At 36.3% G+C, this 124,550-nt stretch overlaps 2 protein-coding genes across 3 annotated transcripts; one reads left to right on the top strand and one right to left on the bottom strand.

Moving 5' to 3' along the window:
* Window positions 1–19,833: 19,833 nt before the first annotated feature.
* LOC129280391 (uncharacterized) lies at window positions 19,834–69,432 on the top strand. Of its 2 annotated transcripts, XM_064111908.1 has the most exons (23): window positions 19,834–19,998; window positions 28,038–28,150; window positions 33,544–33,687; window positions 36,244–36,432; window positions 40,865–40,985; window positions 41,393–41,511; window positions 42,611–43,503; window positions 43,871–44,549; window positions 44,743–45,328; window positions 45,963–46,071; window positions 46,859–46,967; window positions 47,340–47,534; window positions 48,546–48,671; window positions 49,163–49,332; window positions 50,153–50,376; window positions 50,705–50,908; window positions 51,518–51,633; window positions 53,634–53,702; window positions 54,789–54,857; window positions 55,765–55,890; window positions 56,584–56,722; window positions 57,410–57,523; window positions 69,030–69,432. In XM_064111908.1, the coding sequence occupies exons 1-23, from the start codon at window positions 19,851–19,853 to the stop codon at window positions 69,122–69,124; spliced, it is 4,857 nt and encodes a 1,618-aa protein (XP_063967978.1). In that variant the 5' UTR covers window positions 19,834–19,850; the 3' UTR covers window positions 69,125–69,432. The 2 variants fall into 2 exon arrangements, with proteins under 2 accessions (XP_063967978.1, XP_063967977.1); XM_064111907.1 differs by lacking the exon at window positions 69,030–69,432 and having other exon boundaries at window positions 57,410–58,645.
* A 19,570-nt stretch (window positions 69,433–89,002) lies between these two features.
* On the bottom strand, window positions 89,003–98,079 carry LOC129280714 (ribonucleoside-diphosphate reductase subunit M2 B-like). Its single transcript, XM_054916722.2, has 9 exons — window positions 97,647–98,079; window positions 97,267–97,326; window positions 96,192–96,245; window positions 95,677–95,724; window positions 94,611–94,850; window positions 94,009–94,142; window positions 93,117–93,345; window positions 91,140–91,358; window positions 89,003–90,668 (listed from the first exon to the last, which is right to left on the bottom strand). The coding sequence occupies exons 1-9, from the start codon at window positions 97,737–97,739 to the stop codon at window positions 90,504–90,506; spliced, it is 1,242 nt and encodes a 413-aa protein (XP_054772697.2). The 5' UTR covers window positions 97,740–98,079; the 3' UTR covers window positions 89,003–90,503.
* Window positions 98,080–124,550: the final 26,471 nt, after the last annotated feature.

Here is a 124,550-nt window from a genome sequence, read left to right as displayed (position 1 = left end):
AATAAGTTATTATTTTGTTATCCAAAAAAAAAATCACAGTAATGGATGTATTCGGTAGAAAAACTTGTGCCGTCACGGTAGACCCCCCCCCCCTTTTTTTTTCTTTATTCTAAAAAAATTGCAAGTGCGTGGATCTGATTCTGGACACAACGAATGTTCAATTATTGACTGATGTGGCAAAACACAGTTCACACATTATTTTATTTAGTATCAAATCATCATTATAGCTTAGTCGTATTTTCCACATTTTTTCCCATTCGTTGTTAACTTAACACTGTATCATGATTTGTGTATAGTTCCATGCATGATTAAAATCCACTATCCGGAGTATTCATTTCGCTAATTGTCATTATTTTGTTACCCCAGCTACAACCGGTCACAATCTAGGAGCGAACAAGCGCTCAAAGGATTAATATTATATCAGCATTGCAAAATGCACACAGCTTTGGACCCAGTATAATACTTATTTGAAGTTTACTTTTCCCTTTCCCGTTTGGGCTCCATTTTTATCCATCCCATTTCAATACTTGTCAGTCACTGCATGCGTACAGATTTGACCCAAAATTTTCACGACCAAGAAAAAAAGGGAAAGAAAAGGAAAGAGAGAAGGATGAAATATGATTTTATTTTCTGAATATTATGTCAAAATCTATCACAAATTGGAGTTTTGTCAAAAATAATGTTGAAATTTTTGTTTGCTCGCTCGCAACTTTTTATTAATTTTACGCGAAACGCCATATCTTGCTTCCTAAAATTTTTGGCTTATTATACACCCCTGCTTGTAAAGCGGACGATTGGCCTAACCATCTGCGATGCCATAGACCTCGGCACTCAGCTCTGCAGTATCCCCTCATCATGCTCATAGGCCATGTAGGCCTTAATTATTTTTGCATTATGACTTTCGGAACATACAAGTTTCTTTATCTGACTGAAAATATAGCCTACGCATTTACGCGAATGTAAATAACTTACATTCTAGACTGAATTCACACCCCCCTCTCAGTGGCGGTGGTATGGGGGGTTTTGCCCCCCCCCCCCAGAAATGTTGATAACTGAAGAAAAATAATATATTGCATGACCAGTAGTAAATGCGCCTCTGCCCCCAAATTGTCCTTTCATTCCTCCAATTAAATTGGCCCCTATTTCAAAAATACTGGAGCCACCATGAGCTGCCCCCATTAATCTGATTGGCTCCATGACTTCGTTTGTCTTTTGGATGTAACACCCATGAACTGTAACCATGCACCAAGATCGTCAACAAGACCACAATGCATATCACCACAACTATGCTTAGACACAACCGTCATATTTTCATTTAACATAAAAACACCGTTACCACAACCATTTTGCCTATAATATGATCCACCCCCGGGGGGGGGGGGGCACTCAGTATATAATGCATAGTGGGTATGTGCCGCGGAGGGGACCCCCATTTTTACACTCAAATTTCCGTTCCAAGGCATAGCATTTTTGCCTTTTTGAGAAAAAGAACTAAGAAAGCCGCTCCAAGGCATAGCATTTCCTTCTTATCGAGAAAAAAGAAGAAAGAAATCCGTTCCAAAGCTTCGCATATTTTTCGTTACGCCGCCGTTCCGGTCGCATTGATTTGCTACAAGGCTGTGCAATTTGGTGAAAAGCGGCCGTAGAGCGCTTTTCGACCATCGCCTAAGCGAGAGCGCACCCGGCGGAGGCCGCGCTAGCTGCGTCATGCACGATTGCCCGTTCCATAGGGATGCATACGCACTCACAGAGATACGGAGATCCGTTCTGAGGACCCCCGTTTTCACAAACATTTGTAGTTCCGAAGCCCGTTCCGAGGACCCTCCTTTTTACAATAAGCCCGCTCCGAGGCCCCCGTTTTTTGCCTCGTCCGCGGCACACCCCTACCACTTTTTTGGTCGAGTGCCCCCCCCGGGGATCCACCACCTCCAAACAACCACCAAACAACCACAAGGCCTACCAGTAGGCCTACTAGTACCACGACCCACCTCCGGATATCACCAATATAGCCCCCATCACAAAAAGGCCTACCATACCAAAGCAGCTAGCACCACCACCATCACAACCCACACCACCACCACGGCACCACCAACACCATCACCACCACCAACCAGCACCACCACTACCCCGCACTAGATATCGCCAATAGCCTCCATCACAAGGCCTACCATACCACCACCAGCAGCACCATGCAGCACCATCACAACCCGCACACCATTACCACCACCACCATTACCACCACCCACTAGTAACTATCGGCATCCACTAAACAGAAAATCCGCCATCCCCCCATCATCTCCATCTCCTCGACCTCGGCCTCGCAACCAGTCTGTCAGTCTTATGGATACCCCACCCCCCCCCCCAATGCTGATGATATTGCGGAAAATAAACGAGATCGAGAGCTAGAGCTACTAGTACCGGTACGTTAGTGTTTATACAAAGTACGTACATACATAATACAAAGCTAGCTAGGGAGCGATGAAGATGGAAGTGCGAGAGAAAACATGATTCGTCCAAACTACTTTCATGAAACGTCTCTAGTACAAGCATGTTTGTAAAAGAAGTGTTGACAATTTTTGTCATTCTGACATGTTTGACTGATATTTCCAGCGTAGCCTTGCCCCATTCTATTAGAAAAAAGGATGTTGGAGCTGAAAATGTGAGAAGTTCCAAGAACGCGGCGCCTAGTGATAGAGGAAGACGGAGCGAGCGGAACAGCGGAAACTCATCACCCCGCATTTCCCCGCAAGAATCGCTTGGCCCCGCCGCTAGAGCTAGAGGCCTCGGCATCGGTCAGAAGGCCACTGGAAGACGGTCATTACGACGTGATATCTTTCTTGATTTCTACGAAGCAAAGCAAGCCTCGCCGAGATCATACCATCATGATGATAGCATGGATGATGGTGAAGAAGATCTGTGCTCACAGGTCAGTGACACTGTCTGTATAATCAGAGTCAGAGTCCAGAGATATATTAATATTATAATATTGGGAATTTTTGGGTCTGGGAGTAGATGCCCGGCGATGGCATATCTAAATGGCATAGGGCCTAGGGCGAGCAGGATCATGGGGGGGGGGGGGGGGAGGGGGGGCTGATGCCAGACCCTGAAAATAAAATAATCATAGCTGTATTGGAGATTCCTCAACATATAACGTTAGGTACATCACATAGAGATCTAGTAATTGAGAAATAATTGTGAAAGTTTGTCCTGTATTCTGTAATATTGTCCCGACCCACACGTCACTAAAAAAATAATAGTTTAAATGTTGATTGCAATTCCTGAAAATTGCTGCCTCGACCAGACAATCTAAACTAAATCTGGAAATCTCAAATAAAACAAATGAAAATAAGAAAGTATTCGACAAACGCATTTATTGCACTTTGTCCCAAACATTTTAGACTGTAGCTTGATGACTTTAACTCTCAGACATTTAAGTGTGGGATTTGTACATTTTTAGCTCGCAAATATTTGTCTGTTTCATAAAATTGCTTTCACTCATTTTGAGTTGACCCCTCCATATTAATACATGTAGCTAATACAATAGCTCGGGAGTCTCCAAACAAATTGATTATAAAAATATGACGTTGACAACTCTTCGAATAATTTTTTAAAGGGGAATCCAGCCTTGGTCATAAAATGCTATGTGGAAAGGAGAAAGAAAAATAAAACAGAATGGTGAAAGTTTGAAGGAAATCTGACAAGCAGTAAAACACTTATGGCTGCTTTCATATTGAGATCCCTAAGACTAGATGTACATGTAGATTTTAAATTGGTAACAGGGTAAGAAAATTATGACAAGGGGCAAGGACAATTTTCCCCATAGGCCATGTACTTAATTATCAAGGATTTGTGGGTTTCTTCTATTAAAGTACCCATTCCCCTGGGGCAGTAATCCAGGTAGTGTATTGTTTTATGTCATAAAAGAAAAATATAATTTGAAGTAAAAAATTGTTCAAAGAAAAAAAAATGGAAGAGTAGTTCCTTGCCTTACATAACTATGACATCACCTATGCTGCCAATTTGCAGTCTCCATGGGTATAATGATTACCAATATTTACAACTTTTAAAAATTCATAACTTGTTATTGTTCAATAATACTATTGTTTGTCAGATATTGTTCAAACTTTCACCTATCAAATTGTCTGATTTTTCTTTTCCCTCTAGAAAACAAGTTTTTATTTGGGTGGGATTCCCCTTTAAGTTTATGGTATTAAAGTGGAATCCAGCCTTGGTCATAAATATGTTGTGTTTTAAAGGAGAAAAATAAAACAGAATGGTGAAAGTTTGAAACAAATTGAACAAGCAATAAGAAAGATATGGCTGTTTTAAAATTGAGATCCCAAAGACGATTTAAAATTGGCAACTGGGTAAATGTAAATTATGACAAGGGGCAAGGAGAACTTTCTCATAGGCCTTGTACTTTATTATCAGTGATTTGTGGTTTTCTCTTTAATAAGTAACCAATACAGCCTAGACTGTATTGGTTTATGTCCTCATGAAAGAAAATATAATTTGAAGTACAACTTAAAAAAAAAAATAATAATAACAATTCAATATTTATATAGCGCCTATCAAAATTGCTCTATTAAAGCGCTTTACATCACAAAACCTAACTACTTAAATTAATAAATTAAACTCACTTATCAACTTATCTACCTTACATAACTAAACATCCAATGTAACTACCTTACATATCTGAAATACCAACTTAACTACGGACATATTAACTGAAACAATCATACTATTTACGGAAGAGATAGGTCAATAAGGCCTCACACCTTACGACTGTTCGCGATCCGATTTTGGAACAAATCGCATTTTGCTCATTTTCTGAAAATGTGAATGGAACATATCATTTTATTTGAGGTTAAAATTAATTGAAAGAATACTAATATAACCATTTTGAAAGATTGCAAGCCTTTATTTTGGAGTAAAGGCCAAATTAGTTTCAAATCGTAGCCAATCGTACAACTGCTATGACGTCATTACGACTAGATATTAAATTTGCTTTTATCCTAAGAAGGATGATAGCATAGTCACAGATTTGAACATAGGTATTCGTACGATGATTTCGAACATTACACAGTAAGATATTCCAAGTCTCAATATTAGCATCAAATTCTACTACGTTTTATTCCAAAATTGAGTCGCAGACCAATCGTAAGGTGTGCGGTCGCCTTTAGGTGCTACTTTAAAGGAACTTAGAGAAGCCATAAATAGCAATTTTATGCATTGGAGTACAATACATGGAAGAGTAGTCCTTGCCTGAACTATGACATCTCACGTGTGGTCAATTTGAAGTCTCCATGGCATAGGTATAGTGATTACCAATATTCACAACTTTTAAACAAAATTTATAACTTTCTTAAATATTGTTTGTCCAATATCGTTCAAACTTTCAGCCATCAACTAGTCTGATTTTCCTCTAAAAGCAAGTTTTTATTGGGGTTGGATTCCCCTTTTTAAAGTTTATGTTTCAGTCTCTACTTGAGTTAAAGGTAAAGCCCAAGAAAAAAGAGGAAGATGATAAAACAAAACTACAGTATATAGCTGAGAAATATATTTTTTAATCAGATGAAGACTTAATATCCTTTATTTTTCAAAATGGAAAATTGATTTGATTTTATAGAAACGAATTTTCCAGTTCATATTTGGTTTTATTCAAATGAGTCAAATCCATATCTCTTCAATCTCTTCTTTTTCATGATCTACATTTTTAACAGAGAATGATTTCCTGCTAATATTGCATACAATTTGCTCCATAGATTTAAGATCTCCTGCTACAAAAGTCTTTTGTGTAGCAGTTTTTTAAATTATTTTTTTACATACACCCTGTACATGTAGGCCTACATGTATACAGATTGTAGCTGAGAGCTTGTCTTTTATGACCAAAAATGCAATAAAATACAAGCAAAACCATTCCCTGTGTAATTGTACAGTATATACTGTATGTTCTTTTATAAATGTAATCCATTTGAAATCCTTTCCTGTCCTTCCATTGTGCATGTCCAGTACAGTAGGCCTACATTACATGTACCTTTTCTTTTTGATCTACAATGTACATGTATAGCCTCTTTAATCCTCTTATAGATTCAGCTTGTTTCTCTTTCATTGATTCCATTTTACTTTCTATATACCTACATCTTATGTTTTCTATACATTGATCCACTACCCCATATGTTTATGTACGGATCTGTATTGGGCCTATTTATTCCACTTTATCCCGGTTTTCTCTGGAACTAAATTTTAATCTGCTGCCATGTATTCCCCCATTTTCATAATAAAAGAAAGTATAAATCAGAACACATTTACTGCAAATGATGGTCTTGAGTATTCTATACCCCCAAGTGCAAGAATGGAACAACAGAAAGACAAAATCAGATATATTTTAGTTTCCTTTTATATTGGAAATGAAATAACAGCAGCAACTGGAAAAAATAATTAAAAAGGTTATAATTTTGACACCACCTGGATCCAATGAAAACATGTTACATGACAGAAATGGTATTTATTTGAAATTGCCATGTCAGGACCCTTTGCAAATGAGTCTCGCCTTTGTTCTGTGAGTCGTGTTCGCACCAGCATCATTGCATGATGTCACTATTATTTAAACCGCTAGCAATTGTTTTCTGAAGTCAAGAAAAAGATTTACCCACAAGCAATTGCTATTAAAGGCATGCTCTTTTGCTTGACTACATGTTGTATTTGCCTGTGCCTGAAGCAATTGCTACTTTTTCTCATCTAAACCAATTTCTATTTCTCTCTCTCTTTCCTTCTTTCTTGTCAGCTCCTCTTCTTCTTTCTCTGTTTTCTATCATTGTCTTTCTTTCTTCACCTTGCTTAGAATAGTCTTTAAATTGTGTTAGAAAATTCACTGGAGTGTTTCACTATCTCTTTGTGATGTGTCAAGAATAATTCATTGAGTTATATGTTTGATAAAATTATGATGAGGGGGGTGGGGGTCCAATACTCGTATATGAAAAGATAAATGTAATTTGTTCTGGGATTACTCAACATAGCACATACACTGTACTTGGAAAAGATTGTACTTTAGTTACAGTGTATTTTCTTACATTACTTTCAAACAACAATGCATGAAATATTGCTTGCAAAGTTCTTGAAATTGACATTATTTGGGGTCAAACAACCCATGTGACAGTAAACCCATATAATGTTAAAGAAATCTTGATTTATTCATGATATTCTTGTTCTTATTTTGTATGAATTGGGAGTTGTTTGTTACTATATTACAAGTACATGGAACTTTTAGATCCATGCTTCATTATTGATTTTAACTTTCAATTTTAACAGTCAAATATATTGCTGTACACACGCGTGACCAAGTAATTTCCAAACACCATAAACGATGTTTTCTCTGTGTGCAAAATAACCCCCTAAACAAGTTTTTCGCGGGCTTTACACATTTTGGCCCCTAAACAAGTTGTCGCCAAAATATGACCTCTGGGAAAAAGCTTGGGGAAAATACATACCCTAAACAGTAACACGTTTGGCTAGTCTTTGAAAAAAAAAAGCTTTGGGAGAAAAACATACCCTAAATACGTTTGACCCGCGATTGACCATTGACCAGTCTTTCAAAACCACCCTTTTTCTTGAAAATCTGTGTTTTGATACCCTTAACGAGTCCACGCGCGGACCGCATCCAAAACTGAAAAAACACCCCTTTAAACACATTTTTTTTTTTGACTGGCCCCCCCCCCCAGGTCATCACAGCACCGAGCCTGTCCTGCCCTGGAATGAATTTCATTAGATTCAAAGCACTCTTGTGTAAATTCACATTTGGTGTTACCCTCAGGAAGGTTTACTTTTGTTCGTGTTTCCACCACCAACTCCTCGTCTGCAGGCACAGACCTTAATTGAAACTTTTTGTCAACAACTTGGTCTTCACACAAGACTAGCACGAGTGATTGATGCGGTTGCTTCAGAAGTAATTGGTGGGGACTTTAAAGGTCTTGTCCACCCCAGTAAAATGCTGACTTGAATAACTAGAGAAAAATCAAACTAGCATAGTGCTGAAAATTTCATCAAAATCGAGTGTAAAATAAGAAAGTTATGGCATTTTAATGATTTGCTTAAGTTTCAGTCGATGATGTCCATCACTCACTATTTCTTTTGTTTTTTATTGTTTGAATTATACAATATTTCATTTTTTTATAAATTTAACAATAAGGACCAACTTGACTGAACAATATAGTATTAAACAATGCGAATTCTACATGTTCAGGGAGGAATTAATCGTTGTATCACTTGCCAATGAGGAGAAAATTAGAATATTTCATATAATAAAATATAAAAGAAATAGTGAGTGGATGATGTCATAGTCTCCTCATTTGCATTCCAGCCAGGATGTGCGTATAACTGTTTTGTGAAATTAAGCGAAACTTTAAAATGTCATAACTTATTTTATATCCGATTTTGATGAAAGTTTCAGTGTTATGCTTGTTGGATTTTTCTCTTTTTATTCAATTAAACTTTTTGTTGGGGTGGACTTGTCCTTTAAGGCTGCAAAATTCAGACCACTTTCTTTGAGTTTAGGGTTTGCACAGCAAAATAACCAACACCAGAACCAACATGAACTTGAAATCGATCAAAGCTTCTAACTTCCCTTACTTTGCCAAGTCTGTTATAAAATGAAAATTATAATATTTTTTTAATTATTATTTTGAACAGAATGCAGACTGGTCAGTGGATAATGACTTCATTAGTATTCTCCTGACAGGCAAATTGACTCAGAATCACAGTAAGTTAAACAAGCACTTTTATCAATTATTACCAAACTGCGAAAAAATGTAATGTATTTAAACTACACCACCAATAGAAAAAGGGAAACGTTCATTAATTTGTAGGACCAGGGTCCTGTAACACAAAGGTTAGCGATTAATCGAACGCTTGAATTTCACGATTGATTGTGTATTGTAGTCAATGGAATCAATCGTAGAAAAGTATTTCTACGATCATTGCTAAGCTTTGTGTTACGGGCCCCAGATCTGTAGATGTATTAAGATGTAATTTTAACACCCAGTAGGGTGAATAGGCCCTATTTTATTAACACGTTTAATAGCTTGTTATGGTAATACTCTTTTGTGTCATTTTAAAACCAGAATTGGTATCACTAATGAAACTTCAAGTTTTTGACAGTGTGCAAGTTGTTGAGTAGGCCCTACATATTCTACATCAAACATGCCATACAAGAATGAATGAATGAATAGCATTTACCACTGCCCATCTATAATATACTCAATTTTTACATGTTTGTATTCTGGTTGAATTCAGGGTAAAGAAAACAAGGAATAAAAAATAAAAAAAGGAATTAACTAATTATCATTTATGATGTTGAAATTCATGAAACTAAAGTACTCCATCGTATTAAAGGTAAAAGAAAGTAGTTGCAGCAAAAAATATTTCATGAGAAAATCTTTAAATCAAGGTTACTTGTCATATTATCTAGATCTGGTACATTAATGTAAACTTTTTCTTTGTGAATTGTGAAATCATGAGATCTCAGCTCAAAACCGCTAATTTTTATGATTAGGCCTACTTATGATTACTAACATAGAAAAGCATATGAGGGACAGTAGTAATATTGCTTGGAAAAATACCCAACATCTGATGGAATTCCGTGCTTATTTCTAATACTGATTTCTCATCAATATCATTATTTCTTCCAGAACCATTTGGCAGAAATGGCACATACATGCACACTGTCACTGTAGCTGTATATGAGGCGCCGATTGTACCAATATTATATAGAACAATTATTTATTATATAATCATTATTTATTAAATAATAACTATTATTCATATATAATTTACATTTTATTTGTAAATAATTACTATTATATAAAATAACATTTCTAATTATTTATATATAATTCCAAGTAATACTTCATTATTTGTAAATAATAATAGTTCGACATTCCATTATTTATAAATAATGATTTTTTTTTTCATTATTTATAATGTTGTGTTGGGATCGTTCATATCTTAGTTGGGAGCATCAATGACCACACAGGAACGTTCGATGTACAATTCAATCAAGAAACTTTATTAATAATCAATCTTCAGCGATATTACATGTAGAGTTGAAAAGCATATCACATCGTACGTCGATGTAGATCTTAACTCTGTGATGATCTTGACTTATCTAACCTCCACCCTTGGGTGTACACTCAATATATATCCAAGCTTCTACATAAATTATAATCCAAGTGTTTGGGTATAGGACAAAAGGGGGGTTTGATTATTGGGAAGGGGAAGGCAGTTCTTTGTTCTATGATTAGGGGTTGTTTGAACTATTAACAATAAGGGTTTTTATTGGCGTGGATTAAATAAATTAATAAGGGTTCTGAGAAGGGGGTATGGACATAAAAAGGGATGGTTCTGAGAAGGGGTATTTTACATTATGATGTCTAGGCTATATGTATGTAGTGATTTATACAATCACTACATTACATCCCCTTTCTTTGGAAAATTGAGGCTCCCCTCCATGTGGAAAAAATAAAGGAAGGCAAAATCAGAGGAATAGATACCCTGGGGTTAATGAACTATATACATTATAAAGTCAATATAGAGAAATAGAAAAGAAAATATATACATTATAAAGTCAATACAAAAAGTATAGAAAAGAAAACGATATGTGAAACATTTGATCATTGTTCCGTGTTCTCTTTCGCTCATTCTCTCTCCCAAACAAATACTTCAAACATATATACATATATACAATAAATTCATATTAATTGATTAGCATAAATAATTCCATAATTGTGGTAACGATAGAAATAGACATAATGCTAACCCTACTCAAAATTCAAAACATAAATTGCAATTTTTGTTCATAAACCAGTGCACATTATGCACTTAAACTAAACAAAATAATCATAAATTGTGCAGACTTATGCACTTAAAAGACAAAGTAAAAATGAAGAGAATTATAAAAACTAGAATAACAATTCAAGTATCAATAACAATAATGTAGTATATGTTTCAAATATTCTTATTACTAGCCAAGGCAATTCAGCAATGGATAACAACTCTTTTTACAATATAAGTTAAACAATTCTGGTATCAGTTAAGGTTAAAGGTATAAATACCACTGAACTGTATATGTAATAGTTTATTAACAATATATAAGCTAAGTTTGTTAGTGTGTCTGCATGTCTTTTTACTGCTATCGACCATTAATAGATAAATTCTCATCATACTCTGATGATAAACGAAACCAAAGATACAAATGTGATATTCCAACATGATTATATATAAGAAAAACAGGTGCGCTCTAGGTATTGAAAGTGTGTCTATGCTTAAATAGGCCTAATTATACTGCATATGAAGCATTTACATAGAAACTCGAATCACTAACAACCTAACCTGTCATGAATTTTCTTTTATAATCATATCAAATGAAAATAAAGTTTAACAAGTAAATTCAAACTTGTTCAGTACCACTTAAGAGTATATTCAAACCTTGTTATGTCATCATATTGATGAACTTTGATATATAACTTTATGTTCATGAACAAATGCATTTTAACATGTGTTCAATTCGACACAACAATAAAACATACCTTCATCAAGATTTTGACTACTAATTGCTTGCAGATATATAAGGGTCTTATTCAAACCATTATGAGTTATAACATTATCTAGGAAGTAAATAGGGTATACACTATTGTAAAGAGATTAAAGCTTACATATACAAAGACTTGTAAAATCTTGCTGGGGACCCTGTTATTGGTATTTGTCTATTAGTCAATATGTCATTAATTAAATCGTCCGTGCCTCTATACAAATCGACATTCCACCAAAATCTTACTTGTTTGGTGGTGTTATTAGAGCTTTGGTCAAATGAGGTCAGTAATTGTAAATGTCCATTCTTAAAACGTCCTCTATGAAGAGTCATGTTCTTATCAATGGGGGCATTCATAAGCATTTCAAACTGTCTTTCCAGGTCGGTCTTTGTCAAGGGTCTGGGGGCAGCTATCCCATTGTTGTCCGCTATTGCATGCAAGTAATCTGAATCATTGATTGGGCCTGATAGCTGGGTACACATAACTTGCTCAGCATTGAACTCTGGAAGTTTCTCATCATTCTCATTGATGAAGTGATGTCACCAAAGTAGTTTATGTACACTTCACAATAATATAATACAAATCAACCAATTTCTGAGCGGTGGGCGTCCTCATCATAGGGAAATGTGCTTCTATTTTCACTTCAAATTCCGAAGTATATTTTTGTAATAGGATTACGCACCATATCTTCTATATGAGTTTCACTCCTAATTTGCTCTGATAATATCTTAATGGTTATTTCAAGTGTATTCAAACTTGATAAATTTCATGTTATACACAAAGCGGCGAAATACTAAAAGAAAATAATAAAAACCAAAATAAAAACGTATTTCTTGACACACAAGGCCTATGTGTAGTCCAGTTTCATTCATCACTGGAAATTGCTTTGCTTTACATGTTAATGTTAACCAATTACATCGTCATGATTTCGATTGAAATATAAAACATTTTTGCTTCGTATTATCATCTACCTTGATTACATCACATCTGCAACGTTGTTTGAGAAATGATGGAACATCATGTTGCATTAATTTGGTAAATCCTTATTTAGCTCGATATTCCTTGGAATTATCAATATCAGTGGCTTCAACTTAAGTCATAAAGGATAATTAAGAATATGGTTAGAAAGGTCAGTGTTTGTCGAATTTGGAATGTTGTTCTTACAAAGGTGAACGCAGTATAGGATAAAGATGATGTTATCATCACAAATTAGACAAATTATGAACCATGAAAATACAATTATCATGTAACAAAAAAAAAAAAAAATTTAGTCGCTCTCTCACACTTTCATTCATTAGTGGAACAACAAAGAAAATGGTTTCACTTACCAATCAGAAATGAAGGAGATGTCTTCTAACAATAATTAAAATAGAGTATAAGAAATAGCACAGTATTTAAAGTAATGTCCAGTGTTTTTATATATATTAATTCAGGGAAAGTCAGTCGTTCATTCCATATAGTTCGGGATTTATATTGTCGTAGCATAGAGTTGGACATGATGATGGTCGGCGTCGTGGTGTTGACGATGGTCTTGTCATGCTTCCAGTTGTCATTTATGTTTCCATTGATGTCCTTGTCCTATTGTCCATCTGTCTGTTTTGTCCTTCTACTCTTCCGTCTGTATCATCCGTCTGTCCATCCATCTTGGGTAATGTCTCTGTCATCGTACATACACGTATGTTTGCGGTAAAGTTTTCGTTAGCCGATCGAGTTCATGTTAGTGCTAGTTAACTCTTTCTATATCCTATATCTGCAATTTCTCTGAGATTGTCATGAGAGAAATTCTAAGTCTTTTATGGAAGCACAGAGCCATGATCACGATCTAGTGTTTCTCAATAAAAAAAAATTGGGTTCTCGTCACTGACTCTGGTTCAAAGCTGTCTGTCTTTCCTCCTATTTCATTATTAATTCAAGGGAAATATGTGTCAGTCCTCTATCGCATGCACTAGAAAGTAAAAGCCGGGTTCTCCACCATGTTGTGTTGGGATCGTTCATATCTTAGTTGGGAGCATCAATGACCACACAGGAACGTTCGATGTACAATTCAATCAAGAAACTTTATTAATAATCAATCTTCAGCGATATTACATGTAGAGTTGAAAAGCATATCACATCGTACGTCGATGTAGATCTTAACTCTGTGATGATCTTGACTTATCTAACCTCCACCCTTGGGTGTACACTCAATATATATCCAAGCTTCTACATAAATTATAATCCAAGTGTTTGGGTATAGGACAAAAGGGGGGTTTGATTATTGGGAAGGGGAAGGCAGTTCTTTGTTCTATGATTAGGGGTTGTTTGAACTATTAACAATAAGGGTTTTTATTGGCGTGGATTAAATAAATTAATAAGGGTTCTGAGAAGGGGGTATGGACATAAAAAGGGATGGTTCTGAGAAGGGGTATTTTACATTATGATGTCTAGGCTATATGTATGTAGTGATTTATACAATCACTACATTACAATAAATAATGATTATTTGTTTTTCATTATTTATAAATAATGATTATTTATTTTTCATTATTTATCAATAATGATTATTTATTTTTCATTATTTATTAATAATGATTATTTATTTTTCATTATTTATAAATGATTATTTGTTTTTCATTATTTATAAATAATGATTATTTGTTTTTCATTATTTATAAATAATGATTATTTGTTTTTCATTATTTATAAATAATGATTATTTGTTTTTCATTATTTATAAATAATGATTATTTGTTTTTCATTATTTATAAATAATTATTTTTGTTTTTCATTATTTGTAAATAATGACACTACATACTTCATTATTTATAATTTTGCAATTCGTTTTTCCATTATTTATAAATAAGCTTGTCAAGTTTTCTATTATTTATAAATAATAATTATTTATTAACAATGCCAGTGCACATTTCTTTATTTATGAATAATTTGTTGAGTTTACCATTATTTATAAATAATGATTATTTGTTAAATAATGAAAACGTCTCGAGTGCGCCATTATTCTCATTATTTATAAATAATCATTATTTAATGTTCCAGTTTTCCATTATTTATAGAAAATAAAGATTATTTGTTAAATAATGAAATATCTACCTCATTATTTATAAATAATGAAAATTTATTGTGTTTCATTATTTATAAATAACAATTTTGTTTCAATATCCCATTATTTATAAATAATCATTATTTATAAACAATTTTACAGTTTACCATTATATACAAATAATCATTATTTATATACAAATAACCATTATTTATAAATAATGGAAAACTCGACTATAAAATGCAAATGTGGGACCGCCCATGATATGAATATTCATGATGCGATCTCCTTTTTCGTGATTTTTCTTCACAAATTTTTGTCCATTTCCTCTTCATAATGACATTTCTTGAAGCAATTTTCTAGGGATATGGTCTGATTGTAATATTCTTCATTTTCTATTTACTTCGTCTTCGTAGAAATATAAAAAAGTGTAATTTTATACGATTTTTCCTACAGTTCACAATCCCCAGAGGCGTGTGTTTCACCTTTTCTCTCTGATCGTAGGAACAGAAAAATCAAGCCATAGAAGTCGCGTGTTGTGGACAACAGAAGTGAGATCCCAGCACGCGCGACCCACTAGTTAGAAATCCACTGCAAAACGAAGTTTAGTGGGAACCGGTGAATCGACAGACTGCTCTTCATCAAAATACTACGTTGGTTGGTCCCCGGAACTGGCGGGCGGAATTAAGCCCGAATCCTCGATGGAAGTGGATCAAGTGCATATGAGCTGAGAGAGTGAAGTAACAGTGTACGAGCATCAGGCCCTTCTACTTTATAAATATTTTTTTCTGTTTTTGTTAAGTTAATTTTTCCTGGTGTAGAGTTAAGTTTCAGTTCTAATAATGCACTTCAAATACTTTTGGAGTGTCTGTTTTAGGCGCTTGGGGTGATTTCACCCCGCCCCTCCCGGCCCCAAAATGCTCTAAGCATGCCCCCTAAATTTTTGAAAACTTATTTTTTTAAATTGAAAATTATCACAAAATTCACCAAAGTGTGCACGAACGCCTTCATATTTCACTCCAAAAAGTGCCCAAATGACAAGCTTGCAGGTCGCTTTGCTGTGTCGTTTTCAACTTGAGAACGTTTACGCGCATGCCCCCCCCCGAAAGAAATTCTGTTTACGGTCATGCTCAAAAGAGCCTGGCACATTGATTTATATATACTTTTCATTTTCATTATTTTTATCTCATTATCATCATGGCATTACGCAGAATTTTTTTTCGGGGGAGAGCATGACGCGCGTAAACTTTCTCAAAAAAATCTTGAAAGCGAGACAGCGACACGACCAAGCTCAAATGACAAGCTTGGTCGCTTCGCTTTTTCAAGATTTTTTGAGAAAGTTTACTCGCGTCTGCGTAAGACCATGATGATAATGATATAAAAACAAAAAGTATATATAAATCATTGTGCCATGCTCTTTTGAGCATGGCCGTACGCAGAATTTCTTTCGGGTGGGGGGGGGGGGAACAGACGCGCGTAAACGTTCTCAAGTTGAAAGCGAAACAGCGAAGCGACCAAGCTTGTCATTTGGGCTTGGTTGCATGGCTTTCTCGGTTTTAAGATTTTTTTTTTTGAAAGTTTACGCGCGTCCTGACCCCCCCTGGAAAAATTATGCGTAAGGCCATGATGATAATTAGATAAAAATAATGAAAATGAGAGTATATAAATCAATGTGCCAGCTAGGCTCTTTTGAGCATGGCCGTACACAGAATTTATTTCGGAGGGGGGGAGCAGACGCGTAAACGTTCTCAAGTTGAAAGCGAGACAGCGAAGCGACCAAGCTTGTCATTTGGGCTTGGTTGCGTGGCTTTCTCGGGTTTTAAGATTTTTTTTTGAAAGTTTACGAGCGTCCTGACCCCCCCTGGAAAAATTATGCGTAAGGCCATGATGATAATTAGATAAAAATAATGAAAATGAGAGTATATATAAATCAATGTGCCAGCTAGGCTCTTTTGAGCATGGCCGTACACAGAATTTATTTCGGAGGGGGGGGGGGGAGCAGACGCGTAAACGTTCTCAAGTTGAAAACGACACAGCGAAGCGACCAAGCTTGTCATTTGGGCACTTTTTGGAGTTTTAAAAGTGAAATATGAACACTTTTGGTGAATTTTGTGATAATTTTCAATAAAAAAATAAGTTTTCAAAAATTTAGGGGTCATCATGCCCCCGTATTGTCGTTGCTTTGAGCATTTTGGGGCCGGGGTGAAATCGCCCCAAATGCCTTGAAGTGCATTATTAGAACTGAAACTTACCTCTACACCAGGAAAAATTAACTTAACAAAAAAAAGCAACAAAGAATATTTATAGAAAGTACATGTAGAAGGGCCTGATGCACGTACACTGATACTTCACTCTCTCAGCTCATATGCACTTGATCCACTTCCATCGAGGATTCGGGATAAATTCCGCCCGCCAGTTCCGGGGACCAACCAACGTAGTATTTCGATGAAGAGCACTCCGTCGATTCACCGGTTGTCCCTACGATGGAAAAGGTGAAATACACGCGCGCCTATGGGGATTGTGAACTGTAGGAAAAATCGTATAAAATTACACTTTTTTATATTTCTACAAAAGACGAAGTAAATAAAAAATGAAGAATATTACAATCAGACCATATCCCTAGAAAATTGCTTCAAGAAATGTCATTATGAAGAGGAAATGGACAAAAATTTGTGAAGAAAATCACGAAAAAGGAGATCGCATCATGAATATTCATATCATGGGCGGTCCCACATTTGCATGTTATAGTCGAGTTTTCCATTATTTATAAATAATGGTTATTTGTATACATGACGAAAACCTCTCGTTTAAACTTTGAGTCATTGCCTTTGGAAGAGGGGAGAGTTCCAACTCCAAGAAGCTTATCGAAGAAAATAAACACAAGTAGTCCCTTGTGGGCAACAGTTAACCGCATCAATGAAACCCATTTAATAGGTTGGATAGTCTTGTACTCAGACATTTTGTAGGCGTGATTTATCATCTAGCTCTCTCTCTTTGCTCCTACCTGTCATCTCTCCCCCGGGCTCTCCCCATCCCATAAACATACTCTCTCTTCCTCTCTCCTCTTTCTTCTATACTCTTAAGCTTGTCGTCCGTGATCCCTTTTTTCTTCTTTATCTACTTCTCCCTCTGCTTCCTCTTCTGCTTCTTAATTCTTCTTCCCTTCTGACTCAGATCCTCCTTCTTCCCCCTTCTTCCCCCTTCTCCTATCTGTTTCACTATCGACTCCACTTTCCATCTGTGCAATTAATGAGTGCTTACTCACTCATTTATATCTATTGCGATCTAATTTTTCATACTTTAAGAAATATTATTTATCAGTATTATCATCGCCACGCTAAACCTAAAAGTTGTGAAGTGATTTACACCACTCTCATTTACATAAGAAACAAAAAATACATTTATAGAACAGTATACTGGTCTATGAATTAGACTAGTCAATGATAACGAGTTTGCTGTCTTTCAGATTGAAACACTGACTTCCGAGTTCCCGAAGATTGCCTACATGGGAAACTCGGAAGTCAATGTTTCAATTTAAACGAGGCCAAACGCGTTCGTTTGATAAGGACACATGAAGAGCGTTGACAGCACGCTCAGCAGAGAGACATACATGTATACACTGAATATAACATATCTTGGCTTATACTCGGTCCTTTTCAGCCATTCAAAGTTATATCTGGGATAGCTATCAATTTAAGAAGTCCTATTCATAAAATGAAGATGAAATAACTAACAAGAAAACGAATCATGATGTCCAGAAATTCAAGCCAGTCAGATTTATCTGCACTTACGTTAAAACTAAAAACCACAGCCAAGAACCAGTGATGGGCTATGACTATTGTGTAAATAACATATTTTGGCTACTCCCTTCGAAATGCAAGTTGATCATGTCTGTGTTTAGAGGGTTCTTGAGTATATGTCATCTATTACCAGTTCAATTTTCATGCTTTAAAGCTTATTCTGGGATACCAATTCTTGTTAATAACTTTTCCATTATAAGAGACAACTTTTGGTACAGGAGAGTTTCATTCAACCATAGAGCTATTCAACCATGCAGCTCAGTCGGAATTCAGTAGTTGTATATTCTGTGGTTATCAAGCCCTTATCGCACCCGAGGGCATTCTGCGGTCTGGGGGAAGATAAGGTTTCTTGTGGGTGCTGCAGAGAAGTCAATGTTTCAATTCCGAGTTTGCCAGGGCTAACTCGGAGAGCTTTTAACGGGACATTTTCGTAATGATAAATAATGATTATTTGTATATAATGGTAAACTGTAAAAATTGTTTATGAATAATGATTATTTATAAATAATGGGATATTGAAACAAAATTGTTATTCATAAATAATGAAACACGATAAATTTTCATTATTTATAAATAATGAGGTAGATATTTCATTATTTAACAAATAATCTTTATTTATAAATAATGGGAAACTTGACAAACTTATTTATAAATAATGGAAAAACGAATTGCAATTATTTATAAATAATGAAGTATGTAGTGTCATTATTTATAAATAATGAAAAACAAAAATAATTATTTATGAATAATGAAAAACAAATAATCAGTATTTATAAATAATGAAAAACAAATAATCATTATTTATAAATAATGAAAAACAAATAATCATTATTTATAAATAATGAAAAACAAATAATCATTATTTATATATAATGAAAAATAAATAATCATTATTTATAAATAATAAAAAATAAATAATCATTATTTATAAATAATGAAAAACAAATAATCATTATTTATAAATAATGAAAAACAAATAATCATTATTTATAAATAATGAAAAACAAATAATCATTATTTATAAATAATGAAAAACAAATAATCATTATTTATAAATAATGGAATGTCGAACTATTATTATTTACAAATAATGAAGTATTACTTGGAATTATATATAAATAATTAGAAATGTTATTTTATATAATAGTAATTATTTACAAATAAAATGTAAATTATATATAAATAATAGTTATTATTTAGTAAATAATGATTATATAACAAATAATTGTTCTATATAATATTGGTACAATCGGCGCCTCATAGCCGTAGGCCCTATTTTTATACACTGTACACTTAGGTGGTTTCATTGGATTCTGTTTGAATTCATTTTGAGATTGTTACCACAACTGGTATTTATCTTACAGTAATAGATCAAGATCATGTAGTAACAATATCCATTCTCTTTCAGGAAGGAAAACCAAACCGAGAATGGTGGCTGGCCACAACTTCTTGGGTGCCCTTTATATACCATTGACACAGCATGGGACATTCCTGGAGGTAGGAACAGGGGTCACCGGTCTCTATCTATCTCAACAAGACAAGATGAAGAGTTTGGTTGCCACTGTTATCACACCAGGTAATAATCAATTAACAGCTATATTAAACAATTTAAGCCTTAAGGCCACCGCACACCTTACGACCGGACTTGTCTGCGACTGGCTTGCGACTGAGTGAGGGGAGATGAATCACAAGGTAGTCATAATCCTCGACACCGCACACCTTGCGATCCGACTACCATGTTGTCTGCGACTAACGCATGCGTTTTTTGCTTTTTGCCAGCAACTGAGAAAATGTGCTTACTACTGCGTATGCACATTGTTTATCATATAATCTAACTTTCAGCCAATCAGACAGCAGAGTTGCACGACACGTATATATACGTGTCGTGCAACTCTGCTGTCTGATTGGCTGAAAGTTAGATTGAGCTTGCGATCCAGTCATAAAGATTTGACATGTCAAATCCTTACGATTTTCCTTGCGACATGTCTCTGACCGGTCTGCGACTATCAAGCTGACAAGATCAGTGACGTCACATCTTCCCTCACTCAGTCGCAAGCCAGTCGCAGACCAGTCGGGTCGTAAGGTGTGCGGTGGCCTTTAGATTTCAGTATTTTTGGGGGACAAAAAGGGTACCAAAAATATTTTAAGTCAGTGAGAGGGGCATTTACAGAGATGCCAACCGTTACGGATTCGCCGTATTTGTTCCGATTTTATTCCTCCAATTACGGTGTTACGGCAACAATAAAAAGGTTACGGAAAAAACAACTACAATACATGTGTATTGTGTATTGCTTTGCTGTGCATGTGTATACATGTATATGCGTTTATTGTGCATGTATATGCGTGTATTGTGTATACATATATCGTGCATGCAGCGTGTGTGTGGCCTACGGTAAACCAACGGGAGTTTCTCTACTATAATTTATAAACGCGCGCACTGCCTACTACGTTCATTGAGTTATGCTTTTATCAAGGCTTTCTGATTAGAATTATCGATATCCTGGCCAGCAATCAATGCGAGCAACAAGTTCCGAACGCACGCACATAGACAAGCACAAATCAGCGGCACGAATCGCGGTATAATAGCGACTGGTAAATACGACTGTAAAGATGATGACGTCATCCAAGATGGCAACTTACGATGACCAACGAAGGAATCGAGGATGACTAAGTTTTGATCATCATTTGAAAGGAATTAGCGGTAACTGCGGTCTAAGGTACGATGTTTCTGAATTTTATATATTTTCTCGTAAGTTTGGATGTAATTATTTTTTCATAATGTGACATTTGATGTACCAAAAACGATCCGAAAATCGGGTTTCCGCCGAATGTTAGATCTAACGTTACTGCTGCATGCTGATACGGAGCTCCTTGGGTTACGTACGTATCAGCTAGCCCAGAGCTCCCTGGGTTAGCTGATACGTTGTCTTAATGTACGGGCCAACAACTCTTCAGTCTATGTATTGGTGAGTGGAGCCAACGCGGTTCAGCTGAACAACCAAAATACAGAGGCTGAAGCTTTTGGTCTAGCGTTCTATGAGAAACACACAACTAACTACCGTCAGTTTTTCAAACCTAATTGACTTCAAAGTCATCGATCACAACAAGGTAAGAAGCCACTTGGTCCTCCCCCCCCCCTCCCCTAAATTTGAGGTGGGGGCAGATCCCCCCTCCTAATTTTTTTTTTTTTTTTTTTTTTTTTTTTTTTTTTTTACCTGTGACATGTGTCCATCCCAAAATTAAAGGTGGACCCCCCTAAATTTTTTTTTTCTTGGACACTGTCCCGGCCCGCGATGAGTTTCAGTATTTTTGGAGGACACCTAGTGGCATCCCTGTATAAACGATGCTACTTCGCGGGATGTTCCTGAGAAACTCCCATTTGTTCCTGACAAATATGGTAAATATTCCTGACAACCATCCCTTTAGGTTGGCATCTCTGCATTTAGGCCAATGGAAAGGGCAGCCAAGGCTGTAGCATTGTGGGCAATCACATGGCATTTAAGCCCTGGGCCCCATCTTACAAAGAGTTGCGATTGATCCAATCAAACACAACTCTGGAAAGCCAGCAACGTTAACATCTATTATGTATGTTTGATCAAAATATTTTATTGATATGATGTACATATTCATGCATAAATTGTTTTCTTGAAAATTCTTTGTGCTTCTCTTTGTTTTTTACAAAGGACATTGTGCAAATTTCTGTTAGAAAAAATTATGACACTGATGGATTTCCATAGGGTTACGATTGAATGGATCAGTCATAACTCTTTGTAAGACAGGGCCATGATGTGCCAACTGATTTCCTTGATTTGATATGATGCTCTGATTTCCCTTTGTGCTGGGTAATATTTCAATATTATGATGAAATGATGCAATATTGAAAAATTATTGAATACTTGATATTTAAAGGTAAATTGCCAAGTCGTCTATTGCCAACTCGATCACTTGGTCTACCTTCATTTGGTCCAATCATCACTTCGTCTAATCACCAGTTTGTCTATAACCATTTCGTCACATAACCACTTGGTCTGATATCCATTTCATTTTCATTCATTTCGCCAAATTAACACTTGGTTCCATTTAATAGGCAAAATGGACTTAACCCTAACTAGGCCAGGCTTTTTTGGCTGTTCTGTGGCTGGGGGGGGGGGGGTTGATTCAACCCCCCCCCTGAGATCTCGGCCGCCGATCGCGCGAGCGCTGCAAAAATTTGCACGCTGGTAGTGTGCGATGTAATCTACAAGGCTGTATGGTAAAATTTTCCAAAATAATGAGATTTTATTTTATATGAATTAATTATACTAATTTATGCATAAATCATACTTTTTGCTCTAATTCACTAAATAAAGCTCCTAGAATGCTAATTTTTGGTAAAAATATTCTGTCGCATTCTTAACAATGGCAGTTGAAAAAAAATTCGGTTTGGAAATCAATTTCTTATGTATTTTATTGTTTTATGAATTTCTTATGTATTTCTTTGTTTTTCAACCTTTTGTTTTTCTTTGTTTTTTTCACCAGATTTATTGCACAACCTTTTTGAAGCATAATTATGCTAAAATCAATTGCTTTCAGCTGTTTAAAGTAAAAATAATCATATCTTTATGAATAAGATGAGAAAACTCAATTTGCATTGACTTTGTACACAAAATTACGTTTTGGAACAATTTTTGGTCTGACATGCACTTACAAAATGTTGCGTAATTGCAGAACCGCATACCCGGGCGTCGTAAATTTGGTCTCAAAAGATGCGCGAGATTTAAAAATATAAACTCTGCGAGTGGCGCGGTCCAAAAATTTCGCGCGGCGGAATGATCGCAGAAAATGTTGAGGGGGGGTTGATTCAACCCCCCCGGTCATTTTAGGGTTAAATGGCTATTGGACCAACAGGTAAGACGAAATGGTGAGTGTATGTCGAAATGGCAATTAGACCATGTGGATAGTGGACTGATAGTAGACCAAGTGATAGTAGACGAGTTGGTTGGACGAATTGGCATTAGACCACCTGAAAATGAATCCTTGATATAATGGCTAATTTATGAAATATGTTGATATACATGTATATCACAGTAACATGATATGACCAAAGTGTTGTCAATTATGAAAAGTTAATCACTATTAAAAATGCTGCTATCGCTTTTTAATAAACGAACTCAAAACTTAAGTTCGTACCCACATGCCCACTTTTCATGGACATGCAAGCACTGATGAAAGCCTGTACATGTACATTACATGAAAGACCCCGTTCTCATTACACTTTCTAAAACTAGTTTACTGGAAACCGGTTTAGGAAACCAGTTTGGACGATCGCTTTGCTAGCGTTCCCATTTGATCACCCGAAAGTGGTTTTCAAAATCACTTCACGTAAAGCGATCTTGTTGCTATGGGAACGCTTTTAGTGGGGTGATACGTTTTGCGCGAAATTCAAAACTGCGGCGTAGGCATTCTACACACAGCATGTGAAGGAGCGCGCTGAAAATGTGTGAAGAATGCTTCTTGAAGAACGGTTGTTTTCTCGCTTTTACACTAAAACCAGTTTAATGAGGCAAAGTAATCTTGAAAACTACATGTACATCGCGAGGTGGTTTTATGAACCGATTTGGAAGATCGCTTCCAAGATTGCTTTGACCGTTCTCATTACACGTTAAACTAGTTTCCACTAGTAAATACTAGTTTCCACTTAACTAGTTTTAGGAAGGTAGTGAGAACGGTGCCTAATTTTTCCCTTCCTTTCTTTCACAAATTGTAGTTCATAATGTGTTTAATGAATTTTTTGTCTTGGCTATATATCGTGTTATCAGCAATAGATGTATTTTGCTGGAGTAATCAACCATGAAATAGGTCCATGAAGCAATTGAAATCAAATATCAACCAGTACTAGACTCTACATGTAGATTTGACATTTAATACAATAATGTTTTTCTTAAAGGTCAAGTCCACCCCAGAAAATGTTGATTTGAATCAATAGAGAAAATTCAGAGAAGCATAATGCTGAAAATTTCATCAAAATCGGATGAAAACTAAGAAAGTTATGACATTTTAAAGTTTCGCTTATTTTTCACAAAATATATGCACAATTTAGTCACATGCAAATGAGAGAATCAATGATGTCCCTCACTCACTATTTCTTTTGTTTTTTATTGTTTGAATTATACAAAATTTAAATTTTTACAGATTTGACAATAAGGACCAACTTGACTGAACCATAAAATGTCAAACAATAGTAATTCCACATGTTCAGTGCAAAATAAAATTTTGTTTCACAGGACAACAATGAGGAGAAAATTAGAATATTCCATATTTCATATAATAAAATACAAAAGAAATAGTGAGTGAGTGATGCCATCAGTTCCCTCATTTGCATACTGACCAGGATGTGCATATAACTATTTTGTAAAATTAAGTGAAAATTGAAAATGTCATAACTTTCTTATTTTCCATCCGATTTTGATGAAATTTTCAATGTTGTGTTTGTTGGATTTTTCTCTTTTTATTCAAATCAACATTTTTTTTGGGATGGACTTGTCCTTTAAGTTTGCAAAGAACGGCCTACGTACAATAATATATTAAAAGAAGTAACAAAATTGAATTAATGAAAGAATATTGGAGAATAAGCATACACAAATCAAGTTTTAAGTATTGATCCTTTTTTTTTTAAATAGGAAAAAATATGTTAAAAGGGAAATTAAATTTTGCTGATTGGCAAAAGTTTTAACAACATGATACAAATATGAGAAAGTTAGGAATTTTCTAAACCAATCATGCTCATGTATTTTGCCTACAGTTTTTATATATATTTTGGAAGCTTCTGTTTGAAATGCAATATTTGTAATAATTTCAACATCCTTGTATTGGTCAACTGAAAAGAATAAATCAAAGCTGTCAGGGTCCTTTTTCTACTGGTACTTTCACTGGTACATGTATATTTTGAGTGCTCCATGTGGTACCGGCAAAAAAAAAATTGTCAAAATAAAAAATATATACATAGTATACATACAGTACATGTACATGTATCTGTCTGCAAAACTCATTCATCAAGTTTTGGCATGTCAAGAGGTTGTATCATAAAGCTGTTTGTAACTAGTTATGTAAGATTTAAAGTTCAGGGGCCCATCAATCGCAACTATGGAAAGCCAGCAAAGTCAACATATAAAATGCATGTTTGTTCAAAACAATTTCTAGATGTAAATGTATATTATATGTATTTCTTGACAATTTAGTGTGTTCTGCTTTGTGTACAAAGGACATTTTGCAAATTTGCTGTAGAAAAAATTATGAAACTGATGGATTTCCATAGAGTTACAATTGATTGGATCAATCGTAACTCTTTGTAAGATGGGGCCCAGATCAACTGCAAGTTGAAAATGATGGGGTAAAAGTAAAGCTTCTCATCAGACATGAATGAAGATTTTGAACTTGTTACTAAGCAGATTCACTCTTCTTTAACCGCACTGATTGGAGCAAAGTCAACAAGAATGACATCTCAAGAAAGTGTACAGAGTGAAATATGCACAGAAAAAGCATTATTTTGTTCATTGCAGGGATGTCACTTTTTAGATTTTCTCTAGAAAATAATAATTTCATAACAGGGAATAATTTTGCTTTACAAATTTGAATAGCATTTTTGGTTTCTAAGAGAAAAGCTCTCAACCAAGTAATGTACAGTCCTACGTAAAAATATGCTATACAAAATGCATAGCAGTCTTTCAAAAATGTGGAGCATATTGCGATGCGATACCAGGAAAATTATTCTGTGCATAATTTTAGAACTTTAGACTTTAGAGATTGGTTTATTAAGGGATAAGGGCAAGATCCTGTGGGCTTGAAACCAATGGGGCAAGAAAACGTCTTATCCCAAAGGGAGAGCTGCACTGATGTCTACAGTTTATCCTGAAAAGTGTGACAATTGACATTTATGATCATGAATTCAGATTATATTTCAATTTCCTGCTGCATGTGTGATTTATGACAGAGAATCACATTGGCAATTTCATCCAAGTTTTAAAAAGTCATCTGTATTTTTACTTCTAGCTTTATAAATTACCACTCCTCAGGTTACAATGTATCTAAAAGTCATGGCAATTTTAGGCATGATTTTATACAAGTTTGAATGATAATATGTATAAGTACCTGGTAGTTCTATTAGGCTAAATTTCATTGTGCGTGCCGATCAGTTATATTTTATGTGAAGCTGCCTTTGAAATTGCTTAAACTCCCACTTCTCTAATTATAAAATACACCAATGTGCATTCAGATTCACCACCAAACAGAAAAGAAATCCCCTTCCAAAAAAAATTATTATATCTATTATGAATAGATATACATGTAGCTATAGATCAAAATGTCATTTCATTTTGACATTCATATTTTTAAAGCGAAAATTATGTTATTCCTTTTTCTTACATTCAAATTTAGTCTCGTAATTATGTATGTGGCATTATGTGCATATCTTTTCTTGGTTCAGATATGATTTCTGACCTGTCATATACAGAACTGAACAGAGCAGTACTGGAACTGAGTATGTAGCTTGAAAAAGGAGCCATCTTTTCTAGAACATCCACTTTTAAGGATTTTTCAAAAATCAAAGATAGGCTTTTAGTAATGATATGCATTTATTTTGCACAAAAACTATTTCTATGTTTATGTTTATGATATTAGCATGTAACTGGTACAGTATAGTGTGCTTGTACCCACAATGCCTGCATTAGCTGTGTGATATGCATTTCCAAATATCCATTATCATTTAATTTGTTTTCATGGGTGTATTTTTGTATTATGCACCTTTTTATTTCCTGAAAGTGCTTTAGTGCTTTTTAATGGTCAATTATGGAACTTCAATTACGTGCTGCTGGTAGTGGAAAAATGATGCATCCTCTACCAGACATGATTCTGTTGGTTCATACATTTCTTTGTTTATTGTCTTTTTTTTTGGGGGGGGGGGTTACAGTATTATTGTGATTTGGTGTGTGACATGTACTTATGTAATTTTGTAAACACTTTACCCGGGCATTACATGTTTGGTCTCAGAAGTTGTGCAAGACTTCAGAGTAAAAAATCAGGGAACGACTTGCTCAAAAAAAAAATCACGCGGCGGATTTATTGCGAAAATGTCGAGGGGGATTATTCCCCCCCCCCCCCCCCCCCCCCCCCCCCCCGAGTAAGGTTCAGTGCATGTTAGGACATACATGATGAGAACAGGGTCAAAACTATGTTCTCATTTACTTTCTTGAACTGGTTTTCCTTAAACCAGTTTGGGAAACCGGTTTAAAAAATGGCTTCACCCGTGTTCTCATCATCGTCTTGAACTGGTTTCCAGAACCACTTCACATAAAAGTGGTCTTCTTGCTATTGAAACGTTGTGGGTCTAGCACACCACCTATATGTAAACCTATACCTAGTATAAACCTATTATTAACTGATGGTTTGTATTGCAAGTAACTTTAATAGTTTTGATCGGTTTGAAGTAGTTTCTGAGGTGTGACTTTTTTATGGAATTGGAAATATAAATTGAATTCATAATAGCTCAAGCAAGGTTGGGAATATAATTGTGAAATGTCTTTAACTTGTATTCCATGAAATCTATTCATAGAGTTTTCTTTCTTTGTTGATTCTTTTCAGAGCCTCTGCATGATGAATTGGTTCAATTATCGAACTCCTACGATGCTTTTATTGGAAGTGTCTCATCTAGAAACATCAAATCATTGGTGAAAAACCTAGTCCAAGATCCAGAGGTATTTCCTTGTTTTGTATTTGCCTGGCATTGATTATTCTAGAGCTTGTTTTTAGTTTGTGAACAGAAATTCAAATTTGAGTATACGTGTCTTATACTATGGATCCTACTAGAACTACATGTAGTAAGATTGGATGTAAACACAAGTACCGGTACAAACTATTTCTCTTGTATGTTTTTTTTTTAATACCGTCTTTCCAAATACAAGTACATGAACATAATGTATAAACTTTGAAAGAATTGTATTCATTTTGATTTAATAATAAGATTTTTGATGCCATACTTAAATTTAAATATCATTTTATTTTGAACCTGTTTTAAGCTTTGTTGAATTAAAAAAAATGATTGTTTTCAGAGCTTGAACTCTTTTGTCTTCAACATGATTGAGACTCATTTTGTGTGAAAAGAAGTGATCTAAAGTGTAATGTTTGCAGGTACATGTAAATTTATCTTACAATGAAAATATCAAATATAAGAAAAATCAGGTGACTCACCCCTGACCTTTTGAATTAATTTGTTTTAAGACCGCTTCTTAAGGATGGAATGGTATCAAAATTAAATGTGGATAAGATCTTTGCATACATTATAGCTTTCATTTCCTTAACCGAATTCATAGAGTAAGTGTTTTGAATAAAAAATGTGGAAATTTCCCTGTTAACAGAGCAAGTTCATTCTACGTAATTCCATGTAAAGAAATATCAGATGATATAATTACTTGGCACCCTTCTTCGACTTCCAAGGATAAATTTGTTTTAGGCAGCAAATATTTTCATTCCGCAAGGGTACATGACCTGTACAATATATTTTTTCCACACAATTACCTGTATTTGCAAAGCATTTAATCCTAGAAGAATACATAGAAGTTCAATTCCAATTGCAAACATGACTGTTTGCTAAGAACTGGACTTTTAACCTTTTCTTGCTCTCTTCTTTTTTTTTTTTTTGGGGGGGGGGGGGGGGGGTAATGAGTAGCACTACAAAAGAATGGGTATTGGAAGAAGTCACAGTTTACCATTCTCATAAATGATTTCCATTTCTACACTCCATTTCTTTCCCTCTCTATTTTTCAAATTGATGTGTACACTCTTTTAATATTTTTTTTGTAACTTAGTTGTTGTTTTTATTCAAATTCTTTACTAGTTTGTTGATTTTGTTGATTTTGAAATGTGTGTTTCTCACAATCTAATAAATTGATTGCAATATGTTTTTTTCAGTAATGAATGTTAATCAGGGAGTAGCCTAGATATGTCTATTTGGCTTTTTTTACTCCCTCACATCCCATTAATTACCCTATGTAATTTGTTAATTTTGTTATTTTGTCATTTTACAATACATTACTCCATTACTATGGAATCATTTTGATTGATTTGATTTGATCTCGATGTATAGTAGGTTATATGTTTTTTTTAGATGTGAAATAAATGAATTCTCGCTACCCCAAATAGCGATTTCGCCGAGATCCGGGAAAAAATCCCTGTAACGCGCATTGCATTATGGGATAGCTTTTCGGTATTACAACTTCCTGTTCGGAAGTCCAATGCACTGTTTTGCCATTGAGATCAACAGTGCCGTCATCCACAACACAACGTTGCTTTCGCTCGGAAAGTTCGTGATCACAACCCTCTCTTTCACGATACAGTTTAACGGCCTTTTCTGCTAAAGTCACTAATTCTGCCCGACGCTTTCCATTGCACGTATTCCTCTGTCAGTTAAGATTTTTTTAAGTTCCGAAACTGATTTTTTATCCATTTTGTAAACGGAATGAATGCTGTAGTGTATATATTTAGCGTCTAGTCGAATACGATCGTGATGTCAGGCCAGTCGCTAAATGCAAAATTGTAAGATATTCATTTTTTGTTTTATTTTTTATAACCAAATAAAAACATGAATAAAAATTATTTTCACGTGAAATATATATATATTTTTTATTTATAATTCAAATGGAATAAAAACTGACCAAATTAAACAAAATGTATTAAAATCTGTACATATTACGTTGATTGGCATCAATTTCAGCGTGGTGGAAAACTCAGTATCGCGAACCTCGCGCGAGCATGCATTACTCTGAACCGGAAGTGGTGATGACGACCCGACGGAGTGAAAATTATCTCGTCTCGCGCATTATGAGATTTTTGTTCCTATTTGGGGTAGCGAGAATTGAATCTGAATTTGAATTTACAAACATAGAGGTGTTGCAATTATGTACATTTTAAGCAGCAAATATGCATGAAGTTTGAAGCATACCTTTGATTGATCTTAATTTTTTAATGAATTTGTTAAATAAAATTTGTGGGTTGTTGAAGCCTCCCTTTTATATGCTGACTTATTCTCACCACCTCTTATTGCTTCTTTTCTCTCATTGCTTCTTTTCTCTCATTTAATGTTCTTCACCATTTTGTCTTTCCTTTTGTTTTGTTTTTGTTTTTATCTGTGTTTCTCTCACTCTGCCCAGTGCCTGCCTTTTGTATGTCTGACTGTTTCTTATGCAGTCTTTTTCTGAGTCTTTAAGGCAGTGTTTATGCTTCCACTTTTCAGGCCAGAATCAGCGTTTCCATACGTGATTAGCCCAAAACACGGTTGCGTCCATGCTTACTTTCATTTAAATGACTTTTCAGAACGCCGATTGTAAACTTACAAAAAGGTGTGTTTTTCTAAACGTCGTTTGACCAGAATCAGGCTTTCTGGGGAAGTATAAACAGGACCGCGATCGTAAACATGTTTAAATGACGACATTTGGTATGCATCCGGTGAGATGAAAATCCGCGGGGAAATACTGTCACATGGTTCTTGTGACAGGGACTTACCTCCATGGAATTACCTCTCATCTCTCTCTTATGCTTTTCACACTGCACTTTTTGTCATAAATTGGTGGGGCTAAGGGGGGGGGGGTCTTAGCCCCACCAATTTCCCGGGGTTAAGCTTAGCCCACTTCGTTTTCACACTACGTTTTAGCAAAGTGGGCTAGCACGGTAAATAGTACGGTACTATCTGGCCCTGCAAAAAAGCAGGGTTAGCCGGCATATTGCGGTGCTAGCACCACAATTGCGGTGCTAAGAGATGCAGTGTGAATCGAAACCGGGCTAAGGAAAAGTGGGGCTAAGCATTAGCCAATTACAGAAGTCGAAATTGCACGTTAATCGCGCTCTGTATGGTAAAATCATCATATTAATGAGCTGTGTGATTGCCCGGGGTTAAGGCATTAACCCCGGCTAAGCAAATAGTATGGGGTTAAGAAAGACAGTGTGAATCGAAAAAAAGATAGTATGGGGTTAAGGATAGTCCGGGGTTAAGGATAGTATGGGGTTAAGGAAATGCAGTGTGAAAAGCATATTAGATTCTATTATTGCATGTATGAGCTGTGTGATTGCCCGGGGTTAAGGCATTAACCCCGGCTAAGCAAATAGTATGGGGTTAAGAAAGACAGTGTGAATCGAAAAAAAGATAGTATGGGGTTAAGGATAGTCCGGGGTTAAGGATAGTATGGGGTTAAGGAAATGCAGTGTGAAAAGCATATTAGATTCTATTATTGCATGTATGATTATTAAAGGGGAATCCAGCCTTGGCCATAAATGTTGTGTTGAGAAGGAGAAAAATAAATTAAAATGAATGGTGAAAGTTTGAAAGAAATTGGACAAGCAATAAGAAAGTTATAGCTGCTTTAAAATTGAGATCACTAATAGTATGTAGATTTCAAATTGGCAACTGGGTAAGTAAATTATGACAAGGGGCAAGGACAACTTTCCCATAGGCCATGTACTTTATTATCAGGGATTTGTGGTTTTCTCCTAATTTCTCCTAAGTACCCATTCCCCTGGGGCAGTAATCTAAATATAACCCAGGTAGTATATTGTTTAATGTCCTCATGAAAGAAAAATATAATTTGAAATAAAACTTTAGGGAAAAATGACATTTTAGCCATAATATGTATTGGAGTACTAGGAAGAGTAGTCCTTGCCTTACATCACTATGACATCCCATATGCGGCCAATTTGAAGTCTTCATGAGTATAGTGATTACCAATATTTAAAACTTTTCAAAATTCATAACTTTCTTGTTCTGTGTCCAATATTGTTCAGACTATCACCTATCAACTTGTCTGATTTTTCTTTTTCTTATAAAAACAAGTTTTTATTTGGGTTGGATTCCCCTTATCACTATTACTATTCCTCTAAAATTTAGATTAAAAAAAACAAAAAACGGAACATGAGTTAATATGATGAGGAGGCATCACTGAGCCAAAAGCCCCAGTAGCATTTTTTTAAATAAACAAATAGATGTCTTATTATTTTCTTATGTATACTTTAATATTCTATATTTTATCTTACTATTATCCTCACCATGGTGAAAATTCTATAGCTATGTCAAGTACACTGTAGCTCCAATGCAATTACTTAAAGAATGAAAATTGTTCGAAGTTAAATAATAGTCGACCATAACAACACTCAGGGAAACAAACCTTTCGAAAAATGGCGCGCCCAATTTGACCTGACTTTCCTGCTCAACGAAAATTACGATGCAAAGCCAGCTGCAGATCGCGATTTTGCCTCTGAAAAATTAAGCATAAACAGCACCTCCAGAACCACGTTTGCGATCGGTGTTCTGAAACGACCTTTGAAAATGCTGATTCTGTCTACACAGTGGAAGCATAAACACACCCTAAGTCTCTCTGTCTCTATCTGTATCATCTATCAGTCTCTTTGTCCCCCTCTATCTTGCTATCTCTCTCCCTGTGTCTGTGTCCCTTGCTCTCTTTTAATCTTCCTCTCTCACTTCCTTCTTGGAATAAAATAGCTTTGAGTTTTTGTTTGTTTAATATTGCAATGAAAAACCTCTACAAGTCTTTGTTATACATCATAAAAGATCATCTTTATTATATGATATCAATACTTAATAACAAGACGTGGTTGGGATATTTCCCAACCTGAGTTATATTTCCAAGTCAACTGGGCAGGAAATACAAATCTCTCGCTTAAACTCTGTACACAAATGCTCATCTCGGACGCTGTTTGGACAAAATAGCTTTGAGTTTTTATTTGTTTAATATGGCAATGAAAAACCTCTACAAGTCTTTGTTATACATCATAAAAGATCATCTTTATCATAATGATATCAATACTCAACAAAACATGGTTGGGATATTTCCCAACCTGAGTTATATTTCCAAGTCAACTGGGCAGGAAATACAAATCTCTCGCTTAAACTCTGAACACAAATGCTCATCTCGGACGGTGTTTGGACAATATGACAAAAATGGGAATTATACCAACCCTAGAATGAATTCAAATGTATTAATCCATTGATTACTGAATTCTGAAATTCAAATAGACTTTGTACAGGGATCTCCCAGTTCCAGGTGACAACGGGTTAATAGTCTTCTCTGATTTTTATCTGAAGGTGTTCTTTGGTTCCATATTGCTGAGTAACCTGACGGCGTTAATAGGAGATAACTTGCCCCACGAGTTTGAGAAGCTCCTTGGGCAAGTCATTCTCTTAGCCAAGGAGACCTACATAGCTGCCCCTTCTACAGATTCATACACCGTAAGTATCATATAATTTCTGGTTAGGGGAAAAAATTACTCTAGGTTCAGGGGGAATTGACCCCCCCCCCCTCCCCCATGCTTTTCAGGGAAAGTTTGCCCTGATGAAAACTTTGTTGTAAAACTACCAGAAAAATGATGAAAAATACTCATGAGGAATTGGGAAAATCTGCCATAGATTAAGAAAGTTATTAGAAGTTGAAATTTTTTATTTTTGATGTCATATGCCAGCAGCTGCGCCATATGTTATGTCATATAGCATGCATAAATTTCAATTTTTTAATGGTTCATGACGACTCTTCCTTCAGGAACGGGTGTAAAATGATTTTTCTGTTGATAAACTGAAAGTACATTAAAAACCATTTTAATCTTTTGAGAAAAATAAAATTTCATTGATTTTTATGAGACTGTATTTGGGGAAGCTGTTCGCAAAATGATGTCACATATCAAAAAATTAGAATCCTAATGGCTTTTCATATCTGTATAGGATTTTCCTCAAACCTTCATCAATATCTTTTTTATTATTTTTCCTTCTATTATTAATTTTTTTTTTTCAGGGTGAACTTCCCCTGTAACTCTTTGCCAAACGCTTCACAGTCCACAAGTTGTGTGTATAAACTCATGCATAACCTTACACGCCCTTTAATGAAGCACCCACCGGTATCTAATATCAAAATGCTTTGCATTGCAGGTTTGATATGATATCTGTTGAAATATATACATGTATACATTATAGTCTTTGATAACATTATATGATATGGAGACAAGGAAGGAGCCAGGTTGGTATAAAAAGATAAGAAATTATATTGATGGGAACTTATTGGTAGGATAGACTCAATATATTAAAGATACAAAAAAAAATGGCAATAGAAAATAATTTAAGCATTCATCTCTGGTCTGTACATAACTTTTTCTTTTTTTTAATATAGATTTTACTATTGTACATACATGTATACTTTCAGTTTGGTCTGACGAAACTGTTTGAAATGAAATGTTTACTCGAAATCATGATTTAAATTCTTATAACCCCACTGAATTTGAAATATGAAATGAAGAAAGAAAATTAAGTAAAGTTATTCTTTTCTTGTTAAATTAAGCTGTCTAAAGCCTTCCAATTGTCATCTTCAATCAGGATAGTGTGACATTCAGAATGATTATAAAACATGGAAAATATATTGGGTATAGCAGGGTGCTACATAACTTTATAGAAGCACTTGCCCAGTCGGGCAAGTAAATTATTCAAATAGTTGGAATGCACTTGCCCCAAAATGTATTTCACTTGCCCGAAAAAATCCTTTAAAAAAGTTTTACCTCTTCAAAAGAAAGTTTTGCGGTTTTATAAACCATTGACCTTTTCTCTCTTTTGACATGAACTGATCTACAATGTACTTGCCATGACCAAAATAAGGGTCAATATCATATCATATCGACCCTTATTTTGGTCATTCTACTTTGAGAATTTTGCTGGCCCAATTCGGGCAAGTAGTTTTGGTCTTTACTTCAAAACACTTGCCCGACTCTAAATTTTACTTGCCCTGGCCAATCGGGCAAGTGATTATGTAGCACCCTGGGTATAGTGAAATTTACATGGATCATCACTTTATTTAACATTCAAATTGTTCATTGATCAAAACAAAGGAATAAATACAAACATATGAGGAAGAGCGTCCAGGGGGGTGTTTCACAAAGATTTAAGTATGACTTAAGAGTCGCACTTAAATGCCTAGTTGCATACGTTATAAAAGGCATGGCCGCATTGGTGAGATCATGCGAAGAGGATGCGCACTACTATGTATTGATCAATGAGATTGCACTTCTCATATCGTGTATGCGTCGGCATTGGAGTGCGACTCTTAGTCATACTTAAATCTTTTTTAAACACCCCCCTGGACACTCTTCCTCATATGTTTGTATTTATTCCTTTGTTTTGATCAATAAACAATTTTAATGTTAAATAAAGTGATGACCCATGTAATTTTCACATCCAGCCAACCTCATACCCCTTTCACAAACCCATCCTCCAATTATCCGCCTAAGATTAATGCGGATAATTCAATAAAAATTGCATTCACAAACTCCGAAAATAATCCGCATTATTTTTTTACGAGCGCCCGACCTGAAAAAGGCGGATAATTGTCATGGCAACTGCACACGCCCCCTCCGATGGGGTTGTGTTGGAAAAGGGTGACCTTTGTGACCGCACCATGGCAATTATCCGCAGTACTTTGGAAATGCGTTCATAAAGTCAAAATCTGGTCCCGATGCCGCTATTATGCGGATAATTGCAGCATCGAAATACTGCGGATAACTCTGGTCCCTCTCCGATTTCATGACCAAATTATGCGGATATTATCCGCATAATTGGGTTTATGAAAGGGGTATTAGACTGATCATTCATATATTACAGAATTAAAGAAATAAAAGTCAAATACTGGGAACCGAAGTATGACGTCGTCTCCAATCTTCCCTTCTACATAGTACATCTTGGCAATTTCAAAGCCACCAATTAATTGATGTGGAGAGTGAATGTTTTTTTTCTTTTCGTCTGCATTTATAGTTATCATACATGAATACTTGGAATGATGTTCAGAATCTAGCTGAGAGGGCGTGCTATTCTGTTGACGTGATTTGTGCGATCTCCGCCGTGCAAATGGATTCTTTGGATCTACCAGCTCTTACGAAGGTCACACTTATCGAAGGTCAACGACCTTTGACCCGGAAGTATTGCTGTGATGATTCTCAGGAGGTGAATAATCTCGATCTCTTTCAATTCTTATCTGTTTACAGCTAAATGTTCAAATACTTGTCAACATTTATTTGGATATTTTTTTTTTTTTTGGGGGGGGGGGGTAATACGCCTAATGATAACAATATATAATTAGGCACTATAAAGTCAATTTTAGTTTTTCTGAGAACATGGGGTATCAAAATAAATTGGCCTTAAACATCCTTCTAAGAAACTTCTTAGAAGGAAGTAATTAAGCTATTATGATGAAATTATTATTACTGAAAATAATGGTAATGTGTGCCTGCATTGACTGTAAATTACCTTCTTTTTAAATTAAATTGAAACTGCTAGGAAACTGCAATTACAATTTTGAGATTAATAATGCTCTCTCTTTCATAAAAAATCACTCTCATTTGTTTGATTAATCACGTCTCTTGGTTTTCATTAAAGTACATGTAAAAAGTAATATGTATTCACAGCCAGATGCAAAAAGTCATATTTAATGAGATTTTGCCACGGTGCATTTCATCATTTTGATATAAATCCCTTTTATTGCATACCAATCAGTCATAAAACGCTTGAGCGGATTCAAAATTTAATTATTTCAACTGGAATACCCCGGGCCCATTATTGCAAAATTGATGAGGGTTTATAATGATCTGCTTCTCAAACGTCCTTATTAAAATTAATGGATATTCTCATTTATAGAACGAATCAATTTCATTTTGGTTTCTATTGCCACTCATTAAACATGGATTTCATATTTATCTTGTGTTTTATTATGTCTTATGAAACTGCAACTCCCATTAAAGTAGTACCAGGGCAAGGGTAGGTAGGCCGTTGACCTGGCATCATTAGTGTTTTGATGTTAAAATAATGATTTAACGCCCTCGATATTCAACAACCGCCTGCAATTCACTAAAAAGCACTAGCGTACCTACGGGGGGCAGAGGGGGCAGACTGCCCCCCCCCCTGACGAGTCACAACCCATGCAAGGGACATATCCCTGCCCCCCTGACGAGTCCTGAAGACCTTTTTTTTTTTTTTGCTTGTCAAATTTTTTTCTGGTACGAAATCCTTTATTTGTGGTTGAAGACCTTTTTTTTTTTTTGCTTGTCAAATTTTTTGGCGGACGAATTTGCCCCCCCTGTGGAAAATCCTAGGTACGCCACTGCTAAAAAGGCAAGGATTTCATTAGTATTAAACAACTGTGCATGTACATATAATTTTGGTGAAACAAAGCACAGCTTGTACTGCGAGTGGGTCAACTGTTTGATATGTCAATCATCACCCGTAATGAAAAATAAGTATTTTCTACATTTATTAAACCTAATGGCATGGCGTATTCTGAAGTCAGGATTAACTTAAACTCAGGTTTAAAGTTGTGGTTTACTATGGACAGCCAATAGTTGCATAAATCTCTAACTATATAAAATGTACAAGTATCAGCTCATTTTCCGCTCAAATCATTCTTATTTATAATTTGTTTCGGAAAGGTAAATAAGATAACTTTCTTCACCATTCACGAGTTAGGAAAGAGCACAGTAAGCATGAGAAACATGCAATGTAAGGAGAATTTTGACATGTTTGGCTTTCCATAATTTTAGCACAGAGTTAGACCATGGTCTAAGTTAAACCCGACTTCAGAATATGCAAAATACGGGCCAATGAGTATACCCTGATGATTAAACCTAGGTTTAACCCTAGTCTAAACTAGAACTTTTACCACACCTTTTATAATATACCAAATAATTCTATAAAATTCCTTGTATTTTCATTATTACAATTCTTCTCATTTCATGGCTTAATTATTTTTTTGACAACTTTATTTTGCTGCAGGATAAAAATAATTTTTCTAGGTGAATGAATCGACAACTAGCACGCCATAGAAATGTGGTCTGAGTTACATGTAAATGGCTATCAGATTACCACCAGTAATGTTTAGATGTTCTGATAAGGACAAATGCTCAAAAGCACAGCTCTAGGAAGAAGGTTTATGAGATATCCACAGAATTTCATGGGATAGACATGATGTAATCATTCTGGGAATGGTTAATATCATTTTTTGTTATAGATCTAGGCTCTTTCCCCTGTTTTAAATAATTGAATTCCATTTGGCTTTTCATTTCTCTTTTTTGTTTTTATATTTCCTATTCCTTGATTATAACCATTTTTATTGACATGTACATGTAGCAAAGCAAATTTGATTTCTGATATCTTTTATAGATTTCTGTCTTATTACTTCCAGAAAGGGGGGGGGGGTGTTGGGAATGAAGTGGATTCAGATATCTGTATAATTTACAATTTTGGTTTTGAATATACATGTACTGATGTACATGTAGGTATTAGCAGAAATGGTGACCAAGTATTCAAGTATTTCATCAACATCTTTTCCCCCAGATCTGTTCCAAAGTTTTTATTGAATATTTTAGATCTCATTGTTTATTTCAAGGAGAGTAAACAGGTCGCAGTATATGTATTTTCATGACATGTATTTACAACAATATTACTAATCATTCATTGTCTAGCCAAGTTTTTTTTTGTTAATTATTGTTTCTCATGTTTTTGAAAATATATTTTATTCCAAGTTTATCACATATATTATCTAGCAATGTACATGAAGAGTTTATTATAATAGTTTCTATTTTATTGAGGGCATGTTTATTTCCTTTGATAAGGATACAGTAGATGCTCATTAAATTTTAATCTGCAGCTACATGTAAGTTTCATGTTTACAATCAGGGAGCAGTTTGCATTTTAATAAGTTATCAAAATATTGCTGATTTTATCACAATGATTTTCAAGTACATGTATTAAAGATGGAGTTATTACCACTGCAATATTTATTGAGGTGTTCCCAAGCTTATCGGGGTAATTATTGAGCAAGATTGGGTTTATTATCTACCAATTTCTGTTTTATTGAGGCAATATGTTTATATGTTTTGATAAGAGATTAAGACAGATGCTTTTATAAGAAGAATGAAACCTGTCGAACAAGTTACATGTAGCTTGTGCGAAAGCAGAAAAATGCAACAGCAAGGTCAATGAAAGTTTGACTGTTACAATCAGTCAGTAAGAAAGATATATGAGCACATGAATCAGGGGCGGATCCAGGATTTTTCAAAAGGGGGGCACAGTTTCCCTAGGATAATTTGATAAGCAAAAAAAGAATGTTTTTTAAAAAACATGATGAAGGCCGTTTGTCCCACGTCTAATTTGATAAGCAAAAAGAAAAAAAAAGGGTCCACACTTGTGTATTGTATGCCATACTTCCATTCAAAATATTTACTTTGACACTTAAAAGGGGGCACACGTGTGTATGAATGACATTTTTACATTAAAAATATTAACTATGACTTTCAAATGGGGGGGGGGGGGCACAAGCCAGATGTGACCCCCCCCCCCTCTGGATCTGCCACTGATTTGAATGTTAAGAACATTATATGCTCATCTTATCAGCAATGCAAAAAAGTGAAATTTGTGATGCATGTATCACGCACGTGACGCACGTAAATTCCTCCCCCCCCCCTCTTTGAGCATGTAAATATATATGCCAAAACATCTCTTTGCTTAGTCTAATGATAGGACATGCAATTAATTCATGATATGATATGGGGAAACCTGTATCGCATGTCATCTCATAAATAACAAACCTGATCTTGTAATAGACGAGATTAAAGAGAAAATTAAAGTGAAATACGTACTAAAGGGATGGGGAAGTTAAATTGCCCAGTATGTGTGGCATCACAGATCTTGGTTGCATTACCAATGGGAAGATATAAATCTCTAGAGCTATTAAACCTTCTTTATTATTCATTCAATATTATTAAAACTGTCATTGATCTACATACATGTACATGTCGGCTCAAACATAAATTGACCCCAAACCAACATTTGTCAAGTGAACAAGTGAGTCAAATGTAACCGTAGAAATAAAACAGATCTATTTAGTACAGCAGGTTAAAATTGTCTGCATTGAAATCTGTGATCACCTACAGTGTATAATTGCTACATGTATATTATACATATTTGTACCAACTTCACCCAAATCAGAGATTGAAAGAGGGTTAGGTTTACAAAATTTATCCAGATTACTCTAAAATTTTATTCCCTAACAGGTGATACTGAGCAACACTTTAGGTTCTGCAAAGTCACGCTGCTACGTCATATTACTGTCATCAAATTTGGTACCCACAGGCAAAATGTGGGCAGGGTCATTGTCGCCATGACAAATGTATTTATTTGTCAAATTTCTGTGTGAGCTCTATACATGTATATCGCAATGACAGATGACGCGGTGGGTTCGGGGGATACATGTGCTCGGCCGCGCGACCCGCCGAGCATCTCTAGTTTATATGATTGTTATTGATCTGTTTACCTGTCTATAGGCTTATCATTCCTTTATCAATGTATCTATGTATCTTTCATATTGATTTGTTTTCTCTCTTAGGATTGTAGCATGACATATAGAACGGTGAACGGGACTGAGGATGTGATAATTGGTGATTCTTACCTAGGGAAAGTCAGATTTCAGAAAGCAGGTCTTCTCCTCAGCACCTTGCTCAAACTTAGTGAGTTTTTCAAAATCATTTTTCATAGTTAATAGCAGGACTATGTGTTGATTTATCCAATTGATGTCAACTGCATGTACATATATTGTTATTGAATCAATCTCAAATCTTATTGAACAGAAATAAGTGCATTTTCTCTACAACTGTTCAGTATTTGTGGAATGTTATGCCATGATTATACCATGTTTTTTTGACAGACCCTGTAGGATCTAGTGGGAATATACTATTTGTTTCTTGACAGACCCTGTATTAGCTAGTCTAACCATAATATATTTTCTTGATAGACCCTGTAAGATATCGTCTGACTATTTTTTTTCTGACCATGTAGGGTCTAGTCTGACCTTTACTTTTTTTTTTTACATACCCTGTATGATCTAGTCTGACTATACTATATTTTTTCTTGACAGACCCCGTTGGAGCAAGTCTTGAGAAGCTGGTCGTTCCTCTGCTAGAGATGGATTTCAATCCAGAGAGACTGGCAAGGAATATTCTTATTGCAAATAGAAAAGTTGTAATACATTCAGAGGTAAGAATAATTAATATATATCAATTACCAAAAATGTAACATGCAGAGTTTTGAGAATGTGAATACATTGTGTGCGATTTATGATGTCGCTTTTCTGTACTCTGTGTGAGTAAAAAAAAAACTTGACACCCGAAAATCCCCAATTCAAGAAAAAATATGTCATGAACGCATAATCATTATATATGACTGGAAAGATTTTTTCTCCCAAATGATTTGATATCATATTTATGTGGTATTTCTTCACACTTGGATAATCAGTATGTATTCTTTGCAGTGGTGTAAATTTTGATACGCGCCAAAGTAAGGAATGTCTGCAATGAATGAATCCCAGATGCCAATGATGTGATAATCCAAAATGAGTTAGTAAACATATTTGCAAATTCCTTTTAAATGAAATTAACTTGAGAATTGATACCTAAAGTAATAATTAAATAATTACAATGTAAATTACGGAAAAAATGTTTTTAAATGGATTTGAAATGCAACCCTTGTAGGATTATAACATCATTGACATCTGGATTCATTCATTGCAGTCATGCCGTACTCTGGCGCAATTCAAACTTTACATCACTGCAAAGAATATCTCCTGATCATCCAAGCGTAAATACATACCACATAAATATGGTATCAAATTAATTTGGAGAACATACTCTTTCAGGCCATACATAATAATTATGTGCTCATTACATATTTCTTCCTTAAATCGGGGATTTGTGAGGTGTCAAGTTTTTTTTTACTCACATGGCATAATTTGAATGAAAACTTCATATAATTTACTTGTAAATAAGAAATTGTGACATCATTATCGGTCACAAAGCAGTTCATACTGCTGGGTTATGAAGGAATTGATAAAGCCACCATTTATTTTTTTATTTTATAATATAAACCAACTATATATTGAGAAACCTATTTATTCTAGCAAATTTTATGCAAAATGTCTGCTTTTGAAATTATAGTTTATATTGAGACTAATTTGAAATAAAGCTCCTGAATACTCTTTGTGATCTGTTACATGTGTGCAATGCACTCATTTTGTTTTGTAAATAGAGGCCCTAACATTTGGATTCATAAAATGTAATTTTTTTTCCATTTTTTTCAGTTGCCTAGTTGCCAGCGAGCAGTTTTTGAGAATGACAGAATGCAGCAAGAAAGAAACATTGCTGATATTGTTGGAGGATTGGAGGAGAAGAAGTCTACAGAAACAATGCTCGGAAACAAGGAGGTGCCTTTGAAGGGATATCAGCAAGAAAAAAAGAAATATAAGAATGATGGTCAAAAGACAAACTGGGTGAAAAATGAGAAGTCACCAGAGATACAATCGTATCAGAGCAACGATCAAAATTTGGTCATGAATATGCATACCAAGTATGCAAGTGTGGACAGTGCAAATCAGAATATGCATGCTGTGCATGCAAATGAGGGATTGAATATGCATAATGAATATGCAAATGGAGATGGAGGGGAGAGTGAAAAACTCTATGTTCAGGGAGATGAGAAGAGGCAATCAGTGGATGGTGTGGGGAAGAGTCAAAGTGCAATAATACACAACCAAAGAGCTTTCAAGAGTGTAGATGAATCATTAAAGGTTCATGAAGGAAAGGTACAATTCACAGACAATGATTACGGACTTCAGCAGGATTCAGTCCAACCACACATAGATATGAATAATGTGGGACTGCACAAGGAGATCGACAATGTAAACACAAATATGAATAATATGGGACTGCAGAATGGGCTGAACCTTGCAGACAGGAATTTGAACAACATGGGACTAAACAATGGAGTGCAGTTAATGAATCGTAGGAAGCGTGGTAGCGTTGGCTGGGATGGAGACGATGAAGCAGAACAGAGGCAGCTTGAGAGGCCATTAGAATGGGAGAGGGCCAGGGAGGAGTTGGACGGTTACCGAGGGGCGGGGCCGATGAGGAGTCAGATTGATATGGTGGCCGATTTATGGCAACGAGAAAATGATGATGGCGCTGAGGCTAAAAGGTGAGGTGAAAGTAGATTTATTTTTCCCTATTTAAAGCAATTGTTATTTCTTTTGGCCAAGGTTGAAGGTTGATGTGGACTTCATTGCTTTTAAAATGACCTTCATGACTGATAACTTGTCAAAATTGGAAACTGTGTGATATAGGCTGTTGTGTTGATCAAATATTTTTCACAGTATGCATGTGCATCTTGAAATAGGAAGATTATCATTTGGTTTTCTTCTTTGTGAAGTTCGTTATCAAAGGAGTATCTTAAAGTTGAAGGGTTAATGAGAGTTGTAGTCTGTTTGTGCCATGATCATCTCCAAATGTCAATCGTCCTTTTTTACTTACCCATAACATTTTTGTACCATTTTTTGTGATTTTAGAAACCCAGAAGTTCCTGGGAGCAATTGGGACAGAGTGATGGACGTTAGATCATTCAACGATCAGGCCTCATCCAAGCTTGTTGCCATGGGAAACCTCCTCCTGACCAGAGATGAAGGTGACCCTCCAGTCCAAGAAAGAGGATGGGATCAGGTCAAACAAGAGAGGCAAGATGAAGGTAGACTAGCACATCAAGAGAGTGGTGTGGAAAGAAAGTCATCGAACAGAAGAAACAAGAAGGCGGATGAAGTGGGAGGATCAAGAAACATGGCTGACCAAAGAAGTTTTGATGAGATTTCCAACACCAAAGGTGGACATCCTGGTGTGATACCTCCAGGAAATGCGCAGAACAGGAAAAGCTCCATGAGCGATAACTATGGAGCTGATTTGAAAGCAGCAGACGCAAGCATCCGCAAGAGCGATGTGCCTGTCAAGGGCATAGCGAAGACCGAAATAGGTGGCAGGTTTCCGAAGCAAAGGAGGAAAAAATTCAGGCAGCCTTATGAAAGGTTGCAAGGAATCGTCAAAGAGGGGGATCCGAAGAGTGTGGATAAAATGATCGATAGTAAACAAGCCCTGACGCCATCTGGTCCGACTGCTGCAAGAAAAGCCACAGAGGTAGCTGGAGAAGAAGTTAATCGTGAAAAGCACACGGTACTGCAGATGGATCATTACCAACAGGTAATTGCTTTGTTCTGCATAATTTTTCACTTTGATTCCTTGAAAATTTGACATTCTGAGCAATATTTGTTATCAGAATCATGATGCATATTTAACTAAACAATTGATGCAAGGTGTTCTGTTTGTGCTGTGCTATCAAAAATAACATTCCTGCTCTAAAATCCATATCTCTCTTGCATTTTCCTTTTACCAGAGACATATTTTGCAGTACTATGATGATGATGTTGCCTACAATGTCAAAGGGGAGATGGAGTCAAATGACAACACGCCGATTGAAATCCAACAGGAAATCGATGCTCAGCAGAAGATGCTGGATATGGTTGCTAGGCAACAGGAACAAGGTGGAGAACCAACCTGGGAGGAGTTGGAGAGTAACGCGGAGGAGCAGATTAAGGAGGAGATTGGGGAGGAGAATGGAGCCGGTGATTACTATTACGATGAGATGAAACAGGATGTGAAGGGAAAGAACATACCCCAAGAAGGGGAGGAAGGTTACTATGGTAACGAAGCAGAGAATACAATACAGGATGAGGGGAAGGACAACGAGGAGATGGTGGAGAAGGAGGATGGATGGAGAGAAGTTTCAAGAAGCAGACAGGTGGGGGAAAACGAGGGAGAAGATGGGGACAAGGATGAGGAGGAGGAAATTGGGAAGATTCTGGAAGAGATGGAGAGTATGAAAGAGACAGAAGGAGAAAAGATGTTTGACTCCATGTGGCAAGTTCTCGAAACTGTCTTCCAAGAGGAGCAGATGCAAGAATTCAGCTTGATGACTTATGGTTAGTGTACAGTACCTTGTTTAGTTTTGATTGCCCCTAGTTGTAATGCACCCCAGAGAGCTTAGAAAATACAAATTCCATATGCACGCAAATCATATTGACAATGTAATTTCTCTGAGATCAATAATAAGATGCATCTACCTGCAATGCTACATTTTCTACATCCTGCCAATCGGTAACCAATGTATCAAATGGTAAAGTTATATGGAAAAACTTTGTAGGAGTGGAAAATTATTGGTAATGATAATACTGAATATAATGTTGATGATAATGATAAATGATAATGATGCTGAATTTTTTTAAATTTTTTATTGCACCATGTGGTCTATGAAATGTACATCGGACGGATACGTGTGTCTTTTTGTTCCAATACTTGTGTGCAACAATTGACCAAGTTCTTGTAAAATTTTTGATTGGTATGATTGCTGAAATGCTCCCCAGGGAATGGAGAAAGTGCATTCATTACCTGCCAACAAGAATATTCCACTGGGATTGATGATATACAGATAACTATCATCAGTTCCAATGTAAGCACTAATATTAAAAGCTGAATATTATAATTATTGAAAAAAATGTATCGTTTTTACATCATATGATCAACTGATGTATTTCTTGAATGTGTATTTCTATGCAGGGGGTAAAGAGCTGAGTTTGCTGAGCGCCAAAGTTTCCCGTTCATTCCCAAATGCAAGCATCTTGACCATCATTCCATCTAAGGAGGATAGCCTCCTTAAAAACCACAGGTCCGTTGGTTTTTATTCTTTTCACTTTTTTAAAATGTTTCTTTATTGGTCTTGTATTCTGTTGTTTCTATTATGAAATGTAGATATATGTGTTGATTAAATTAATGGTCTACATGTATTTCGTCATTTAGTTACCAGTATTAAATGCAATATACACATGTAGCAGAGGATCTACTAGCATGGGGCATATCATTTGTACACTATAGTGGCCTTTCCAAACTATTGTGCCTAATCTGGCTAGATCAGTTCCTAGTTGGGAGTTGCAACTTAATGTTAAAAATCCCAACAAGTAATATACCCAATTTCAGCCTTCCACTTGATTTTTAATTTGTGCTGTTAAAAGAAGTCTGTCTGTCCTTTGCTGTTTTTATCATGCTAAAGAGAAATGAAAATTTCAATAATGATAGGATTGTAAGAAATACTTCAGCATAGAAACAACATAACCACACAGGACGATATTATATCTGTTAAGCTCTTAGAGATGTTGTTCTGAGCAAGATGTTATTGTAATAATTATTATTAGTAGTACATGTAGACTTCTTTATTGATAATTCCTTTTTGATAGCACAAAGTTAATCTGCTTTGAGTTTCAGTCTCTTCATTTAGATGATGTTTGATTGGTAATGCAGGGGGAGGGAGACAGAGAGAGAGAGAGAGATGGGGGGGGGGGGGCGGAGGTAGGGGAGAAGAGAAAGAATGAATGGGAGTAAATGAAAGGAAGACATTGAAAGCTGTGTAGTATTTTTTGTTTTATTTACCTCAATTTATTGAAAACCCATTTGAACAGAAAGCTGCAGGAATCCCTTCTTCTAACAAACAACATCATTGTCAATGCTGAGCTATCAAACAGGGTCGTGTTCAAGCTTTATAATCAGATGGAGTATTTCAAATTCCAAGTAAGTATCTTACTTATCATATTCATATTGGGAATATTGTATTTCAAGCCAACATATTGGGCTTGAAAGGAGTTGTTTGTTATTTCAAGTTATGCATAACTGCCAATGTGCATGCGACATGATCATATTATTTTGTGACTACTCAGTAGAGCATATCCTTGAGAATGATCGGGGCGGGGGTTTCACTATTAAGTCTGATGAATAGGCAATAGTATACTTCCTCTTTATCGTACCCATGCAGTGATGCACAATGTACTACACATGCAACAGGGATAGGAAGACTTAAGATATTTGTGAAACTTCCCGCTTGGCCTGCATCCAAGAATTTATAAGATTGGAACGCACACTTTTTTCTTGTGTCTGCTCTCATAGGTCCTTGGCTTGGCAACATTCCAGAAGCTCTTCTCGTACGGAGGTTCCTTCCCATCATTCCTTGGTCACGCTCTTTCTCTCGCTCAAACAACATTCATTGAAGTGCCTCATCCAGTCACCTTAGCCTCCCTTCAAGTCTTACTACATTCCACCAACAAGGATGCTGCAGAGGGCTCTTCATACAGTTTGTACAAGGTGATATTGGATTACTGTACTGGATCATGTTGCACAAAAATCCCTATGGGACTTTCTTTATTTGCATGATCACAAGGGGACTGCTTCTTTAAGTATGTCATAAGTGCCTGCTTTTTGTGCACTGCATGCAAAGTTGGGTGGAGTGAAGCAATGCAAGGCACTGAGCATGCCTAAACTCGACCAACTTTGCCTGACATAGCAACTTTTCAAAGCAATGAAGTTTATTTTCCCAAATATTGCCTATCGCCATAGCCCGGGGGGGGGGGGGGGGGCGCTTAACATTGACGAGTGGATACCATGCGCGACCAAGAAAACATGTAAAAAGGATGTCTTTTTCAAGATAGGGCACATTAATAAGGGTGTCAAAAACACTAAAACAATAAAAGAAAATCTGTTTCGCTAGGAAAGCTACGTGTTTCAGGTCAAATTTGCGAGGGTGTAAAAAAGACTAAAATGTTTTGTAAAGGATGTACTGTTTGCCCCAACAGTCTTTAGAGTCTGATTTGGGGGAGGTGTGGAAAGTGGGGCCGTACTACACCCAATGATGTAGGTAAAGGTAAAACCGACGACCGAAAAACAGACGTCTGTGACATAATAATTAAAATATTGCTGTACTTGTTTAGGGGTTCAATTCAGGGAATACTTGCCAAGGGTATCGTTGTGTTTCCAATACTTGTTAAGGGTAGGGTTTTACACGCCAATACTTGTTAAGGGGTACATTTTCAGAATATGGAAAATACTTGTTTAGGGTGCTTTTCGAGACCCAATGGTCGCGCATGGTATCCACTCGTCAATAGTACATGTAATGAAAAGTTAACTTACTGTCATGGTCTTATGTATAAAGAGCACCAAAGTAGATGGAGAAAATGATGGAATAAGTTATCACAGTCATCCCTTAAATATGTATCTTATTTTTCTGTACTGTTGCAGAGCTGTGTGATGTTTCTCGAAAACAAAGTCCTATGATCCTATTCTTCATTGATGTTGTTATTGTTTTAATGTGTTTTATAGGGATTCTTGAGTGCATCTTTAAAAGAGGCTGGTGTCTTAGACTACAGCATTACAGTACTTGACAATGTCTACCTCGAGAATCGTGCTAGGCTAGTCAGAGTGGACATCTATGCATTCAATAGACAGGTAACGATGATGATGATAGTGATGGTGGGGATGACAACGATGACGATGATGATGATGATAAAGATATGATGGTGATGATGACAATGACGATGATGATGACGATGATGATGACGATGATGATGGGGATGATGATGGTGATGATGTCGATGATGATGGTGATGGTGATGACGATGATGATGATGGTGATAATGATGATGGTGATGATGATGGTGATGACGATGATGATAGTGATAATGATGATGATAGTGATAATGATGATGATGATGATGGTAGGTGAGGTAACAGTGGCAATCGTATTTATAGTCTCTTCCACCTGACACCTTTCTTCCAACCCTGTGTCCAGTTCATATCCCTTCTTTTCCTTCTCCTTGTTCTCCTTCTCCCCCCACTTCTATCTTTCCTCTCCCTATATCCTACGTATAACCCTTCTCCTCTTCTCACTGAGCCATCATTACCACTCTCTATCATTCTTCTGTTTATCTCCTTAATAGGTTTCCTTTGATTGCCTTGGATCTACTGCGTGGCTCAAACAAGACCCATCTAAACCAATCACCTTGAATCCTCATGGATCAGCTGCTGCAGGGAATTTCCCCATTCAAAAAGTGGGCGGGGCAATCCGACTTCAGTCCCTCCTATCCCTAGGTCTCCAAACCCCTGAGAGGTATCCTTGGCAGTGTAACAGAACTTACCGATTTATCATAAAATTGATCATAAAACTGATTTTTATATTGATTGCACAAAGTTATCGATACTATCGGTCATGAATAATCACTTCTGCAATCAATCGCCAAGTTGTGTGTACATGTACATTGATAGTTTTTCTCTTTAAACTTGGCCTTGTCTCATATAACTTATCAATGGCTTGTTTGAACACAGTGTTAAAGCCTGGGTAAAGCTTTTAGTAAAGGGTAAATAATGTGAATTATAATCAAGTAGCATTGAGTAGCATCGAACATGCCTATCTTACAGAAGTGTATTAGGCATTCTCTGTGATTTATATGTTAGATATCTAGCACCCTCTCAATCATGTTTTTATTTTTCTTTAAAAAAGCTCTTCAAGCATTTACAAGTGCAGTTCCAGGATTTTTTTGTAGGGGCTATGTTTTGTAAAAATATTTCACAACCCCACCCCCCAAAAAAAGTCATCACTCTAAAATTAAAGTCTGCAGAAAATAAATGACAAGCCCCCCCAAAAAAAAAAAAAATTGAATAGATAAATAAAATATAAATAAATAATTGAAATAAAAAAAGAAATTGAATAAAAAAGAAAGCAAGAAAAATGACAGGTAAAAAAAATAGGTTATCACTTATTTTTACAGGGTGCACCTGCTCATTCCGCAGATAAATCTTGAACATATGAGAGCTGTGTACCTGTTTGAGTTAACAGTGGTTTGACTCCCCAGAACATGTGTCTCCTTTAAAACATTCCGGCACCACTGGAAATCAACATTGCATCCTTCGTTCTCCATTTCTTCCTCCAGAAAACTGTTATTTAGGGAGTACCTGAAGCTGGCTGTGCAAAACGACATGTGCCCCATGGCCATCCTATGGCAGAGGGGTAGACTCATTTACAGACCGATCATCGATTATACCAATCCAGAAGAGAATATACCTTGCGCCAATGATAAGGAGGCACTTGTGGGGGTGCTGATGAAACAACTGGAAATGAGGCCGTTCTCTTTCATGGAATATGGGAAAGGACAAGGTTTGTTCAGATTTTTAGAAGTAGAGAGTGAGAGGGGGAAAGGAGATGAGTTAATGAAGGCATATAAAGAATGTACCCTGACAAAAGGAAGCAAGTTACATGTTAACTGGAATTGATTTTCGTCTCACTTCTGGTATGCAGACGGTGGTGGCGGTGGTGGTACATGTAGCTTGAGGATTTCTTAAAGACAATCAGATAAATAACAAACATTAATGATATTCTACGTTAACATGCATATAACATTTTCATAAATGATTGTTTTTTTGTGTTTGCTTGCATAGTTGGTAAATGATTTGATAAAAAGATATAATTGTTTTTCAATTTTTAGATGGATTGAGCATGACATTATCAGCCAAGCACCCCAACAGTACGTTCATATTCGTAACTGGGTCTGGAAAAGAGGCTAAGAGAAGACAAGATGATCTCGTTCAGAGGAATATTACCAACGCTGTCGTTACCAGCATCCTTGCTGATATGTCCTTTACCAGTAACCTCTTATCGAGTCCAGATTTCATGCGATACCAGTATGTTGGTGAGTAATTATATTACTAATCATTACATGGGAATATGAAGGTTACGCTTATCCCTTGAAAGACTGGGGGCTACCATAACCCCCTCCCCCTGGTAAGTCAGGGTCAAGTTGCCCTAGAAAGAACCTCATTTGATTGATTACGTCAAATAAATATTTGAATTATCCAAAATTGAGAGGGATGAATGCTTGCTAAGAAAATTGCTCTTGTAATGACATCATATGTTAATCGACCATCATTATGTGAGACCTTTCTGAAGTGATTACATGTAGTTGCAGTTTATATGAAAAGTTTGAATTCTTTTAAATCCTCATGGTTTGAGCACATCAGTTCATGGATTGAAGTAAAAATTATAGAAAATCAGGAGTCTCATGACAAAAAAGGTTGACTACGGTATTTCATAGAAGTTCCCACAAGTATCACATATCAGAAAGAGTCAAAATAAATAACATCATTGATATCATACATGTAGGTGATGACCTTACAAATTATCTTGATCCCTCAAGTTTTCTACAATATTTTGCATGATGTGTTCATTAGTAAGAAACCAAGATATATGATTTGATGCAGTCATTAAATGTATTTTTATATTTCCTTTTTTCTTGACATAGGTGTTGATCACCTTTTGAATATGATGACCTTGAACCAGCGGGCTATGATGAAAGCTATGTTTGGTGATATTGTAGCATCTGGAGTTACGACCTTCTTCCAGATGCCTTCTTCTCAGGTGTGTTGTTATTGTTATAACTTATATAAATTATTAATAACTAATTTAATGCCCAGTCCCACTAATCCTCATACCAAGGAATCAGTAATCATGTTTCAATAGCTGAATATCGTTCTCTGGTCATTGTATTTTCTGGAGTTATGACCTTCTTCCAGATAGCTTCTGCTCTGGTGAATGGTTATATGGTCAAATACTGTATACATGTATCAGCCATTGCTCAAAGTCATGTTTATTATATTTTTGGAGTTACGGCCTTCAAGAAACAACCTGGATAAATGAGTGTCTGCCATTCGGCCATTAGGCACTGTAACATCAGTCACAGAAATGTATTTTCATCTCTGCATGTTATCCTCACTGTAAGTGTATGGTGGCGTTTATGCTAAAACAGTCAGAATGCAGGTCCCAAGAAAGTGGCTTCTTTCATCCAAGTGATATTCATGACTTGAGATGTTTTGCATATTTAATGAGCTTGATGCGGACCAAAACACCTCTTTTCATTCAGTCATTGCTGCTCTAATTATGCATCAAATTTCATGAATTTGGTACCATTGTAAAGAAGAAGAATCATTCTTTCAGGTCATTTGTTTGGATTTATTCAAAGATTTTGTAATATAGGTTAAAATTTTGATCTAAAATATGCTACAAAATAAATATTTTCACCTGACAAAAGCTGCTATTTTCACATTTTACTTTTGTTTGAGCCCAAATGATTTTTATATCATGATAAAGCTGAATATGTATGCTTTGAAATGATATAGGTTTCAAAATAAGAATTGGTTTAATCGGGTCAAGATCACACTTTTCATTTGCCAAGTACATAAAGCAGCTTGAAAACAAGTATACTGCACTCTGATTGGTCAAAAAGACCACACAATGGCAAATTCCAACGGTTCCAGTGCCTGGGTTCGTGGGAAGGTCACACTTCCCATGTGGTAATCTCCTCAAATACCCCGCGCCTGTTGTTCTGTGAACCTTATCCAGCCAATCAGAACTCTGGATTTCATGCAAGTACAAAATTTCAGAAATCTCGTCTTGTACCTTGGTGGGAAAAGTGTGATCTTGACCCGATTAAAAGGTGCCGCATATCAAGAGTGGCATTGTGAGAAAGTACAGAAGTTCAGCTTTATGGTGATATAGATATCATTGAGGCTCAAAATAAAAAGTTTTGCACAATTTGCAAAAGAAAACAGAGGAAGAAAATTCAGTTTTGAGGCACAATTTCAGGCCAGAAATTTACTTTTTTAACAAAATATTGTATACAAAATAAATGAACAATATGAAAGAGTAACATTTACTCTATCTGATGGTGCAATAAAATTTCATTTAACTTGAGGTTAAAACAGGTAAATTCTTAGAGAAAGAAAATCTCACGAATCACGAGATTTTGCAAGGAGGAGGATTCAGCCACGAGATGATTTGGATGAATATGGCCTTTTTGCTCATTAGCATAGGGACCTGCGGTCTGACTGAAAAGGCATGGTACTGACTCTGCAGGTTCTGTTAATTTGTGTTGAACACATTTAGTCATTCAATCAATGGGCTTCAGTTGTCACATTTTTTTAAATTTTCTGGAGTTATAACCCTTGTTCAGATGTCTTCCACATCTATAGTGCTTCATTTAAATAAAAATGCTTCATACATGTAGTTCATACATATTTGTTGAATATTGCCATAAAACCCTGTAGTCCTGTAAGTTTTCTTTGCTGGACGTAGCCCTTACTAGGTCCAGGCTTATAATGGTACAATACATGTACATGTAGCTTGCTTTTTCACCAATGTCACCATATAATTTCTGCTAAAGTTGGTCCATGATATGTATATTTTCACCTTTGTATGAATACTGTTTATAAATGCAAGTTATTATTTATAAATTGAACATCTTCAGTTCGTTAGCTGCTCGCTTGGTGTTTTTTGATAAACCAATGCTGTCTTTCTATCTATCTTTCTGTATTAGTGATGAATGAAACATTATTTGTTTTATTTATATTTTATTTCCATAGATGATTTCCTTGGCTGTATCTACTCTTTTCCCTGAAGCTTTCTGTGATTTCACTGAAAGAAAAGGAATGGTAAGAATATTTTTTTTTGCTTTCATATAGAAAATTTATGATTTGCAGCCGCTTTACTTGTGAATTAAGAATCCTGAATGCCAGACAATGTTTTTCCTACTATCAATTAAGATTTTTGAAATAAGATTTAAAAAGAAAAAGAAAGAAAAAATTGCAATCACAGGAATTGCAGTTATACATGTGAAGTGTAAATACTGAATGCCACCATGAATAAGGATTAAAATAGAATAATAATAATGAAATTACCCCTCCCTCCTCAAAGAAAAGTAAGGCAAGTATATAGGAATGGAGTATACATGTATCAGTAATACTCAGTCTGGTATTAATGTTTTATTTTCCACATCTACTAAACTCATGGAAATATTAGAAATAAAGAAACAAAAAGGGGGTGCTTGAATAAATTACTCCCTACATGTAAGTAGATTATAAAATATATATTATTTTATTGTTTGTATGCCCCCACTCAATGCGAGTGGATGCTGCAGGCATTACATTTATGTTTTTAGTCCATCCATCCGACCCATCTTTATTCTCACGATGATGAAGAACTGTTCTACTTCAAACTCGGTCATAGTTTGCATATAAAAGTGACAATGATCAGGGGGCCATTTCATAAAGCTGTTAAGAGTGACTTTAAAAACGACTGGTGATCCTTTTGCTTTTTGTGGTAAATGATATTCACCATTAATTGTTCATTGGTGATTATTTAGCACGTGAGAAAGGTTCACCAGTCGTTCTTAAAGTTACTCTTAACTAACAAACAGCTTTATGAAACACACACCAGATTACATGTAGTTTCTGGGGTATGAAGGTCAAAGGTCACAGATAACCAAAGTAAAAAAATGTCCCGTTCTTGCGATGAATAAAAAAAAATTAATAACGAATTTCATCTTGGCACTTGTATGTGTATTGGAGATGATCTGATCAGATTCTGAGTTTATAAGGTCGAAAGTCAAGCTAACAGCTGTCATTACATCCTTAAAATAATGTTTCCGTAACTGAAGAATTGTTTAATAGATCGAATTCATACTTGGCTTATGCATGCATCTGGAATGATTGATCTCTATCTATTTTTCATTCATACAGGATTTATTCCAAGCAAGGAACCACCCTCTTCCTGTATTTAGAAATTTTGAGCTCAGTTTTTTTAAAAAGGTAAGTAATATTGATACTCTAAAGGATTTTACATTTGTTTGTAGAAATTGTAGCCCCTTTTCTCCTATCAGATTAAATTCAATGATTTTGTGATGGTCATCCTTCCCAAAATTCAAATGTAAAAAAAGAGAATTTGAAAAATGATCTCTGAAGACTTCATGGTGGTAGAGGTAACATAGAAGAGGTTTACCTTTAAATACACGTAGGTAGTCCTAACAAGGAATGTTAGATGGCCGAGTGATAAAGATGGACATTGAGAGGCAAGAAAGAGAAAGACGAGAGTGAGAAGTAATCTTCTGTTAGATAGGGAGAAGGCCAAGAGAAGGACTATATACTAGATTGAGATGTGATGACTTTGAGCAGAAGAACAGAAGTTTTGGCAACGATGAGGAGATGATCAGTGGAGAGTAAATGTGATGAAGAGTGACAATGTTTCAGTAGAAGAATGACCTCTTGCGCCATCTCCAAGAATGAGTATGAGTTCCATGACAGCTAGGATATTAACAGACCATGGGCGTAGATTTATGGCATCATGCCGTTCAAGGGGGTGGGGGGAGGTGAAACAATAGTTCATTCCCCCCCTCCTTCCCCCTGAACAAAATGTTTGCTGCTTGAAATTACACCAGTGCAACAGACCGGGGGGGGGGGGTGTTTCATAAAGCTGTTCGTAAAGATACGCATGACTTTATGCATGACTGGAACATGTTCTTAGGTCAAAATCAATTATATAGAGATATCACATAGCAAAAGGAAGGATCACCAGTCGTGCGTAAAGTCATTCGTATCTTACGAACAGCTTTATGAAACACCCACCTGTTGCTTTAGGATTTCACATTTTGTTGGCATTCTTGTAATTCGATTGAATATTGAATAATGTCGAGTTGAATCTATGATGTTATTTGCTCAGAATATTGAACTACAAGCTGGACAGGTGAACTTATCCGCTAGTGTGTTACACCCTGAAACAAACCAAGATGGATCTAAGCTAGGATGGAGTATGGTTCGAGTGGATGTCAGACAGCTGTATATCAAGGTAAGAAACAGTCATGTTTGCAGGGGGGGGGGGGGCAAAGGAGGGTTCAACCTCCCCCTTTGGTTTTACATTCAAGAACAAATATTTTTATTATTATTTTTTTCAAATGTGACAATAAGTACCCTTTTCTCAATTAAACACATAATTAATGTGTCTACATGTATATGTGCGATATTTTTTTTTAAGTAGGCACCAGAAACACAATCCCACATTAAAAAACAAAAATGATCACCTGGGGGGCGTTTCATGAAAGGACTTGTCGGACGTTTTATCCGACAAGTCCCATTTTATCCGACAGTTACCATAGTAACAGTACCTCTCAGCCAATCAACATCAGAGAAAGATGTCAGATCTGACAACTTGTCGGATGAAAATGTTGATGAAACACTCCCCAGGTGGGAGGATCATACCCACCCCCTCAGTTGCTATACTCCCCTACCCCCCCCCCCCCTTCAAAAATCCTGCATACCACTTGGTAAGAAATGTTTCATTCATATCCCTTCCATTTCTCACCTCTCAAATGCTTCAATATGTCAGGGAATTTGAAAACCACCTTCATAGTTTATCTCGAATGACCTTTTACTGCTCATGCTCAGTTACAACTGCAAATAGGTATATTCTGTTCAAATTCATCTTGATATTGTTAACACAACTGGCATTTACTTTTAATGCTCTTTTTTTTTTTTTTCCAAGGTTGATCATCATTTCATGTATATCTTGGATGGGCACAAGCGCAAGTACTCCTTACATTGTACATCGAATGAGACCCACTATGAGGTCTATCTGGTCAGAGCTCATGATGGTTTCAAGATTCCCTATCAAGAGGTCAAAGGTCAGTCACTGGTCTAGTGATTTTTTTTTATTAAATGTTATGATACAAATACATTTTCACTATATGTGGGATCATTCTACACTTAAATATGTAAATTGCGTCATGGTGTAGCGGTTCTGACTCTCTCCTGGAAATCAGAGGGTCAGGTGTTTGAATTCCACCATGGCGTAGCTTCCTCTGGCATGGCATCAACCCACACTTTGCCGCTCTTCACCCAGGTGTTAAATGTGACCAGTGTTGGTTTCTAATGTCATTAGATTATTTTGGGACATACATGTACTGCGTCCTAAACTCCTCTCCCAATGGCCTGCTATTCTTCTGCTTGCATGACCCTCGTTAGCAGGGAAGTGTGTTGAAGGGTAATCCCCCTAGATCCACCACTGAAATGAGTACCCTGTTGGTTGCGAAAGCATATACAGGATACCTACATTGTAGCAATTGAGTCTTTGAACACTTTGAATGTTCCCCAGGGAGTGGTGAAAGTACACAGACATTGTGTGTGCACAAGCCATGATCTCATGACTATGGTAATAATATATCAGTAAATCACTTAAAAATATAATTCCAATGTATTAAGCGCTATTTAAAAGTGGAAAATTATTTCATTTTAATAATGATAATACATTGTACGTACATGTATCTAAAGTGCTAACAGATTTATCAACTCTGTGTGTGTTTGTATTCTAGGTATTTCCTTGATAGCCCTGTTGAGGATGGGGTTACTCCGAGATGTCAAAGAAAACTTCTACAATCAATTCTTGAAGCTACCGCTGTACGGTGACATGGCTCCATGGAATATATGTAAGTTTCTACCTCTCATAATTACCATGGGAACCAATAATTCCTGTTTCTGTTATTCTCGCAGTGTCTTTTTAAAAAATGATGTAGATTCTGATGATAGACATAGGCTAACACAACAAAGGTCTTATTTGATGTTGTATTTAATATTGTTAATTTGGATGAAAAAAAAACCCAGCTAGGAAGAAAAAAAAAGAATTGTCCTGACACTTTCAATATATATTTTGTGAGTGTGTAAGTCATATATTAACTGTTAGGGAAAGCATCCATATTGTATTGGCAGCGTGCACCCCGCGAGCGTACGCCTGCACACTCTAAGACGGGATAATAGCGTCGGCCAGCGGCAGCTAGCTGCGATAATTAAAGCACAATAGAACTCACATCCGCTCTCGCAGCTCCCCCTGTGCTTGCTGCCGCTCGCTGCCATACTTTATAATCCATTTGATTAGAGATTTAATCCCCAGCTCGCTGCATCTAGCGGCAGCTCGCTGCCGCTAGCTGCGCTGTAGATATCTCAAGCGCTGCCGCTGCTCCCCATTTCTATCAAAATTCACTAAGGCAATCTCACGTACCCCGCGCCGGCCACGGCTAGCCTTCAATTCGGCGGCTCGCTCTGGAATGTAGACCCAGAATGAAGAGTTAACATATACGTCGTGGTGCCTGTACTAGCTAGTTCCACTTGTCGTGATGTTTAACTTCAATTTATTATTTCTAAAAGCATGACAATGAAAGGCGTTCCTCTTTTATGTCCGTAGCAAAACATGCATGCAAGCACGCTCTATATTGGAAACGACTACAGCTAGCTAGTATATGCTCGGCCGCATCGTGTCGCATGATGGCGACCGAGTACAGATAAACATCCAAGTGCGCACGATGTGAATATGACAAAAATTCTCGATCTCGATAGTTTCCCTTGTCAACTAACTGAACTGAAAATTAACACCACCGATAGAAATACTGCCGATTTCGAAAATGTTGCAGCTTGCGAATTGAGATTGACACGGAAGATTCACACATGAAAAATAAGTTGAATTAATGACCTTTTTAACGTATGATTTGGGGCAGGATACAGTGGCGTACCTAGGATTTTCCACAGGGGGGCAAAACGATCCGCAAAAAAATTTGACAAGCAAAAAAAAAAAAAAAAAAAAAAGGTCTTCAATCACATATAAAGGATTTCGTACCAGAAAAAAAATTGACAAGCAAAAAAAAAAAAAAAAAAAGGTCTTCAAGCTCGTCAGGGGGGGGGGGGGGGGGGCAAAAAAGGTTTTTCAAGCTCGTCAAGGGGGGGGGGGGGGGCAGGTATACGTATTTTGCATAGGTTGTGACTCGTCAGGGGGGGGGGGGGGGCAGACTGCCAACTCGCCGGATAATGTCCACCAAGAGCGTATAACTAGAGTGGTATGCCTATTCCTCTTTGCCATGGGAAGATATTAATATTTTTTGGAGGCCAGATAAAATGAAACAATATGAATATGATGCCCGAATGGAACTAAATTAGTGCGAACATTGATAGCAACGGCAGACTAAATTTTGGAGAATGATAATGACGCCAAATCATTCAACACGCTAAATCGCAAATCAACAAAATGTCTACTTCTTTTTATATTGTTTGACATTATGCTGCCTTACTTTTTATGTTGATTTGATATACTTCCTTTTATGTTATTTTTGTTTTGATGTTTTTGACATTTTGATTTTGTTTCTGACATCATATAATTTGTTTGGGTATATTTTTTTTTTTGGTAACTTTTGCTGAATTTTTGATATTGTAGGCACTCTTGATTCTTGAAAATTATTGGGAATGCAATCTGCTTCTGTGGGACTTTATTGGAAAAATACGCGAATTGTATTTCTTTCAGGAGAATAAGAGTTTACATTGGAAGGTTTTAATTGATTTCATGATATATCATTTCCACTTCAAAACAATTTCGAAAATACGTCTCGAACGATCGTGCATTATAATCTAAGGTGTTGAGTACTTTTATTTCAACGTATTTCCCTTTCTGACTTTATTGGAAAGATAAGCAAATAATATTTATTTCAGGAGAAAGAGATTATGGTATCTGAAATAAATTCTATATAATTTCCACCTCAAATAATTTTAAAATACGTTCCGATCGTTCATGAGCTGATCTGAGACGTTGAGACCATTATCCAATGTATTTAGGATTTAGATTTCTGACTTAATTGAAAAGATACGTGAATTGTATACTATGGGGTTAGGAGGGTTTTTAGGAGAGAGTTTATTCTAGAAGGTAATTAAATTATTTCAATATAATTTCCAAATCAAAACAATTTTGAAATAACTTCTGTCCCGAACGATTTTCAATTAATCTGAGACGTTTAATTCTTTTTATTCAAACCCTTACCTTTTACCGGACCTAATAAACCGGCCAAAGTCAACGATCAGCACCATTAGCGTACCTAATAAGGGGGGGGGGGGCAGACTTCCCCCCTGACGAGTCACAACACATGCAAGTGACGTATCCCTGCCCCCCCCCCCCCCTGACGAGTCAAAAGTGATCCCTGACGGGCCATAAGTGACCCCTCTCCTAATGTGAAGACCTTTTTTTTTTGCTTGTCATTTTTTTTTCTGGCGCGAAATGTCATTTACTTGTGGTTCAAGACCTTTTTTTGCTTGTCAAATTTTTGGGCGGACGAATTCGCACCCCCCCCCTTTGAAAAATCTAGGTACGCCACTAATCACCACTACTATTTATACCTCGGTCATATTTGCTCTACGGCGGCTGTACGGCGAGTCGAAAACAGTCGTTTTTGAACCAGCTGCAAATAGGTGGTTTGTATTTTTAAAAATGAATAAACGGCTGTTTTTGAGTCGCTCTACGACTGCCGTAGATCAAATGTAACCGAGGTTTAAGTCTCGGCATACAAATCAGTGCTTTTCAGTATCAAGGATATTCAATACTGTCTTTCTAGGCACGGGATTAAATCCGATCAGCCTTTCATCCACCAGTTTCCTATAGTGCGCTAACAATTCCCTAGTGATCACGCTAAAGACCACACGCAGAGTGGGGTAGGGATTGCGGGGGCGTTAAGGTTCGAATGCAAATTATCGCCCATTATCATTAACTTTCAAAGCTAGACAAACGCCGTCTTTTGATCGCTCTGTATCATTTCGAGCAGGAACAATAATAAAAAAAAAACGGATATGCGGTTTAGTAGTCCATTTTTTTTCTTATTAAGAAACATTGAATGAATAAAAAGAATACGCTTGGGATCCACAGATGACATCCCCATACAAAACATCTTACTTATGAAAAAAAAGTGAAACTGTATGATACTCATTGTAACTTCCATACTGCAATATTTGATAAACCCAGAATCAATTTAGGTCTATTTTATTAAGTTTAGCAACATTTTGTGAATAAATAGGCTAGGGCTTTTATACAAATAATGGGAACTGATAGATGTGACGATCCTTTTTTTTAGTGCCGCATGTGGTTATTCAAATGAGGAAACTCTTCGCCCTCTATATTTTATTATAAACATGATGAATGGGTGCTACTACGTATTTTGTGAACCGATTTCATTAGATTGTTGGATGCATGAAATATCTCTGTCGTTCTTTGATTTTCGCCATCATTTCCAATCGATGTAAGAATGATTGTTTTGAGGTGCAAACAATTCAAGATAAATTTCATATATCTTTAGGACTGAATTCATGTTCTTTGAGAACACAAATGACACTTTCCCCGACAATATCGGAAAGGCAAATGAAATGGAGTTACAAACATCTCAAATTAATGCACGATCGATCGCGCATGATTTGAAATTTAATTTGAGTGAAAACGATTGAAATAACTGATATTTCCCTATAGGGACGAACCCATGTTCTGTCCGAAAAAAATTAAATGACTTATTTTCCCGACAAAGTCGAAAAGGCATTTTTTTTATGGAATAAAAGTCGCACAATTTCTTATTCTTGATCCAATCCAACATGAAATGAAAGTATTTCAGTATGGAATATCGAGTTAAAAGATATCCTCTGTCAATAAAAATATATTTTAAGACTTTCGATGTGGAAATAATTGATTTTTGTGGGATTATGAATATCTATATCTTCCAACAATATACGATTGTTGTTCTTGATCCGACCCGTTATAAAATGATGGTCGACTTCAAGAAAATCGTAGATATATCTATACAGAGTTTTGATCTAGATGATACTTCTAAAAGGTTTCCAGTCGGAAAGAGATCCGACCCGACATAAAATGGCGGTATAAAATTGACAAATATCGAGTTCATAAAGATCTTAAATTATCAAAAATATAATTCTGAAGAGTTTTGGAACGGAGAGAATCTAATTCTCCCTACGCTATAATATCTACATATTTTAACAAGATGCAACTATTCAACCAAAAAATTACTTTTTTTCTTTCCAGGGCTCTTTTTGGAGAAACTTAAAAATTTTCCAGGGCTACTTTTTCATTTTCCAGGGCTCTTTTTCCACTTTCCAGGGCTACAATTTCTGGAGCTATTTCGCGGCTTTTTTGCGTTTGTGTGTGTGTGTGTGTGTATGTGTGTGTGTGTATATATATACACGGTAGCTAGCATATACCAGGGAAGTATAACACTTCCCTGGTTTGACCTTCGCATTGTTTCTTCGAAGTGATGGTTTATGATTTTAGTGTTGTGATGATAGATTGATTTTGATGCTTGAACGATATCTGAGTTGATTCATGGACCTAATACAGACCTATTCAGATTAAATCATGGAGGTAGAACCTCCATGAATTAATCCAAGTTTGAATGTTTGATACTTGGTTGACGTGAGCTTTGCGTGTTTACTATTTAGTGTTATAGCCCATTTGCCAAATTAATCTAGAAAGATCTGTATTCGTGTCTAAAGACAATGTAAAAGAAAAAGAAAAAGAAAAAGAAAGTTCTGAATTTGTACAATTGTGAGGTAATTTATTTTATCATACAATATAGGTACCTGCAAATGTTATGAAGTTGAACAAATATCCTTCGTACATATTTGACTGAAAGTTATTTAAATGACACTTTTTAAAAAAGACTTAAAATTATTCATACAAAATAATGATATGAGTCATAAAGGTCATTGAATTGTTAAAGGAGAATGAAACTCTTGGAGCAAGTTAGCTTTTGTGAAAGCAGAAAAATCAAAGAATAAGATCAACAAAACTTTGAGTAAAATAGGACTAGCAATAAAAGAGTTATGAGCATTTGAATGTCGAGATCACTAATGCTATGGAGATCCTCCCATTGGCAATGCGACCAAGATCTGTGATGTCACACACGTACAACTCTCCCATTTGGACACTGAAAATATACCCCAAAACATCTCTTTTTGCTCATTCTAATCATATGACAAACGATTCATCAATGATATAATGTTGTGAAACCTCTGTACTTGTCATCTCATAAAGAGAACACCTCACCTTGTGGTAGACTCTATAAAAGTGAGAATATAAGTGAAATAAGTACTAAAGTAATGAGGGAGTTGTACGTGTGTGATATCACAGATCTTGGTCGCATTGCCGTTGGGAGGATCTACATGGCACTAGTGATCTCAATATTCGAATGCTCATAACTTTCTTATTATTCATTCAATCTTCCTCAAACTTTCAACAATATGTTTCTTTGATTTTTCTCTTTGATATGGATTCAGATGGTTTCAAGGGTTTCATTCTCCTTTAAGCGTTCGTATCAGTTACACAGATTCATGACAAAAAGGCCTACCAGAACCAAAACTGGCAATTTCCATCATCCATCATGAATGCCTAGCCTTGCACGGCCTCTAATTGAAATGAACTTATCCACGTCTTTGCAAATTTTACCTGACCTAATTTCTCCACACAGTGAGAGAGGCCATGTGGCAGCCAAACCAAAACAGAATGAAAAGGGCGGCAATCTCGTACCCCCCCCCCCACCACCACCACAAGAATATCAGATTTCCAAACATGTGCTTCTCAAGATTGTGCAATACATGACGGAGACAAAGAAAGTTATGTAAACAAATTGCCGAGGGTTGATGTCCCTGAATTAAGGGGCTAGTCTACGTTTTCAGTCACTTAAGAAAATGGCGAACTGGCCAAAGGTGAAATACATCATTGAAAAAAAATGAATGTTTGGATTAAAATAACGAAGATTAAATGAAATATGACTGAAAAATATCCATAGTTGAATCTCTACTTTTATTACTGACAGAACAATAACATCATTTTTTTATTAACTTCTTGCCAATATTCCAATAAGGCAAGACTCCCATTTAAGACTAGCAAGCAAACGTTATCAATGGGATTTTGGAATGAAAGAAAAAAAAATCAAAGCGTGATTTTTTTTTAAGGGATAGACGAGACTCTTGTTTTGAACAGAGATATAAAAATATTTAAAAACAAACAAGAGGTGATAAACACTTGACTAAAAGGAGAAATTAACAAGAATAATAGGGAAATAAAGTTTGGAAGAAAAGAAGGAATGAGGAGAGACAAGCTTTGGGGGGAAGGATCAAGATGGGTGGCTGCAGCTCGACATGGGGCTAGAGAGTGTACATAAATGGGAGGGCCGGGGGGGGAGCAATCATCTATCAAGTCGCCCAAAATCTTACACCTTCACCAAATTTCTTACACAATCCACACACAAATCCCAGTTCATGATACAATCACAAGTGTCGCTCAACACATGCGCACGTGGTCTCTACTGGCATTTTACAGTCACACACACAGAAATACACACTACACACAATGCACACGATGCATCCCCATACCACATGCAGTCACACTGAGCCTAAAGCACACAAGCAGCGCAGAGAAACGTTCTGCTCGAAGTATATGACTCCTCGGCTCCAAATTCTACATTTATTTTATCTCAGTGCCTGGAGTCGGCGCTGGGGCCGATTTTCGTCCATGAATGAGAGAGCATGGCAAAGACTCGAGTCCCTTTATCTCAGCTCAGAACCGCCGCCGCTTGGTACTCGAGTCTCCAGAGATCAGGGTCGACTCCCCGACTCTGGCATTGAGAATCGGGTAGACGCGATTACCCGGCGCTGGCTCCCAAGCCTAGTTGACGGGGGCGATTATGAGTTTTGCAGTCGCCCTCGTGTGAATGTTTTTAGCCCTTTTCCGGGGCTCTTTTTGGACTTTCCGGGGCGAATTCGCCCGCCGCCCCCGTGTAATTTTTTGGTTGCAACTATTGCTTGTTCTTGTTCCGATATGAAATAAAGTATTAAAAAAGTTACTCCTCCCCCTAATCAAAATTACCCTGCTGCCGCCCATCCTCCTACCCCGGATGCCGGGCAAGGGGATTTAAAAATATAGTAATGTACATAAATAATGATCCGCATATATTCATACAATTTGCGTTCAGAATTTTATATTGCTCTAGATGCACATCACATGGCGGTAAATGAACGTGGACTGAAAAAGGGACGATATGTTCTATTTCCACTCCATGCAGAATCATTGCCATGTTCGTGCCATTTCTAGTTAATTGATGCATATGCAATTGTTGATGATTATTTTACATCTCTAACAATTTTGTCCAAAAAGCGTCACTTTTCTCCTGTGTCTAATTTGTCAACAAAGTTAGAGCTGCAATGCTTTTATCCTCTCAACGATAAAATGCGAAGAAACAATATATTTAATTCCCTATAGAATTAGAGATATTGTGACAAGTTCGAGCAACTGGCACTTCGTCATTTCACAAAGGAGTGATTAGTGTCCATGATCGAATTCATTGAGCCCGAGCTTCATTGAAAACAGTTGGCATCTCGGTTTTTTTTTGTCTGGACGATCTTTGTGCATTTCTTGGCAAAAATAACTATTACAAGATTTCTTTGAACAGGAGTGAAAGCAGGAAGCCTGACCAGGTTGACATTATTCCAATAAACCCCAACATGAAACTATGAACAATGAGCACGCAATAAACAGACGAACATTATATTTCAAAAGTGTTTCGGGTAATTATAATTTTTCAATGTAATTTGAAAAATCGCGAAAGCAAAAGAAAGTGTAAAAACGGACAAAAGAAAGCAAATGCAATGAGTTAAAGGATGTTTAAAAAAACAAATGTGAAAAATAGAACATGAAGATTTAAAAACGGGATTTTAAAAATAGCGACCAAGCCGACATTATATGTTTTGGGTAGTTGGACATCAAACATGTGGTGGGGGGGGGGGGGGGACACGTCCTTCCAAAAGTCAGTTAAGCGTAGAGGACACAAAATTGCCATACATGTACTTCCTTGCTCACCCCCACCCTATCCCCCCCAACAAATGGAAGCTTTATTACATTTGATTATTTACGAACGTTCTCTACTTGTCAAAACTATCAAAATTTTTAAGGATCTGCCTTATAGAAAATTCAAGCGCACTTCGTGTCGTGTTCTCGTGCTTGCGCCATTTACAAAGGCCAAACGAAATTTGATCTTAGTTATATAGCAATATAATGAGGCATATCTCTTAAAGTTGCTGAAAAGGCGGCAAGGCATTGTGGTCCCGGGTAAATCTAGGAGTTACACCCATAAGTGCCCACATGAGTATGGACTTGGTTTTATACCCCCCCCCCCCCGATTTTTAAGTTTATCTATCCATTAATTATGTTAACAATTTACATAGATTTTGTATCCCCACGCCGATACAAAAGGTAAGTTAGAATCAAAGTTCTAATAATCCCGCCTTCTAACAAGGTATTCTGTTTGGATGCCTATTGACATTACCGCCCTAAAAATATATATATGTACATAATTATACCATAGAGCTATATATACTTTGTTGATTTCAACGTGCCCAGGATTTTATAGGTCTAATAAGTTTCGACCCCCCCCCCCCCCCCGTTTACATGAAATCGCCGACCAATTTTTCAAAAGATTCTAGTGTTGGATGACTTTTAAAAGCATTAAAATATTATAAGAGGGCAAAAAGTAGAGACTCCACAGGATGTTCCTTCTTATCCCTTTTTAAGATTAACTGATTAAGAAATACCTAACAAAGGTGCTGTTTAAGTCATTAAAGATCAAAGCGTCATTTTGCTTTCACCATATAATGCGCGGCGAGTTCTTTTCAAAGAAAGTATCCGACTTAGATTATATTGATTAATTATCATTGAAGGGTCATGGGCGTAGCGGACATAAGTATTCTGCGAAAGATCCTGCTCTTTCCATTGCGCTTGAGCGTTTTTCATTAAATTGATTAACTTTGTATACATGTACGAGTATGAAAACAGTCATAATGAATTGCGAAGAAGCACTATTATACTCACCTGCTGCGACCAAATAATCCAATGATTATGTAAACATGAAATGAAACTACTTGAATACTTTTGCATAAAATATTATGGCATAAAATCACAAATTTTGTAATTTGAACCATCAAATTAATGGCAAGGTGAATTAAATCATTCTAAAACAGGAACAAGCGATTATCGTACATTGGTGGAAGAAATAGTTAATTTTTAAGCAGGGTTAATTAGATATATATGAATCCTTCCGCCTTGAAACGTACTAGAAGTATTTTTTTAGATCATTTATAAGACAGTTTATGGCTCAATATTTCGCACATTTACACCTTCATTTCGTGTCGGAGCAGAAATAAACAAACAAGCTATAATCGTACATTGTTGGAAAATACCGTAGATTATTGCAAAAGGCAGTCAGATGCTTTGCGCCTCATAACTATTTAGAAATCTACTACCCGTTTTATCTATTAACATTCCAAATATTTTGCTTCATTTCATGTCGGGTCGGATTCAAGAACAAGCTATCATCGTACATTGTTCGAAGAATAAAATAATTATTTTATTTCCGCGTTAAATAATCTAGGAACCGTGTTATCTGTCAATATTCCAATATATTTTGTTTTATTAAATGTCTGGTCGAATTCAAGAGCAAGCGATTATCGTACATCGTTCGAAGAAATACGTAATTATTTCGCAAGTTTAATTATATGAATACGAATCCTACCAACTACAAACGTACCAGAAATATTTCTAAACCATTTAAGACACTTTTAGCTCAACATTTCATTCTTTTATACATGTACCTTCATTTCGTGCCCGAGCGGAAACAAACACACAGGCGATAATCGTACATTGTTGGAAAATACCATAAATTATTACAAAAGGTAATTAGATTCTTCCCGCCTTAATACTATTTAAAAGTATATTCAGAATAATCTAGGACCCGTGTTGTCTATCAATGTTCCATATTTTTTTATATTAAATGTCTGGTCGATTTCAAGAATAAGCGATCATTGGACATCGTTCAAAGACATGCACAATTATTTCGCAAGTTTAACTTTATGAATACGGATCTTTCCACCTCGAAACCTACCAGAAATATTTTCAAAACCATTTAAGACGCCTTTTAGCTCAATATTTCATTCTTTTATACCTTCATTTCGTGCCAGAGCGGAAACAAACACACAAACAATAATCGTACATTGTTGGAAAATACCATAGATTATTACGAAAGGTCATTAGAGTCTTTCCGCCTTAAAACTATTTAAAAGTATATTTAGAATAATCTACGACCCGTGTAATCTATTAACATTCCATGTATTTTGTTTTGTTAAATGTCTGGTCGAATTCAAGAACAAGCGATTATCGTACACTGTTCGAAGAAATACATAATTATTTCGCAAGTTTAATTACATGAATACGAATCTTTCCACATTGAAACGTACCAGAAATATTTTAAAAGTTTTTAAGACACTTGTTAGCTCAATATTTCATTCTTTTATACTTTCATTTCGTGCCAAAACGGACCCAAACAAACACGCAAGCGATAATTTTACATTGCTAGAAGATACTATGCCCTATTTCATGTCGGGTCGGATTAAGAACAAGTGATGATCGTACTTTTTTGGAAGAAATAGATAATTATTACGCAAGGGAAATAATATAAAACTCATATCAATATGAATCTTTCCACCTCGAAACGTACAAGAAGTATTTTGCTAAAAATCGAAGACTCTCTTTAGCTCAATATTTCATAGTTTAATACCTCCATTTCGTGTCGGGCGGACAAGAAAAATCGCCGCATCGGTCGCGCACATTTCACCAACGGAAATAGAAAGAAGCACATCATTTGAGTACGAGTATTCGCTTGCAAGTTGGCCGCGTGCAAGCTGCGAGAAGCTGCAAGGATAAAATCTAGGATTAATGATTCCAGTTAATCTGCTTTAATCTGAGCAGCGCGCCGCCGCTAGCTGCGTCTAGCGGGGAGATACATCCTGTTCACTAATTACCGCAGCGGGGGTGTGCTCGCGGGGTGCACGCTGCCAATACAATATGGATGCTTTCCCTTATACAGTGCTTTATTGGACATATGAAATACCAAAAAAAAATGTAAGAGAAATATAATTGAATAAAAGTTTTGACGTACTTATTTTCTTGCTCTCTCTTTCTTTATTTTATCATTCTCTATCTTATCTCTCTTTCTTTATATCTCTCTTATTATCTCTGTCTGTCTCCCTCCCCCCTTTCTCTTTCTCCATGCTTCCACCTCTCTTGGATATATGGTACAGTATTTTCTGGAGGGAAGCTAGAGTACATTGATTATGACACAAAGCAGATGATGTTTGACAAAGTAGCTCCTGCAGCATATCAGGTAATGTGTTAATCATTTTGTATACCTCTATTTCAATGAATTGACCGAACAGATTGCTGCTTACAAACGCATGTCTTAGCTTGTAAAAGTAAAAAGAAATGTCTGGTGCCTATTCTACAGATACGAAAGCTCAGATTTTCGTTCAGGTTCCAGACTTATATCAATGAGTTAGTAGATACCCAGAACTTTCAGATGAAAAGAAAATCCTGCTGATTGGGGTTTGTGACTTTTGGCAACAAATTATTACTTATGAAAGGGGGTCTGCACACCTTAAACTTTAAATTAAGATTGAACATGAATTTCCTTACACCCTCCCACCTAAAAAAAAAGACAAAAAAACAAATAAAAAATCAGTTGATAATGTTCCTTATATTCCCAAACGTAAGTTTGCCAAAAATCTCTTAAAATATGTCCAAAATATGATTTTCTTTGCAAAATAACAGAGGCCGGTCATTTCTAAATAAAAAAAAAAGTAGGTGCTCCATATCCAAGTGCCCATTTGCTTTACACATGAATCAAGGATTTTAATGAGTAAAGCTGCATTTTGATGCTGTAAAATGAATTTCCTTAAATTTAATATTATTTCATCGTAAGAGTGACATCAAGGCCAATTATTAGGGCATCCATGATTCCATAACCACGAGCTGCAATTGCTCCGCTATAAATTCCACACACTAATCAAATGACTAAATTCAGCCCAAGGCTTAACATTAACGGTATGCCCTATCTTTAACTTAAACCTAACATAAAACCCTTCTTCTTCTTCTTCTTCAGGTTAAATCTGCCTCCTTCAGGATTGAAGATTCTTGCAGATGGTTTATTTGGCATGTGTGTATGGCCAGGTTTAGGTGTGCAGTGCAAAATATATACAGGTGCAAGTAAAAAGTCCCATCTGATTTAGCTCTGGCCTTCCGCCAGTCTCAGGCAAAAAGGCTTTTGGAGAAGAGGCATTGATTTTGTTGGGAGGAAGAGTACTCCATGCCTTGATCGTCCTCGGAAAGAAGGATTGACGATGGTGCTCTGTCCTGCAGTGTGGTAGCTGGTAGCCGTTCCCTTGTTGCTGCGATCGAGTTCTTGTTGATCCAGTGAGTGGGGTGATGTATTCTTCCACTGGGAAGCTGACAAGATTGTGGTGCAGCTTGTACATAAGGACCAGTCTAGAATCCTCCCTTCGTTTCTGCAGTGTGGGCCATTCCAGTTCTTCAAGCATAGATGTAACGCTAGAGGTGTTGTGATATCTGTTAAGCACAAATCTAGCTGCCCGCCTTTGGATCATCTCAATCTGGTGGATAAGACGATTGGTTGATGGATCCCATATCGAAGAACAGTATTCAACGAGAGGCCGTACTAGTACTTTGTAGGCAGTGGCTTTAAGTTCAGGCAGGTTGATGCGGAGGTTTCTGCGTAGGAAGGCAAGGGTGGAATTTACTTTGCGGCAGATATTACTAACATGCTGGTTCCATTTCAGGTCCGATGTTATTGTGACACCTAGATATTTGGAGGCAGCAGTTACTCTCGGTACCGAGTTGTTCAAGGTGTTGATTTGATTGGCCGCATTCCTCTTCCTCGTGACTCTGATGACCTCACATTTCTGGGTGTTTAGTTCCATCATCCAATTCGATGCCCATTCACTGATTTTGTCAAGGTCTTCTTGGAGCTGTTGTGTGTCTTGCTGGTTCTTGATAGCAAGATAAGTGATTGCGTCATCAGTGAAGAGTCTTACTGGGGATGAGAGTCTATCAGGCAGATCATTGATATAGTGGATGAACAGGCAGGGTCCGAGGACTGATGCATCCCTGACCCTAACCTTTTATCTTAGACTAAATAAAGCCTGGAGCAAGTGTCACCTCACCGACCAATCTTTATTGATGAAGTGAGGTTTAATCTCTGACTGCTTTATCAATTGATGACAATAGAAGTCAATTAAGCATGGGCTCTGAAATTCCCTTATACTTGTACTATTAAATCTTACCTCTTTAGTAGCCTTAATCCTTAGTGGCTACTTGCATCCTGCCATGAGGTTGAAAAATAGAAGATATGTAACAAAGAAAGTTACATAACACCAACCAGCTTAGTGTTTAATTATGGTGAGCCACATTATTGATTGAAGGAATGGAAGACTCATGTTTCTTAATGATAAGTCTCTTTTACTAACATTTTAAATGTTGTGCATACTTTTGAAGCTATATTGTATTTGACATTTTAAAAGCCAATCATAGCAACAATCATGTGGATTGTGGATTCTGTGTAGTGCACTTTATCCATTGAAATCAGCTTTAAAGAATGCTTGTTCTTGTGTGAAATGTATCATCAGTAAAAATTGAAATTTGACGTGTCGAAAAGACACAGATTCCCCCGCTTAACGCGATCAGAAATTCATTCAATATGATTGAACTTACACGGTAATATCGTGCAGAAACCAATATTGAACAAATTTAGATATTTGAACCAATTTAGATATTTGAACCAATTCGCATATACAATGAGCTGTGACCTTTTACCTGCGGACCCCGAATTTGGACTTAGCCAGTATTTTGGTGTCATCTACCTACACACCCCAATATTTTTAAATCTGTTGAATATTTCATAAGTTATCATGCGGAAACCAACTTGCATATTTAATGAGCTGTGACCTTTGACCTGCAGATTCCGAATTCGAACTTAGCCTGTATTTTGAAAAGGTATTGTACATGTATCTGGCTGGATCCATGCCTGGACCTATATTCTCACTCTGAAAATAAAATACCTTGCCCAAAACATGAAACAAATAATACTTGAACTCATTGCTTTATCATGGTATTGTGAGGAAAATAGCCTGTTCAAGAACAGCTTTGACTAATGTACTTTAACTTAAATGAGATAGAATCAAAGGATTAATAACTGTAGGCCTATTTATATTGAAGTAATACAGCAAAGATGATTAAAGATTAATGATGTGTAATTTGTTTTGTTTCTTGTAGATCATGGCCATGCTAATGAACTATCGAAGAACTGTACAGGACTTTGGACATTGTCAATTTGATGGAAGGTTAGAAAATAAGTTTTGACATTGTATCCCATCTGGGTTCCGTTTCATAATGACTTGCTATAATAACAAATACAAAATTTCTTTAACAAATTTACCATCAGCCAATCAAATGGAAGGATTTCAGTAGCTTTAAATGTTATTGCAGATTTGTTATTGTAACAAGTTTTATGAAATGGGCCCAGATGTATGTTTGTCCAACAAGCAAATAGGGATATACATGTTCGTTCTGTTCAAGGCACTACATGAAAGTTTAATTTGTTGGTTGTTTTTGTTTGTTATTTCGATATGTAGACCTATTAATAGATAAATAGATATTCCTGTCATGCTACAGGATATTTGTGTCCCAGCTGAAGTCCAATGCCCTTCCTTCTTGACCACCAGTGTTTAAGCTACTGGGGACGGCAGTGGTCGTGCGCAATCGACACAGAAGATTTCTGATCACCACTCAAAATGAAAAACACTGCTTCCGTCGATCCACCACTAATTTCAAATTAAAATTATTTCAAAACTAACTCCTTGCAAAGAGGAATTGCACTTGCATTCCATTTCATCTTGAATCTTGCTTCATTTGCATAATATGCATTAGACATTCTTATATTTGATACACATTAGTTTATTTTCGAAGATTTGCCTATGTCAGATTGTTATTACGTTGATGTTCCTTCACTTTTGGGTTTCAGACAACTAACTCGGCCTGAAAAATCTTTGTAATGCTGTGAAATAGCGACCACCACTAAATGGGTCTAACTAGAACATTGTTGACCACACCACCTCCTCAGTCGCGCATTGATCAAGATCAGTGTTATCATGAAAGTAATCAGTGCCAGTTACAACCCACCACCTCACAAAATTTCTCATGCAATGCAATATCTATCCCACCCATCTTAAATAATTTCCTCTCTGACAAAGGAATTGATGTTTAAATGATAGTTCAATGTTTATTTGAAAACCAACTAGTTTACACCCCCCTTGAACCCCATAGAAAGGTATTGCGTGATAAAATATCCACAGGTACAAGTCCCTGGGTGAACACTCTGATCGTGATCCTACTCTCTTTCTTTCCATCTCACCAGGAACCCCTATGGTTTTGATCTTGTCTCCCATTGCGTTGGGAACGACTTCAAAGGACCATGCCAAGATGAGCGATTTCCAGTTGCCTGTGCCGACCAGACTTGCCGTCCTAATTATATTGAGTGTCTGAGGGTGCTAGGTGAGATTGAGGAAAAACACAGTGGTATCAAGGCAATGGGTGAGTTTTTATCTAGTCAGTTAATAGTAATGTTAATACTAATGTCATATTTTACCCAGGGTAGCCACTTCAGTTTTGAAAAACTGCTTTCCTATTGGGCCCTTTTCAATATGGTAATGATATTTCTGTGGCTTTAGCACGGCTACCTTCATGGAGTACTCGAGCATTCAAGGAAATTTTTCCCTCCGGGCACCCATTCACTTCATATATATTGGATTTTATTGCAATAAAAACTATCAAAATACAAACACAAGCAGTCACGACTGAAATGAGTGAATGTTTACATGTACAAATAGAAATATAACAAAATATAAAGTAAACATTATGAATAAATATTAAATACAATACAAATTCATACAGATGAAAAAGAAATGTATCATAAGTGAATACCAAAGGCCAAAACATAATTACTACAAAGTGTCACCAATGAAGAATAGGGGGAATGAAAGATTAGGAAGAAAGAGGAGAGAAGAGAGGAAAAAAACAAAAAAAGGGAAAGAAACAGGGATAAGACAAAAGAGAAGGGAAAGCAAGAGAAGGAAATTGGAAAGAGAATAAGAGGCAACCTTAAGAATAAAAAAAACTCATACAATACAAGACATTTAACAATGGTCACTAACAACAACAATGGTCACTTCACATGGGATGAGTGCAGCACAATGGGTAGATTTCTTGCTAAAGGAAAACACACCATGGCTTGAAATCCCACGTCTCTCAGATTGAAAGACAAGAGTTGTAACCAATAGACCACTATTTCCCTAAACAGTTCTTGTATAGTCCATATATATCACATTTCTTTGCACTTTAACCCTATCTTAACTGGGTTATTTCAGACCAGTATATACACTGTACTGGGGGGTGGTCAATTTGACCCCCCCTCAGATCTCGGCCGCTGATCGCGCGATCGCCACGGAAATTTGCACGCGCGTAGAGCCGGATGTAAACTACAAGACTGTATGGTAAAATTTTTTAAAAATTAACTTTTTATATTTTTAATTAATTAATTATGCAAATAAACATATGAAATTTGCCCTAAATTTTGTTTTTTGTGTATGTTTTTGCCTTTAACTCAATTTATATAGCTAGTAGAATGCTAATTTTTGGTTGGAGTATCAATTATTACATTTCTAACAAATATCTACAAAAAATTGCAAAAATATAATTAATTTCTTATGTATTTTATTGTTTTTTAAATTCTTATGTATTTCTTTGTTTTTTTCAAACCTTTGTTTTTTCCCAATGAACTTTGTCGGAGACCCTTCTGCGATCATAAATAGCATAAAATAAATCAATCTAAACCAACAAAAGTAAAAATAATCATACATCTATGATTTTTGGACAGTTTGCATTGACTTTGTACACGGAATCACGTTTTTGAGCAATTTCGGGTCTGACATGCACTTACAAAAGATGCGCAAGACTTGAAAGTAAAAAGTCAGTGAGCGGCGCGATCAAAAAACTTTGCGTGACAGCGTAGTGATGAAATTTGTTGAGGGGGTCAAATTGACCCCCCCAGTTTAATAAGGGTTAAAAGGACTTGGATACTATTACCCGGCTTTAACCTGGCAGCCTTTAGAGCTCGCAATCATTTTTTAAGAATGAATCCTGCCAGGTCATTGTTAACCTCATCTGGTTTGAAAGTAGCATTATGCAGATAAATCCTTTGCTGATTATTCAACGTCATAGCTGGTATTGGAGCCCACAGTTATTCTTGATTGGTAATTAGTGGTGTAATGAGTCCAAACTTTGAAGGCGAAAGTAGTAAAGTTTGCCAAGTGGTGGTCAAATTCAACAATGCTGGTTTCGCAAGTTTTATTTAAATCTGCAAACACTTAGGAGGTGTTTTATTGGGTTCTAGTCATAACAATTTTGTGATCATTATCAAAGCTGAAATCTATTTCTTATGTTGACAGCACTTCAGCACTTGAGATGATTCTAATAGGACATTTTAAGACATTTTCAATCAATAGCAAGTCAATTTTGAGTCCAAAAATAAATCCTAAGTCTGGCAATTGAATACAAATTCACACTTGATTGCTGGTATCCTTCTTGCAAACAAGCAGTAAAATTCAATTTACTCAAGCTTTAAATTTAGAATTGAATTACCTTGTATTGGCCTGGTTCTAAATATTATGAACCAGGCCAATAATACACTGACTTCAATGGGGCTAATTATGTATTCATGATGTCATACTCTGGGGCCCCTATGTACCAACTCCCCCCCCCCCCCAATTTTGGTGGTGGATGTTTTTTATCATGCCCCGCAGAAAAATGGTTTCTGTAACATCACTCCGGTACTCAATTGATTGCAAATATTTTGTTGTCCCACACTTTCTCAGATAATTCTTTTTGCTCATTTATATACTGTATGTATGTATATTTTTTGTATTGTATCTCTTATTATGACGGCATGTATATTTCTCTGCAAATTTCTTTTTATCGGAATTGAAATAAGTGAATTGATGCATGGATATTTTTTTTCTGTAGGCATTGATGCACCGAGTTCAAGCAGAGCCATGCTGGATGAGAACATATCACCATATGGAGATAAACCAGATACAGAGGAAAGACTGGAACTATCTTTCAAAGGATCAGGTCGAACACGAAGGTAGTGTTGATATGAAAAGAAGGGATCACCAGTCTGTGATGAAGGAGAGAGTGGTACCATTGAATAGAGTACACACAGGGACAGGTATTAATAGATGGCGATTGTCAAGATCAGTCTGTTATGTGACACCACTCTCATTTTAATGTAAGTCCAGCATACATAGGATGAGACTGGTACCATCTTTTAACCTACACTTTGGGACATGAGAGTGGATTTTGATTGCATTAAAGTGATCACCAGTCTGAGAAAGAGGAGAATGAAGTCTTCATTTTGCAAACATAGTGCTTTAATATGGTGCTTCAGGTAATTCAAGTCCCACTTTGTATGACATGTTGCAATATGTCTTTGGAAGTAAATTGCAATAGAGTACCGAAGTGTGACGTCATCAATTTTCAAATTTTGCATTTCAGCATTTTTGATACCATAATTTGGAAGGGCATGATGGTATACCTCCACGACCAAAATTTGGTGCAAAGTGAGTGTATTATTGGCCTGGTTCCTAGCTTTTAGAACCAGGCCAATACATTGACTTCAATGGGGCTAATTATGTATTCAGGTCATATCTCGGGCCCCCATGGACCGATTTGCACCAAATTTTGGTAGTGGAGGTATTTCATCATGCCCTACCAAAATATGGTACTGCCATAAAAAAATGCTGAAATGCAAAAAAAAAAGTTTTTTGTGATGTCATCACCTCGGTACTATATAGCTCTACCACTTTTCTATACAGAGAAAACTGTTAAATGCACTGTATTTAATTGTTATGAATAGTTTGGTCTAAATAGAGTTCATGAAGAACATGTGTAACTCTTCTTTCATGAGCCTCCTCATTTGAGCAAATGCTTACATGTAGTTGTTCTGAATTGTTGTGACGTCGGAGCAGTTCTAGCTTTAATCTGTGGATTGAAACGGCTCCTTTGATAAAGATATATGAGGATTTGGAGGCGATTCTCCTATGATAATAATGTACTCATTGATCATAGGTTTCTGATGTATTATAGAATGAAAATTGCATCATTGATTTTCAAGGATGCTGTTTTTCCTGATGTTATTTTCCATTCCTGTACATATTGTACATCATTTTTTATGCAGAGCAAATAAATAATATAAAAAGTTCATTTTATGAGAAATCCCATTGTTGCCTTTATCCATTTGATAATGGAAATAGCTGAAATTTATAAATATTCTAGTTCAATACATCCATCGGAAACAACATTACCGGAGTACCATGTTTTAAGCATTTTTATTCATTTCGAAAGTTAATTTTAAAGGCTTACATAGAGTCAACCATTTTTGAGGTGACATGCCAGATGAAATACTTTTTACTAGAAATATCAAAGTTGTGTTGTGTATAGAATGGTACATTTGTATTATTCTGCAAGATTTGATATCGCTGTTTTTCATGTAATTTATTTATACAATCTCTATTTTGTGTGTTCAATGGACATTGTATTTGTACTTTTTAACTTGATAAACATGACCCGTCCTAACTGTGTTGGGTGCCAAATCAAGGTTTCCATGCACCCTGTACATGTTGTACAGAGCCCTCTTGTTACAGAGCCCTCTTGTTATCCATCATAAATGCTTGAAATCGTATTTGTACTTGACCAATGAAATCGGGGGATTTCAGTAGCTTATAACAGTGGTTTATGAGGTGTCATCCGAACAGGTGTTCTTATTGACAAAGCTGAACCACCATTATTATGTTATTTTTATTTACAAAAAGCTTTATGAATTGTTCCCACCCCTCCCCTATATGTATGTGTAGCACTACTCTCCCTATCAGTCCACTCTATTCGAAGTCTGTTATCAATCCCATGTACAAGTACTATTAAAGTAATGCACTACTTGAAGTATGTACAGCAGCTGTAGCTCAATGTTAATAACTTGTGAATTTGGTGACGAAGCCAGATATTGTATGCATGAGATGATTTTCAAAGCTGGTGAATTTGTAACTATTGAATTGTATTTTCTTACTCTCATTGTCAGTCTCTCTTTCCAAACTGTTAATATCTTTAATATATATTCTTGTATATTCAATTTCTCAGGTATTCGTAGTAATTTTCAAAGTACTGTATGGATGTCTTACGCAAGTAATGTGGTACTGTGTGTATTAATTTATCATATAGTATTGTGTATAATGTATTTATATATATATATATATATCATTGTAGTGGTACAATTTTAGTAAATGTTTTGGCAGCTTGTATTTCTTATTCTTCTTTGTCAGTGTATAAATCCAAGGTCACATCATATTCATGCTGATGATAGAGTTGTAAGTCATCTTCTTCAAATATATGAGTCTTTTAGCAATAATAACCTTCTGTAGAAACTGCAGATATTTACTTTATATCATAGTATTATCAAAACTATATTTTACTACTCACTAAACCAAATCCAACATACATGTACATGTATGCAGAGCAAATATATACACACGTTTGACTTTTATATTACTCTATTGCACACAGGCAGCATTATGTTTCATTATTTGGATTAATATATTATTCTTATATGCAAATAGGATTTTACATGTATTCTCTATGAAGATTGATTTTAGCAATAATTCTTTTAAAGGGCATGATCATTTCGTCATGTGTGATTGCTTAAAAATGTTCTTTCCAATTTTCTTTGCAAATATGCATATTATCCTCATCATTTTCTTTTACTCAGGTTTATTTCTACTATTATATCAGAGCTCTGGGATGTTTACTGGTCCTAGTTATACTTCAAGAGCATTTTATCTTTTGTTAATCACACATTTATTGAAAAAGTCAGCAACAGCAATAACTGTATAGACATTGAACCTTTTCAGCCCACATACATGAATAATATTCACTGTTTTCTCAAATAATGCCCAATATATCAGTATTCACTTCATTTGTTATACATGCAGTACTACCTATTTATATATTTTTTTTATTGGACAATGATTGACTGGATATCTCCACAGGAATGCTAACAAATAGTATATTTTTTAGCAATAGAAACAAGTATTTTGGATGGAAACGTTTCTTCAATTGATCTCAACTATGGTATTTTATGATTTTAGGGAAAGGTATTTTTGTTCCATTCATGATAAAACCAACAGTGTTGTCATTGATAAAAGGTATAAACTTCTGAGAAAAAAGAATCAGTTGGGATCTCTGCATCCGTGCAACTTACCTGGTTTTGTTTTATATCAGTATACCCTTGATTGTGCGGTATTAATAATCTTCTATTCTACTTAATTTTGGTGTATAATTTGGTGTTGTTGAAAATGTACGGCTATGTTATCATATTCCTTAAGCCCCTGTTCCACTATGCCGATTTGGATTTGGCTATGATTTAACAAAGCTTAATAATAATCCGCTTTTATATAGCACTTAATACATCAGAACGACGTGTCAGTGCTTTACAGATATATTATTACCCCCGTCATCGGATTTCAATCAGCTATTCCAGCACACAATGTGTGCACATCCTCCACTCTCTGAGGAGTATTCCAGTCAGTCGCCGGTGAGGCGCACACAGTACTGGACAAGCTTCAGATCAGGCAGGATTCCTATCCCGCTCTTGTCAAATTATGCCATTATGCTTTTGACCTTAATTATTACTTTTTTGAGGGCAAATAATTATGTTAACTTTTAATAAAATTATAGCAATACATTGAGCAGTGGTGAACTCTTCTGAAGGTGGCCAATGATGCTCATTATATTCGCATGATCGTGTGTCTTTGTTTACATCCCTCTGAATGTTATCTTCACATGCTCAAATACTGACTCGATCTAGTGTTTTTTTTCCCTCTTGGATTTGAGAGTACCAGAGATTTCTTTTAAGGAATCTTTATATTACCTCTTTGAAGAAATTTTTAATACCACGTTGCGCATATGAAATTATGACTTACATGTCAAAATTTTGACTTTTGAGTTCTGGATTACTACCTTTTACTTTTAAAGGGGAAGTTCAACCTGAAGAAAACTTTGTTGTAAAAATAGCAGAAAAAATAGTAAAAAACATAGGTGAAGGTTTGATGAAAATTCGTTAAAGATTAAAAAAATTTTAGAGTTCAAAGTTTTGGATTTGTGACGTCATAAACGAGCAGCTGCCCCATGTGTTATGTAATATAAAATGCATGAATTTCAAATTTTATATGGTTCCTGATGACTTAATTTTGTTTTCTATTCATGATCGGGTGTGGAATGTTTTGTCTATTGATATACAAAAGGTACAGTGAAAACCATTTTCAATTTTCTGAGAAAATTACATTTCATTGATTTTTTACCATTCGCTATGTAGGAATGCTGCTCGCATATGACGTCACAAATCAAATAATTGAAATTCTAATAACTTTTTAATTATTTGACGAATTTTTCTCAAACCTTCGGCAATATTTTTTATTATTTTTTCTGCTATTTTTACAATAAACTTTTTGTCAGGGTGAACTTCCCCTTTAAAGGTTGGCAGCTCTGTGGATGGTAATCAAATTTGTCCTTTTGCAATCAGTTTCATATTTCTGTTCAAATCTTACCATGGAAGGCACTTTGAAGAAATCAATTAGAAAGTGGGTGGCTTCTGTCATGCCTAATGAACTGAATTTTACAGAGGCAGAGATGGATACAACATTGAATGACCAGAGTGTGAAAATTATTGATCCAAGATGAAATTGAGCAAGAAAAAAAATGAAGTTCAAGAATCTGGAACTGAAAGATACAACTTTCAAAATTGAGTTGAAAAAAAAGAGTGTTATTATTCTTTATTCATCTCTTAATAATTATGTCTTATGTATTAATATTGACTGATTTATAGTAGTAAACTCCTTTATTGTACTAATATAAATATCTGTGTTTATACAGCCCACTATTTTCTTGATAATGCTATTGTTGTTACTATTATTACCATTGATATCTGTTTTTTTATTGCCTGTGTAATATTGTCTCTTATCAGAACAATTGTGCTAACTCATACACATTAATTATCAACAACATTATGCAGCTGATTGAGCAAGATCAAGTATTATGCTAGAAATTTGATTGAAATCACTTTATATCATATATGTATTATTTCCATGAAAACAGTCTTTAAAGGACAAGTCCACCCCAACAAAAAATTGATTTGAATAAAAAGAGAAAAATCCAACAAACATATCACTGAAAATTTCATCAAAATCGGATGTAAAATAAGAAAGTTATGACATTTTAAACTTTTGCTTAATTTCATAAAACAGTTATATGCACATCCTGATCGGTATGCAAATGAGGAGACTGATGACGTCATCCACTCACTATTTCTTTTGTATTTTATTGTATGAAATATAAAATATTCAAATTTTCTCCTGATTTTCAAGTGAAACAACGATTTATTCCCCCCCCCTGAACATGTGGAATAAGCATTGTTCAATACTATATGGTTCAGTCAAGTCGGTCCTAATTGTCAAATCTGTAAAAAGTGAAATATCATATCATTCAAACAATAGGAAACAAAAGAAATACTAGTAGTGAGTGAGGGACATCATCGACTGTCTCATTTCCATGTCACCAAGTTGTGCATACCAATGTTTTGTGAAAAATAAAAGAAACCTTAAAATGTCATAACTTTCTTATTTTACATCCGATTTTGATGAAATTGTTCAGTGTTATGCTAATTTGATTTTTCTCTATTTATTCAAATCATCATTTTTCTGGGGAGGACTTGACCTTTAATACGATTCCTATTTTCGTGATTAATTTTTCCCTATGCAGCAATGACTACTTGTGTATTTAGAATCGTGCAAATATGCTTAGTGTTTACGAACTTGCAAAAAAAATTACAAAGTATTTCGATATCGACCTCATATGTTATAAAAATATTTTAAGAATAATAACAAGATAATGGTCACTTGTAATAATGGACATGTGTTGCCAACGATTTGACAATTTATTAATTCATACATGTTATTTTTTCAGATTATTTTGAGACATGCTTATAATTGGTGGGTTTTCCGGTAAGTGGTAACAAATTATTTCAAGAAGTAAATGCAAGTGTTTGATGAAGCATGTTCAAGATTAATTTCACTCAAAAAATTGTTTTCACCCGATCACAGTCAAGAATTTAAGTAGTTTTCAGTGAAATATCAGACTAGAGATTAGAATAGAAAACTAGAATGAAACAATTCGGGATTCTTTCATTTTCAAAATTTTCAAATCAATTCTTAAAAAAAAAAAAATTCATCACTTTTTATACTAGGGTTATTCATTTATTTTTTTTACATGTATACCCCCACCAAACAAAGTTTGTAGGGTATATAGGAATCAGCGTACGGTCTGTCCATAGCAAATCTTGCGCATGGAACTGTTTCCTCAGTTTTTGACCAATTTTCATGGAACTTGGAACACATATTGGTGTTGGGGTGAAGATGTGCCAGACACACTTTTCGCATGTGTCAGAAATTATTTTGCCATGGTAATTGTATATTTTGGCCAAAATAAGGTAAAAAATCATGCAGTTAAAACTACTTGCTCAGTTTTAAACAATTCTTATGAAATTTAGTAGACACATTGGTATTGATGTAAAGATGTGCAAGACCTGTATTTTGTGCGTGTCAGAAATCATGTTGCCATGGTAATGACATGACAAAAATTGGGTAAAAAAATCATTAGTTTTAATTACTTCATCGACTTTCAACCAATTCTCATGAAAATTTGGATCACACATTTGGGTTTGAGGTAAAGGTGTGCGAGACACATATTTTGTGTGTGTATCGGAAATTGTGTTGCCATGGTAACAACATATTTTAGGCCCCAAATTAGGTAAAAATATATTCTTTCAAACTCCTTGATTAGTTGGCTCCACATTGATCTCGAGGTAAAGATGTACAGGACATATTTTTGCATGTGTCGGATATTGTGTTGCCATGGGAATAAATACGAAATATTTAGGAAAAAAAAAATTAGGCAAAACTCTTGCTTTTCGAACTACATCAGTATTTAAAGGAGAATGAAACTCTTGGAGCAAGTTAGCTTTTGTGAGAGCAGAAAAATCAAAGAATAAGATCAACAAAAGTTTGAGTAAAATACGACTAGCAATAGAAGAGTTATGAGCATTTGAATGTCGAGATCACTAATGCTATGGAGATCCTCCCATTGGCAATGCGACCAAGATCTATGATGTCACAGATGAACAACTCTCCCCTTTTGGACACTGAAAATATATCCCAAAACATCTCTTTTTGCTCATTCTAATCATATGACAAACGATTCATCAATGATATAATGTTGTGAAACCTCTGTACTTGTCCTCTCATAAAGAGAACACCTCACCTTGTGATAGACTCTATAAAAGTGAGAATATAAGTGAAATAAGTACTAAAGTAATGAGGGAGTTGTACGTGTGTGACATCACAGATCTTGGTCGCATTGCCAATGGGAGGATCTACATGGCATTAGTGATCTCAATATTCAAATGCTCATAACTTTCTTATTATTCATTCAATCTTCCTCAAACTTTCAACAATATGTTTCTTTGATTTTTCTCTTTGATATGGATTCAGCTGGTTTCAAGGGTTTCATTCTCCTTTAACTATTCAACCAATTCTCATGATATTATGCTCACTCATAGGTCTTAGGGTAAGGGCAAGACATTTTTTTCCCATGTATTGGAAACTGTTTCCATGGTAACTGCGTAGGCGGGGTATTAATCACCATCACTGATGGTTCTAGTTTACTTTTAAATGTACATGTACACTGTATAATGTATTTATTCTCTCCATGATACATGTATATGCACAAGATATGTTCTTATGTTTATGTTCATTTGCAGCAACAATTGTTTTTATATAATTCTTCTTGATGGTGCATATTATGTTTATTCAATTTACATATGTAAAATGTCAATATATTCAGTGCATTATACTTACTGGTAGGTACTCTTGTAATAATTCTACTGAGATTTTTCATTATGCAACTGACATGCATTTTTAGATTGATTTATTTTGTTGAAAATTTTACCTGTCCAACTTTATCAGCACGTTATGAAAGAGATGTTTGTAATATCAATAGTCCTGTAGATAGGAATGTAGGCCATAAGTGCCCTAGAATATAGGTGTCTATTTTGATTATTTTCTTCTATCCAGCAGGGCACAAAAACAATCATGTGGGGATTTCTTATACATTATTGAAACCAACCAAAAAAAAACTTATTTATGGTCAACAATTAAAGGAGAATGAAACCCTTGAAACCAGCTGAATCCATATCAAAGAGAAAAATCAAAGAAACATATTGTTGAAAGTTTGAGGAAGATTGAATGAATGATAAGAAAGTTATGAGCATTTGAATATTGAGATCACTAATGCCATGTAGTTCCTCCCATTGGCAATGCGACCAAGATCTGTGATGTCACACACGTACAACTCCCTCATTACATTAGTACTTATTTCACTTATATTCTCACTTTTAAAGAGTCTATCACAAGGTGAGGTGTTCTCTTTATGAGAGGACAAGTACAGAGGTTTCACAACATTATATCATTGATGAATCGTTTGTCATATGATTAGAATGAGCAAAAAGATATGTTTTGGGGTATATTTTCAGTGTCCAAAAGGGGAGAGTTGTTCATCTGTGACATCATAGATCTTGGTGCATTGCCAATGGGAGGATCTCCATAGCATTAGTGATCTCGACATTCAAATGCTCATAACTCTTCTATTGCTAGTCCTATTTTACTCAAACATTTGTTGATCATATTCTTTGATTTTTCTGCTTTCACAAAAGCTAACTTGCTCCAAGAGTTTCATTTTCCTTTAACAATTTTAAAAAGTTGTATTTTTGACCCTAATAGACTGGACTATTTCGATGCCTTAGAAGACTGGGGGAGGGGGGCTGATTCAGCCCATCCCCCCTTTTATGATCTCGGCAGCCAATTGTGCAATTGCGACGAAAATTGGCACGCACGTTACCCATGGCATAATCTACAAAACTATAAAATCAAATGCTGCAAAATATTATAATAAATATTAATCTGATTACATAATAATTGCAGATACTTTGGATTTTCAATATATCAAAAGTTTGTTCCTTTTAGTACCTTGTAGTATGCTACCGAATGCCCCCACCATCATAAATGCTGACTCTATCTTTTGATCTCATGTAGTGTATACATGTACGTGATGCCAAACTGATCTCGTTAGTGGCTTGATACTATGGTACTGGACATCACGACTTTCAAAGAAAACTCTGAATTAAGGCTGCATTGTAAATTGTGAATCTACATGTTTATATTCAATCATTAAGTTGAAAGATTTTTGTTTTATTATACAAACTTCTCTTAGGTGCTCAATGAAATGCTGTTATATTATAAGCATGTATATTAATGTTGACAATGATATGAACCATATTTGTACGATATTTACTATCTTTTGATTTCCATCTGCACCAAACATAGTTCATTATATACTTGTATATAGTTTTTGTATGTATTGCAGTGCACAGCATAAGCAATAAATCCAATATATTTTGTTCAAATATCTTCAATATTTTTCATTGAAGAGATGTAAACTATATAAATGATCTACTGATATATTCTTCGGCTCTTGGGCGTATACAGTACTTGTACAAGGAATTCTTATCAAATTAATCTGTCCTGTTTGATCTAACATAGATCGATGGTCAATTATGATAGGGTGAAATATATACCCTATTGACATATCCCAGTTTACAATGTATACACCCTTTCCCTGATTTTGGCAATTTGATATTCTTTAATAGCCATGAAAAAAATTCCACTTATTATTTTTACATACTTGTAAAGGAGAATGGTGTCCTCCTTGTGAATGGTGTCCTCCTCCCAGTTGCAATGACATCATGAATAAAAAATAAAGGTTTTCAGAATACATTTTAAAGGATGAGTAAAAAGATGTACTATTCAGATAGCCCTTTCCACATCGTAGGAAATGGTATGATTGAGTTGACTGAAGCAAATAATTATGAACATTAAGAATTTATGACATTTGAAATCAGCCTATTACTCTCAAAGTTTCCATATTGCATCAAATCACGACAGTGGCAAATAATCTGTATGAATAAAGTTTGATATTGATAAGATGTGCATACCATCTATTTGGTTAAAGGAGGCTTTTCATACCATTAGATCATACATGTATGTTGTACAATATGATAGGAATTTTAAATAATGTATTCTCTATTTTCTCATTGTTTGATTGAAATTAAATTTTCTGACTTTCCTTACATATTTATGTCTACTTGATCTTTGTTTTTGGTGTGTTGTGTCATTTGTAGAGTGATTCGAGTATAATTTGACGATTTGCAAAGAAAAAATTCTTTGGCATTGTTTAGTGGCTAAAAGAACGTTAATCCACAGTTTTACATCATATTTTTTTTATTTCTCTCTTCCCCCGTCTCATTTGGCCACATCTGCTATGTCAGGTGAATATCTTTTATACAAAATTAATGCAGGAGAAAAGGCAAAGAAGTTGGGTTTCATCAAACAAAGCTATAAAAACTCAAAATACTGTATATCTGTGTATATTGTTCTAAATATTTGGAAAATGTAAAATAATTCTGTCTACGTTTTCATCTCTGACCAACATACATGGAGTATGACAAATAACCTTTAGTGCAGACTACACAGAAACGTTGTGTAGCCAAACGGGACGCTAACAGCAAGCTCAGTCACATCTTTCGGTTGTTAAGTCAAAACATTTATTTCAATGTTAAGCAATGTATTGTTGTAAATTTAGGCATCGCCGCCACATTACCGGTTGTAACAGGGCCTCTTTTAGCACTATTAACGTGTCTGTGCGGTCAGTACAGGTCATTGAGAACTGCAATGAAGCCCAATATCAAGAATAATGTTTATTTAAGCAAAAAAAAGTCTGAGCTGTTAAGCAGTGATAATGATAAACTTCTTCACAGCTTTCCAATAATAGTATTGACACGATAGGTAAACCCCCACCCCCCCCTTTAAAGTCCAATTTAATTCTTTAATGTGCAAAGTGTTACTCCCCCCTTTAAAGTTTCGCTTAAACTTGTTGATAGGCAAAAGGGTACACCCCCTTTAAAGGTTCGCTTTAACTTGTAGATGAACAAATGGGTACACACCCCTCTCCCCCTTTAAAGGGGAATCCAACCCAAATAAAAACTTGTTTTTATAAGAGAGAGAAAAATCAGACAAGTTGATAGATGAAAGTTTGAACAATATTGGACTAACAACAAGAAAGTTATGAATTTTTAAAAGTTGTAAATATTGGTAATCACTATACCCATGGAGACTTCAAATTGGCCGCATATGGGATGTCATAGTGATGTAAGGCAAGGACTACTCTTCTATGTACTCCAATACATATTATGGCTAAAATGTCATTTTTCCCAAAAGTTTTATTTCAAATTATATTTTTCTTTCATGAGGACATGAAACAATATACTACCTCGGTTGTATTTAGATTACTGCCCCAGGGGAATGGGTACTTAGGATAAAACCACAAATCCCTGATAATAAAGTACATGGCCTATGGGAAAGTTGTCCTTGCCCCTTGTCATAATTTACTTACCCAGTTGCCAATTTGAAATCTACATACTATTAGTGATCTCAATTTTAAAGCAGCTATAACTTTCTTATTGCTTGTCCGATTTCTTTCAAACTTTCACCATTCTGTTAAATTTACTTTTCTCCTTCCCAACACAACATTTTATGTCCAAGGCTGGATTCCCCTTTAAGGTTCACATTCACTCATTGATGGGCAAAGGGGTACATGCCCCCTTTAAAGGTTCATATTCACTCCTTGATGGCAAAGGCCTGGGGGAGATCCCACTTTAAGTTCATATTCACTCATTGATGAACAAATGGGTACACACCCCTCTCCCCCTTTAAGGTTCACATTCACTCATTGATGGGCAAAGGGGTACATGCCCCCTTTAAGGGTTCATATTCACTCATTGATGGACAAAGGGCTACTTTTTCTCTCAATAGAAATGCCCACTTCGTCTATTCTCCACTATGTCACACCCCACATGGTCTAATCAGAGTTTATCTTACCTACTAACAATTTGGTCGTCATATTAATGGCAAAAGTGAGAAAAAGTATATGAAGTTGTTGTAAAATTTGACTACAGGTAAACTAAGCCAAATGTATTCACCCCAGTCGAACCAAAATTGAGACCAGGGGGGCGTTTATCCAACAGTCGCCATAGGAACAGTGCTTCCCAGCCAATCAAAATCAAGGAAAGATGTCGGATCTGACAACTTGTCGGACAAAAATGTTGATGAAACGCCCCCCAGATTAAGCAAAATTTGTGTTTCATACTAAGTCTTCAAAAATATGTGTGGTCAAAAAAGATTTGACTGGCAAAATGGGGATTATCCTGGAAATCGGAATTAATGACGGTTAACGCAAGTGAGTGACCAAGATAAAGTTGAAAACTAAACAGCAAATGGACTAAATAAAATTAATAGTCTGAGATGGTATAAGCTTGGACAGTGTTAGGTGATCAACAAATAAGACCATCTGCTAGTAGACCAAGTGACCGACCATAAACCCCTCTTGCCTCCTATCATGTATCCACTCTCTCAGCTCTATGCTCTCATAATCGTCTCTAAAGCATGATGCACACTACACAGTCCGATGCGACCCGATTTTCAAAGAAACTGTAATAGATCGTGATATTAACAATCCAATCTATAAAATCTAAAATTATAGTTCCATATAGCTAATGAATACTGAACTTGTAATTTCTGCCTATTTTGAGGCTCCCTGTAAGAATTAAAGCAAATCAAACTCCAAATCTTAATGACATCGACTGACTTGAAGCTGATCTGGACTCCATTCTGGCCACAAGGCTTGCAACAAAGTGTAATTCTATTTCAGTATTCCAAGCATTATGCCAAAATTCAATAGAACAAATTTTACTTCTTGGAACTTTCAAATTTAATGCAAAATGCAATTGATTTTTTTTAATAAATGCATCGCATCGGATAGTGTTTTGAGGGTTTCACATTCACTTCATTAAAAGAATGACTATCCACACCATAACATCTTAATTTACATTAAGAACCTCTTTAATGCTGTAATGTTTTAAAGATGTATGTACAACATATTTGGCAAATATTTACAATTTTGTAGGCTTGAGATTACAGCATTGCTATGAAATGGGGAAAAAACATGTAAAAGGTGGTGGTACAAAATTCAACTAAACTGATTGTAAACTTCGCAAAGGAAATAGATTTTCAGCTACAAAGAAATAGTATTCTGAGAGGCAATTTGTTATTTCATTCCTTGGTATATGTGATGAATATCTGTGATGTAAATTTAAAACAATTCATTATCTACAAATAAAAGGGGCAGTGCAAAGCCGGCAATTAAGAAAAGCAATTAAAAAAGAAAGTGCTAAAATTCTTTGTTAATACATTTCATGATATATAAATCTATACAAGCAAATGAAGAAAAATAAATAATTCAATCTATGAAAAGGCCATTACTTAGGTTGCAGTATTAGATCCAAGGATAAATGAAATAATGAAGAGACCCTAAATTTAGTCTGAGAAAATATATAACCAATAATGTAATAAAAACAGCAAACTATGAATTAAATCGTGCAAGAGTTTGAACAAATCATCAGAGGCAAATCAATGCAATTCATCACGTATCGATTAAGAAAACTGCTCCCTTTATAAATATGTTGATTTTTAGGAGAGATGTTCTTTCCTTGTGTCCGAAAGAAATTCCTTTCAAATCCGAGATGCACTGCAAAGAATTGCCTGAGAATCAAAAGCAATAGCATTCTAAAAACACAACTTCAGTGAAAAACTGTAGCACCACTACTGCTGTTTATTGCCTATGAAGTTGTAATTTACTGGCTAGATTTAAAATGGAAACAAACCACAGCTGCTAAAACAGAGGTCTACACAATAAAACACATTTTTTGTACAAAATATAACATAAAAAAATGTCCCTCGATAAATTTGCTGCTGGAGGTATGAATTTTTGCTATTTTTTTGGTTTTCCTAGTTAAAAAATTTGGTTAACAGGGGTTACAAATTCTTCGAATGAAAAGATTCCACGGAGGAAGTCAATGGAATAGATCACACACGAATATAGGGAATCTCAAGAAAGTGCATGCATCATGGTTTAATTTGGATAAAACAAACTGAATTTGGAACCGGCCAAATCCAAGATGACTTGATTTTCAAGCGCATACTGGAGATTTGTAAGTTGTAACTTTTATCAGATCTCTTGACCAAATTTATGACTTCGATTCAGGACTATTTGTACGGACCCCTCGCCTATAAATATTAAAAATCTATTGCTAGGTTAGGTCGATACATCTCCAACGGATTCTTTCCTACATGACCACCTTCAGTTCTGACTGGAGATAGCTGATCTTGCAGCCAAGGACACACACCAACCACAGCTTCATGGTTTGCATAGATAAGTTCTGAGCAAGGCACAAAGTCACCGCGCATGGGTTGCATCAAGCTGAGCAATTGAGAAGTGTCCAATTTCAGTGTCTAAATACATCAGTTCCCTGAGAATGCCTTCTAGAAATCCTCGTCCATGCTGAACATGTGTTGCTTTTCCTTCGACTTCGTGGAGCTCATGACTCCCATCTTCTGGTATTCACCGACCTTCTTCTCAAAGAAGTTTGTCTTTCCTTCCAGCGAGATGTTTTCCATGAAGTCAAATGGGTTCTCGACATTCCAGATCTATACAAGGAAATATAATTGATTTTGATATTGGTAACATGATCAAGCTCCAAAAAAAAATCTGTAATATGTAGACCTTTAGAATGTAGGTGATCAGCTCAAATATTTGTTTTTATCACTAATCAATCATCGTCATCATTGAACAGGATAAATATTCAGATACTGTTTCAACATGGTACTGCTAAAACAAACTTCTTGGACAACAAAAATCTTTCGGAATTGGATGCTAGAAACAAATGTTAATAATACACATCGAAACAAATGTTAATAATACACATCGAAGTCAACTCTGTCATTTTATGATAAGTACTTGGCAGAATTAAAATCTATTCTCAGCAATGATCAGTTTCCATCCAATTACCAATCAAAAAATCGATTTCGGTAACCAATTCCAGCTACTCTGTTCTGATTCTCAATACATAGTAAAAAGCCCACAGCCCACCCCCTAATAACTCTCAGTCCGGAACTCACCTTTTTACAGTCAAGTTCAACAAGCAACCTGTCGGCCACAAACTCGATGTAGGTCTTCATGAGGCCAGCATTCATACCGATGAGAGAGCAGGGTAGAGCGTCCGTCAGGAACTCCTGTTCGATCTTGACTGCTTCTCTGATGATTCCATGGACGTGAGCTTCCGATGGCCTGTTGTTGAGATGTTTGAACATCAGACAGGCAAAGTCGCAGTGAAGACCCTGGGATGAAAAATAAAAACAATTGATGTTTTAATTTCAGTGCCTGTAGTTGAGACAATTGTTTATTTCATCCAAAAGTCAAATGTCGCAATATCATTGTAGATACAGATCTCTTCAGGGACAAAAATTACACCAAGTCTCGGGCGAATTTGCCCCGTACTGCACTAAAGGGCACTCAATTGCTGAAAAAGAGCCCCTAAAACTCCCACAGGATCCAATGTAAAAATTAATACAATTTTCCAAATTTAGATTGGTGGGCTCATAAATACCCAGAAAAAAACTCCCTGAAACCACATCATGTATATACAAATTAAATATCCAGCAGGATTTCTCAATTTTCTTGTTTCAATTTCACCGCCTGTAAGAGTATGATCCTGTTGTATGGGCGCACAATCTAGGGACAGTGATTTTCCGTTTCAAAAAATTGCCTTTTCCGTTTCAGAAAATCTCAAATTCCGTTTCAGCATGTCAGAAAACGGAAATTCCGTTTCCCCATAGACTTTGTACACACGGAAAAGTGACAATTCCGTTTACACATTCAATAGCAAAATCACAACACGCACACTCGCACTGGTCAAAATTTGTATCTGCTACTGTACCAACAACACAATAAAATCCGTTCTAATCGGATCTATGCGGATGCATAAAATATTTTTACACACCCATTTTGCATGCATACATCCTCACCTTTCATATTATTAGCATTATTTCACGGTGAAATGATATTTCATCGATAATTTTGGGGGTTTTTGGACATCGTTATCATCAGTCAACGGCTTTTCCCCAATCCGCCATCTTGGATTTTAAGACCACGATATCGTGCTGTTACATCTTCAAACGTAGAGGGCAGCAACACACGACCGTGTACATGTAGTTGAACGATATGTGTGCATGTGAAGCCCAACCCGGCCGGCCGGGTACGGGTACGGTGCGGGGTACAAACGAGTGTGCTGATGTCGAGTGCAGTCACGATGTGTGAATTGTCATGATAGTAGCGAAGTGAGATCGTGTTTTCTGGGTTTTTTTGGCCATTTAATATTCTCATTTTGCTGTGATTTTGGAGTAATTTCTGTTGCTATTCTGTGTATTTTGAGGGAAAATACGTTTTCCGTGATTTTCCGTTTGAAATGCCACTTTCCGTTTCAAAAGGCCCTTTCCGTGAATTCCGTCCGTTTTCCGCGATCGCGGAAAATCACTGTCCCTAACAATCCTGTAGTGAAGTTGAAGAGTAAATGGCAGTGCTCACGGATCAACCAATTATTCTTTTGGGTTTAAATAGGTGAAAGGAATACCTTAATAAAGAAAAATACCTTTAATCAACCTTCAATATTAGCCTAACTCGAATTTATTAGACCAAGACCCGTCTTACAATTACTTGCGATGATCTGATCAACCGTAACTACGGAAAGTCGGCAACATCCAACACCTAAAATCCATGTATGCTTGAAATATTTTATTCATGTGGTGTAAATTTATCTACTTCTTGAAAATTCTGAGTACTGTACTTTTCTTTGCTTACTAATAGGGACATGGTACAAATTTTTAAAAAAATTATGACAATCAATGGACTTCCATACAGTTGAGGTTGATTGGATCAATCCTAACTCTTTGTAAGATGTGCCCCTGATTAATTCAAAACATGTGTTTTACGTAGTGTATGATTACATAAACGTCAAAGTTGAAGAGATTTCTGTGGTCCAAAGGAATGTACTTAGGCAGAGTTACCTATAATAGGTTCGAGAATAATTGTATAATTACCTCGTCTCTGCTGATGAGTTCATTTGAGAAGGTAAGCCCCGGCATCAGACCTCGCTTCTTGAGCCAGAAGATTGCTGCGAAGGAACCTGAGAAGAAGATGCCCTCTACTGCTGCGAACGCAACGATCCTCGTACCAAAGTCTGCGCTGTCGCTGCTGATCCAATCCAGCGCCCATTGTGCTTTCTTGGTGACGCATGGCATGGTCTCAACGGCATTGAAGAGGTAATCTCTGTTGAAAGAATGATGGTAAGTAGAAAATGGAATTGAATACTTTGATGGTGGTTGAAATTGAAATATCTTCCATGAAAAGCAATCTCTTGCTTCCTGTTCCTGACTTGGAAATGGAAAAATTTATTGAAAGCACTTAATCATGGATATGGACACATGCTGCAATGACCTTTTCTCATTAAAACCAATCATTTTTCATTTTCTTGTTAAAACCGATCATTGCTGACCTAGAAAATGATTGTTAGATATGTCAATAAGCAACTTTTAATTAAAATTATCCTTAATTCCATTGAACTTTGCTATAAGTATAACAACTTGCATCAATTATTCAATTACACAAGGTCTTTTTTTTGGACAATCAAATCATCTGAGGAATTTCATGGAAGTCTTTTTTGGGGTAAATTCAAATGAACCGGGCCGACAAAGAAATAATTTTCTATACTATTTTTATTTGGTAGATTGCAGAATAGCAGCGTTGCGAGTGGTCACAAGTAAAAAGGTCTGAAAAAAAGCTGAAGAGTGTTGAGAGAGTCTAAAATAGAAAGAGCTCCCATATCTTTGTACAGAGGGAAGGCAAAAATAAGCTGAAAAAAATATAATATCACCTAAAAATAAATTCTCACACCCCTCAGAAATAAATTATATAAAAAAAAGTTATCTTTACCTCTGAGTTGGATCTTTGATGTATGTGTCAATGAGTAATGAATACATTTCTGAGTGGATGTTTTCAATTGCAATCTGGAACCCGTAGAAACACCTTGCCTCTGCAATCTGCACTTCTTGGCTAAACCTTTCAACCTGAAAAAAAAAAAATATAATAACCATTGCAAGATTAAATTTTACAATCACATTAAGAACTTCAGTTCATTTTTCCATGAGTACTTTAAGTTCACTGCTTTGTCTATCTCACTGGCATTGGGAATTTTTCAACTGTTCATTGGTTTAATTAGTCATTATTAGGGGAAACCACTGCGCATTCATGAATTTTCACATATACATGTATGTGAAAATTATATAACTGATTAGAACACATGTTGTAATCAGTTGATCATCTTATCTCACTCAGAATTCCCTAAAATATTGTTCAGTCAGTTTTTCTCCGCCCTTAAAAAGTATTTTCCAATAAAGTTTCAAAAGGGATGTTTATTCGCTCACTTCAAAATTATTGAAAATCATTAACTGAAATCAAACCCTGGCTTCTCCAACACAAAGGGTGCAGTACATGAGTACTATTGGTCGGTCTATGTACAACTATTTGGTACTTACCAAGTTCTCATTGACGATACCATCGCTGGCAGCAAAGAAAGCAAGAACATGCGAGACGAAGTGCCTCTCATTGTCTGTGAGTTTGGCCCAATGGTCCAAGTCTTTGGAAAGATCAACCTCCTCGGCCGTCCAGAATGATGCTTCGGCCTTCTTGTAAAATTGCCAGATGTCGTGATATTGGATGGGGAAGATGACGAAGCGCCGGGCGTTCTCCCTTAGAAGAGGTTCTTCCTCTCGCTTCTGTAATTTTCATTCAAGGATAAAGTGAAAGTGATAATTAGGTCCAGCAATTAGGTCATAGCACTCAATGTATCAAATACACTGATATGTAGTCTTGTTCAGCAAAAGACAAAAAAGCCCTGTTACTTGTAGGAGGTATACATGTACTATTAGGGTCCAGAGAAACGGCTTCTAATAAACAGATTCGATGTTGTAGAGCACTTCAATATTGTAGGGGCTACAGAATTTGTGTCAAATTGTGGAGGGGGAAATGAATGATTAAAATGCTCGAACACCCCCCCTCACTCAAAGCTACAAAACAATGTCACTGGGCCTCCGGCGCCATCTACTGTGGACGGAGGCATAAAAAAAAGATGGCCAGCCATAATTAGACAGTACACAAGATTTTACTTTTGGTGAGTTTGTTTCACTTTGTAAAATTTAGGCTTACATCCCCCCATGTTTGTTAGTGTTTATGACCAAACTAAATTTCTTTCATTATCAAATAAACATCTTTGTCAAGTCAAAGGAGCGTTGTGGCCCAGTGGATTAGTCTTCGGACTTTGAAACTGAGGGTCGTGGGTTCGAATCCCAGCCATAGAGTAATTTCCTTCAGCAAGAAACTGATCCACAATGTGCTGCACTCAACCCAGGTGAGGTAAATGGGTACCGGTAGGAAGTAATTCCTTAAAAAGCTGTGTGTGCTATGAAAGCCTAGCTTAGCCGGGTAATATAGGAGCGCCTTGAGCACCTAACAAGGTGGATATGTGCTCAATATAAATACCCTATATTATTATTAAAGGCATCTTTTAAATATCTAAGGGGAAATGAGAGATAATATACTTACATTGGAGATTACTCTTTTGCCTGTGTTCTCTTGTTTGACGAGTTTCGACTAAAAAGAAAGAAATAACTCAAATTAGTAAAAATATATATAGGTAGTGATTGTTGCTAAATCAAATGACAGGACTTCTGTTACTCAAATTAAAGGAAATTACTCTTGACCTTCCATTTTAAGATAGGATATATTTTCACAAAATTATTTTGAATGTATTGTACTAAAGATATTACATAATCTTCACTTAGATAGACAAAAATGTACACAACAGACATCTTTAATTAATCTCCAGAACTTGATATTTTCTAAAGATCTAGACCAAGTTTTGTCACAGTACATTTAAAATAAATCTGCACATAAATACTGGTATCAGAATAAAACACTTTAATAAAAAAATAATCATAATTCAGGACTCTGTGATAATTTGAAACGACAAAATTTGCATTTTCATTAAAAAAATAACATTGTGTTAAAATAGACTTGGCATTAATAAAGAATATGAAGACGGGTGAAAATAAGCCTACCTTTGCATGTTCTTTCAATTTCTGTGAATAGGGAATTTCCACTTGAGGTAAATTCTGGGGAAAAGAGAAAAAATAAAGTAACATCAATGGTAAATAAGGATCTTGAAACACCATGTGCAAAAAACAGAAAGGTCAAGTCAGAGTCGGACAAAGATCAAGTGGCAAGCCCCCCCCCAAAAAAAAAAAAATGAAAAAATTGAAAATTAAAAGATGGAAAAAAAAAAAAAAATACTAAATTAACAAAAAGGGGGCCTACAGGGGGGAGGCTTACAATTTGTTTAATTATCCTGGATATTGACTCAATCGAGTAAGACCCTGGCCTGGGCCTAACTATTAAAGTCCAAATCTAGCAATAGCATTCAGACTTGCAGGAGTAGATCTAGACTAGAAGTCTACCCCCCCCCCCCAAAAAAAAAAAGGGGGAAAAAGGCTACATCCCCCTTCTTCAAAAAGAAATGAAACAAGAAAAAAAATATAGTGGAATATGATTATGAAAAATAAGGCCTTAGCCTACTAATAAAGTAGGATCTAAATAAAGTCTGAAAATAACCCATTGTCTGTCAGTGTCACTTGCCCAATAAATTAAAATTTATCTGGTCTCACCAATTGTCAGATTGTGGAAAGGAAAGGATCATGCTCATTGCTGACATAGTGACAAAGCCCAGTCAAAGCCAAAGGCATGCATCATGTTCAAACTTATCTTTGTCAGTCTGAATTTGTTGTTGAATTTGACAATTGTTGGCATAAATAGGCACGCCTCAAAAAATGCAAAAACAAACTACTTTTCAAAAAATTTGGAATGGGCAGGATGATGGGAAATATTCAAAGTCAGAAAGCTGAACGGAGAACAATGGGGTTCAGGTTATGTCACAGGGTCAGCGAGCGCGCGGAAAGCCGTTGGGTCAATGATTGTGTAAGGCCCGCAACGCCAACGGTCGAGTCGGGTAGCGTCGGCCGTTTGTGGCTTGCGTAAGCCTTTGCCTTGGGCTTGGCTTGCTCGCTGAATCTGAATGACTCGACGAGCGAGAAATTCTGGGACAAGTTTTTCTGATATGGGAAAACTTCTTAATCTTACCTGGACCTCTCCGAGGATAGCTCTTGGTTTGAGTGTGGAGTTCTTTGAGGTTAATACGTCCTGTCAATAAAAAAAGAAGCAGGTATATCGGACAGTAATCAAATTTCAATTACCAGCCGATTCACAAACTGACAAAAGAAAACGCGGGAAGATTTTATTTTCTTCCGCCGGCGAGATAATGAAAATGTACTACAAACTAGAAAAAATGGGCATTATTTTCAGTGCAGACTGCAGTTTAAGCACAGCAATTTCTAAAGTGATTAAATATAAAGCCTACATTAACATTTGCACAATCATTTTACTTACAGTACCGTATTATTACTTAGCTTTCAAAGTTTCAATTTCATTTTTTTTTACAATTACGAATTTACGAAACTTACCCCATTTTCTTTGTCGTCAATCGCGGTATTTTGCATCTTTGTGGTCAAGTTCCTCATGTTGTTGGTGGTGTTTGGAGAGTGAGCAGAGAGCATGATTGTTGCAGATTTAGACAAACTAGTGAAGAATGTTGAAACAAACAGGAAAACTTCAAAACTTTTGCCTAAAAAACTGGAAGGGTCTGGTTGGGAGAGGAGGCGAGGGACGTCCTACAGCTGCGGGGTTTTGCGAGGGAATAGTTAAAGCGCGAGAATTTCTGATCAAATTTAGCGCCCTGGAATGACATGAATATTTATGAGTAGCGTGTTTTTGATTGGTCGGCGAACGTTGCCACGCCATGAGCTCACCAAACGTCCTTGTATCGGGCTGTATGATTGGATATTCTCTCACTCGCTCAAGATAGAGAGTTTCGTGTCCAATCTAATGCAATAATATGATCATGAAATTTAAACGTATAGAAGTTATTTAAAAAAAAATTAATGCATAATGAGTGTAATATTATAATTAATACATTTTATTCAATTATTAATTAATTTAAAAAATAAATAACATATACAAATTATCAAGTAATACGATAATAATCATTACATTTGTTAAGTTGGCACCTATTGAATTCAGAAATTGCGGGTAACTCAAAATACCGAAGGGAAGAAGGTATTCGCCACGTATTATACACACAGCTTCAACGCCTTTGTGCAGTGCATGCACCACTAGAAATGGAATGGCAAATTATGCAAGAACTCTTTACGCATGCGTTGTATGCAGATCAGCTGTTTCCATTCAGGCTGCTCAGCTGTTTTTATTGGTTTGTTTTCGTTTTGCCGTTGAGGAGCCAACCCTTTGTCGTCTGTCAACTACTCAAGAGAAAGCCGTATGGGGGTTGGAAATAATAATAACAATAATAAAAACAATAGTTTAAAAATGAATAATGTAACAGAAAGTAAACAAATGAGGACTAAGAAAAACTAGGAAATTATATAGCAGAAATTTCAGACAGAATTCACATGCAGATTCCGGGTTTGCTTTAATTGTCCAAATTGGGACAATGAATGTGGAAAGGATAAAGAAATGTCGATGTTGTGTAACCGAGATTTGGCGGGAACTTGCAGAGCTGATGATATAATTTTAACGGAAGGCATTGTTTTGATGTAGGAGATTTGTATTCCCTGATTATATCACGAGTTGTAATTTTTGTGTCCGTGTATCCTGATCGAAGACAATACGACTGAAGTTTTAATTCTCTAAAATTGTTTTCACATATGAAACTATCCTAGATGGAATTTATCTCCATGCGTTTTACATGGGAGGCAAGCTGGGATATAGAAATAGGTGCGGAGGGGGGAGAAAAAAAGGGAAAGAAAGAAAACGAAAAGCTGAGGTGATGGGGATGGTGATGATGCGTTATGATGAAGAAAATGATGATAATGGGGACCATGGTGATATGATGATGATGATGGAGGTGATGATGGTCCCGATGGTAGTGGCGATTATCACGATGATGATTTTTTTTTTCTCTCATGATCGAGGATTTCTCGATGAAACAAAATAAAATTAAGCAATACAAAATATACAAATCAAGACAGTATCCTCTATGGATCATAATGGCATACACAATATTATATCAGATGAATTCAAATGCAGTCAAATAGTCTTCTTGGTAGCCTATTGTCTACTCTTTGCATCTTTTCATTTAATCGAATTTTTCCTGCTATCTCTATTTTAAACACATAAGACCGGTTTCTCTTCTATCATACTGAGTTAAATTTCTTTCCAGAAGAAACTTATAAATACACCATAGAGCTACTACTAAAACGATGTATAAATCCTCATGTTCTAGAATGAATAAACAATATATCGATTTTTATTTCTTTATGAAAAACATCTTTGATAACTCTCTGTATAAATAAACAATAAAGGGTTCATTTAACTCGCAAGTGAAGAATGCATGGATAACATCTTCTTCAACTTTACAGTGTATATAGGCATTTGTTATCGTTTGCGATTCCCCCTTTATGGAGGTTTCGCTGGGTTGGTAGTAAGTTTTAAAAAAATGGAAACATAATTCGAGTAATTTGTTTTCGTGAAGATTCAAGAAAAATCTTTTGAAAACATTCAAATAGAGACATTTGTTTCCCAAAATAACCGGTGCATATTTACGAATGGTATCCTATTCCAAGACATAATTAATATACAAAATGATTTGCTGCTTAAATCTTGTATCAATGGCGTTTTTCTTTTTTGTTAACAATAATTCAGGGGACTTCCATTCTTTTATTTAGTGGGTATTCTGCATTCGTATTGTGATTTGATGTATCCATACTTTGGGTATAGCTTGCTGGAGTTTCATATAACCAAATATTAAATTTGCTTTACTTTACGTACTTTGATGATGATGATGCCGATGATGATGATCGATGATAATGATGATATATGGTGATGATGATGGGGATGATGGTCCGGGTGGTAGTGGTGGTGATGATATCATGATGATGATGATGGTGATGATGGTGGTGGTGCATGATGAGGGTGATGATGAAAGTGGTGATGGTGGTGCATGGTATCATGATCATGATGATGATCAGGCACGCAGCCAGGGGGCGTTTGCCCCTCTCCCCCCCCAAAAAAAAACGCCTCCAAAAAGAAGGGGAAAAGGAAAAGTGAAGGGAGAAAAGGGTAGAAGGATATAGTTTATTGCTTTTCTTTCTTTTTTTTGGTCAAAATAATAAAAACCTAAATGAGAAGTTCTTTTCTCTCTTCATACAAAATTTTGTTTCTGCGCTTCGCACGAGAAAATTATCGAAATTGCCTTTCCCTTTGTTTCCCACACATTTTTTCTTCTCCGTTTTTCCTCTTCCCGGCTATGGAAATCGTATACTCTTGCCAGAAATTATAAAGTATACATGAGTGTAAAAACTATGAAAAGTATTTTTTTTTTATTGCATTTGACGCAAATTTTGGCCCTTCTGTTCGGAGCGGGTAAACACTATACCGTCACTCCTCGAGTCCGCTTTTCAGCAAGCAATTTTTGGCAAAGTATCTGCTTAAAGGGAAGGCAGTAAACATGGTAAATTCGTGATGTGCTATAATATATGCAAACGTATGTACGATGAAACTTTATTGTATATCGCTGTATATCCATCTCTTGTCTTGTTTTGTGTCATTGATTTATAAAAAAATTGAATAACACTGAATTTTCTTAATTATACAAAAGGAAGCGCTTAATAATGAGATAAATTACACAATTTTTTTTCTTCCAAAATAAATCACAGAGGTTAAGTTCCATGCTTCGCGTGCATGAGAAAGGAAAAGTCCCTCTTCTAGCTTGCATCACCCCTTTCATATTGGGAGCTCTTTTTTTCTTCGTAATCGAGTTATATAATCTAAGAAATATCAAAATTAGGGCAGGTTAAAATTTCATTGAAATTTATTTAAAAAAAAATAATCCCTGCATATACCCGTCTTCTATTCTGTTTTGCGAGTTAAAGAAATTTCATGTAGCTTAAGTTTTTCAATCAAATCTGATGTGACCAAGGTAGACACTTTAGGCTATTTCTGTTCTTATTTATGGGCGCTCATACTTTCTTTCGAAAACAGTTTTTTTTTTATCAAAGCATGCATGGAGGTAGTTTCTTTCTACCTCCATGGTCAAAGCAAGTCAGTTGAGTTCAAGATTAAAAGTGGAGGCTACTAAAGACGCAAGAGTCGTCTTCTTTCGATTTGAATTTAATAACATTCATGTCGGTTATACGTAGAATATTGGTAAGTGATCTGACACGTCTGAGTATAACAGTCCACCTAAAGTATGTATAAATCAAATTGATTTGTCAAAACATTATCTAAAAGGGTAGCACTTGTTTGTGTAATTGTGGTGGGCCGATGAATTATAGGGATAAAAAATTACTAAAAAGACAGTTTACAAAGTTTTTAATTGAGAACTAGAGTTATGCTTTAAAATATCTATATTTAGATAACCCATCAAAAATATCCGTTTGTTTTCCCTGGAAAGACGAATCAAAAGGCTATCAAACTCCTCGATAAATAATTTATTAATATCCAAAGATGGGGCTCTATACATTCAATAATTAAGGTTCCTATAATTATATTTCTCCCTGCGCACTGTTCCAGTTCGACAAATAAAGAGTCACATGTTGTTTCGCTTAAATTAAGGTCATTGCGTTCTAAGAAATTAAAAGATTCATGGACATACATTCCAACTCCACCGCCTCTGGAATATTTCCTATACAAACGAACGTGTAGTTGGGCATACATACCAGGGGACTTTCGAATCTAGCCAGGTTTTGGAATAGTCCAGGATAGGCCCCATAGAAACTTGACCAAACCTTGTTTTTTTATATATACAATATTTTTTGATGGTTTCTTGTCAATTCGAGGGTGCTGATTACGAATCTGGATGATGCCACTCGTGTAACCTTGAGCATTTTCCTCAAATTGGCAAAATCCAATATGGCCGCCAAAATATGCAAATTACCCATGAAAATCATAAAATTGTCCACACATTGGCTATGAAATGCATGACATTGTGTGGCAGGAGTGAAATACTCTCTGAAAAAATAATTTTTGACAAAATATTTATTTTCCTGATATTCAAAATGGCTGCCATAGGCCATTGTATACTCTATTATGTACAATATGAATAGGGAAAACTAATTTTCACAAAAATTAGCACTAAACCGCAAAAAATCGCGATGTATGAACGAAGTAATATATGCCAATCATCAGTACTAACGAGATATATCATTTATTATGTCATATATGGGGACATTGCTGTACATGGTATCTAAAAGCCGCCACTGGCCCAAAGAGTATTATGTACAATGGCAATGGCCTGGGCCCAAAAAATGACAAGAGTGAGCACTAAAATGCATATTATTAAGATAAACAAGTGGAATACTGACTAAAAACATCATTGCCATTAATATACCATTTATGTGATAAATGCTGTATTTTGACATTCAAAATTGCCGCCATAGGCCATGTACAATGCGAATGGAGAAACTAATTTTCACAAGAGTGAGAATCATAAAATGCATATAACTGTGATAAACGAGTAAAAATATTGTCTTAAACATGTTTCTAAGTGAATACATCGAATATTGGTCGTGGAGGTAATAAATGCTGTACTTTGAAATCCAAAATGGCTGCCATAGGTCCTAAAAGTATTGTGTACACTGTATTTTTATATCTAAAAGCCGCATGGCCTGGGCCCCAAAAATGACAAGAGTGAGCACTAAAATGCATATTATTTAAATAAACGAGTGGAATACTGACTAAAAACATCATTGCCATTAGTATACCATTTATGTGACAAATGCTGTATTTTGACATTCAAAATGGCCGCCATAGGCCATGTACAATGCGAATGGAGAAACTAATTTTCACAAGAGTGAGAATCATAAAATGCATATAACTGTGATAAACGAGTAAAAATATTGTCTTAAACATGATTTCTAAGTGAATACATCGAATATTGGTCGTGGAGGTAATAAATGCTGTACTTTGAAATCCAAAATGGCTGCCATAGGTCCTAAAAGTATTGTGTACATTGTAACATGGGACATATAATTTTGACAGAATTTGGCTTTGCTTGGCTCTAAATATTGCATATAATTGTGAATTGTGAAAGGGTGAAATATTGTCTAAAACCATGGTTTCTACCAAGATATATCATATCATGTGTAATTAAGTTGATAAATGCTGCATTTTTAAATTGAAAATGGCCACCATAGGCCCTTATCGTATAATATATAATTTGAGTGGAGACAAATAATGTTCACAAAAAGGGCATATGGTAGCCATTTTTAATGTTGAAATACAGTACTCATCACCTAAATTACATAGGATATGATATATTTTGACATAAATCATGTTTTCAGACAATATTTCACTCATACATCACCATTTGGCCAAGCAAAGCCAAATTCTGTTGAAATAATTTGTTTCCATTCACATTGTGCATAATACCATAAGGGCCTGTAGCGGCCATTTTGACTTTCCAATAACAGTATTTATCACCTAACAGACAGAATAAATGATATATCTTAATAGAAATTATGCTTTCAGACAATATTTTACTCATAGATCACTATTACATGCATTTATGGTGCTCACTCCTGTGAATATTGGTTTCCCACTTTGCATTGTACATGATACTGTTAATGTCTATGGCGGCCATTTTGAAAGTCAAAATACAGTATTTAACACAAACTTGAAACCTGAATTATGTATTTCGTTAGAAAAGATGTTTTTAGACAGTATCCCATTAATTTATCACATATATATGCATTTTAGTGCTCTCTCTTGTGATTTCTTTGCTCCTCTTTCTCATTGTGCATAATACTTTTAGGGCCTTTGGCAGCCATTTTGAATATCAAAATAAAATATTCATCACATACATGGCATATTGATAATATATTTCGTTAACAATTATGTTTTTAGTCAGTATTCCACTCGTTTAATCTTAATGATATGCATTTTAGTGATCACTCTTGTGAATTTTTTGGCCCCCATTGCCATTGTACGCAATACTGTTTGGGCCAGTGGCGGCTATTTTATATATCAAAATACAGAAATGCTCCCATATATGACATAATAAATGATATATCTCGTTAGTAATGATGATTTGCATATATTACTTCGTTCATACATCGCGATTTTTTGCACTTTAGTGCTCATTTTTGTGAAAATTAGTTTTCCCTATTCATATTGTACATGATAGCGTATACAAGGGCCTTTGGCAGCCATTTTGAATATCAGGAAAATAAATATTTTGTCTAAAATTATTTTTTCAGAGAGTATTTAATTCCTGCCACACAATGTCATGCATTTCATAGCCAATGTTTCGACAATTTTATGATTTTCATGGGTAATTTGCATATTTTGGCGGCCATATTGGATTTTGCCAATTTGCGGAAAATGCTCAAGGTTACACGAGTGGCATCATCCAGATTCGTAATCAGCACCCTCGAATTGACAAGAAACCATAAAAAAATATTGTATATATAAAATAACAAGGTTATGCCTCTTCTATCCTGGACTAGAAATGGCAATTATATCAGATGTAAAGTCCAAAGAGTTAAGACAGGTTGTAATGTCATCAAAAGAATTTAAAAGACTTTTAGCATTGAAGTGAACGCTGGAAAATGTTCCATTGCTCGGAACATCCACATTCCCAAATATTTCATTGAATTCCTCAGAACTGTATAGTATCGAGAGTCATTTGAACTTTCAGTAAAGAATTGGAAGTCAGGGTCAACATCATTGTTTTGGATAATACTTTCATGTGCTAAAAAAGGATCAAAATATTAATGAGAAAGCTTGTCAAAATTGTTTTCCAGGGGTTCGTCAGCCGATATTACATCATCAAGCTCATTGTCATTTAATTGGTTAAAAGGGAATAGGTGTTCAAAACAGCGTTTACAACAAGAAAAATAATCGTTCCAGTCATGATTTAGACATATTTGCTTACACATGTAACAATATCTTTGATTATGTAACAAGTCTTGAAATTCTTGTATGGGTTCACCCATCATCATCATGGGAATGCAACGTTTTATCATGTAGGAATTTACACCCTGACAGATACCTTTGACAACTATCATTAAGATTTTTTAGGTTGCATTTTATGTATATTGTATAGCTGTGGCTTTCGGATAAATTACATAACAACATTATGTGCATAGTTGTTGCATATTGAATGAGCACGAACAAAATGAGTATATTTTGAAAGTAAGTTGTACGTATATTGGTATACAAAGCAACATCACGCCCACTAAGGTTAATTGGTAAAGCCCCCATCACACTTATTCCGAATCAAGCAGAATTGGCCTGATGGGAATGAAAGGACTATTGTTTGACCACCAATTGGTCATTTAAATCTACTTCCAACATCGTTCGAGAATATCCCTCGAATGTTTTGAACATGACCAAAACCTTCGGGACGGCCAAAAGAAATGACAAAAATATTTCGAATGCACTCAGAATGCAGTCAGGATATTTAGAATGCCCCTAGAATGTCCAAGAACGTAGCACGAATTATCAATCTGACTCCATTGCGGTTCATTCATTTTGACTATTGTATGATGATACACCTGGTCAATTTACTGAATTTCAACTCCAGTTTGGTGAATTCATAAGTTCCTCCCAAAAATTTCTAGATTTTTTGAATATTTTTTCTTTCCAGCTTCTGCTTGATTCCTGCTGATTCCGAATAAGTGTGATGGGGGAAGAGTTCGCCCTTGTAATAAAATTAATTTGATACAAAATTAATAACATTGTGCGTCTTAATCCAACAACAAAATTCATCATATATAACACAAAAAGGAGCCATAGTAAGGCAAATGGAAATTAAGTGGATGCGTCTGCATCAAAAGTAATATCGTTTAGGCAGCAATTGTTCAAAAAATTTCAAAATAAGTAAAATAAAATATACGGCTTTGAATGCTTTCATTATTTTCCTTCTAAAGTTCGATTTGTAAGCGTACATGTATACGAATCGAAAGAACATGTTACAATCTTCTTTGATTGTCTTGTCATAAAACAAGACAGGATTCCCTTTTGGGAAGTTATGAGTAATTGAACAAGATAAAACTTACATTTTCATGAGTATTTTATCATTCTTTTTTCATTATAAGTTAAAATTAATATATGCTGCGCCTGGATTAAAGGCAGTATAAAGCATCACAAAAAGGCAAGTGGCCTACTGGCTTGAATAACTATGAATAATTATTCATTATAAATCAAAGGCGGATCCAGCTTTCGCCAAACGGGGGGAGAGGATATGATTTTCATCCACATTCGGCCGCTAAAAGCTTATTTTTATAATTTTTTTAAGGGATAGTCTTTAATAAAGACTTAATTACATCTTATATGAAGAGTTTGGTTGCAAAAGTAGTTATGTCCACTTTAGACCAGTCCGAGAAAAATTATGGTTTTTTCTCACTTATTGCAAAATTGCCATGATGTACTTAAACATAAAATTTGGTATAAAAGAAATCTACCTGTCTTCAATTAGAAATTGGCATTGTGGACCTAAACCCTTTTGCAAGCATACTGAAATTAATCCACTCTCTTTTGAATGAAAAATAGTGATGTTTCTTTGCCACTTTTATTCACGTTTTCATGTGAATTTCAAATTTTCTTTGATGGTATCATCAGAGCGACTAAACATCTATAGGTTTGCCGAGACAGAAAACCGCTTTTGACAAATGAGCTCTTCAGAAGTATTTGGTTGCTAAAGGAGTCAGGTCCACTCAAAGAATATCATTTTTTATTCTCCCATACTGCAATATTTCATACGCGAAACTAAATTTTCATTATACCCTTCCATGTGAATATACCTGTCTTCATATTTTTTTAAAATATTCTTTTCCAAAAAATAACCAAACTGAAATGGACTTAACCCTTTTTGAAAAAAAGTAGAATTTTCTTTACCATTTTGTTCACTTTTTAATAGGAAATTCAGCATTTCTATGGTATCATCTTATAAAGCTACTAAAAGTCTAGACGAGACTCCCCCCCCCCAAAAAAAAATCAAATTTGATGAAAAATTGATCTAATTCCTTTTGCAACTGAGCTCTTCATGTATTTCAAATGAGGTAGATCTATCTAATAAGGACAAATATAAATTGCGATCGCGAAGAAGGGGCTAATTTTTTATTTTATTTGTATTTCATACACTTAGAATTGAAAACATTTACCTTGATCATGAGCAGTTTTTGTATACGCATGAATAGAATGCGAATCGAACTAAGCAATATTGTTTAACAGTAAAAGTGAGCGAGGAGCACTGAATTTTTTAATTATCTTCCCTGTTAATGACTGTTTGCAGTGACTAATGAAGATGATAAATACCTCACGAATACAATAATGCTAGCGCGAAGCGCGAGCTGATTTTTTTAAATATTCTGACCTATAAAATCGCATAAAAACTGAACATTCTTAGCACATTTTGTAACCAGAAGCAGCATGGGTATCTAATTAAAGATAGATGAGAGCGCGAAGCACGAGCTGATTTTGTTTCTCTGATTATTCCGACCTACAAAAAAGGTTATTTTCTCCCCTTGTTTAACTGTTTAACCACAAACATAATCTATTTGATGCGAGCGGGAAGCACGAGCTGAAAAAAATTGATATTCAGACCGAAAAAGTGGAGATGAGCCTTTTTGTATGTTTTGTAACCATGAACAGGATGGATATCTAACTAAACGATTGATGCGGGTGCAAAGTACGAAGTGTTTTCTGAAATTGTTTCAGATTTAGACCCCAAAACGGAGCATTCTATGCACTGTTTTGTAATCATGAACATGATTGGATACGAGCGCAAAGCGCGAGCTAAAATTTTATGATATTCTGATCTGAAAGCTGAATGCTATACTTTTTGAAATATATATATATATATATATAGAACGGGCTGTGTAACCTGATGGTTTTTTAATGTATATAGGCCTACCGACCCAAATAAGAACATTTAAGTACTATTTAAGATTTAGAAATATTTGTTAAGAGGATATGGATCCCCAAAATAATTGCTGCGAACGCGAAGCGCTAGTTAAAGTATTGATTTTGTGATATTAATGAAGTGGACGTTTTAAGCACTTTTGTAATCATGAACATATAGCATGTAACAAAACAACTAAATCGGTGCAGCTCAAGCTGAGAATGTTATACAATACTGACCGGAAAAGGGAATATTATAATCGAGGAATTTATTGTTTTTCAAAAAATGAAAAGGATATATCTTGCTAAAACAAAATTATAAAAACTCCAGTCCCGAGCAGAACAATAATTATTTGGGCAAATTTACTTGAAAAAACGGGACATCTTTCAGCCAAATATTATCATACAGAGCAGATCTCCCTCAACCGGCAATGTGCGAGCGCGAAGCGCGTGCAAAATTTGTATATTTGTATAATGACTGAAAAACTTTTCTTTTTCCCGATCACTCTCATCCACCTATCTATTCCCTTTTATTTGTGCCCTTTTTATCTTGTTTTTTCTCCTCTCCCTCGTTTTCCTTTTTTCTCATTTACCTTTTTGCGCCGTCATTATAAGGGGGGGGGGGGGTGCGGCCGCTTCGGCACCTTGAGTGGTTTCAAACCGCCTCGATCACAAGAATCCCCGTTAAATTACGAGAACTTTTTTAGGCTGAAAAATACCCATTAATTATTCCTGCATTCACACCGCCCTGAAACATACCCTTCGGGATAAGTTCCTGAAGTTACGAGCATGCGCAGTATGGTCTGATAAGCAGCAAGGCGCGAAATTCAAAATCACTAGCCCAGCAGCAACCCATGCACGGCGCCGCACCCAACGACACGCTGGGCTAAAAGTTCCCGTAATTTGCTTTCAGACCGCCAAAATACCCACGACCTTGGAAAAATCCCCGCGAAAGTTCTCGTAATTTCGCCAAGTACCTACTATTTATCGGGTATTTTCTTTCGGGGATATTACGCGTAGTTTGCTTTCACACCGCCAAAATACCTGGTATTTTCTGATCGGGGTAAATTTCCCGATCAGAGAATACCTGGAACTGGCGAACTTCGAGGCGGTCTGAAACCTGAGTATTAACCAGTGGTATAGCTGTTAAGCTGTTGAAAACATGTTTAAAATCTTACACTAATTGTTTAGGTTTAATCTTTAACTTTTGCGATGTTCATAGAAAACTTTTAAACCTTTCTGTATAATAGTTTAAACAGTCCATCTACCCCCATTGTATTTCGAAGAACGTTGGATTATTAGTCGTGAAGCGAGCTTGTGACTCGAAGATATCAAATAATAAAGATTTTGCAAAACAAATTGTAGAAAAAATTTATAAAGTAGACAAGCTCCAACGCAATTAAGGGCGGCGGAGCGAAGTTGAAAGTGGGGGGGGGGGATAAAAGAACTTTTTCTTTCGAAAAGGGCACTATATCTTAAAGATGGCCGTATGCAGATTTTTGCTTGGGCAGCGCGCGTAAACTTTATAGGGGAAAAAAACTTAAAGGCGAGGGAGCGAAGCGACCGAGCTTATATATCATTAAGGTGCTTCTGCATTTTGTTAGGTGAAATTGATGGATTTTGTGCATACTTTTGATTAATTTTGTGAAAATCTGCAGCAACAAAATGTGAGTTTTTGTCATTTATTATGCATTTGCAGAACAAAGCAAAACGGCGCTAAATAAAGAAACCGGGCGCTATCGGGCACAGAAAAAATGTTTTTTTCAGGACAACATAAATTATGAGAAAGGCAAATGGACACTCGTTAACACATAAAACAGGTACATCTCAGGTGAAAGGGGCACAGAACACGTTCGGGGGCACTTTTTTTAGGTAAAAAGGGGCACTGATTCGAGAAAAGGCACAGAAGGCAAGGGAGCACTTAGCTCAGACATAAAACGGGTCCTTCTCAGGTGAAAGAGGCATAGAACACGTTCGTGAGGGGACAATTTTTGGGAAAAATGTCACTTATACAAGAAAAGGCACCTGGTAACACCTATAAACGGATCCTCTTCCGATAAAAGGGGAACAGAACACGTTCGTGAGGGGGCATTATACGAGAAAGCCTTAGGGCACTATAACACCTAAAGCGGGTCCTCGTCCGATAAAAGGGGCACAATACACATTCGTAAGGGGGCACTGTGCCCCCGCCCCTGCTCCAACGATCAATGGTCCGTGGCTGTCTCTATTATTTTGCGTGTCATGTTTATAGATCTCTGAACTATACCACAACGTAGTGTTGTAGATTGGTGATCAAAGTCTATTGTACTGTTTGCCTTTCTGTTCGCAGTCGGCCCATATAGGGGCGTGGCCTATCAGTATTCATTCATGCTTTTTGCCAAGTTGAATCCCAAGTTGGCGCGCTTTCTTTTGTCTGATTTAATGGCGCGGGCTCGTTACTTCCTTTTTGTGTACTGAGTATATTACGTAATCATGTGAGGGTACACACTTGTAATACAGGATACCAAACAGCTACTGAGCTCGTAGGATCCATGGAGTGATGCACCAATCTACGTAGATACGTTACTGCTGGTCCAAGTTGATGTATATAGAAGTAAGCTCATTAGTTTACCAAATTTTCATTTGTGAGATTTTTTTATCTGTCGGAGCAAGAATTAATCCACCACCAACGATGTAAATATATATTTTTGTACAGGCCTACGTGAATTTCATGCATACTCTAGTGAGAGATTTGTTTACAAAACCGACCTCTGCAGATGAGGATCCTCAGCTTTTACAATTCAGGGTATCAACTATAGGGATCCACCCATTCGTTTTTAATAATGCCCAGACATCTTCAGGTAGAAAAGGAGGGCTTGATGAATGTAACAATCCCCTTTTCTTTATTATTTTTTTCTAGAGCGAGATCGAAAATATTGCTTTGTACTTTAAACGGATTCGAATTAAGTACCATCAAAATCTTCATTGATGTTATTTAAAGGTCAACTTCCACCTCAGAAAAATGTTGATTTGAATAAAAAGGGAAAAATCAGACAAGCATAAAGCTGAAAATTTCATCAAAATCGGATGTGAAATAAGAAAGTTATGACATTTTAAAATTTCGATTATTTAAAAAAAAATAGTTATATGCACAATTTAGTCACATGCAAATGAGAGAATCGATGATGTCCCTCACCCTCCATTTTTTTTTAATGTGAATTATACAATATTTCAATTGTTACAGATTTGACTGAACCATAAAACATTGTAAAATGTGAATCAATGGTTAATTATTCCATATGTTTTAAGAAGAAATAAAACTTTGTTTTCGGGGAGAAAATTAGAATATTTCATATAATAAAATACAAAAGAAATAGTGAGTGATTGATGTCATCAATTCCCTCAATTGCATACCGAACGGATGTGCGTATAACTGTTTGGTAAAACGAAACTTAAAAATATCAAAACGTTCTTACTTTACATCTAATTTTGATGAAATTATATTTTTCTCTTTTTGTTCAAATCAACTTTTTTGGGGGTGGACTTATCCTTTGACTAATGCAACCATAATATTCGTTAAATTTAAATAGAAAATAATTGCCACTCATTCAAAGAAACTGATAAACAGAACATGCATGCTGAAGGGGCGGTTTGTCTGTTCTCATCTTGGTTGAGGGGCCTTGGAACGGTTTTTAAAGGGGGGGGGGGGTGATCGAAGCCCACCAAGCCCCTCCCCCCGGTTCCGCGGCCCCTGTGGTTTACTAATCTCCGGAGAGAATAGTGACCAGTTCAAAGTGAAACACCATTATTGATCCGTAACCGCGGATCAGAAAAATCAATTAAAAAAAAAAATGCACGGACGGAAATTCTATATATTTCCGTGCAAAATTGGCAGTGCCAGTAGTCGGGCACGAGATGGCGCTAGACTAGTTTTGACAACAACGAACATGGACTTCATACGTGACATAATATGTTATGATTGTGATAGATTATCCCGGTAGATTATTCAGAATATTTTAATGTTCCTTGCTAATTCAGACATGGTTGTCAATCCAGGGAGACGGAGGGGCAGTGGCATATCCCCAAAATTCTAAGGGCGTGGACACAACAGGCCATCACCCCTAATTATTTTAGAAAATCTTGAATTTTTGCAGAATGAGTTCGAACACCCCCGCTTCCCAGGACCATAGATTGCAGATGCAAGATTATTTTGTGAAGCAAGACAAGGAAGCAAATTCAGCGACTCAGATGATCTAGCCGCAATCAGCCCGGGGAATGAGGGAAGGATCATGCAAACGAAGGAACAATAAGAAGCATGACAAGGGCGGAAGAAGAGATCCATCAATGACAATCAGGTAGATCAATACACCTGCTTTGATGATGACGTGATCGATAGAGAGATGAGTGGAGGGGAGAAGGAGAAAGAGATAGCGAGAGCAAGGATAAAGACATGACCCTTCAGAGCAGTTAGGCATACCATAATGTTGTTTGAGGTCAATGAGCATACCCATTGAACCGAAAAGCGACATCGTGAAGTTTGATATGCGCGACGCTTCATCGTGAAATGAAACAACTTTTCCCCCCTTTTTTTAATACGTAGATAATTTTATTTACAAAAAAAGTATATATAGCATCAATGTCTCAAAAAGGTATAAAATAGAATGGCTGGCACGGTTCAATATTTCCACCTCGGAGGGCCCGACCTGTTTTTGGCTCCCCGTGTGTACATTTCTAAAATGGCGCCCCTCCTCACAATGAACATATATAGGTGCCTAAAGTGCATGTTAAATTATCTTATTTCATGATCACATAAAAAAAGACAATTAGAGACCACCTTTTTAAATGTGTTCATGAAAAAATGCAGGAATTTAATGGAATACCACTAATAAAAAAAAATAATTGCGAGCGCGAAGCGCGATCGATTTTCTGTTTAATTTACTTAACGACCAGAAAGCATAGAATATCAAGCACTTTGGAATTGCAATTTCGTATAATTTCTCATCAGAGTATATAGGCCCTACTAGAATTATTTGAGCGGGCCGGAGCTGTGATTTCTTTACTAATCATTTAAAAATATCCTACAGGAATATTATTGATATCCTCTTGAAAATGATGCAGTCTCGGACGCAATTGACCCAATATTCTCATCAGTGGCGTAGCTAGGGTTTATTCAGCAGGGGGAGGGGGGGGGGGCTCGAAATTTTGTAGGGGCACCATTTTTGTAAATTTGTTTTGAGGATAGTCCTACAGACCGAAGTTTGAGGAAATCTTAGTTTTATTCTAAAAAAAACATGATGAGGCATCTCACAAGGCCTAAACAAATAATGCAAGCATGGGCGTCGCTATAGGCCTTTTCCAGGGAGGGGGGGGGGGGGGCTAAATATATTTTGCTAATGCGAAGCAAGAGCGAATTTTCTTAATATTTCATGTATTTAAACCTAAAAAGATAGTATTCTGAGAAGTTATTTTTGTAACCATGAACAAGATACGTATCTTATTAAACATGATATTTTTCACGTTTGCCTATACTGACCTGCAAAAGCACCCGTTTGCAGAGACTTACGAAAAGAACATGTGTCTAACCAATCAAATAACACGAGCGCGAAATTGTTAATATCTCGACATAAAATGGATATTCTGATAGGATGGTACTGTATATTGATTCAAGAGCGAAGCGCGAACTCAAATTTTGATTTTCCGAACTGAAACCTGGACATTCTAAGCACCTTTTTTTCATCGTAAGCAATGTGTATCTATTGGCTCAGTCACATTTCCCCTACGGTGGTCGTTCGGCAAGTCGAAAACAACCGATTTAAACCTTTTTTGTATCAGCTATAAGCATAAGGGGTTTGAATAAAAATGAATAAAACGGATGTTTTAAACTCACCGCACGGCCGCCGTTGGGGGAAATGTGATTGCAGCATAACTAACCATACGAGCGCGAAGCGCGAGCTGAATTCATTAATATACCGACATAAAAAGGGACTAATTAATGACTGTTTGCAGTGACTCATGAATAGAATATAATTATCTCACCAATCGAATAATGCAAGCGCAAAGCGCAAGCTTAACATTTTTTAGATTCTGATTGAAAATTGGACAGGTTAACCACATTTTGCAATTATAAATAGGATGGGATATCTTATCAATAGGTTAATACAAGCGCGATGCGCGAGCTGATTTTTTTTATATTCATACCTAAAAACTGAACACTTTTTGATAAGAACATGGTATGGAGAGCGAAGTTGGCTAAGTTGGTAAAGCGTCTGCTTGTCGAGCCAAAGATCGTAGGTATGAGTCGACCCCGGGTGAATGACTGAAGCCAGTGCGTTGTGTGTAAACGTCTCTTCCCTGTTCCATAGATGCAGGCTATGTTACAGTGGAAAACACTCCGTCTCTCGGATAGGAGGCTAAATGGAGGCTATTTGCACGTTAAGAACCCACTGCACTATTCGTAGTAGGGGGAAACAACGGTGTAGTGGTCCACCTGCACTTCCCAATCAGATATATCGGGAGGAGAGACCTGCGGGTCACAGTGATTCAGTTCGCTTTTCGCCTCTCAGCCACATGTGACGACAAAGCAAATACTATTGAGAATAATAATAATAATGATAATAATAGAGCGCGAAGCGAGAGCGGAATTTTTTTATTTTCCATTATGAAAACATGATATTCTAAGCACTTTATGCAATCATGAACAAAATGGGTATGTAATCAAACAGTATATTATGCGATCACAAAATTTTGATACTCCTACGGGAAAACTGACATTTTCTAAGTAATTTTGTTAATCATTACAATTTATTTATTTATTATTTATTAAACAATATTTCAATAGGGTGCCCTTTCAGCAAAAGCTGGTATCAAAAGGGGCCCTAAAAGCATAAAAACAAGACATGTATATACAAGTGGTAAAACATACAAGGTAAAACAAGGTAAAAACATTATATAAATCATACATATTAGAACACAGAAAGGCATGCAAAATTGAGTTATTAAAATATTTGTGGCACAGGAATCATTGACATTTTAACATTTGCTGGACATTATATATGATTTGAGTTCTTTTTTAAAACTAGAGAGGGTGGATAGGGTTTTTAAATGAAGGGGTAAGGAATTGAACATTGATATTGAGGAAATAATGAATGAGCATTTATAGTATTCAGTATTGCATTTTGGGACATCGAGCTGTAGATTGGAGGCGGATCGTGTATTTACGTTATGTTTTTCGGATACTAATTTAAAATTTTCATTAAAAAAGTCGGAAGATAAGTTATTTAAGCTCTTAAATATAAATATACATCGAAAATACATTACTCTTTGGGGAAAGGAGAACCATTCAAGTTTTTTAAATAACTGATCAGACGGGGTGAGGACGTTTGCTTTGAGTATTATTCTGGCAGCACGTTTCTGAAGTTTTATTATTTGATTTGTTTGTGTGATAAATCTTAAACCCCATACCTCACAACAATAGTCAATTTGACTTTGGATTAAACAGTTATAGATTAGTTTTGCAGTGGTAACATCAATGAATGGATTAGCCCTTTTCAGTATGGCGAGAGCAGCACATACTTTTTTACTAACGTGTTCTACATGATCATGCCAAAGAAGTTTATCGTCTATTATGACACCTAAACACTTAGTGGAGTGAACCTTATTTATTACTTTACCCTCAAACGTGATAGAAATATCTGAATCTGAATTATTATATTTGTTCATTCTTTGTCTTGATCCCAGAATCATCATATTTGTCTTTTCAACATTGAGAATTAACTTATTTAATTTTAACCATTGGTTTAAAGCATTTACATCTTCTTGTGAAGCCAATTTCATACTATCTATATCGGATCCTGATAAAAATAATGTTGTGTCGTCGGCATACATTGTAACTTGACCATTCTTTATTACATTCGGCAGGTCGTTAATAAGTACTAGAAAGAGTAGCGGACCTAATATGGATCCTTGAGGTACTCCGATAGACACACTTTCTTTCTCAGAAATACATTTGTTATATTGAACACATTGCAATCTCATGTTGAGATACGAGTTAAACCATCTAAGCGTTTTATCGGAACAGCCAATACGCTGGAGCTTATTTAGCAGTACACTCGTGTTAACAGAGTCAAATTGCTTTAGACCAGTGATCCGTCATTGAAGCTAAAGCGGCTGCGGTTGAGTGACCCGGTCGGAAACCGAATTGTACTTTACTCAAGATTGACTTTTTGGTAAGATAATCGTAGAATTGTTGATGGGCAAGTCTTTCAATTATTTTGCTTATCGTGGGGAGAATTGAAATTGGGCGATAGTTACTTAAATTTGAAGTGTCACTTTTTTTATAAATGGGTAAGACTTTTGCGCATTTCCATTCATCAGGGTAGGGGCTCTCCAAAAAGGATTGATTGATGAAATTTGTAATGTAGGGTAGAACAGTTTGAATTGAAATCTTTAACGGTTTCGCTCCGATGCCATCCAAACCGCACGCTTTAGATTCTTTTAACAAATTGAAAACCTTCTTTACCATATCTTCATTTACGGGTGAGAAGTTAAACGTATCTTCTGGTGGTATTGAATTACATGCTATGTTATCATTCTGGTTATTACAGTGTATATCATTACTAGTTGTATTTGTATTGATAAAATAATTATTAAAAGCACAAGCAATTTCCATTTCGTCTTCAACCATCTATATTAAACTGGTTTGGTAATTTCTGTTGACTTTTTGGAATTAGGTTTCTGAGACATTTCCACATATTTTTGGGATTATTTCTGTTCAATTTGATTTCATTCATAATGTACGAACGCTTTTCATTTCTTATCAATGTATTAACTTCGTTTCTTACTTTTTTTAATTCAGTCCAAGTACTCTCCGTTTTGGTTTTAATTGCTTTGACATGAAGGAGATCCCTTTTTGTCATAATTCTTCTGATGTCAGATGTTATCCATGGCAGGCTTTCATTACGTACTCTTATCAACTTGATAGGTGCAATTTTATCTATGATGTTTTGGTATAATTCTTTCCAGGCATTCCAACTACGATTCACATTCGTTGGATCTAAACAATCATCAAAGTTTACATTAAGAAATTCTTCATTAAAATTGTTTGGAGTAACATTTTGAAAGACCGTATTTTTAATGTTCTCCCAGCTTTTCTGACCTTGGTATGCTTGCGTCTTATAGCAAATACCATAAAGTGATCACTTATAGAGGTGATGATTGTACCTTTACATAATATATTAACATAGTTTGTAGTAAATATCTGATCAATTATTGTGCTAGACGTATTTGTAACCCGGGTCGGTGAGTTTATTATCTGTTTTAGATTGTATGGATCCATGACCCTTTTAATTTTATTTCTTAAGCTGTTTCTAGCATTAATTGAGTAATCACAGTTTGTGTCACCAAGAATAAACACTTCTCGATTGTTGTTCACTGGGGAACAATGCAATCTTTCTAATACGTCAGAGAGTTTGTCAAAGAATTCGACTCCCGTAGATGGCGGCCTGTATAAGCCAATTACATACACGTCTTTTTGGAACTGTAAATGTACCTGCAGACAAATTATTTCTAAATTGCTATCTTCAAATTCAATACGTCTGGTGTATCTATGACGATTTGATATGTAAACTACAATGCCACCACCAGAGCGGGTTCGGTCATTTCGTTCAACATCAAACCCTTCTAGAGATATTTCATCATTACATATAGTTTGATCACTCATTTATACATAGAAAATCAATATCATTTATGGCATCTGAAAGTAAATACCTGAGGTTGTCTATTTTGTTGATTAGGCCACGAATATTTAGTGACGCAAAAACCAATCCCTTTTTAAATCGTGGGATTTTGCCATCAGATAATTGAATGCAACTATCTTTAGTTAATATTTTGTCACTTTCAAAATTATCGTTCACATAAAAATTAGTGTCATGGAATGGTAAACGAAATAAACAGCATGTACAATTACAGTTTTCAATACAATCGTTTGAACTTGCACTTAAAGTTTGTTGACCTATGTTGTTATTATTAACGGCTAGGTCTTCCTTGCCGGCAACTCAATAATTTGTCACATAAGAACAGAATTTTGATTTGTGGCCGTAGTTGAGGCACTTGAAACATTGCAGTCTGCTTGGGTATCGACATACTTTTTGTGTATGATTCTTTTCTCCGCAGTTGTAGCATCCGGTGTACTCATGAGGTGTAAGGTAAGTATAATCTGGGTGATGAGAACTGTCTATCTGTATCTCATTCGATAATGGCTGATAGTTGTGTTAAGGTACACGGTTGGTACTCGGAGTTTCATGAACATATGGATGGGAAATATCATCATCACTTTCGGAGTGGCCCAATGAGGCAGCCCAACGTGGACCGTAATAAGGGTTGTCATACCGATGATGATATCCAATTCTTCCATCTGGTAGGGGGAAATCCTCGTGATACGTAATTGTGTCATCATATTTCACATTCTGTTGCGAGCGTTGACGTTGAACATGGCGTTGAACATGATGGAGATCCTGAAGCGGTTCCGGACTTGGATCATCTCGGTGGGTGATTCCTTTCAGATGGGAGATGAAGTTCATTGCAAGGATGCGGACCCCAAGGTCATTAAGATGCACTCCATCATGACCGATGTGCAAGCTCGGATCAACATTTCTGTTGTCAATGAACTTCCAGTCATGCTTCTTCGAAATTATTTCCAAGAGGTCATTGACCTTATTGGCGGTAGTTTGGAGGACACTTTGACGTCTCTGGATTATACTGTTAATCGTTATTCGAGTAACCGTTTGACAACATTCGAGTACATGTATAGCTGCACTTTCGATTTTAGTTGCGATTTCTGAAGCATCATTCTGATAAAGATTATTGGTGCCAATGTGGAATATAACTTCACTCACATTACTAGAATTGGCCAATCTCACCGCATCATCGCTAATGTCATCAACACGAGCTCCTGGAAGAGTTTTGCAAATAATTCGTTGAGATCGGGACAATTTTGTTGGTTGTATACGACGAAGCATGGAGTCACCAATCAAGAGGCTATCGGCATGTGTCCTTTTGTAGTTATGGAAACGAGAAGATTGGGATTTGCGATAGTCAAGTAGTTGCTCCTCTAATCCGCTTTGCGAAGATACGTGATTGGGTATGAGTTCTACAGATTCCTTTGTTGTATTTCGTTCAGGCACATCATCTTTTGAAGAAATCTCCGCTTCGATGTCGTCATTTGGGTGAGCTTCTTTGTTCGGAGAAGGTAGACAATGAGGGGAGTCATGACCCTTGACCTTCTTTACTTCGTTGTAGAATGACGATACGAAATGGCGTCCAATTTCAATATTCAAGTTTGGGTATACCTTAGTCAAATGGGTCAGAATAGTAGATTCCTCTACTTCATCAGATATGGTAAACAAAATCGAATCATATGACATTTGGAGACAAAAGTTTATACTTTTATACAACAGTTATGTTCTTTGGGAGTTTGTAGGCGAATGATGATGTTCCTGGTACTCCTTTATGCTTGTTGCTGTATATAGTCCCCGGCGCCATTTATACTCAACATTACTAGTATGAGTTCAAACGAACGAAAGATGTTTCTTGAAAAAAACGTCACAATACTGAAGAAACACACTAAAAGATCAACGAATAGTAATTATCAGTGTACTATATATCACATGGATCCTAATGATGCACTCCAATGATAGCAAAAATGTGAATTTCCGACCACAGGGCTTACCGTAAGATATGTATCTTAACTAAACAATTGATGTGAGCGCGAAGCGTGAGTTGAAAAAAATGTGATTCCTTCTTAACAGTTTAAGCACGCGTTAATAAAGAACACAGTTTTAGAGCGTGAAGCGCGAGAAAAAAAAACACCCTAGGATATTTGATACAATGTAACCTTGAACAGGATGGGTATATTAGTTTAAAAAAATGATGCTAGCGCAGAGCACGAGCTGATTTTTTCTTCATTTTGCGACATTAAAACTGGATATTCTAAGCACTTTTTCAATCATACCTATATTGGGTATCTAACAATGTGAGCGTGAAGAGCAAGCTTAAATGTTTGATATTACCACCTAACAATTGAACATTCTCAGCACGTTTTTTTATTATAAAGATCAAGCTATGTGTATCTTATTTTATGAATATGTTCAGCCCGGCTCACAGTCTGCGATTCGCTTCGATCTGAATTTCTAAGAAATTGTAATAACATTTGATATGAACATTCCAACCAATAAAATCTTACCGATCCGAGTTCAGAATAATGGCAAGACTACTGCAATCGAAATTCAGTCCAGTTCGAACCTCCCTGAATGAATAAAAACAAATTTAAATCCAAATCGTAATAACGTCATCATCGGCTGCGACTTACAGCCGATTTTGACTTTACTCCGACCACAGGGCTTACCGTAAAGTAAAAATAGGGTTTTATTATTATTATTTTTTACTTTATGCCAAACTTGAAATAAAATAATTTTACTTCTTGGAATTTTCATATTTAATGCAAAATGCGAATTCTTGTAAAATCTCGTAGCAACGAATGGCATAGTGTAAGACGGGCTTTACCCAGATGTGGGGGTCACCTCCATGGCTGCATCCAGCATTGGTAGTGGGGGAGTGGGTTAATTATCTTCCCCCTAAAGCGTGTGAATACCTACATCAATTTGCAAGAAATTTGTGCATGAAAATTTTCGTTGTCATTATCAAAATACATATTCCCTTATGATGACCCCGTTTCCTTCGCTCACCCCTGTTCAGATTTCTTTAAAAAAATATGCGGCTATAGTTTACAGTTTTCTGACCGGAAATGATAGGTATCTAATTAAACAACTGATGCGAGCGCGAAGTTTGAACTGAAAATTTTCCGACTAGAAAAGTTGACATTCGAAGTACTTTTTGTAACCATGAAGACAATGGGTATCTGATGAAACGATTGAAATAAAACGTGAAATGATATACTGACTGTATAATTCCTTGTCTGATTGTTTTTTGTTCTCCCTCTTCTCTTTTCCCCCCAACGGCATTAGGGGGATGGGGGCGGCCGCTCTGCCCCCTGGATCCGCCTATGTATACTGACATGAAAACAAATAAGGACTTATGTACGTGGGTTCCATGGAGAGGATACGTAACTCACTAATTAAATATTTGTAGCGCGAGCTGAGCTTCATATTCAGCACATTTTTGTAACCCTGAATAGAATTCCTATATATTATCATAAAACGGGATGTTTTCAACCGCATTTAAATCTTTTGGACAGGGCATGTATGTCGAACATCAATTCGACGCCCCCAGGTCAAAGATAAATTCAGTGCCGGACCCTCTGCTGAACATCAATTCAGCGCCCCCTAGGTCAAAAATCGATTCGGTGTCCCCCTAAGTTGGACACCAATTTGGCGCCCCAAATGTCGCACCTAAAGTCAGCGCCCCCTAGGTCCAACATCAATTCGGCGCCCTACATCAATATAGCGCCCCTAAGTAGAACATCAATTCTGCGCCCCTGGGTTGAACATAGATTTGGCGCCCCCTATGTCGGACCTCAATTTGCCCCTCCTAAGTCCAACATAAATTTGGCGCCCCCTAAGTAGAACATCAATTTGGCGCCCCCTAAGTCGAACATCAATTCGGCACCCCCATGTCAAACATAAAATCGGCGCTAAAGGTCGATTCGGCGCCCGCCTATGTCGAACATAAATTCAGTGCCCCCTAGGTTCAACATAAATTTGCGCCCCCTATGTTGAACATAAATTCAATTCGATCCCCCTATGTCGAGCATCTATTCGGCGTCCCCAGGTCGAATATCGATTCGGCGCCCCATAGGTCGAACATAAATTCGGCACCCCCTATGCCGAACATCTATTCAGCGCCCCTTAGGTCGAACATAAATTCGGCACCCCCTATGTCGAATATAAATTCGGTATCAGTCATATGTCGAGAGCCCCTAAGTAAAACATAAATTTGGCGCCCCTATGTTGAACATCGATTTGGCGCCAAAGGTTGAACATAAATTCGAAGCCCCCCTAGGTCGAACATCATTTCTGCACCCCTAGGTCGAACATAAAGTCGGTCCCACCCTTGCTGTGTCAAACCTTAATTCGGTGCCCCCTAGGTTGAACATAGATTTTGCGCCCCCTAGGTCGAACAAAAATTCGGCGCCCCCTATGTCGACCATCAATTCGGCCCACCTAGGTTGAACATAGATTTGGCACCCCCTAAGTAGAACGTCAATTCGGCGCCCCCTATGTCGAACATCAATTCGGCACCCCTTGTCAAACATCAATTCAGCGCTCCCTCAGTCGAACATAAATTTGGCACCCCCTAATTCGAACATAAATTCGGCACCCTCTTAATTGTCAAACATCAATTCGGCCCCCTAGGTCAAACATCGATTCTGCGCCCCCTAGGTAAAACATAAATTCGGCGCCCCTGGGTCGAACATAGATTCAGCGCCTTCCTCTATGTCGAACATCAATTCAGTGCCCCCGAGATTCAACACAATTTGGCACCCCCTTAGTCGAACATAAATTCGGCCCCCTTATTTCGAGCATAAATTCGGTGCCTCCCCTTTGTCGAGCATCAATTCGGTCACCCAGGTCGAACATCAATTCAGCGCCCCCAGGTCAAACATCAATTCGGCGCCCCATAGTTTTATAATGGGACAGTTTTACAGGCAACTCGTTTACTGCGGGATATTTTCGACGGATGAATATCAACATAAATTTGGCTTCCTCCCCTAGGTCTAACATAAATTCTGCGTCCTAGGTCGAATATCATTTCGGCACCCACCTATGTCGAACATCAATTTATTGCCCTCTATGTCCAAAATAACTTTGGCCCCCCTGGGTCCAACATAAAGTTGGTGCCTCCCTATGTCGAATATAAATTTGGTATCCCCCTGATGTCGAGCATCAATTCGGCACCCCTAGATAAAACATCATTTCGGTGCCCCAAACCGAACATCGATTCGGTACCCTTCATCAATTCAGCGCCCCTAATTTGAACACCAATTTGGCGCCCCTATGTCCAACATCAATTTATTGCCCCCTAGGTCCAACATAACTTGGGCGCCCCCTAGGTCCACCATAAATTTGGCGCCTCCCTATGTCAAATATAAATTTGGTATACCCCCTATGTCGAGCATCAATTCGACACCTCCCTATGTCGAATGAGTAGAACGTCAATTTCTCGCCCCTGTGTAGAAAATCGATTTGGCCCGAAAGTTCGAACGTAAATTCGACGCCCCCTTGGTCGAACATCAATTCTGCACCCCTAGGTTGAACAAAAATTCTGCCTTCTAGGTTGAACATAAGTTTGCCCCCCCCCCCTGCTATGTCGAACCTCAATTCGGTGCCCCCAAGGTTGAACATAGATTCGGCACCCTCTAGGTCGAACATCGATTTGGTGGCCCCTAGGTAACACATCGAATCGGCGGCCCTAGGGCGAACAAAGATTCATCGGCCACCTATTTCGAACATTAATTAAGTGCCCCCAAGGTCCAGCATAATTATGGCTCCCCTTTCGTTGAAAATAAATTCGGCCCCTATATCGAGCATTACTTCGGTGCCCCCTATGTTGAGCATCACTTCGGTGACCCCTCCCTCAGGTTGAATATCAGTTTGCCCCCCGTCAAACATCAAATCGGCGCACAAGAGTTCGAACGTAAATTTTGCATTCCCCCATATGTCGAACATCAATTCAGCGCCTCATTTGTCAAACATGAATTCGGCCCAATCTATGTCGAATATAAATTCGGCATCCCCCCTGTGTTGAGCATCAACCCGGCGCCCCCTAGCTCAAACATCAATTCGGCGACCCCTAGGTCGAACATAAGTCCGGCCCTCCCTCTAATGTGGAACCTCAATTCGGTGCCCCCAAGGTTGAACATAGATTTCGGCGCCCCTTAGGTCGAACATAAATTTGGCCCCCTATGTCGCCCATCAATCCAGCCCCCTAGGTCGAACATAAATTTGTGCACCCCCTAGGTAAACATCAATTCGGCGCCCCCTAGATTGAACATCAATTTTGCACCTCCCTTGTCGAACATCAATTTGGCGCCCTAGGTCGAACATCGATTCAGCCCCCCGTATATCGAGCATTAATTCGGTACCGTAAGTAGAACATCGATTCGGCGCTCCCCCTGTGTTGAATATAAATTCGACATCCCCCTAGGTCAAACATAGATTTTGCGCTCCATAAGGCGAACATATATTTGGCCCCCCTTGCTATTTCGAACCTCAATTCGGTGCCCCCCTTGGTTGAACATAAATTTGGCGCCCTTATGCCGACCATCATTTCGGCCCTCTCCAGGTCGAATATGGATTTGGCACCCCCTAGATAGAACATCAATTCGGCGCCCCCTAGTTCGAACATAAATTCGGCACCCCACCTATGTTGAATATAAATTCGGCATCCCCTATGTCGAACATCAATTCGACGCCCCCAAGGTCAAACATCAAATCGGCGCCTAAGGCGAACACCGATTC

The sequence above is a fragment of the Lytechinus pictus genome, chromosome 17 (genome assembly GCF_037042905.1).
Source record: "Lytechinus pictus isolate F3 Inbred chromosome 17, Lp3.0, whole genome shotgun sequence".
Taxonomy (NCBI): Eukaryota; Metazoa; Echinodermata; class Echinoidea; order Temnopleuroida; family Toxopneustidae; genus Lytechinus; species Lytechinus pictus.
The sequence above is the reverse complement of the archived record's forward strand: the minus strand, read 5'-3'. Positions and strand labels throughout refer to the sequence as shown.

Bases quoted from the DNA above. Each gene is read 5' to 3' on its own strand.
- LOC129280391 (XM_064111907.1), top strand. From the start codon at position 19,851: ATGGTGGCTGGCCACAACTTCTTGGGTGCCCTTTATATACCATTGACA. The intron at 47,535-48,545 runs GTGATATTGGAT...TGTGTTTTATAG, and splicing joins CTTCATACAGTTTGTACAAG to GGATTCTTGAGTGCATCTTT. The intron at 55,891-56,583 runs GTAAGAAACAGT...TTTTTTTCCAAG, and splicing joins TCAGACAGCTGTATATCAAG to GTTGATCATCATTTCATGTA.
- LOC129280714 (XM_054916722.2), bottom strand. From the start codon at position 97,739: ATGCTCTCTGCTCACTCTCCAAACACCACCAACAACATGAGGAACTTG. The intron at 95,725-96,191 runs GTAGGCTTATTT...CTTTCTTTTTAG, and splicing joins AATTGAAAGAACATGCAAAG to TCGAAACTCGTCAAACAAGA. The intron at 91,359-93,116 runs GTAATTATACAA...TTTTCATCCCAG, and splicing joins AACTCATCAGCAGAGACGAG to GGTCTTCACTGCGACTTTGC.